Raw genomic sequence first — 144179 nt, forward strand, 5'->3', positions numbered from 1 at the left:
AAGTAGACATACCCAATTCCAGACTAGACATACCTGCAACTGTTCCTTCATATATTTTAGCCTCCAGTCCCCTAATCATCTTTGTTGCTCTTCTCTGCACTCGAGTCTCAACATCTTTTTCATAACTTGGTGACCCAAACTGGATGCAATATTCCAAGAGTGGTCTTAGCAAGGCATTATAACGTGGTCTCAATACTTCAGGTGATCTTGATTCTGTTCCTCTATTAATGCAGCCTAGAACTGCATTGGTAATGTGTGGGCAAGGGGAGCAGGAAGTTTTGGAAACGGCCTATAGCACACAATAACCCTCATAAAATGATTGGTTTAATCTCGGTGCCGTTGTATTTAAATTCCCAAAGAGTTTAGAGTGCAAGTAGTCCTTGACTTACAACAATTCATTTAGTGACCATTCAAAGTTACGGCACTGTAAAAAGTGACTCATGGCCGTTTTTCACACCTATGACCAACGCAGCATCCCCACAGTCCCACGATCAAAATTTAGATGCTTGGCAACTGGTTTGTATTTAGCGTCCTGGGGTCAGGGGACTCCCCTTTTTTGTGACCTTCCTGACCAGCCAAGTCAAAGTTACGGCACTGAAAAAAGTGACTTAGGACCGTTTTTCACACCTATGACCAATGCAGCATCCCCACGGTCCCACGATCAAAATTGAGATGCTTGGCAACTGGTTTGTATTTAGCATCCTGGGGTCAGGGGACTCTCCTTTTTTTGCAACCTTCCTGACCAGCCAAGTCAAAGTTACGGCACTGAAAAAAGTGACTTAGGACCGTTTTTCACACCTATGACCAACGCAGCATCCCCACGGTCCGACGATTGAAATTTAGATGCTTGGCAACCAGTCCTGGGGTCAGGGGAAATCCCCTTTTTTGCAACCTTCCTGACAGCCAAGTCAGCGGGGGTGGGGGGTGTAGCCAGATTCACTTCACAACCCTGTCCCTGCAGCGGTTCACGTAACAACAGCGGCGAGAGAGAAGTCGTACAAATGGGCAAAGCTGTCTTTAACAAACGCTTCACTTAGCCACCTAAACTTGGGGCTCAGTCGTGTTCGTTTAAGCGCAGAGACTTTCCTCACAACAACCCCGTGAGGGATTTTACTGAAGGGAAGCTTCGTGTTTAAGCGAGAGAGAAAGACAGAGAGAGAGGACCCTCAGAAGCCGGCGCGTGCGCGCGCGCCCTCGCCCCGCCTTCTCCTCAGCGCCCCTCGCTTCGGGTCCCGGGGCGAGCGCGCGAGGAAGGTTGGCCGGCGCGTGCCGCCGCCTGCGGGGTGGCGCGAGCGGGCGTGGCTCCCGCCGTGAAGCCGGAGGGCGAGAAGAGGCGCCGGCAGCAGAGGCTTGGCGCTCGTCGTCTTCTTGGCGGGCGCGCGGGCCGGAGCTCAGCCCGCGCTCGTCTTCTCACGTGGCCCGGTAAGAGGCGGCGGCGGCCGGTCGGTCGATCAGCCGGCCGGCGACTCGTCTCTTCTACTGACCTTGCCCGCGTTTGCCCGTGGTTTCTGGGCGGGGAGGAAGGGCGCGGGCTGTCCGGCTGGCTAGGCATTTCTTTCGGCTCTGGAGTCCTGGGTCGTTCAAGTCTCTCGGTCGCGGGAGGGCTGCAGCGTTTGTGGAGGCTGGAGAAAGTCTGCGGAGGGCGGACGGGCGGGCGGGGGGGGGCGCAGAGAGTGGCCGGCCGGCGCTTCCCTCCAGCCGAGATTTTTCCCCCCTTCTGCCGTCGGGGCTCTTTGCTTGCTGGAACCCGAAGCAGGTATCGCCCTCCTCGCCTTATTTCGGGGCGAAGGCGCGGCCCTTGCTTGCTTGAACTTTCCGAAGGGTGGGTGTGGGGGGGTGAAGAACTTCCTCCCGCCGAGTTCTCGCCCTGCCACAAAAAAAAAAAATAGGCTCCACAATTAAGGATCCTCGTTAAAAAAAAAAAGGAGGCAACACCGTTTTTTTGGGGGGGAGAGTAGGGTTGGGGGGGGGTCCTAACCCTTTTTGGGAGCTCCGGGGCGGCAGTCTTCTTATCTACTCGGGAGTAAGAAGCCAAGAGCGAAAGGGATTACTTCGCAGATCGGTGCCTGTGCCCCGTACCGAGCTTAATTACGTAATTTTTAATTACTTTTTCTTTCTCCCCCCCCCTTTTTTTTTTTCTTTTAGTAGTAGATCTGCAGGGTGGCTGTTGACTCTCTGGCTTTTAATCCCAAGAGGGTTGAGAGGTAACTTGGGTGTTCTTTATGGATTCCCAGAGCTGAATTAGAAAATTTGGTTTGGAATTAGGGGGTTTTGGGGGTTTGTTTGTTTGTTTTTTGAAGATTTCAATGATATCGTTTTGGGGAATAGTTTCTTAGAAGCAGCAGTACGTGGAGCCCTGTTTCTGCACTGCAGTGTAATCTGTGTTGCCAAAAGTACATAGAAATAAGAGTTGAAATAGAATAGACCTAAAAAAAAAGGAAGACATTTAACTCCTTAAATGCTTACAGGAATACAGTTTTCTGGGAAAGAGAAGAGTTAATTTAATTCTTAGGTTGCCTGTTTACCGACCTGTGGTGGATGGTTAGAGAAAGATACAAGGAAATGTGGAAGATGTTTACATTTTCTGCTTTATTTGAAAGCGTAACAAACATCATATTCCAATTGGGCGTGTTAATTTGAAGATCGATTCACTACTTAGATACTTCTAAAGTACCTTAGGTGCCAGTTTATTTAGACTTCGGTTAGACCCATCTAACCAAAAACTAAAATAGCTTAGCGTTTTTTAGGTGAATGTAAAAATGAAGCAGACCAACTTTCTATTTTGTTTCCCTGACAATATTTTAAGGTTCATTTTCATCTTCTTAATGTAATAATGAATTTATGCTGGTTTATTAATGCACATAAAATCAGCTTCAATAAATTTGACAAGCATGCCAAGAAAAGTAATAAGTAGAAAAAAGCTATTACGAAATTGTTGCTCTGGAATCATGAAAAAGATTCTGATTCTTTTATAGGAATTAAATAAATAGAACCAAAGGATGCAAGCTTCAAATTTACAATGAAAGATTAGCTTTTAAGATAATTCCAAATTTCCCAGCATGCATAATATTAAGAAATACTGGATAAATTTGTTTTTATTATAAACTTATTGCATGTTACAGCACGTTAAAATTTAAAGCATGTTTACAGGACAATGTTTTTAGATGCATCTGATGTCAGACATTTCTAAACTGATGAAAATATTTATCTTCTTAATCACAGCAAAGGCATGAGCTTCGTAAATCCTTGGTTCAGAGGAAATGTCACAGTACCATTTATCTGAAGAATAAAGGAAGTATGAAAGAAAAACCTATTGGACTCTGAATTCTTGGACCACAAACAAACTTACTTCAAAAATGGTTCAGTACAAAAATATTGCTGCTCATTTTCTTGAAGAATGGTGTCGGCAGGAGCCATTGCTGGGCTTTAAGAAACATCAACATATAAGGAAAAAACAGAGACTGATTCGGATAACAGGACTTTTTCTGGGTATTTTGGCCATGAGCGCACTCTCACTTTCAGTCAGTGCCTTTTTCCAGTTGGAACCTTATAGCACAGAGACAATCAGCAGTCCGGACAGTGAAAAGTCCAAGTCAGTGCATCAAAGAACTTTATTGGGCTATCAAGAACAGAATCAAAACGATACTCCAAATTCGCCTATTTCTTTGAAATTAACAGATGAATTTAATAACCACACAGAACATTCTCAGGGAGACTACCCAACAGATCTTTTTTCTCTTGCGGAAAGACGACGGGGTGCCGTGATCCTTCATATCATTGGGATGGTTTACATGTTTGTAGCCTTGGCTATTGTCTGTGATGAGTTCTTTGTTCCTTCACTGACAGTCATCACAGAAAAACTGGGAATTTCTGATGATGTTGCTGGGGCAACATTTATGGCCGCTGGTGGCTCTGCCCCAGAACTCTTCACTTCTTTAATAGGGATCTTCGTATCTCACAGCAATGTTGGCATTGGAACAATAGTTGGATCTGCAGTATTCAACATCCTGTTTGTGATTGGGATGTGTGCTTTATTTTCTAAACAGATTTTGCACCTTACTTGGTGGCCACTCTTTCGCGATGTATCTTTTTACATCCTAGACTTGATACTGCTAATCGTCTTCTTTTTGGATAATTTCATTAGGTGGTGGGAAAGTTTAATATTGCTGAGTGCATATATATGCTATGTGACTTTCATGAAATTCAATGTGCAAGTAGAAGAATGGGTGAAAAGTAAATTTAGCAACAACAAAGTGGACAAAGTATCACCAGAACCTGATGGAAAGGTTAGTTATTACAAAGAAAAATGATTGTAGTATTAATGAAATCTTTCTGCATCCACACTTACGTACCAAAAATATACCATCGGTGCATTGTCCTGATTTTTCTATGCCAGGAGCAGATTATTTTTAGTTTAAAGTTTTTGTCTAAATAACATTTCATCAGAGTTTTGTATCTACAAATGTGAATATGTGGCTAACAATCACAGTTTAATACTGCTATAAAAATGACCAAAACTGAAATTCAAAAATAAAGCATGTGTAACTATGAAATAATATATAAAGGCACAAGGAACATTCAGTTCAACTTGTATCAAAAACATATTGAAATAATAGGACAGTTTCTAAAGGCAAGCAGAGAATCAGACAAGCCCATATAACATTATCTGAATGCAAGCACTATTTGCTTCACCTTAGAAAATAATGAGGGTAGGATTTACGTTGAAGAAGAAAAGGCAGTATAATTAGCTATCCTTCCAAATCAAAGCATAATGTGTTGTGGATGTATTATGCTGTTTGGTTTATGGATTATGCCAATCTGATAAGCAGACTTTACAGTTTAGTTTTGTTTTTCATCTCTTCTGTGGCACAAAATGTACTACTGACAAATATTATATGGAGGAAAAAGTTTACTACTTATAAGATGTGGCCTAGTATTTCCCGTATATGTCAGAAATACTTGTTAGAAGATTGCTACAAATGTGAAGATTTCATGATAAGACTTCTGGGAGTTTCACATCAGGGTTACTTACATGTGTGACTCATGCTTCAGTTTCTTAACATTGGCCTTATTGAATTATTTGTTAGATAATTTAGGAAATGCAACAGATTATTGTAATAGAATGGATCTGCCCATTTCACAGTTTTGTATCTGAGCTTTTGTGTTCTGTAGAAAGTGCGTTCCTTTAGGCTTAAGATGACAACTTGTGTTCATTTCAAAAGGATTAGAAATGATTTCTATTGTTATGGCTTAGTTTGATAGCAGATGTGTATTTGTGACAAAAGATAGACTTCCCACTAGAGGTGATGTACTGGTAATTTGACATTACTTAATGTTTAAGTAATTTCAAGATAGATATTTTTAATCATGTTTTTTAAGAGCAGTTAAGTATCTCAAACCCTAATTTACGGTTTAATTATTGTGATCAAAGATAGCAAAGATAGGGAACATACATGCCACTAGGAAGAGGGCTTGCTTGGATAAATATTTCCTTAATCACTTCTTACCCTGCTACCCTGGTTAAGGAACTAAATTTGGAATTTTCTACAGTGTGGGAAATTGTGATATAGGGAACTTATAATGAATACAGAATGAAGAACTGAGTATTATTCTGGATGAAGAGGGTTTGCTATACTAGAACATTTAACTTAATTCCATTAAGTAAATCAGGGTTTCAGAAAATGGTTATTGCTAGATGAATACCCTTGCACTGAAAATCTTCGGAATAAACACCTAGTTGCAAGGATGTTAAAATAATGTGGAGAAAGATTTTGATTCATAAGGATTTATATAAGATAAAAAATATTTTATATTCATGATTTTTGTGTGGTTACTATATAGCAAGCACAAAAATAAACCTTATACAATGTCAATTTTTCAACATCATCAAGTACAGAATATTATGGTTTTGAGCATCAGGATAATGCAAAATACAGTTTTCACTGTATGAAGTTACATTTGCACCATGAGCCTAATCTAGGCCGATAACGTATTTTATTCTTTGTTAGATTTATATTCTGCTTTTCATTCTGGAGTTTATTAGTCAAACTGGCTACTGATGTGGAGATTTGGTGTATGTGTGAGAATGTCACTCCCTCCATTTTAGTCCTGCTGAATAGCCTAAGGCCTTTTTTTAGGCTTGAATGTGATTGAATTCACTATAATGTACATCATAATGCCTCACTAGCTTCCTATAATGGTTTACAAAGTCATTGTTTTATCATTTATTGTGACTAGTCAAGAAATATTTTGTCCTGAAAGAGCTTTGCAATGGAAACTTTAAATTCATTTCTAAATTTATACAAGTGGTGTTGTATTGATTGTTCACAGTACAACAATAAACATGATGAAGAAACAATATCAGTTCAAACAGCATTGATAAAGAATGAATGGTAGTAAAATATTCACAAAATACCACTTAAAAATATACATTATCTGTATCTGCTGTAGCATAACGTTATAAAAGTGCAAAATTAGTACATAGATGCTTATTTATAGAAGAAAGTCTTTAGGTTTTTAATCTACCCCCAGAGCCTGAAGCTACCAATGATTTTAATCTACCCCCAGAGCCTGAAGCTACTACCTGTTTCTAACCTAGGTCTCCTTTCTTGATGGCACTCATAATACACCAAATAAGATGCTTAGAAAGTCTACTCAGAGCTTAATGGAGAAAGATCCATGCCGTAGAGGGCTTTATATGATAAACACTTCACATTGGGCTCAAAAAGCAAGAGGAAGCCAATGTAATTAAGCTGGAACAGGTATCATGTTCCCCAAGGGAAACATCAAACAGAAGTTGATAACTCATACACCTAAAAAAAAGTATCCCTCATCCCTAGGTCCAGCCAATTATTCGTGACAATATGAAATCAAGTAGTACCCTAAAGTTACAAACTTCTTTCAGTAGAAATACAATCCTTGCCAGTGCAGGGAAAATGCTCCTTGTACTAGAGTTATCACCAACAACCAAATCCACTGATTTATCTAGATCCAGGTTTATGGTTCATCGATACCACAGTCTGGTCCAAGGAGGAGCTGATTACAGAGACGAATGCACCTTGTGAAAATAGAAGCAAATAGAAAGTTATCTAAATCCAGTTTTATACCTCCTGACAATCACACCCAGAGGTTTCGTATAAATATTGAAGAACATAGGGGAGAGAACGGAACCCTGCAGTTCCCTAGCAATTCTAATCCCGATACTGGATCTAGAACAGTGACCCCCCCAACCTTTTGCTCACCAGGGACCAGTTCCATGGAGAGAGGTTTTTCTGTGGACTGGAGGGGGTGTGGTTTTGTGTGTTGCCTGCATCCCACGGATGGGATTCTACTTGTTTGCACGGCCCGGTTTTTGGAAGGCCGTGACCGGAGGTTGGGACCCTGATCTAGAAGCTGCCATCCAAGTAGGAGCATCACCATGATAGTCTCTGATCTTCAACTTCCAAGTGTTCTGGAAGGGCTTAGTGATCAGTAGTATGAAAAGCTGCTGAGAGATCCAGGAGTTATTGGCAGAGAGACATTTTTCCCGTTACAATCTTCCAGAACGATCAAAGTTGTCTTCTTTTCTTCCCCTTGCCTGAAACAAGAATAAGACAGCTTCAGATAACTTAAGAGTGTTTGGAATTGGCCAGCCACCTAGCTTACAGTTGTTAAAAATGGAGGAACTAAGGTTGTTTGTTTCAATTGAGAGCGCTCCAGTGTATAGGTTTACTCAGAAATAAGTTCTATGAGATTTAGTGGAATTAATTTCCAGATATAAATGTTTAGCGCCTTAGGGTCTGGAAAATATTTTGGAAATATGGCCTTCATTTATAATACAGGTGCAAATTTGTAAAGCTTGTAACATGATATTTCTGTTTTCTTAACCCAACATTACATTAGTACATGGACACCGGCTTCTAAAGCAATTATTGAAGTGGTAGTCTTTGCTGGGCAGATAATGTGCCTTGCAATAACATCTTTGACAGACTGCAGATTTTATCCTGTATTGCAAGGACGTTATAGTAGTCAAGGACAACTGTAAAGCAATATTGTGATCAGGAATCTAGAGGAATCGATTTTGATTGCTAAGAGTTTCTGTACTTTTCTACAGAGTATTTAATTTCTAAAAAGCAGTGGCAACAGCCCATCATAAAAATGAAAACATATTTATCTGGCAGTACTTCTAGGTATTTAGAGTATGCAGAACTGACTAGTTAGTTCTTTATTTTGGGTCTACAGGTACCCGAAATGCCCTTTAGTGTTATAAATTTGGAAAGGTCTTAGCCAAAGAAAATTGCTGACCCTGGTATTTATCTTTTAAGACTATACAGTAACCTGAGAGAAGGTCAAGAGACTTCTAAGATAACCTAATTAAGGAACCAAAAGGCTAAAGGGTAATCCTAGCAACCAATCTGCACTCTTAACAAAATGTACACAGTCCCAATTAAAAAAGAAAGAAGCTGAAGATATTCTGTACAAAACTGTTGGCACAGTAGACAGTCTAAGGAAAGGTCTAAAAACAAAAGCCGAGGTCGAATTTAAACATTAAGAGTAGGCTGGATAGGTTTACGTTTAATTTTACCATTTGGGTGAAATCTAGGCCTGCATGAAATCATAACACTTCAAACCTATGTATTACCTAGAATTAAACCATTTAGAGTTTATTTTTAAAAATCCTAATAAATTTGCATGCGATAGAAGCTTAAATTGATCATGTATTTTTTTCAACACGTTGTGCTCTAAAAATGTTTTGCATTAATCAGTTTCTAAATCATAGAAAAAGCTAGTTTCTTACGGTAAATGTAAGAAAGTTAGAAAAAAATGTAATTCTTGTCTATCACAGCTGTGGGAAAATTGCCTTCATTTTGTTTACAAAGCTTTGGTAAATAGGGGATATTAGTATATTGTATAAACTGACCAGACATGTAGTAAGCTGGAGAGTTACAGGTTAAATTCCAAGTGGCGGGAAAGGAAGCAACTTTAATACACATTGTAAGGAAAGCCTGCAAGTAGTAGAATCAGGGATGTTTGTAGTATGGTTTTTATCAAAAGATGCTTAGCTTACTAACCTGTCTTCAGTACAAGACTTGATAAAGACGCATAATGGGAGGGTAGATAGTTACAAAAGGATAATGGTGGCACAGGTTATTTGCAAAACTGCTTCTCATTCAGTATAAGGAAACTATAAAAATACATGGAGAAAATTGGAAAAATTATGTTTCATTGGGGTCTTAAATAAAAATATCACAAGGGAAACAGATGGAAAAAAGTCTATCCATATCACTTTTTCTTTGTTCTTCATAGATACTTCTTTGCCAACAATCATCAAGAAATAACACAATGTTAGGATCTCCTCTGGATTTAATGTTAGCATTTCTTATACTGCTCTTTCTCTTTAAATTAAATTTAAATTCTCTTTACGTTTTTCTTATATTAAAGAACATTTAATGTAAGTCATTCCCAATAATGGTTTAAATATTTCTCTTCATAGAAATTTTCAAAATTGACCATTCCCACAAAAACAGAGAAAACTGTGATAGCTTCAACAGGTTTTGTGGTTTTGATTGTTCACAAAAACAAACATATTTGACAAAATTTGCTCAAGCTATCCACAAAAAGTGATTCTGAAAGATTTTCTCATTATTTCACTTTTTTTGTTTAGCATCTCCTGTCTACTTTGGAATAGATTGGTTTAAAAATCACTTAGTTTGCCACATTATTTTCAGAAACACACACACACACACACACACACACACACACACACACACACACATATATATATAAACACTTTGGGAAAGTTTTTAAAGTAAAAGAAATGTAAAACAGAAACAGTTTATTGTATTAGGATATGTGATCCTCTTTCGGCTAGCAACTCTTAATTTTTCAACAGAAACATCAAATTTTCTAGATATAATTAAACATTTAAATTTTAATATTGACTGTTTTTATAATAAGAGTTGACATCAACTTTCATGTGAGCAGACTTTTACTTGCATAACAAGACTTGCCCTTGCTGTCCTCCTCCCCTTCACATAATCCTCTCAAGTAGATTTGGTGTGGGGGAATCCATTCTGTTGGCAGATGCATTTCCATCAGCAGGTAGAGATTATTGAATAAAATTAGTAGTGTTTCATTTTGGTATCTGAGGAAATGAAGTATTCTTATTCGTTGTTCACTGGGGGGAAAATATCCAAAATGTATGTTGGTGAGTAGCTTTATTAGGATCAACCAAATTACATAAAAGCTTATACAAGCTGTCAAGTGTTCTAGAATTCTTCAATAGGCAAAATATTACCTTTCCCCTCCCATAGGAATATAATAATGTACACATTACCCTAAGAGAAAATTGGGACTTATTCTCAATTATTCACATAAAGGAGTGAACTGTAGATTAAACAAATCGGTTTACACCACTATGCATGCCTACTCCTAATGTATTATGTTCAGAGCAACTGACCTTTCAGGTAAATAATCATAACTCATCATTCTGGTGCTTTTATAAACTTGGACATATTAGATAAATGATAAGTGAGACTTGTCAATATCTATTGCAAGCTACTTTAAAACCCCAAGGAGAATTCCTGAAAATTATTGCCAGTTTTGATTCTAGAATGGGGCCAAGGTTTTGGGCCTTTTATAGAGATCTTCAAATGATGACAAATTTAGAAAATTCTCATTTTCCACAAATTATTTGTCAATATTTAAATACAATATTCTGAGTTCAGTTGATAAATTATACATAGCTGTGACCTTAAGCTATCTAAAGCAGGGGTGTCAAACTGCCAGCCCACGGGCCGGACACGTCATCCGGAGGCTATGCCCACCCTATTGCCAGCAATGGCAAAACTGTCCCAATACGTTGCACAAGGTCACGTGATGCAACGAGTTTGACATGTCTGGTCTAAAGGGACATTAATAGCTCTATAGATGGTCACCCCTTTAGAAAAGAATACTGGAAGAGAGAAAAATTCTCAAATAGATTTTTTTTACTAAACAAATATTTTTATAAATATTGAGAATTTTCTCTGGCAATATGCAGTTAAGAAAGAAAGCCAGATATATCCAAACAGTTTTTACATAGTTCAAAATGTACTGTAAATATATTTCTGGAAAAAGTTGAAACTACAGTAAGGGATGTAATAAAACTGATCACAAATTATACTCAGAAAATAATATTGCAATAATGTTTATTGCATTGAAATGAATAAAAATAAATGGTATTATGAATAAATATAGGTAAAGGTAAAGGTTCCCCCGCACATGCGTGCTAGTCGTTTCCGACTCTAGGGGCCGGTGCTCATCTCCGTTTCAAAGCCGAAGAGCCAGCGCTTGTCCGAGGACGTCTCCGTGGTCATGTGGCCGGCATGACTAGACGCCAAAGGCGCACGGAACGCTGTTACCTTCCCACCGTAGTGGTCCCTATTTTTCTACTTGCATTTTTACGTGTTTTCGAACTGCTAGGTTGGCAGAAGCTGGGATGAGTAACAGGCGCTCACTCTGCTACACGGCACTCAGGATTCGACCCGCCAAACTGCCGACCTTCTGATCGACAAGCTCAGCGTCCTAACCCACTGAGCCACCGCGTCCCTCTATGAATAAATATACATTTAAATAAATAAATTTTCACTTTTTTAAAGCTTATGGCTTATATTTTGGTATCTAAATTATGAATTTTTCTAAAATTTGTACATTTGATTTAGCTTTTCAGGTTTCTTTAATTAAGAGCTTGTAGAGGTTGTACTGAAAACCTAAGACTTCAGTGATTTTTGTAAAAACACTGATTTTAGTAAAGTTTGATATAGTTCAACAAAGCATTTCTTACACTAAAAATGCCCTTGGGATCATTTAGAATATAATAGTTATTGTTAGAAGATCCTGAATACATAATCTGGTGTATAAGCTTAAAACTAGGGATTTCCCTAAAAATAATATTGATAAGGAAGAATTAGAGACAATTTGTTCCTGCTATTTTATGGTTTGTCTGAGTCAAAGAATGACCTAGCAGATCAGTTTCATAGTTCTTGAGCTTACATCAAAAGAATTAAGAGCATGGAAATAGAAATGTATGGACTATTAAATGTATCTTATTTCTTCATATTATAAAGCCAATTATTTTCTCTCATTAAGCAAAATCACTCACAGCCTTATTTTTTAAATCTTAGCTATTTAAATTTATTTATACGTAGTTGTGTTAAATTTAATTTTAAATTTTATGCAACTGTTAGGAAATAACTTGAGGAAATAAGCTATTGATACTGTGCCAACCTATAAAAGGTGATAAACTTTGTGGAAACTTCGAGCTTTGCTCTTTTTATATGCACTTTAGCTTCCATGTTGATGCATACAATTCCAGAATATAATTGTGTATAGGCTATTTATATTAAGATAAAATTGCAATACATTTTTTTTTGCATTTCAAATTGTGGAAGAAAAAGGAACATGAAAAGAAAGCAAGCTTGCCTGACTTTTTAATTTTTGCTGATAAGCCATTTCTATCTAGCGTAAGAAATTGCCAGTTTTTGAGTATTTAATGTACATGTGAAATAAATATTTTACCTTCATTTAATCCAATTGTACAGTCAGAAAAGCATACTCTATAGAGCTCACTAAAAAATGGCTTAAAAGCTACGGTTTTAAAGATTAATGAAGGCAAGTGAATCAATAATATATAGATTCTCAGCATCTTAATACTGCTTTGTTTTTGTATTTGGATTAAATGGCATTTCCCGGTAAGGCATTAGTTGCAGAAGAGCAGAAGCACAGAGCAAGAAAATGCACTTTGTGCATTTTCTTCAGACCTCATTGCAAAAGTAGCTGCTTCATGTTGGATTGAAGAGGCTTCCCCCCCCCCCGCAGACATTCTTTCATTCACTCTATATTACTGCAAGATAAAATAAGGAACAGTTTCAACAATTTTTTTTTAAAAAAGATCTTAACATAAGTTTACAAAGACAGACTTTGTACAGTGACAAGTGAATTTCACCACTGGCGATAACACTTGTCAAATTGTAAGACACCGATTAAGTAACATTAAATGATATTATTTAATATTAAATAATTAAATAATATTGCAGGAAATAACAGCATCCGTAGATATCATGGATTATCTGTAACTATTTTTAAAATATATTAGAAAAAAATTGAATTATTTTTTATTTATTTTGAGGAATATAATGTTAATTGATTTATTTTGTCAGCCATAATATTCTGTATACCCGTTATTGAAAAGTGAATTTGTATTGAAAGAGTTACCTGTGAACTGAGGAGAGTGGATGCAGTATGTCCACTGGGAACAGGTGCTACTGAAGGAGAAAGAACAAATGGCAGACATCTCTATGGTGGAGAAAGATTTGTTTGGTTAAACTAACCGTTTATTGTAATACCGTATCTAAATTTGACTTTTTTATTTTCTTCATTGTTATTTCATCTTTTCCCAGCTGACCCATCAATATTTATGGATTTTTTTCCCTCCACCTCTTCCTCCATCAATTTTGTGTGAGTTTCTATGATTGTGGTTAGTATATGTTAGAATGATTGGTATATAGTCACTGAATGCTATAAGGGCAATAGTCAGAATAACAGAGTTGGATGGGATCTTGGAGGTCTTCTAGTCCAACCCACTGCTCAAGCAGGAAATCCTATACCATTTAAGACAAATGTTTGTTCAATCTCTTCTTTAAAATCTCCACCAACAACTTCCGAAGGCAGCTCATCCTAAAAAATGAAAAATTCAGTATACTACAGATGCTTTTTGTGTAGAACGTACGAACATCTGTGGGAGCAACTTACAAACATCTATGAGAGAAAGTATAAACTTCACATAACTCTGGTTATCACAGGGTTTTTTGGAAAAAAAACCCTCTGCATCTGGCCTTTAGTGGATGTAGATAATTCAGTCATTTGGTTAATATTTACTTATTTTTTCTAGGCCTTGCCTTGTTGGATTGTGGCCTCTGGCAGATACATACTATATATGAGAGTATCGGTTATAACATTTATTGTGGAGAAGAATATCTAGAGTTGGTTTCGGCTGGACTTGTCAACTGTGGGTTAACAAAGCAGAGAAAAGGGGCATTGAACAGCTTTTTTGTCTTAAGTTTAGGGATTGGATTGGGAGGGGTCTGCATTTTGTGGGGATTGTCCTAAATTCATAGTTGACTTCCTTTCAGGTGACTATTGCATAAGGATTAATATCAGATGTTAAAAGCAATACAGACAAACCAAAGAAATGTGTTGGATATAATCAATATTACTTGATGGAATGAAATGGCAGAAAACCAATACAACATTTTGGTATCAGTTTGGTATCAGTTTTTTTGTGTTCTTTTGTTTTTTGTGGGTTTCATAGTTCTCTACAAGAGGATATCAGTTACCAATTTTTTGAGGATGTAGGAAACCCAGAATTGGTGCAACAAAATGGTACAGAAACGGATAGCCAATCTTGGCAAACATTTTGAACAAACACCTGTGTTGGAATTTCTACATAGATCATGGTTCCTACTTCATTTTTTAAAATTTCTCTGGAAAGAAATTAAACTATCAGAGGCTTAAATAGCACTTCAGCTTATGGTCTTTTCATAAATGTCTCACTTTTTCTTTTGTCTATAATCCCTGTAAGGTATTAAATTCATTTTATATGAAATGTTAATAAAGGTTGAACCTTTTTTTATTTTTTTTGCTTAATATATGCCAAAACTTTCATAGTTTTATCTTTCTTGTTTAATACATTTGGCTTTTCTACTCTTAAATTTTATTTTAGAATCAGACTTATTAATTATAGGTAGGACTTGTATTTTACCAGATTTATCATCTGACTAAAGAATGAAGAGCTTCTTATTAGGTTGATTACTAAAGAAATCTTAAAGGGAGTGAATAATATTGTTTATAGAAAAAATATGAATTATTTAAATTTTTTTTCTGTTTCTTATTTTTATAATAATTAAAGTTCAATTTTAACTAAGTAATTTTATTCAATAATGGTATATTGATGTTTTAAGCATCTGATATCTTAAATTGTCTCTATAGCTCATCATTAAGTGAAAAGCAACAGACTTGGCAACAAACACAAGCAAAGTTTATAAAGATTGCCTGTTTATGCAATATAAGTAAATATGACTAGTTTTTGAAAGCTGTGTAGAAAACTAATATTTTAATATTTGTGCCTTGATTACACTAAATGTGTTTTCAAGCACCACCAGAAAGTAGTACATTATAAGCTAAAGCTAAATACCAGTTTGAATGCATTTACTTGAGAAAACCTGCTTTTAAACATAGCTGAATTTTCATACTTCATTCTCTATTCATGCTGGTTTAAGTGGATTTTCTACTTCTCTGTTATGTTTCTAGCAGCAAATATATTTAAAGTCATTGTTCATGAAAGTGGTAGTTAAAATATCAACAATTTTGTAAGATTTTCAAATAAAAATAATTAATAGAAGATGGAGAGAGAGAGAGAGAGAATCACATGAGATACAACTGTTGATCCAATATTGCTTAAGTGTTTTACCACTGAAGAATTTCCAGGCAATGAAATAGATTGGGAGGCAGCTGAAGTATATGTAGCAGAAATTTCAGCAAGAAACTGAATGAAAATTAGTCAGAAAACAGTATTATGTCTTTCACATAGCAATAAATCCTCTGTGTCTGAGAATAACTGTCCTATGAAAATATTTCATATGATTCAGGGGCTTTGAGCTATGCTCCATAAATTAAATATTGGTGCTTATGGTTCTTTTGTAAGGCACTTTGTAGATAAAAATTGTTTGCCTCAGTGCTGACCTGCATGCCATAGTTGAGGCAAGTTCAAATTAGAGATCCATTGCCCCATCTGGTCTGGATTTGTGGAATCATTTTCAGCTTGTGATAATACTTAAAGAAGCTACACATTCAGCCACGTGCACTTATGACCCAATCTGTCATGACTGATTTGATCCAGCCAGGGGGATTAACCAGACGGATCCAGAGTGTAATAAATACATCTTTGTGGAAGAGATGGGTGTCAGATACCTTAAAAGTATCTGCATTGTGCCTGTTTTTCAAGGAATCCACACTGGATCTCTTTCATTTCCAAAGCTATCGTCCAATTGCTAATACTTCCTAATGTATCCCTTTGGGTGAACATCTTCATGAAAGTAGTGGCTACACTGTTGTAGGCTAAACCACTAAAAAACGTGCTTTGTAGATCAATCTCATTGATGAACTAGAGGAAATAATCTGAATTTTCACAAAATATTTAAGCGAAACATAAAGTTAGCAAACATGTTAAGGCACACAAACACACGAAAAAAAAAACCTAACCAAAGTTGAAACAAAGTTGTGCAAATGCAGCCATGTCATCTTTAACTGACCTGATTAAACATATTGTATGAACCCAACCACACTAAGTTAAGTAAAGTTTTGAAGCTTTTAACATTTGGCTAAACGGTGGTGTCATGGATGAAAAGAACTGGAAGTAAAACTCTTGGTAAGAGAACATTTGCATTTCCTCTTGACACAGTCACACTATTTCAAAGTTCAAACTAAATGTTGACTAAGCATTAGAAAAAAACATTTAAAAACAAATCTCTAATTGAAAGTTAAACCAATTACTTCAGGACCATGGAGAGCCACCACCAAAATTAATTCAGTGTGGTGCAAAGAACTCTTGGGCCTTAAAATATTGTATTACGCCTTTATATACAAAAATAATGTTGGATTTATATTGGTTTTCTCATTTGTAATAAAATTATGACAGGCATATTTTAATCTCTTTTACAAGGAGGTTTATAGTTATGTTAATTAAACTAATGGGAAGAAATCAGTTAAATACTCTTTTTATAAAAATAAAACTAGAGGTCAGGTCAGACAGAAACTGCTCACTGTTGGTCACCTCTGAATTTGCTAGGGAAAGATATGTTCCAGATGTGCTGCAGATTAAGATAGAGATGTGTGAGATTAGTTTGATCTCACGCCAAATGCCTACTTATCTTTTTCATTTTCAGTGGGAGAAACAGTTGATTTAACTGGTTTTGAAGCTCTTAAGCAAGAGTTATTTAAACAGCCTAATTTAGATTTTACATACCTATGAAATTTACTGATAGCTCCATGCAAAATTTCTCTTTTAAAAACTTGGTAATTTACACAGAGGGATGTGATGGAATATATTAAAAGATGCATGTGTTTTGTAAGAATGTGCAAATTGTTCAGTTTCTCACAGTATCCGGGAATTTGCTGGCTATCTTTCTCCCAGTTTCAGGCATATCTATATTTATATTTAATATCCAATAACAATGGCTGTTTCTGAACCTCAGATCCTTAGACCAGCATATGGAAGCTTATTCTGATGGATTATAAGTGCTAATTATAAATAGACAGGTAGATAAGAAATATCTAGATGTTCTGTAGCTATTATTTCCACATTTTGGTAAAATTATGCTCTCCAGTGTTTCAGACAGAAATTTTTAGATGTGGAATATTGAATTGTTCTTCAGTACTTTGCTCCGTTGTTAAAGGAGTCAATGCCTAGCATGACATTTGTATATTAGAGATGTATTCTGTTTGTGTAATATCCTGACCAAATCCAGTGAAAATAAAGAGGGAAAAATAAGTCTCTTAAATTTGGCATAATCAAGCTAAATATAATTAATGTGAAAGTGGATGAAACTGCCTTCACACATGCAGTAGAGCAGGGTAGCAAATAAAATAACAGTAACATTTTCATTCTTAATATTTGACTCCTAATGTTAGAGGTGGTCTTGAACAAATTGAGAATAGTTTTTTTTAAAAAGAAATATATATATTCCTTTCCCAGATGGAAATGAAATAGTTAAAGTAGCTACACCTTTTTTCATGTGCATGCACAAGCCAGTTTATTTTGTTGTGGAAAAAATAGCTGTCTATGTAGTTACATACAGAACAGTTTATGAAGTAGTGTTGTAAGCCTGAAAGAAGATGCACACTGCTTTAATTAGTCAAAGAGTTGTTTGCACATATTCTTACACACTACAAAGTAGCTCTTTCGAAAGATCTACTCATCCCTAATAAATACAGAATATGCTTTATTTTACTTCTGCAAAAGTTTTAACAGTAGTATACCAATGCATCTAATTTTGTGTAAAAGACTCAGAAATCAGCATGGTCTAATACACTTGGAATGTTTTATTACTAAAGAAAAAGGTAAAGAGACTATTTTTGCGTTCTGTTTGGAAGCACAGTCTAATAGATGAAAGTGCTAGAAATAACTAGATGAGACACTACTGCATGCCCCAGTAGGAGTGAAACATTTTTTCAATAATGAAGAACTTGCTGTTCAGACTTTGTGTTGCTTGGTTCTGATTAACTGGCAAACAAATTGCATTCCCATGGTAATGGCAGTGTAAGGGAAAGTTGTCTGTTTGAATGACTGTCACAAGGAGACATTAATCATTATTAAAGATTGCATTCAGCAAGTTCATTTGTAGCTTTTTCAGTATAATTTGTCTTGTTTCTTGATTTGCTTTCAAACCTTTAATTATTGCACCTTCATTATTAATTTATATTATTGTGTTTATTATTATGATGATTTACTTTTAATGAGATTACTTCCAAGTGAGAATACTTAGAATCTCAGCGTTGCATTCAGTTATAACCCTTAAGTTGGCTAGTCTTTCAAATTGGTGTTGAATTCATTGTCTGAACATGAACCCACTTATTTCAAATTCATATTGAAAACTAAGTAGTTGAATCTTATCCCCTGCTCATACTGCTAGCAGATGATTGTCTATCTCTACTTGATCTTCCTATGAGACCCTTACAGTTTGGGTAATTAGTTTCCACATCAACTTACCCTTACTATTAGGAAGCATTTGTTTGGATCTATCTTCCTCTAACTTAAACTCTTTATTCCTCATTCTGCACTTTGGAACGATAGCAAAAGGTGTTGGATTTCCTCTTCTATAAGTTTCCTTCACATATTTTAAAGATCTTTATTTGATCTCCTCTCCTCTCCTCCTCTCTGCCTTTTGACTCTTCTACTCTTGATCTTTTCTTTTACCCCTTTTATCCTTCTGCTGTTAACCTCTCCTACTCTAGTCTATTTTATCTGTGCTTTGACTCTTCTGCTCTTGATCTTCTCTTCTCTACCCTTATCTTAATCTTCTCTTTTCCTACCTTTGACTCATTTTTTCTCTTTTCAAGAATAATCATTTCTAGTATCTTTAATCTTTCTTCATAGAACTTAAGAATAAAGAAGTCAAATGGAGCAGGGAGACTGACAGATGGATATGTCCATATATGTCATCTAGTCAGTTTGATCTGATTCATGGAGATTGATTGTTAATTTTAAGTATATCTTATCTTTTTATCAATTTTTTCCCAGAAAAAAATGAGAAGCAAATAGTTCGCACACCCACACTAATGGAATGGGCAAGGAGAAAGAGCAAATCCTTAGTTGGATATAGTGCCTGAGATAAATTCAGTTTGCTAAAAACATGATGCTTTGCACCATTGAAAACTGAAAGAAAAGCCTATACCAGAAATCACGTGTATCTAAGATGCCAATATGATGGTAATTTGAAACCCTACTCCACTTTTTGAAACTATGCATTGAAAGACAGAACAGAAGAAGGAATTCAAGGGAATTCAAGGGAAGGGGACGACAGAGAATGAGGTGGCTGGATGGAGTCACTGAAGCAGTAGGCATGAGCTTAAATGGACTCCAGAAGATGGTAGAGGACAGGAAGGCCTGGAGGAACGTTGTCCATAGGGTCGCGATGGGTCGGACACGACTTCGCAGCTAACAACAACAACAACAATTCCCATTATGTTGGTGGGAGCTGTTTTACCTAACAAGTACACATTTTGCAGTTATATTGTTTCTTGCTGATGTGATCACTAAAGCTCATCTTGAATAATTCCACTGAGCATGAGAGCTTCTAAGTAAGCATACTTCGGATGGAGGACTCTGCATTTGTCTGAGAGACCCATTTCCCTCAAAAGTCAGTTCTTGAGAGAGGAGTAGAACTGATGGAAGTAAGCGTGGACCTGGCTCTGGAGTTGTATATTATGACAAATTATCATTGGAACCATTTATTGCCTAATTTAGGTAGCACCTATTAAGGTCTTAATGCCAGAGTGTAGGATAAGAGTGATTTGGAAATTATTGGAAATTCAGAACGTCTGAACATTTTTCTATAAAATGAATAGCTAAATTTCCTGTTCATCAAAGTGTTATTATCAACATAATGAAGAAAAAGTTGCCCTAGCAAAGTGAGAGATAAATTGAATCCTAAAAGTGAAATGTTCAATTGTGAGAAATTCTATAACCCTTTCCTTTTTAATAAATCTGGCTGGAGAAGCCTATGTGAACATCTTATTTTTTTTTATTTTTAAATCCAATGCTTTCAGGTGCTTCAAGATTACTATTATTTAAGCCACCTTGTAAAACACTGCCAATGCCCCAGGCATGGTTTTGGAAAAGAACTTGGAAGCCAAAAATAATCATCCATCATTTGCTAACCTTTAGAATGTCCAAGATTGAACAATGGGGCTTGAATTTTGGGTTTTAGAATCTGATTGTAGAAACATATTTTTCCAGAAAACTATGGGAGCTTTAATAATTTACTTATTTTACTTTCCTACAATTTTAAAATACATTGACATCCATAGTGCACCTTATAAAGATGTTTTATCACGTTAAGGTTGGACTCCCCCCTTTTCTTCTGTTTGTTGTTTGCTTTGTTTGTTACTACTTCATTCTCTTGAGAATTTTTATGATATCTGTTATTAAGGTGTATGTAATGTTTTTGGTTTTGAGAATATTTTTCAATGTTTTGCTTCACTAAACCATATAGGTAAGATTGTTAATTATTTATATGAAGACAAATGGATAAATCCCTTGCTGTATCACATCACTGAAAAAGCTGTAATTCTCAGAATGGAAGTAGAACACATTTTGTGCAGATGTGCACTCAGCTCCTTAAATGAGGCTAGAAATAGTTTTCTACAAATAATACTACCTGCATTACGTGTTTTCTTTCCCCAAATGTGTGCACATGCACACACACACATGCACACACAAATTAGCATGTGTGTGTATATCTATAAACTGATGAGACTGTAAAGCTGGATTCTCTGGATTGTGGCAAACATTATAAAATGTTTTTTTATAATATTTTGTTAATTTTCCAATTTTGCATTTAAGTATTTAAAAAGCAACATGGTGGCTGGGTTAATCAATAGTTCGATAACAAAACTAGTACAAATCTCAGGTTACAACATCAAATATTTCCTCTCTTTTTCCCTTAACATTTACTGTCTCATATTTAAGCTGATACAGTTCTTATTATATCAACTCAGTAAAAACATCATTATTATATTTATCAATAATTTTTTAGCTTATACGTATCTTAATTATTTTTTACATTCAATCTTCATAAACAATCCATATCCTGTTATTAATTTTTTCCCAATTTTTAGTTTCCCATCAATATTCCAATTTAATCTTTGATATTTATAATTTTCAGGTTCTAGGTAACCAAGATTTCCCTTATCTCAATTTATAACTGAATCTGATATCCAAAATACATTTTATCTATTTGAATATAATCTTGTTCTATTTCCTAAAAGTTATCTATTTCCCACCATATTAAATCATTTACTTAATATTACCATATCCCCTTTAATAAATCAAAATCATTGTATATATTACCTGGGTTAATGAATAAATCAAACATATTCATAATAATTAATTTTTTTTCTTTTAGATCTAATTTTTAAATATTAAAAATTATTATTTTCAACTAATTTCCAATGACCAGAATTCCCCTCATCTCAACTTCTCCCTTTAACCCTCTAATTAATAATATGAAATCCCCTCTAATAAAATCAAAACCCCAATTTTCTTCAGCCTTATTCTGGCTTTCTTCCTTTGCCAACTAGGCTTCCATATCAGTGCTTTTAGCTCGTCAGATAGATCTCCCTCTATTATTATATATGTTATTTGAAATAAAAGAGACCATTTAATTCCCATTTTTTTGGAAGGACTAGCCCATTTGTATTTATAAAGTTGTCTTCCTATTATTCCAATTCCCCATAATTGCCCTAATATGTTTATCTTCCATTCAATCTGTTCTTCTTTCTCAAATTTCTTCTGATTTATATATAAAGTTTTTCCATTTTCAATGTTGTCACTCCCTTTTCTGGATTTTCCATTAACTGTATTTGTTGGTCAATTGAATCCTCTGTCTTAATATTTGATTGTTCCACTTATTCTGTTATCTTCTGCGTTGTTGGTTCTTTGGTTGTAGTCAAAGTTTGTGTTTGTGTATTTAAGCTGGCATCTTGATCTTTTATGTTAGGTCTTATTTTATCACAAGCTGAAAGAATGGTTTCATGTATTGCTTTCAACATGAAAAGGATCTTTTCCTGGTCTTTATCCATCTCTTTCACATGTTTATAAGTAGTCTTTATAGTAGAAGTTGTTTGTCAAGCAAGATTTTAGTCCAAGGTATTTCATCATCTAGTAACCAATATTTCTCAAATAAAGAGATAGGCAATTCCTCACATATAACCCTGAAAGTCACTAAGGGTTTACATTCACAGTTCAAGTTAGGCCAGTTATGTCACCCAGCTGTTCTCTTACAGCTGAGTTTGTCACAATGGTACCAAGTTCAGAACAGACTTATTTATGGTCTGGGCTTTGAGCCAAGTCTCTGTTAGGAAATAAGTTGTAATACCAAACTTTGCTACAAGATGTCATCGATGCCATTTAAGGTTTTTTAAGTCCAAAATTTTTCCAATTTTATTTCTTTTTTGTAGATAAAAGCAAAAGTTTCCAATAAAAATAGGAAAAATTTTGGTCCCCAAGTTTCAGGAACATATAAATCCATTTTAATTAAAGTTGTTCTTTTAATGCTTTAATTCCTCTGGGTAGTCAGTCACTGCTATTCATAGAGGGCGGGATAGAAATTCCCTTCCCTCTCTCCTCACAGGGTGAAAGATACTTCACGCAGCTTTTACAGGAAAAGAAAGTACTAGGGTAAAGAGAAGATCGGATCTCACCCAGTTTCATCAGCGTTGCTTTCAAAGTACTTGTTGGTAAGGTTTACTTCGGTTGTCTGCAGCCTAGTGACGGGCCATATTACTATGGCCGGTCTTTCCTCCGCTGGTTTAGAGGGCTACCCCAGATCGAGCGGAAGGGCTAATGCCCTCCTGTGATCAAGCGGGGATCCCCTCCTTGCTCGTCGCTGCTGCAGGGCGACTTTCAACCCTTTCCAGGGTTCCCCAGTGGAGTGAAACCAAACGGGAAGACAGAGCTCGCCTTCCAGCGTCCGCGGGGCCACGATGGCAAACCAGAAGTCAAACTTTATAAAATGTTTAACAATGTTTATTTTTTGCAATAAAATGAGAAGGTTAGATCTTTTTAAAACAATTTTTGCTACGTTTGGGCTCTTCAGCCCTATCTTAGAATTAAAAAAGGGAGGTTTCATAGACAAGAGTATCAATTCTTAAGCAAATTTGTAGCTCCAATAAATCTGGAATTCAGTTAACTTGGAGCTTCAATTCAACTGGTAAACAGGCATATAATCTTTCTGACATACTGTGATTCTTTGCAGTAGACTTGTTACAGGATAATATGTTAAGCTCCTGCTTTGTTAATATGAAACAAAATTTGGCATGATTTGTTGGGACCTTAATGCTCTTAAATGTTTGTCCTGTCCTTAGTCCTGATTATCACAGTTATTAATTAGATAATGGCTTTCAGATGTTTAATTTATGTTAAAACAAGCAGAGGTATTTAATTCATCCAAAGTACAGTCTTTTACGTTGAACTGCTATTATACTAAAGTGCTATTTGGTGATATACAGTATGTAAAAAATGGAACAATTATTTATGCATCTGTGTTAAAATACTGAAAGAAGTGTACAAGTGTTGCTTTCAAGTGAGATGTGTTTATAGATTATTTTATGACCATTATGTTTGTTATTTAGTTGCTCCTTTAGTAGGAAAAATAGGTATAAATGATTTACTTTATTGGAATTAATCTCAATAAAAGTTTTATTTGCTTGGGGTTTCTTGTTATTACTAAGATTAGAATGGAGAACATAGACTACAAAGTTGAATTGTCTTCATCTAAAACCTGGAAGGCTAGATAATACAATGGGGCAAGCTTTTGCAGAAGATAAATCTTTACCCAAAGGTTCCCTCTCCTGCTATCTTCTGTTGAAGTACTCTTTTTTTCTAATTGCTTTCCAGCTCTAAACTGAGAAATCCCCTTTTCTTGTATTTTGTCTTTTTTTCCCCTCTTTACAGAGAAACCAGTTGTATCCTATAGAATATATACTATGTAGCTCAGGGTTGAACTGTGGACTTCTTGGTGATCTGGTGAGCTTAATTATTTGCTTGCAGACTTTTCATTATTTGACTAGGTAACATCATCAGCACAAGTGAATGTGGGGTTTGTTCCCTGTTTATATACAGTAGCTTGCCTCACTAATGTTGGAGTGTAGTTTTTCCCCCTTGGTAGTTCTCAACTTTTGATTGTACGTGTGGAATTGCTATAGATGTTGCATTACAATCTTACCATGAGAGTGGTGAGCGTGCTGATCCCAAGAGAAAAAAAGGAGTCATCTATAACATAGAGTGTAAGGAGTGTGGCCATTGCTTAGGACAGACAGATAGTAGACTAGCATTAGGCATCTATTTACACCAACCAGCAGTCAGAAGATGCATTGAAAATTCCTTAATGTCACAACTCATGGACAGACTCAACTATAATGACTCAACTCATGGACAGACTCAACTATAACTGAGAAACTGAGCATCCTGGACAAAGCTAAATTTAAAAAAATAAAGCTAGGGAATTTCTGGAAATTTGCATTCAGACAAATCAGCCATCAGTGCACAGGTAGAGTAAACTATATTTACACACCATTCAAAAGAGACAATAAAAGCTAAGAAGGAATCTTAGAATCATCTCCAACATCCAGATAAGCAAAGATTAACACCAGACAAACAATCAAGCAAAAATTAATATCCTAATCAACTACCAAGGAGGAAACTAATCCCTCTGGCTAAAACATATGAAGAACAGTTGCAGGAATTGGGTATGTGTAGTCTAGTGAAAAGAAGGACTAGGGATGACATAATAGCAGTGTTCCAGTATTTGAGGGGCTGCCACAAAGAAGAGGGGGTCAACCTATTTTCCAAAGTACCTGAAGGCAGGACAAGAAGCAATGGGTGGAAACTAAGCAGCCGCTTGAAAAATCCTGTGTTGAAAGTAGAACTTTTTACATATAATTGTCAATAACCAGCTCAGCTTCTGAAGAAATGCTCTTATTTGGGAACACTGAAATGGAAGGGCATTTGTCCTCTGAAGTATTGCAGATCAGTTGCTGATTAGAAATAAATTTTGCTGTTTCAAGCAGAAAACTACAAAGAAGACAGTTTGTCTCCTCTCCTTTAGAGGTCAGTTGTGTGAACTTCTTGACCTTTTTATAAAGTAGTATAATATTGATGAAACACTTTTCGCTTATTCACATTACCTGTTATTACAGTATTCCCTTTTATTAAGATTAATGTCACTTTTCTTTTTTACAACTTGTATGCCAAAAACTCCACTTTATCTGCAAATTCAAAATTCTTTTGTTTTGCATAGTTCTTTGTTTCCAGCTCTCTCAAATAGATAATTGCCACTTCAAAAACTTAATTTGATGAATTATCATCCCTGAAGATGAACATTACAACAAATGATGAATATTATTTTGCAGAATGAAAAGATAGCCGATAGTTGTAAGAGACTAATATAACTACCGGTAATACCCGGAGAGGGACAAGATTTGACTTAAATAAGAAACTACTGTACTAATATCTTTATTGAATAATGATTACAAACTACTATGACTTTGGCCAAAACTATGACTTTGGCCAAAACGTTGAAAACATTTTTACAGGATTTTATTCAAGAAGTTCAATGCAAGTTTTTTTTATCTAAAAAACAACTGTGAGATAATATTAGAAATGTTTTGAATATACTGAAATACTTGGAGCAACATAATGAAAAACAAGCTGCATTTATATTTTTGAATGCAGGAAAAGTCATTGACAATTTGTATTGGATACTTTTTGTTTAGAGTTCTGGAACACATGAATCTTGGAGATAATTTTATTAAATGGGTAAGGTTGGTTTATGCTTCTCAGAAAGGACAAATAATTGTTAATGAAGAACTAGCAAAACCTTGTGAGATTCAAAAAGGGACAAGACAAGGATAACCATTGTCTCTACTTTTGTTCGTTTTGCTCCTTGAGATCTTGAATATAGATGTAAGACAAGATTAGAGAATTATGGGTGTTAGTGTTAAAAAACAAACTGGTAACGGCATTTGTGGATGATATGATTAGTCAAAGCATTAATGGGAAAACTAAAGGATTTGATATATTAACACATTTCAAGATTAATAATCAGATAAGCTATAACAAAAATATAAAATTATAAGGTCAAATTAAGTAAAATTCTTGGCTGTTATGACAGATGAATTGTATATTATTTCAAAATAAATATGAAACAACATGGACTGAAATCAATGTTAAGAAGGGAGAAATTAACATTGCAACTATTGAGGAGAATTTCTGTGATAAAAACAAATGTCTATCCAAAAATTTTGTTTCAAGTAATACCTGCTGTGCCAACAGATGTACTATTTAAACAATGACAAAAAGATATACCTAAATTTATATGGTAAGAGGAAAAAAACACAAATGGTAAAACATGTGAAGGAAAGAGGAGGATTGGGTTTACCATATTTGAAATTTTATTTCACGGTTTGTTTGGTCTGGAGGAAAGAATGGATGTTGCTGGTATATCTATTGACGAAACAGGTATTATTTGAAACAAAAATATCATTTTTGTTAAACATTTGTTTTTATCACAGAAATTCTCCCCAACAGTTGCAATTTTAATTTCTCCCTTCTTAACATTGATTTCAATCCATGTTGTAGCATATTTATATTGAAATAACATACAGTTAAAAAGTCATAACCTAAGGTTTGGGTGGGATGAATATTTATGCTATGATAAAGTTAAAATTGATGTAGACTTTAAACCTTTTTTTATTAGACATGTCATATTGAGAATATGGAATATAGAATAGATATAAACCCAGGTTGTGCCCAAAATTACTTTTATGGATCTCAGCTCAAGACATATTTTATAGAAGAGAAATGGCAGATCAGATACTAGTACTAGGACTTATTAGAAAACTATCAAGTGAATTTAAAAACAAAACAAGAGAACAAATAATAGCAGTAGAATATACCTGGCAGTGGTTTTCATATTTACAGTTACCTGACAAAATGGATAAAAAGGCCAACAAAAGAGAATATTTGTAGCTCTGGGTTGACATGAAGGGTCCTTGATGTTCTCTGAGCTTGCTTGTTTTCTAGTAGACATTTCATTAACCAACTATATAACATCATCAGTGCTAGTGTAGGATAAAAGGGTTATGGTATAGAGCAATTAAGTCAGAATTTGAAATGATGATGAATCTGTAATTCTAATATGTACAAACCTTTGTTGAAAATTGAAAGAATTTATGGTAAATACAATTGGGTGAAATGAACTATTTGGTTGTCTCAGGGAAATAACTATTGTTTTGAGAGTTTTCTTTTGATTTTTTTATTTTGATGATAAGACAGGATAGATAATAGAAAGAAAGAAGTTACTTGTAACCATAGAGCAAGAAGTAAATTTATACCTGTATTTATAGCTGCTGTAAAGAAGATTGAAAGCTTCTTTTTTGTATCTTTTTCTTTGCTTTTGCAATTTTAGCAATTTTCTGATTTCTTTTTCTCTTTTCATTTTCCTTACTGTATATTAGTTTCTGTTGGTTTTTTAATTTTTCTTAAAATTTATAATAAAATTGTGTGTGTATGTGAATTGTTTCTTCATACTAGGAAGTAGTTCTAGCAGATCTGAAGAAAGCAGTTTTATCCAGTTTCTCTTAATCTATTCTGGACCACACACATATCAATAATTCTCAAGTTCTTGCCTATTTTGAGGCAATACATTGAATAAAAATATTGGTTCTTCAATAAAATTGATTCTTCATACCAGTTTAATATAATTTCTAGCTCTCTTTTGGCATGGAGATCATCTGATTCATTTATCTTTGTACAAAAAGATTCCCTCCCCTCTGAAAGTCAAACAAACAATTTCTGCTTTTTGCTCCCATTTTGTGGTCATTTGGAGGTTTGCAGACCAAATCTGGTAGCCTTATATTCTTGAAAAATATTAGAGTACACATACCCTAACTATCTTTTAGATTTCTGTTCTCCCCTGTGTTTTCCTATTATATCTTTTTCTTCCTTTTGCCCTTTCTATAATTTTCTGTCTCCTTTTTGTCTTTTTCCCATTTTCCTGTTTTAAAAAAATATTTGAATTAATTACAAATATATAATAAGTGCTACAGAAGTGGGAATTGGACATAGATACGATAGAAAATCTGAATTCAAAATATGTTGAGGAAAAAAGAAATGATAAGAAATAAATAATTAACATTTTCATTTTCACAGAAGATAAACTTCCATTATTCATCAATCTTCCGTTGTGAGGCAAAACAAGCAAACCTCCCACCAACTTTTGTTGGCTAAAAAAAACTACTCTTTGGCTGTTATTCTGCTGATTTGTAATTCTTTTTAAAGTGAATTGTGGCTTAATAGTTATACTGTTTAACCCTGGCTCCTTAAAGTCTGGAACCCAGGGAACCATAATTGCTCCAGATTCTTTTATATAAGGCGCAGACAATGTTTTGAAAGCAAAACAACGGAGGGAGACAACTTTGAGATCCGGGTAACCTTGGCCCACAGAAAATGAGATGAGAGTATGTATTTTAAACTGGCAAGATTAGATTAAAAAAATTAAAGACCTTATGCAGATGCGTTCATTTTCTGTGACACCAGGCTAGAAATTGGGTGACTGTGAATTCTAGTCCTGCCTTAGCTGCAAAGCCAGATGGAGAAGTCAGATGAAGATGATTTTGGCATCTTTACACCCAAACTCAGTAATGAATAGACGAGAGCAGAGCAAAGGAGTACTATTAGGGTCCTCACCAGGCAAATGGCTGCCACCTTACTTAAAAAGCAGTTCTGACCATGCTGTCTTTGTTGGAAACAATGGCTGACCTCTGGCCTTCGATGTTTATGAGAGAAAGTTTGAACTTCTAGACTGGTGGACATCCCTGATCTGGTTTTTGGGACTCTGGATTTGCTTTGGATGTTTCTTCTGCTGGTTCCTATTTCAAAGCGAACTCTGTAGGCACGCCCCTGCTTTATTTACATTCCTTTGATATTGTTAACCCTTCAGCCTTGAAATGAAACTGAAAATCTTCAGATTTGGAGTCTGTGTGGGATGAAAGCTGGGGGCAGGTGAGAAGGAGGCCGCGGCGGACCACTTCTGAAAAACTATAGGAAAGAAAACTGTAGGGACTTGCCCAAGCAGTCTCTGAAAAATGGTTTGAATGAGTGAATGGAAAAATAAAAATAGAATCACAAAATGGATTTTTATTCCTAGAGACATAATTGTTGTTGTTGTTGTTGTTAGCTGCGAAGTTGTGTCCCACCCATCGCGACCCCATGGACAACATTCCTCCAGGCCTTCCTGTCCTCTACCATCTGCTGAAGTCCATTTAAGCTCACACCTTCTGCTTCAGTGACTCCATCCAGCCACCTCATTCTCTGTCGTCCCCTTCTTCTCTTGCCCTCAATCTTTCCCAGCATTAGGCTCTTCTCCAGTGAATCCCTCCTTCTCATTAGGTGGCCAAAGTATTTGAGCTTTAGCTTCAGGATCTGGCCTTCTAAAGAGCAGTCAGGGTTGATCTCCTCTAGGTTGATCTCCTTGCAGTACAAGGGACTCACAGGAGTCTTCTCCAGCACCATAGTTCAAAGGAGACATAATTATAGAAATATAATTATGATATAGACAGCTATTGCATATTATACTATCTCAGGTGCTATTATACCAGTGACGAGGTACATCACAGCCTTTAGCTATCATTCCTCACAACATTCATTACACAAGATGAAGTCATTTTAGTGTAATGATGTTTTTGTTCATTACCTCTTTGAATATTTAACTGACTTCATGAAAAGGCAATCCCATTCTAATTAAGGTTGCAAATGAGCTATAGATACACATTCTACTGCAGAGTAAGTTGAAAACTAATGTCTGTCTCTTTCTGTTGTTTAATATATACCTATTTTGTAGCAATTTTTCCCCTATTTTATGCTCAGAAATCTTTTCTGTCTCCTTCCTTTAGCCTAAACCATGCCTCCAAAGGGGTGGAAGTTCTGCATCTCTGCACAATAGTCTAATGAGGAACAGCATTTTCCAACTTATGATCCACACACTTGATCCACTGGCTGAAGGTATCACTTTATCATTATTATTATTATTACTATTATTATTATTGATTTTTATGTTGTTCACTCACTCCGAAGTTAATGTTTACTAAAACTATCTTCCTGAGCACATTTCTCTACTATTGTCTGTGGGCACGGCTCTTAAATATGTCTGATTATCTCAGTAAAGGTTGTGTACATGTAAAATTCTATTATGATTGAATATTTCTAAATGCTTGCTTTAAGATAGAAACCTTACTGAGATTATTTCCCTACCCACTCTATCTTACCTTAAATTAAATTAATAAATAAGATGGCCATAGTTTGGTGCTTATATTTGCATATAAGTGTTTGTTCTATTATGTTTTTTATTTTCAGCATTTAAATGTTTTCTGAAAGTATGCTTGTATTTGCAAGGCCTGAATATTCCAGTTTTAAGACTCTCGAATGGAGATCCTTCAGTTTCATTCACCTTAATTCAAAATGAAAAGGTGCTAATTTTCCATTCTTCTACAGTTATCAGTTTGCAGATATTTTTAAGAATGGTTGGAGTGTACTTTATAATTATTATATTTCATTGTTCTAAAATGAAGTAGGATGTACATTGGCTTTCACCATGCTAATATTAGTCTCTCTTGAATCTGAACTTCAGCTTTTAAAAAATTTAAAGTGGAAACAGGAATGGTTGGATTGTATTTATCATCTTTAAAAAATCAACAAGGTTTATCATTCTCACTGGTATATTCTTTTTTTTTTCCTTTTTGAATCATACTAGTGCAGTGGTGGCGAACCTATGGCACACATGCCAGAGGCGGCACTCAGAGCCCTTTCTGTGGGCACATGCGCCATGCCCCGGAGATGGCAACTGTCCCTTTTCAACCAGCTGTCTGCTAACTCGCCGAAGTCCCACGTGGCCGGATGCATCCCAGCACAGCTGATTTCCCTCCCCCCTATCCCGTCCCTCCTGGCCTCACATGCTCTCCTTTTCCCAGGCACAACCCACTGCATCGCCTCCTCAGCTGTCGACCGACCATCCAGCTCAGAAGTGGCTTCTTTAAACTGCTGGTGGTGGGCTGCGGAGCTCCAGAATGCGCCAGTCAGTGGGCCAGCAGGCTGTGGCTGTTGACAGACACTGCTGGCCCCCATGCGGTCGCTGGTCTCTGTGTGCGGGGGCCGATGGTGTCAGGCAGCAGCCGCCCCGGCCCTTGCCTTGCCCCATGGCAAAGGCACTCCTGCCTTGCCTCACCTCACTCCTCAGGAGGAGCCTCCTGCCTACCGCCCCACCTGCCAGAGACCCCCTGGATCTCCCCCAACCCTCCCCACCCCCCCCCACAGGCATCCCTGTGGGGTGACATTGAGGTGACCACACCTACCTTGGCCACACCCACCCAATCTGCCATGACCACCACAGCCACGCTTAGTGGGCCATGCCCACCCGGCACCTGGCAATAAATAAGTGGGTTTTGGGTTGCACTTTGGACACTCGGTCTCTAAAAGGTTTGCCATCACTGTACTAGTGCATCTGCTCTGCTGTATCTATGGTAAACCACACACAAAGATCAGAATGTGTGCTATTTTAATGGGCAATCTTGAAGAAAACATTATTTATTTATTTAGCATATGGCATGTCATACATGTCATAGCAATATAAATTAACATTTCAACTAGATTAGTAGAACCCAATAAAATATAAATGTTAAAAAGATCTATGTTCAAATATCAATGTCTAGGCCAGGGGTAGGCAACCTTGGCTCTTTTATGACTCATGGAAGTCAACTCCCAGAATTCCTGAGCCAGCATGGAGTTAACATCCACGAGTCATAAAAGAGCCAAGGTTACCTACCCCTGCTAGGCCATCTAATCACTGAAGCACATCATTGTTTATATTAAAAAAATAACAAACTGGACCAGTATATGCCCTCATGTTGGCCATACTGAGCATAATCCTTGTGTATACTCTAAGCATAGTCTCTGGGTAAATTCCATGCACCAAGAGAGCTTAGTAGGGCTGTGCTATCAGTTTGAAGAAGTAAGTGATATAATTCCCATGAAATAAAAATGCCATATCCTGAGAGGAGCTTTCCAAATTATGGCTAGGACAATCTTCCAATCTTACTTCTGCCTATGTAGAAGTTACATTAAATAAAATACCACCCAGGTCCATCTAGCAGTTTGTTACATATGGTCCTTATAGTATCAAGGATGCTCATTATACTTATTATTATTATTATACTTCCAAAAAAACCCACCTCTTATAGGGTGCATAAATACACAGTAGTTAATTGATCTAATAATAACAGTGATAAACACTCCTCGAGAATGGGAGACAAAAATATTGTGCATCAATTTCTAATTGATAGCTTGCATCCGTTAAAAAAAATTAGTATTCCACTGCTACTTCATTCACTGTTTATTTTGCCATTAACAAAAGATTAAAAAATTGATAAAACCATTAGGAGGGAGAGCAAGAGTGGGAAAAATAACTTTCCTCTGCAAAAAGAAGTGCTTTCTCTAACCGTAAGCCCCAGATATTGCCTTTAAAGTTCCAGCTGAACCTTATGAAAAATCAGTTACAGAGTCACTAATTTAAATCTACTTCCCAAAAGTAAAGTGATTCTTTAAAATACCTTTTGAAAAGTTACTGCCCTATCTTTCATTCATTTATTTTCATCTTTTAGAGCAGGCGTCTCCAAACTGCAGCTTATGGGCTGCATGTGGACCTGGACAACTAATAATGCAGCCCCACAAGACTGTAAACTTTTAATCCTATTTATACATATACTTTATATATTAACTATATTATATATTTTATGTAGGGCCTAATACAATCCCTTTTGACTCAACAATCCACAAAGTTGATCTTGCCTGATTTTGAGCATTTTATCCTGGGTTTTCCTCAAGCATTGTTTCCAGATAAAAACCAAAAAGATAAGTGCAGTATACCAATTAAAACAGGAGTATGCAAGAAATAAGTTGGGATTTAAGGTTGGTTTTCCAGCGTTTCAGAGTAATCCATAAAGATTTCAAATTCCCATTTATTTAAAGTGGAAATAATAAAGTCATCTCCCATTATGATAGAAAAAATAAGGATCTTGTTTGAATGAGGATAAAAGCAGAACAGACTCTCATTTTGTCTGACAGCCTTGTTTTGCCAAGTCATGTCAGCAGCAGAGTTCTAATTCTTTGATTAAATAGAGAAAAAAAGAGGAAGTAAATCAGTGCTCATTTATCCTCATGGGAGATTATTCTGTGGCCACTGCGTTAATTGTGGTTTGGATTAAATTCATTGTTTTTACACAATATTAGCGCACATTTTCATTTGCATAGCAGTGTATTGTCATTTTTTTATTATTTTATCCTATAACATATTAATAAATTATATGTTGATCAATACCTCATTCTTTGTGCATTCTATTATATTCTAAACTAAGTAATTCTATGAAAGTAAATCTTGTTTTAGATTTCATAATAATCCATATGAATCATTTTTATTTTTCTGATTAGACTGTTTCCTCTCCTCTTTCATTTCATCTACCTTTGGAAATTGTAAATGTTAATTAGTTTTCAGTGTAGGAAGAACTAATACTGGGTGCCGTGGATGTGGAATGATATTTAGTGAAACACCCGTACTTTAAGGAAAGATATATTCAACATCTTGAGACTTAAAAAACAAACAAACTATGAAGTTGCTCTTTTAATGGTTCATAAACTGCAATGGAGCATATCAGAAAGAAGTATAAATTACAATTTGTTAATTACCAAGTACAGTATATTATAAAATAATTTCAGTGAAACTTTATTGTTGGGCACAGGTAAGCAGAAAATAGGAGTTGAATTCAAAGCACTAAGAGTTTATTCCTTGCTACTTATACACAAGAATTTGATCTACTAACAATCAAGGTAAATTGGCGCTAGATAAGAGTCAAAGGAATTCACAGGAGGCTGGACTTAGGTCTCTTGTGGCTGTATAAGGATTCCAAACTGATGATGCATTTGACCCCACCTTTGAGGTCTGCTTGGTCATCTCCTACATTTATGTCTGAAATCTGTATATGTAGCAATATTCTACTGAGCAAAAAAAGTTGAATGAGTTTTATTTGTGCATTACAAATATTTATCAAGATACGTAAAACAAAACCTGCTTGCCCCATTGTGTTTACATTGAATTTAACTACATTGGGAGGAACCAAGGACAGTGTTTGATGGAGTTCTCATGATGTTTGATAGAGTGATATGACTTTTTTTTTACCAATTTCTTCCTTCACACAGTAGCCATGAAAGATGCATCCTAACCACATTTCTAATGAACTGCCTCTAGAATTCTCACATTTTCTGTTCACAGGGCAGCTAGCAGATTTGAATCCAACGCAGTAACTGTTCTTGCATAGTCTGAGAGGTGGATATATACCTGTGGTGTCAGAATTTTAAATGAAATATATAGATTATTTCAAGATAGCATAATGATTTTAGTCTTAAATTAATAGAATGGGTTTTACATCCTTAGACTCATTAGCAGTACTGATGGGTTATGTTCATATTGCTTTAATACTTAATTCTCCATTCTTTTTTGTTTGTTAATCTGAATTCTGTTTTGAAATTCTACTTGTGTCCCTACTATTAATAGAATAAAATGTTTACCAAATAATGCTAGTTATCTAACAACCTTTCCCTTAAATATTAGATACGACTCTACGTTTTGGAGCATATAATCTTTTTTGTTTCTTTTTAGAATCACCTTGGATTTCAGTTATTGTATTTTATATACTTTGATTCATTATATCTATTTTGGTCTTTCCAAGTAGCTTTTACCTTCCCATAAATGCTCACTTTATAGTAGTTCTTTTAACAATGGCAACATTTTGTTTCACAGACATTTGTTTTTAGCCAACCTAGATTTGATATTTTCCTCATTTACCACCTTTCTAAAAATATCTTGGATAAGCATTTAAACCAAGCTGTCATTCTAGAATTAGTTGTACCTTTATCTCAGATTGCTGTCATTTCAGCTAAGCAAGAAATGAGAAGAGATATTGTGACGTATTTTGCAGGGTCCCATCTCTGTTTTGAATTCTTTGTTGATGTGACAAACAAATGTGTTGTTGCATTATAATAAGTAATATTATATCCCAACATAATACTTTCGAGTCATGTCATAGATTCTAATAAAAATTTGAATCAATTCAAACCTATTTATTAATTTGCACTCATGCACTAATTTAAGGGCACCTCTTTTGGCTAGCTTCTAGTTCACAAGAAGATTAGTTGTTAGGAAGTTAGGATAGGATTTTACTTGGTACGTTAAATGATTCAGTCATTTTAGTGAGAGAAGAAAATGTGCCACTTCAAGTGATATAGAAAATGAAGAAGAAAGGTCGTTCTGCTCAAATGTGGGGCATCTTTTAGCTTAGGATAGGAAGGGACAGTTTTCCAGTGGAGCCAATCTACCCCTTTAGTAAGTTCATCTATATTCCCTTGTCATCAGGCAAGCAGAAGCACGAATGAAACTGTTCATTTTTCAGTTAGTTATTAAGCGGTCAAAAGCAGATCAGAACAAATTGCCTGACACCTCTTATTCCTCCTGCCCATCTAAAGCAGGGGTGTCACTCAATTTCATTGAGGGCCGCATCAGCATTGCGGTTGCCCTCAAGGGGCCGGGTGGGTATGGCCAGGGTGGGCGTGGCCTACTGGGTGGGCATGGCTAGAGTGTGTACGGCCTACTGGGTGGGCATGGCCAGCTCTACATCGTTCGCATCAAGGGTGCCTATGGGGGCCTGGGCAGGAGTGGGACAGATCTGAGGGTCTCTGGCAGAAGGAGGGTCTCTGGGCCAGGGCCAAGGCAGTGGGGGCCGTTCCCTCACTGTTTCCAGGATGACTTCGCGGGCCACATGAAACCACTTCGCGGGCCGCATCCAGCCCCCGGGCCTTGTGTTTGACATGTCTTATCTAAAGGCTCTAGTGCAGGGGGTGAAAAAGACCCAAGGAATAAAATACAGTATGTAGAAAGAGATAAGAGGAAAGGATTTCCTACAGGAATTCTCAATACCGAACACCTAAAGAAGAAGTCCTTCATAGCCACCGTGAGCCAGGAGACAGTGTAGCAAGAGAGCAGAAAGATTTTCAGAAGGACAGATTTAGGACAGTTGTCTGATGAGTAAAATTACACATCTCACAAGTACAGATGGTCCAGAAAGTGCTCAGCTTGGATTTATACAATACAGTAATTTTGGAATTGACAAGAGGTTTAAATTTAGATACCAGTTGGCAATTACTAATATTACTTGAAGGATTGGGGATTGGCAGCATTCTTCTTGCTGTGACAAAGCCAGATATGATATTGCTTCTTCACGGATTTTTTGGATGATGATGATGATAATGATTTTGCTAATATAATCAAAAGGTTTGATAAGTTTTAACTTCTGTTTCCGGAACACACAAAAGAGGCAGCTATAGCCAGGATCAACAATCCTGTTTCATCCCTTGTCTCCAGTCAAAGGCGTATGGACTTTTGGTCCAAATGGAGTGCAAAATGAATAGTACAATCACATAAATACATAAGACAGCGACACTGGCTATCAGGGAAAATGCCATAATTATCAGTGGTTGCCAGTTTTAGCCTGAGAATTGCCCAAGACAATTGCAATCAAACCAAAATGCTTTACAGAAAGTATCAAAATTTCAGATCACTGGAACTAATAGTAAAGAAAGTTCTAAATGCTCTACATCCAGAACTGTGCTCGCCAAGATAGCAGTGCATGCACTGAAATCTAAATTACCATCCTAGAAATGGATTTTATCAATAGAGAGAGAGAGCACTTCAGTCAAAATCTTTGAGGATCCCATGGCTACTTCAGCAAAGATAATTGTGCATGTGGGCATAAAAATATGTTGGTTCACTGTGTCCCTAACTCACAGACTGAGTTCAACAGGTTGTCATGAGTGATGGTACCAAAAATTACTGACAGGTTCAGCAAGATAACCAGAAATATATTTCCCTTATATCTCCCCTGTCACAAACATCATTAAGTTTCCATGACCATTTCATTACTAAATTTGAATCAGAAGCTAGTTAGGAAAAAAAGGAATGTATATTTCCTTCAGCTGCGCAGCCATCAGAAATATATTCAGAAATGAGTATATTTACAACTGAGAAATAGTTACAAGCACTGAATATACAGTAGTTTAATAATTCATGGATCAAATGGAATAACTGCTGAATTATAAGACTAGCATTCAGTTGTATGCACTTTATGAATATATAACCTAGGCAAGCAATGCCCCAGAAATCAAGCTTTCTTTAAAATCTCCCTTCCAACTTTATTATTATTATTATTATTATTATTATATGCTGCCTATAGTTACTATAGTCTTTTTAAATTAAACAAAGGATACAGAAGTAAATAGAATTATCGAGAGTGAGAATGAATAAGTAAATTTGATACCAAATTATTATTGCAGAAAATCACAAATGATTAGAAAAGAACATTTCTCCATATAATTTTTTAATATTGGGGATCAGATACAGTCTTTTATTGAAGCACAAGTTATTTATTAGGGTACTGAAGACATCAGAGGCCAATCTAAAGAGCAGCAGGGCTACAAACCTGTTATATAGACTTCTGAAAATTACAATATACCCTGATCAATTCAGTGGAACAATTTACTCAATATTTAATCTTAATTGAATTGTACATGCATGATGATGCACGATAAGGATAATGTGGGTGGTAGTATATAGATAGACAATAGCCCATTGAGTTGGGGAAAGGCTGTGTTCTTGAATTAAGTTACTATTGATGTGTTATTATTTTCTAGGTCTTATCTTCCAGAGGCCTTGCTTTATTTGTACGCATTTAACTTTTTATAAATATGTTTTATACAGCCACAAATCACACACTAGTAACTCTGTATGTCTTACAAGGATGATAAGCACAGAAACCCACAACATATAGTCCCCCAAGATCCAAGGATAAGCAATAACATTGTTCACAGAGGGGAAAAAAACATTTCTACAACAGGAGAGCTCATCTTTCCACTTGATTCCAGTGCTTGAGGAAAACAGGCCTGTCTTAAAAAGCCTAACAGATTTACGGCCATCCCAATCTCGTGAGGGAACGCTGTTCCATAGGGCAGGCACTGGCATTGAGAAGGCACCACTATGGGGTCCAACAAGCTGACATTGTTTAATAGAAGAGAGCCAGAGCGTGCCTTCTCTATGAGGTCTGGTGAGGGGAACAAACAATAGGAGTCTGTTCCTGTTTCTTAGTGCCCTAATCAACATTTCTTTCTTTTGTAACTGAGCTGACAGTTCATTTTGGGGAAGTGAATTTTGGGAAGAGGTCATTTACTTGATTCTTCTGATGCCACTGTTCTCTTAGATCTTACAAGTATTAGCAAAACAGGAAGTAGGTGAGGCTGAGGGAAGTTAAATAGTATGATCCTACCTTTGCTTAGGAACAGAATCCTTTTCTTTATGAACATCTGAATTATGATATAGCAACATATTTGATTATTGTACAGCTATTTAGCCAGTTTTTATAAGAATTCTGTTGTGTAATGAAATGTAGTATGTGATGTAATCATATTATATTAATTAAATGTACTTTATGTACAGTATATCCTTTCCTATCTTATTTGTCTTATTCTGTTTATTCCTTTTTTCTTGTCATTTAATGTCTTAATTGATCTTCAATCATTCTGTCATAAATCATTATAGTTTTAAAGTCATTAAAGCTAATTGTTCACCCTTATCAAAAAAAATTCATACAGTTTGGTTAAAAAAGGTTCTTCTGATTACAAAAAGTAGAGAATTGTTTACATTTTCATTTCTTAAGTGATATTCTAGTGAATACAAGTTTCATAAGTGCACAGTTGAAGATCTTGTGTACCTCAACTACAGTAGTGTCAATTATAGAAATATACAATCCTAGAATATGTTTAACAATCCTAGAATATGTTTATATATTAATTCAGTAACATGAATGCTATTTCTGTGGCTTCTCATGTCTCTGAAAAGACAGATTTTTGGTCCAGAAACTTTTAAGTAATACACCATTTCACTCATCTACATTTACATCTAAATTATACTGAAGAGATGGGACCACCTTAGAGAGACAAAATCTAACACTTTTTTCATTATACTTAATGCTATATTAAGAAAATACAAATTGCAGACTATAGGACTGAAGAAGAAAGTTTATTCTGCTTGTATGTTTAAAGCACTTTACACATGTTTATTATAAAATAATATTTAATTATTTAAAAAAAAATTCTTGAAAAACAATAAATTTGGGATTTCAACTACTTGAAATCTACTCTATAGAAAAGTTACTGCTATGGAATTGATTAAGAATGTATGACAGCATGTCAATTACTTTGAATGTCTGAGAGTTCCTTATCTCTGTTGTCTTTTACTATAATGTTATAGAGCTTGGATCATATGGAAAGCTAAAATATTATGACACAATGACTGAAGAAGGTAAGAAATATTTTAGATTTTTTGTGTCAGCCTTTTTATTCTTTTTTTTAATAAAAAAACTTATCATGGTTATTTTTTTCTTTCAGTTCCTCTCTGCATGACATCAGTGTCATAATGTGATGTGTTACCATTTTAACATTTTTAACCCTTAATACTATTTACTAACTTGCATTTTTAATTTTATTTTAATGCAGCGTATACGATCAACATAATATTATTAAGAGCACTTATATAATATTGATAAATGTTCAATAGAATAAGCAATGTACATATTTTAAAACCTGCATTCTTCAAATAAATGTATTTACATTTATTAACATTTAGGAAAATTGTTCATCATGCTTATTGTTTTTTATATTAAAAAGTTAGAAATTGATCTTTTTAATTCCACAAATATATTATTTGTAAATATTAGTGTTTTTGCAAACTTTCCTATAAATTAATTAGATACCTTCTACATATTAGAAAATGTTGTTAAATTTCATCTATTTAGGAGAGCATATGAATGCGTGAACAGGCTGATTTGCATTTTCTGTAGTAGATGCATAAGATTTGGACCTAAGAAGAATTGGCGTATAAAGGTCCTCACAAAGATTTTGGAAAATGAAAAACACTGAATATCACTAATGCTAAGCCTTGCAATCATGTCACTAAAATAGAAATACGTTCAAGTCTTGAATTCTGGAAGCCAATCTTACTGTAGAACTGTGTTACTGTATTTAAACAAGTGAACATCCACTTAACAGTGCATGTGACTAAGTGATAAAAGGTATACCTGAAATACTCTCAATTCTTTCTGCACCGAAAATCAAGCTCAACTTGAAGTTCAAGAAAGTATTTTTCCTTTATTTCATCTTTATATTTTTTTAAACTGCACAATTATTAAATGCTGAACTGTCTTTTGTTATTCAGAAAGTCTTCATTGAATGAAAAGACAACATCTGAGTCCTGTATGTTATTGCCTTAACGCATCTGTATTTTAGGACAGTAGTTTTGTGATATCATGTGAAATAGAGAGTAACTGAGGAACATCAGGTACATATTTGGATTAGTACTTAGTCTGTTTTCCTAAGTACAGCCTTCAACTCCATAGGCAGCAGGAGGGGAAAAGCAGCTTTTAAAATTAGGTGACTCCATTTTTAATTCTGCTATATTACTTTGTTGAAGGGCCATTGAGCTTCGATGGTGTTTATGTAGCATCCCTGCTTATCCAGGAGTCTGTGACCTTTTCAGTGTACTTGAAAAACAATATTATATTTCTCTGATATGTAAAAGGTACGGAAGAGAGATGAGTGTTGCTGATCTCCTGTCTACTCCAATTAAGATCAGCGTTTCACCTGGATATGTTTTTCTTATAATTTCAAGGAACTACAACGAAGACACAGATATATATATAGAAGAATCCAAGCAGGAGAGTGAAAGAGAAAGAAAATTACTTAATCTTTTCCCTACCTTCCAATTTCCCTTTACTGTCCCTATCATTCTTGACCTTGTTTGATTTCTTTTCAAATCATGTAAATCTTCCCTCTATTAACCAGATAAGTGTGTGTTTTAAGAAATGTTTGATGATGAATGCAATGTAGACTACAATTTTTTAAATGAACCTATGGTCATTTACCTGAAAAAGTATTCCTTGTCTCATATAATGAAATGTACTTTGGTGCTGTGTAGTTTTAAATCAGGAAATGGGAATGGCAAAGCTACAGAACAGTTGCTTCTTTGAGACAGTAAGGACCACATCATTTCTGAAATACTTGTATTTAATTGTTGCTTTTCTGGAGGGGCAACAGGGTGCAAATGGCAAAACACACATTCCAATTTCATCACACAAGCTTGCATATACTGTGTGGCATCAGTCGTATTTGCATGATGATGATGATGACACCATTTGTATGTTGCCATTTTTGTCATCATTTACAGTTTGCTTCAAATGTCCCAGCTTTTTTTTTTTAGAATTTATTTCTCCTTGGCAATATATAATCTATCAAAATGATCACAATTATTTTATGTGAAGTATTTTAAAGAAAAAAATCAAGTGCTGTACTTAAACTGAGTCTACGAATAACTGAAAAAAATTGTAGGCTGATCTTTTATTTATTTATTTATACAATATATTGGCTGCCCATAAGGTAACTCTTCTTTTTTTCCCCTCCATTTTTAAAGAGAACACTTATATTTGACAAATCTAAGAGTGTATTTCTATCAACATTTCACTTACCTAACAAAATATTGCTTGTTATTTCTGGTATTCTAATGTTAGCTGGGCTGATAGCTATTTGATCAAACAATGGCTGAACCAGATGAAGGAGGCAAAGATATGTGAGTTTCTGACATATTCTTCAAGGGACAAACATATTAATCTCAGATAAACTCCATATGATTTTTGTATTTTCCCAGATTTCCTAGACCTCTACTTTGTCTGAAAGGTTAACACGGAATTACATGTCATGTCATATCATATCATCTTTGGAAAGTATAAACGTGATGACAGTCTGCCACTATCACTCAGTAACTATCCTCTAATCATGGCAGGGTCAGGAGCTGCAGTATTGCACCATTATACAACTAACCACATAATGAGATTGTTTAAGTTTCAGGAGACAAAATTTACACTTTTGCTTTCTGCATTCTTCGCTACTGATTTTCTATTCAAATGCAAATGTTTGTTATTTGAGAATGTGATGCTATTATTTTAGGTTCGACTTTTCCATTTATATGTAAATGAAAGGTGTGACCAGACTACCTGTTTCTCTTTTCAGAATTTTTCTTTAAAACAACAATTTAAATAGCTTGATTTTCTTTTCTTGAAGGGTAATATTTGTGCACCCTGTGAAATATTGTGTATCTTGTTACATAACATTTTTAAAATGCTATTTTCAAATTGTGTAGGTAAACTGAATATATTGTTCTGTGAAAAACAGTGTAATAATAACTCTGAAACTTTAATTCTATCATAATAGCAATTCTTCTGAAAGGATTATATGTGCCAGTGTCCTAGCTGGGGTAAAACAATTGTATTGGTGACTATTCCATTTCTTAAATATTGTTATTTTATAATGAGGCTGTATCTAAGCTTTCAGGTAGATGCTTATCATCTCCTATTCAGTGCTTTATTGCTTCTCATGTAATAAACTATTAATTTTTCTAAATTAATATGAAAATCAGGGACTTTGATTTATCAGGAAGGAAATAAAATAAGTAATCTGTAACCCAGACATGTAAACAAAAAAGAGAACCAAAACAATATCTTTCTCTTGTCTTCTCTTGCTAAGATTGGTAGCTATTCTTCAGTGCTTATTCCCTACAATTATGTTTGAACTACCCATCTCATTTGAAATAATAGGAAAGTCCAAGTCTATTTCATATTTTGTAATGAAATAACCTTTTTCTTTCTGTTGGGAAAAGCTTGGATTAGGGAGCAGACCAAGTTAACAGAAGCCAAAGTTGACATGCTACGAATAAAAAGTGAGGCATTAGCTGAGAAATAACTTATGCTTTAACAAAGATGTGTATATTTTGTAGGAAAGTTCAAAGAAAGGGCATCTATTCTTCATAAGATGGCCAAAAAGTCCCCGGAAATAGATGGTGAACAACGGAACGGAAGATCCAAAAATGCAGGTGAGTATAAGAGATCAAGAAGGATTGTTTCCTTCAAAACAGATATTTCGTTTATTACCCTTGATTAACACGACTGTCCTCCTACAATGCTTGTCTGATATGCTAATTTATTGGAAAGTTCCTATGGCACCTTTATAATCTATTGCAAAGTTGTGTATATATGTATCTTTGTGATATACATCTGAATGCAACCAAACTGATGTGAGATCAATAATGAGACTGTTATATATTACAACACACTCTGCGCTGCTCTTGAAAAGTATTAAGGAGCTTTAACTATGGCAAAATGCATCTGCATAGGTTTCAGATACTCAACTCGTGTGACACCACTACTAGCTGAGCTACAGTTGCCAGTGTGTTTCCGGGTGCAAATCATGGTGCTATTTGTCATCTTTAAAGCTCTTTATGGCTTGGACCAGGTTACCCAAGGGAGGTCTTCTCCCAGTTGTTTCTACCCATCCAATTTGGTTCCATAGTTTGGGCATGTTACGGGTCTTGTCATTTGTAAGGCTGTGAAGACCTGGTTGTGTGCCCAGGCCTTGGATCCCAAATGTGCATAGGTCCCCATTTCCTGGCTATATTAATACCTATGTTGATAGTTTTCTTGCTGCTGCGTATATTACTTTTTGTATTATACTGTAATTAAATTTTTGTATGATGGTTCACCATCCAAAGCACGTAAAAATGCAAGTAGAAAAATAGGGACCACTCCGGTGGGAAGGTAACAGCGTTCCGTGCGCCTTTGGCGTCTAGTCATGCCGGCCACATGACCACGGAGACGTCCTCGGACAAGCGCTGGCTCTTCGGCTTTGAAATGGAGATGAGCACCGGCCCCTAAAGTCAGAAACGACTAGCACGCATGTGCGGGGGAACCTTTACCTTTACCTCACCATCCAAAGTCACTTGTCTGAAATGGGTGACAAGCATTTTCTCAAATGAAAACAGATCCGAAGAACTTCATCATTTTTCAGAATCTTTTTCATTTTTCATTTAAATTTAAACTACTTCATTTTGTCACATATAGGATGGCCAAATAGATTGTCTCACTTGCAGTTCACCAACTTGTTTATCCAATTTAATTTCTACTGAATTAAAACAAGATTATTATTATAACTAACTCTTGAAGAAAAAGGCTTGAGTGATCTTTTTCCCCCCAGTAATAACTGGAATGCTGAATAGATAAAACAAATTATACCTTAAACCTACCTTTCCCAATAAGATTACTTAAACCAGTTTTTCAGAGTAATGACACCTAGTATAGGATAGCTATTTCAATTCATGTCAACATTTCAATTTGTTGAATTGAGTGATTTATAAATTGAATAAAATACTGATTGGTTTTCAGATTTACATTTCTTCTGCTTATACTTCAGAAAAAATTGAAGTTGAAGTGACACCACCCAGTGATGGACCAGTGCAAAATGGAAGTGCTGTTGGTGTAGAAGAGGTATCATTTTTTTCATTCTTGCTTTTCTCCATTTGTTAAATATGCTTTGGGCTTAATTCTGTGTTATCATAGAATTATCACAGTCTGGAAAAGAATAGATGTTTGTATCTGGGAACCACAGAGAGATACATTCTTCTCTTTCTTTTATTTTTGGAATTTGAGATCACTCTTTGGCATTACCTGCAATTAGTGCAGGTTCGCATCCCACCAGGCTCAAGGTTGACTCAGCCTTCCATCCTTCCGAGGTAGGTAAAATGAGGACCCAGATTGTTGGGGGCAATTAAGCGGACTTTGTAATAATGCCGCTTGGGGTGTGTGTGAAAGCCCTAATAAGCAGGCATATACATAGAATGAAGGCTACTGCTAAGCTCCTAAGCCGCCCTGAGTCTTCGGAGAAGGGCGGGATATAAATGGAATTAAAATAAATAAATAAAATAAATAAATTACAATTCCAAACAATACAAAATTACTTTATGGAATCCAGTGCCCTTGGTTCTCACATATTATTCTCTTCGGCTACATCATTCACAAACTGCAAAGCAATGATCAGAGATAGAGGGGATAATAATCCAGCAATATTTGCAACTTGGGGATTGAAAATCAGTGCTTTAAATGCAAATTTAATGGAAATATACCCCTGAGAGCTACATGGAGACAATGTATCTTTACAAACCAGGTTTACTGAAACTAAGTAAAACTAGGATTTAATAATATATGGCTCTTTGCGAGCTGCTATCATATTAAATTAATTAAAGTTATTGGGAAGGTGTGCTTATTACCAAAAGAAGAAAAATATGCTCATATGTCTAATGTGGCTTGGAGATGAATCATAGCTTACTGAAGCTTATATAACAGAACAGTTTACATGCAGTATATAAACTTTTAAAAAAATCTGTTGAACTATTGCTTTGCTCATGGCAAGACCAATCAGTAATGTTTTCTTCCAAGGTATATTTCTGATATTCTGCCTAAGAAATTGTGTAAGAGCAACCGGCACCATTAATAAAAATATTTGGTTGCACTGTGTAAAATGTTTTATCTTGATATTCCTAAATGGAACATATTATTTGAGAGACTACTTTCTTTTAACATCCAGAAAGACATGCAATACATACACACATACTTAAGAATTTTGTGTCTTTTCTGGATTAGTAACTTTAGGCAATATTGAGTGATAAAGAATAAGCAAAATAAATTAAATATAGGAAATGATAGAAAAGTAAAATCTAGTTAAATTCAGTTTCCATCTACACCAGGGGTGTCAAACTGCTGGCCCACGGGCCAGACGGGTCATCCAGAAGCCGCACCCACCTCATTGCTGGCAATGGCGAAAAGGTTCTGATATGTTACACAGCGTCACGTGACGTTGCGAGTTTGACATGTCTGATCTACACTATAAAATATAACCTCCATATCTTTTTATTGTTGCCAACCAACTTTACTTACACATCCTAATCAGTATATTGCCTTCTTACACCTTTCTCTTTGAGGTGCCTATCAACTACAATAATCTCCTCAACTCTCTTTTGAGGATTTCATCAACTCCGTTAAATCTTTTTCAGTCTTCATTTTGTTATTGAACTATTCTTTTTGTTATTTTTCCTAGTGTTTTCCTGTGAATGCAGGATCTACCTTCCTTTTTAGTTCAGTTAAGTGTTGCTCCATTGGTTGTGACAGGAATTTACCAACTAGCTTGTCACCTGAGTCTGATGCTGTGGCCTAAGAGAGAGATGGGCCCAAAATGACCCAGCAGGCTTTCATGTTGAAGGCGGGACTAGAACTCACACTCTCTTGGTTTCCAGCCTGATGCCTTAACCACTAGACCACACTGGCTCTTTTCTCTTGGCCCATTCACTCTTTATATAATTATTTTGCAACTTAATCTTTATTTATGCTATCTGTATGACCAAGGCTATTCTTTTGGACTAGTTATTTTTGTATTCAATCTACATTCATTAATAAGGCATTCATCCTTGACCTTATCTTATCACCATGCATACTTATTTATTCATTAATTTATTTATTAAGAAAATTTATATGGTGACCCAACTCACTCTCGATGACCTCTGCAAACAACGGAACAAGTTCCTTGTTCTAAATTGCGCTAGACATGTTAATCCATAATCTATCAAAGTGAGGTATGGATGCAACAGTCTTGATGTTAAGGTCCCAGAGCTGCATTAGTCTATTCCCTGGACTTTTCTCATAATCGCTGTCAATTTTCAATACCATTTGCTCTGAGAGAAAGATAATATATCAGTTATGCCATGATCTAAGGATGAAATGTAATAAGCTAGGATCAAGATGTTCTCCTTGAGACAATCCACTACAAATGTCCTTACATTCTAGACCAGGGGTCAGCAACCTGAAACAGTGAAAGAGCCACTCGGAACCGGTTCCCTCACAAAAGGAAAAACTGGGAGCCACAAAAAATGTGTGCGCATGCGCGTACATGCGCGCATGTGCAGAACAGGTTTTGACTGAAGAGTGGAGCCAAGGCGAGATATGCACCTGCCCTGCATATTTGAATTGATTGGTTGAACTTTTTTAGTCCCATTTTTTTTTTTTTGGACTGCACATGGCAGAGGACTGGGAGCTGCAGGAGATCACTGAAAGAGCCGCATGCGGCTCTGGAGCCGCGGGTTGCAAACCTGTGCTCTAGACAAACAGAAAGTTTGTTATTGATGACTTGCCCTGCTGCTGGGTTACTATTTCCTCAGCACTACAAAGCAAAGTCTGCTGTCTATAATTGCACACAACTAAATTTAGATTTAAATTTAATCTGAGAATGTGTGATCCTTGACATTATTGCTGAGTATACATTACTGTGATCAAGAGTTCAAGAGCACCACAATATCAATCTTCAGGCATGGCTATTGATATTTATTCTCTAGAAAGTCCATTCCTGGGGTCCCTGCTGCTTTCTGAGCTTGGTTGTTTTCTTGCAGACATATCAGTACCTTGAGCACTGATTATATTACCTAGTTCGGGTAATGAAACAATTGCAAGAAAATAGCCAAGCTCAGAGATATCACCAAGGACCCTTCATTTCAACCCTGACCTACAAATATTCTCCTTTGTAAGTTGATCTGTATTTAGCAACAGCAGAAAGTTCAGAGGTTCAAAATAGTCAGATACATTATTCTAATGTAAACAAGAAATGTCACACACATACAAACATACATATAGGTACACACACACACACACACACACACACACACAAATACAAAAGAAGATTTTCCTAGAGCACAACATGTAGGAATCAATACACCAATCCCTGCCTTTTCTTCCTTATCTTCCTTTTCCTCCTCCAGAGAATCGTGGCCTATTTCCCTCAGCCTTGAGTGCTAGAGAAACGTCTTTGATATTTACATGATTTGTCTGGCCTGAAAATAATTGATTCCCACATCACCAGCTTTGACTTTCAAATACAGTTAGTCCTTATATGATCACTCTTGGGACTAGAATTTCTGTCATTTTATAATCACATTTACTGTGGTCATAGGTCAAGTCACTATGGTCATCAGTAGAGTCATGTAGTTGTAAGGTAAGTGTAAGTGTAAATCCAACTTAACCACTTGTTGACTCGACCAAGATATTTTTGCCTTCACTTCACATAAAATTCGGACTGATGAAAAATTTTGTGAAAGTGATGAACTAGAATGGTGAAGGTTTTTGTTATTTGAGACAGATGTTTCCTACAATAACTGAGGCCAAGATTAAGGAAGACATTTTTATTGGATCTACAGATCAGATATCTCATCAATGACAAACAGTTTAAAGATCTGTTAGTGGAGCCAGAGAAAATCACCTGGAAAGCAAGAATGTTATTGAGAATTTTCTTGGCCACTACAGAGCACCAAGCTACATTCAGCTGATTGACAAACTTCTTGTAGTATACAAGACCATGAAGTGCAACATGTCACTGAAGATTCATTGTTTTCATTCATACTTGGACTTCTTTTCTGAGAATCTAGGTTCAGTCAGTGATGAACACAGTCAAAGGTTTCATCAGGATATTGCCGCAGTGGAAAAACAGGACAACTGAAATCCATCAGTGTTGGCTGACTATTGTTGGAACAATGCAGCAGACACTGAGTACAAATGAAAATCAGCAGCAAAATACTTCAGCCCTGCTGAACTCATGCAGTATGTCAGAAACATTATGCAATTAAAATCAAAGTCACCAAAAGCTAATTTCATATTCTCAAGATTCCTGTATGATATAAACATTCTGAAATTATATTTGTGTTCAGGACAAAAGTTTGTCCTGAAGCAGTTTTGTTGTCCAGTGAAACCAGCAAAAAAGTCCCAAATTGTGACCACATAACTGTGGGTCACAGCAACTGGATATATATGCAAGCCAGTTGCCAAACATCCACATTGCAACCACATGATTACATGGGCAAGGTGATAGTTATATGTTTAAATTTAGGGTGTAACTGACTTTTTTGGAGGCCGTTGTTAGTTCGAACTATCATTAAGCAAACAGTGGTAAGTCAAGGAATTACCTGTAGCATTCTCTAGACTGATGTCTCTTGACTTGGCCTGGGCTTCTGGATACATTTCCTTTCCATAGGAAAAATCTTTCCACTTAAATTATTATAAAATTCTAGCTGCAAAAGCATGTCCATATCCCTCTGGCCAACAATCTTATTATTATTATTGAATGAATGAATGAATGAACCTTTATTGTCAAAATACAACCATGTATACATTACATAATGGGAACATTATGGCTGACATCTGTGGCTGGATGCAGGATCTGAACTCATGAAGTCTCCCCAGAAAAGTAGAGATCATGAGATGATCGACATATTCTGCAGGCAACTGGTCCTTATGAGTAGGCAGCAGGAACCAACATTTTTATGATCTACTTGTGAGTTGAATGGCCAGGAGTCAGGGGACTCCATATAAACTCATAGTTGTAATGTGACCCACATGGACTCAAGATTCAGGCAATCCTCATTTTTTTAATCATTTGGAAATAATTATTTATTTTTGAAATATTAAGACCCTATGGAACAACGTGGATGAGTTTCCCTCAATCCTTTATGAAAGAGGTTTTAAGTGCGAGCTTAAGTATTTCTATTTTTTTACAGAATTAAACAGCAAAAGGGGAATTAGAGAGTTGATTTTAGAATGTTCTAAACAGACTAAGGCTCCAGATGGACTTTAAAACCTAAAAAAATTCAATGTAAGAATCTTCCCTGTGAAAATTATTCATGTTTTTGCATTTCGAAGAAAAACAACATGATAACATGGGGCTTTGAAGGTTGGACATTAAAGTACATCAAAAGGAAATAAAAAATATATGTATTGAGAAATATTTGTGAATAATGGACTGAGACATTACTTTTTAGGATTACTGTCATTTTTGATACATTAAATAATGTTATGGAAGAGGAACAGGTTGTGTTGGACAAGAATGAAATTGACTCAAGCGTGGACTTAAAAATGACAGGTTACATGGGAAATAAGGGAAAAGATTTTTTTTTACTGAATACATAAATGAAACTTGATGTTTTAATAGCTAAAAATATGTATAAAGAAGGAGTGATTTAGACAATCTTTTTATATTGAATCTAGATAACATTTTTATTTGGATCAACAAAAGGAACTTGTTAATTTACTATTTTTGTAAGCCGCCAAGAATCATTGTGAGTGAGTGGGCAACCATATAAATTTTCTAAATAAAAAAATAAATGTGTGTGACTTTTGCTATCCTGAGTAATCTTTAATGGGCTTTTTTGAAAAAACTAGAAGTAGATTATAATGTTTTAAGGGCTTGTTTATAGGTAAGTTATAAATGCAGTATAGCAGGTTGACTCTGCCCACTGCCAGGAGTTCGATCCTCACTGGCTTAAGGTTGACTCAACATTCCATCCTTCCAAGTTCAGTAAAATGAGGATCCAGATTGTTTGGGGGCAATATGCTGACTCTGTAAACCACTTATAGAGGACTGTAAAGCACTGTGAAGCGGTATGCAAGTCTAAGTGTTATTGCTAGTGCTATAGGGAAAACAGGTTGTTTATTGCATTTTAAATTTATCAGAGTGGTTAAAACAGTTACATTGTTACCTTTGGTAATTTTTATTAGATTTTTACTGATTAGATTTAAATAGCAAGGTTTGGGGAATTTGTTTAAAAATAAAAAAATGAGACAGACATAAAAGAGAAGAATTCAAGTGTTAGTGTTTTCTTTAAGATCAAATTTATAATAGATATGTAGTTATTTCTGGTAACTCTTAATGGACTTTTGCTGATTAAGATGGATGATAAGGCTTTAAAGATTTGTTTATAGAGAATGAGGGATGAAGAGATTGCTGTATTTTAAGAATGTTGATAAGAGATGTTAAACAACACTTAAGAGATGTTAAAACTATTTATACTTGCTGAGATAAAGAGGGAAGTTACCACTTTTTAATTGTTTTTCTTTTTTGCATTTTTTAAACTACTATATCTTTCATACAGTAGTTGGTATTAGTTTTAAGTCTACAATAGAATCTTTAAAAAAGAAATAAACTAAAAACTTTGATTTTGTAAAGTTAAACAAGGATAAGGTCAAGAAATAAGATTTTGGAATTAATTATAAGAACACTTCCCAGGGGAAAATGCTGTTAATTCTTTTTTTAAAAAGATGATTGGATAGGACTTCGAAGGTTGGACACTGAACCTTTGAAGTTTCTTGAGGGAACTAGAAGGTACTAAATGTTACAATTAAAGGAGAAGAACACCTAGCTTTGACTTACTTTTACAGAATAGAGCAAAATATTTTAACATTGATTGGACATATTAAAAATATTTTTCAACAATGGACCCTGAAGTTAATTTTAGAAGTATTTGTCTCTATAGATACTGTGTTTAAATGATGTTATAAAAGAGGAACAGGTTTTACCGGACAAGACTGAGGCTGATCTGAAAGCAGATTTGAAAATGACAGGCTACCTATAAAAAAAGATACTGCACATGTCCTACAAAAGAGATCTTAATTAAAAAGGACATACAAACAACAAACCAAGAGGATGACCTGGATAACTTTCCAGATTGGACTTATTAAGGTTTCAAAGAATTTTGTGAGAAGGGACAAAGAAAAAAAATGAAAAAAAAAATTTAAGTTCTAGGATTTTATTTAAAAGGATTAAACAATAAGAGGTAAAAGGAAGAAATATAAAGTTGGTTTATGTCATCACGTTTAAAATAAATTTGTTATCTCTGGTAATCTTTACTGAACTTTTGTTGATCAGGACTGAAATGTTGAGGTTTTGGGGATTTATTTATAGATGAGAGGTGAAATATTGAAAGAAGAGATAATTTGTTGTATTTTAAGAGGTGATAAATTATTAAAATTGCTTATATTTGTATTGAAGGGGGAAATAATTGGCTTATATGTTTCTTTTCTTTGTCTTGATTACATTCTTATGTTTTCTTTTAATCTTTTTTTAACTTGTGTTAATTTTTCAGGAATTTTATTAAAATTATCAATAAAATTAATTATGGAATATTTGTACAGTATCATACAAGAACGTGATGTAATGTCATATAATGCAATAAAATGTAATGAATAATATTTTATATACTATCCTGTAGAAATTCAAAGTCAGCTGAATTATTTTCGTTTCTGACTTTCCTAAAAATAATCTTCAACTTCATCTCTTCTCATCTCCTTATTCTCAGGCCTGTTCCTTTTTTTATCAGTTTCTATGGAAACCAGCAAGGAAAGAAAAATATGTGTGCCTAACACTACAAAGATAATGTTTAAGTAAAAGAAACAAGCAGCCTAGTTCTAACAAGGAAGCAAGCCTTTCATGATTTGCTGTATGATCATTAAGTTGCTACTGAACAACTGTAATTCAATGGGTCCCTGATACACCAGGGTGTTGATTAGTTTACATCAGTAAAAGTTCTTGTAGGAAGTGTTTCTACATACATCTATGACCTCTTTTATCAAAGCAGCCTGAATTTTATCAAATTCTGTCTAGGCCAGGGGTCGGCAACCTCGGCTCTTTTATGACTCGTGGACTTCAACTCCCAGAATTCCTGAGCCAGCTGGCTCAGGAATTCTGGGAGTTGAAGTCCACGAGTCATAAAAGAGCCGAGGTTGCCGACCCCTGGTCTAGGCAGTTGTGTTTATGTGATTCTGTGTATACAATATAGTGAGGGGCTCCATTTAAAAAACAGCTTTTGAGGGGATGCTGGGGTAGAAAATATATATTTAAACGAGTGAAGCTGGAAGATCATTAATCTCAGCTGCAGTGTTATGGCTCTTTTTATAAGGCCTGTCACATTGGTGTTAAATTTCTTTTAGTGGCACAATAGCCATTTTTTGGTTGAAAAGGACAAACAGAAAAGCAAACTGTGCTTATGTAATTTATTTCAATCTGTCCTTAACACCACACTATAATTAGTTACAGTGAAGAGGAAAGCAGTTTCCCCATCTTAGTTTTTAATGGAGTTAATAGGTTGGATTCTGTTCTTTAACTCTTTTTCCATTGTGTGCACAGTGAGTCTGTCACTCAAAACTGGAATGACTGCAATTAAAGAGTTATGTGTATTATCTCAGCTAATTGATATCTCACAGGTGTTCCAAGAGATAAATCAGTTTTCTCCTTCAGGAGAGGAAAGAAGAATATCTTGCAATATAGCCATGTGCATATCTACATTGAAGAAAGCAGTAACAACGGTTTTATTTTGTGGAAAAGACCAGTGAATTGAAGTTTGATTTCTCCCTGCTCTTAAACTCTGACCATCAGCTTTGTTGTATTTAGGAAGAAATATTATTATTCCTTACAACCCTCTTTTGGTTGCAAAAAACCCTCCAACATTAATATATGTGAAATTTGCCAAGAATATTGATAGCATTTTCATAGTCATTTTCTTTGAAAAGCAAAAAGTTTGAGGCACTTTAAAATAATTAAATGAATCATACTTCAAAATCCCAAACTAACTTCTGTGCAACTTTGTATGCTCCACCCTCTCCAAAATTATAACCACCTAGTAAATTTGATTTCATTATGTAATAAGAAAAAAATAGATATTTCCAACATAGGCTTTAAAGAAACATAGCTCAAAAATTGGTATACCGCATCTCCTTATCTATCTACTAATGATCCACCTTTCCTGAAAATTTATCATGGAATGATAAAAAGAAAGGAAGAGTTGCAAATATTTAAATTTTTCCCAAGTCATATATTGGGTGGGAAGAGTCTGTTTTTCTGAATCTACTTCTGGTCTATGAACAAACTGGATCAAAATATACCTCAGAAGATCCCAGAGCAAATAAGGTTATTTCTGGAGATACAAATCTGGACATCAAACCATCTCTATAATGTTTATAGATCTCTAACATATTATCCATGTAAATAGTACATTGTCAGTTGTAGTGTGTGGTTCAGGAAAGTTAAGTTTATTGGTTCTAATAAGTCTGTATGAAAGTTGTGACTGCATAGCTTCTCTTGTTGAATCATTTGAAGCCCAAGTAAAAAATATAATCTGCAAAGTCTATATAACCTTTTTTGCTTTTATCTGATTTTTGTCAAAGCAAACTGCTTTCAAATATTATTTTCTATGGTGAATTTAGCATACTAAATAAATGTATATATATGTGACTTGGAAGAAAGAATATAGTGGGCAGAAAGGAAAAGAAATACAACATTTTTCTCTCCATTAAAAATGTTGCACATATATTTAAGTTTTCAAATTTAGTAGTACAGTGATATAATTTTGGAGAATTGATTCATATATTCCATTACTGTTCCTATAACATGAGAAAATCTGAGTAGGAAAATAATTGTTAAATCTAATGTACAGTATAAAGTACAATTTGAGTAGTTTTCCAAGCGTACAGACAAATGGATTCTGCGTTTGGAACAAGCACATGATCAGTGCTAGAAACTCATCTTTCTGCAAAATAAATATTTTAGAGAATATTGAACATAATGATGTAAGATGTACCATAACCTAGATGAAGCTAAATACCTTTTTATTCCATCATTTCTATAATAGCAAAAAGTGCTTTGGAAAGCTGCAAACTTCATGAAACTTCTATTTCTTTTTAAAGCCATTCAAGCTGGTGATCAAACAGTATGATGAAGCTGGTCATCTGTGTGAAAAGAAAGAAATAATATATTAACTTAAGGTGTTCAGTACTATAGAGATTCTCCCTCCTCCCAACGTCCTCCCTGGAAAAGAGATGTGGAGATGGCCTTGAAGAAGGAATTCAACAACCATTATGTAAAAAAAATAATAATCAGCAGTAGACTGGAGGGGGTGAGGAAAAAAATGATTACCATGTCTTGATTCTCCTTAAGATAAGCGGGAATAAAGAGAATTTCTGTCAGGCTTCCAAGATTATGTTATAACACCCTATGAGGAACACAGAATTATGCACAAGAACCTCAGTAAGCAAAATTCTTCAAAATCTGGTACACATTTTATAGCATTGCTGGATTTTTTTTCTTCAGTTTATTTTTTTTCAAATAGCAACTGAAGACAGCTTGTTGCAGACTTCCTTTAAACCAATTAAGTACAAAATGTTTTCCATTTTTTCTTTTAAATTAATATTGTCCTTTTTTTCCACAACAGGAAGATGGTGATGATAGTCAGCCCCTCAGCCTGGGCTGGCCTGATACGCCCCGGAAGCAGCTTACATATCTGATTATTTTGCCTATCGTTTTTCCATTATGGGTGACTCTACCTGATGTTAGAAATCCAGTGAGAATTACTGTTTTTACTTTTATATATGAATTGAAATGTAAAATATGTTTGTAAAGGACAGATTTAGCCTTGATACTATTATTGAGTATACATAAATAAGTTCATTTTCAGTTTCCATTAGATTGTTTGGGGGAGAAAATACTTGATAAAAATATCATGATAAATGACATTTGGTTTGAGCTTTTGGAGACCTTGCCTGGCAGACAATAACAGTGAATACATTGCCATTTACCTGTATAAATATTTAATGGCAACCTATAAAATATTGTATTAATAGTTCTTTTATGTTTGTCTGCATGCCTGCTTCTTTAGATGTCTATTAGACTTTATATGCAGAAGAAATTTTCCCCTCAGACTATGCAGACACCCAACATTTTTTTCAATCTACAGCAACTCTAAAGCTTCTGCAATAATTTAACATTACTTTAAATCCCAGCAACACCCATCCATTGTTAAGCTCTTTTAAGATTCATTGATTTTCAAAAAGGCAAGTTTAGAATAAATGGTCTTCCAGAGTGGCAAGAGACCTCTTGGGTCTCTTGAACTTAAATTCCCTTCTTCAGCTTCCCTCTCAGATTGCCCTGAACAAGTGTGGGTTTGTTTTATTCATCAAATTTGCATAGCTGTCCATCTCAAAAAAAGCAACTCTGGGCAGCATACAGCAAGCCCAAATATAAAACAAATCTTAACGATATAAACATCCACAGTAAAAGATAAATATTATAAAAATAAATATACAAACCCAAAGCAAAGAGAGGAGAAAAATGATCACCTTACTAATGGAGCTATTGAAGTATGTCTTTGCTTCCCTCGGAGCCCCAAGCTTGATAATTTAACCAGGTCATGAGGGACTTCTGGAATATCAAAAGGGATGGAGCTAATCTAATTTTGGGGAGGGGGAGGTAAAATCAAAGACAAGGAAAGCTACAGTAGAGTACATGAATTGCAGCAGTTAAGAACTTTTCCTGGTTCTGGCACTTACTGTAATTAACAGTTTTCTCAGTGTTAAGATGCTTTGGTCCAATCTGCAAATTAATTTATTTGTATACATACATATATTATATTTGGAGACCGCCATCTCATTGAGATCTGCTGGAGGATTGCTTAGAATTGTCCGCAAATCTTCCGTCCACAGAAACGTCTCCATTTTTAGGCTCCATGAGGGATAATTCGTCTCATTAGGATGAGCTGAAGGAAATCCTCCTCCCGTTTCTGTAACAGATAGCACTGAGTTATCTACACAGGCCAATCATCCTCAATCTTTCTTGGGCTCCCAACAAATCTTTCACCTCAGAGAAATTTACTACGTGTGCTTCAGGGCGCTTCTGGGCCCATACCTCTCAGGGAATTGCACAGCAAGTGTCCAAATGAAGTCAGAGACACTTGCACAAACTTGTAGTTTTATATAAATAAATATATTTAATATTTATATTTACAGCAGACAAGATAATCAGGTACACAGGAACATCATGAGGTAAAACTTTACAGCATACAGAAGACACAGAAGAAAAAGGCGGGAAAAAGTGGGGAAAACCCCTTTACACCCACAGCAACCAATCATAATGTAGATTGCCTCATGCAGGAGCCAGTAGTCTCCAACCAATTAACTACAAACTGTGTGTTCTAGCCCATTGTACCCTTTACTGTTCCAGCTGTTAAATTTAATATCCTAACGTATATTTATATATTAAATTTGGAGACCACCATCTCACTCACAGAGCGACTTCACAGAATCTTGAGAAAACTATTTCCAAAATATTTTTATCATGGAATCACTGGACAATTCAGCTGTGAGTTTCTCTTTTCCTGTGACTTTCTCTCCTCCTGTGTCCACATTTCAGGTCAAATAGTTTAATTCACAGCCCAGACCTGAAAATGACCTAGGAGGAAAATTGTCTCCCAGAATTATTAAAGGAGAATGGCTGGACATTAGTCCTGGTTGCCCATTTTAACACTCCAGCGTATTTTCTTATTGATTAGAACTACTCCATTGTTACCCGGTTCTTTAAAAAGAAAAGAGATTAGCCTCTGCCAATGTAACTTTTACATTCCAACATGACTTTTAACCGTGCATCATTCATGCTGGGGGAACAACCTCTCTGCAGCTATCAATATTAAATAGGGATGAGGCAGGAAGTGTATTCTAGGCCCTCTGCTATTTATCCCAAGTATTAACTCAATCATACATGTACGTAAGCTGTCTATTAGGGACATTGCTTTTCAAATCACTCTAAATTTGGTCCCAGTCTCAGCAGTATGTGGCATCTTTTCAGATGTGTTTATGCCAGTCTCCTATCTTTCTTCTACTAGTGCTGAAATTGTGCTAGGACTTCATTCTGGTCAGGCTAGATGCATTGCTTTTCATTGGGGCATTTCAAAAGTCCTTGAGCTACATGCTCTTTTATTGTACTTTCTACAGGCTTTTAACCCATTCTGTCTAGAAATAATTATCTAGCAGAGAGTATTACTTATATTTGTCATTCTCCTGTGCAAGCATTGTTTACAGATAGCTTGCTGGGTTGGCCGATTTTGTGCCTCTGTAGGCACCATTCACCTTTCCCCACGTATGAAAAAATTATATTAGTTGTTCTTATTTTAACCTTCCATTTTTCCTTTCAATTTGTGTCTAATTGTCGACTTTGTGATTACACGGTAATAAAGATGTGAGTGGAACATGAATTTTGATTTCACTAGGTAAAAAGAAAGAAACTTGGCACAAGTAGTCACAAAACTTGGCAAATCACTCTGACTATTTATAAGTGATTTGATAATAGAGGAAACAAGGGGTATACAGTCACATCAAATTATTCTCAATAACAGGTGGGGGAAAATGTGAATTCCATATTGTGAATTATTACGAAAGGGATCAAAACTAAAATTGCCGGAATTTTATCAACAGTGGAAGAGATCCAGTTGCCAGTTCTGTGTTTTGATGAGAAACCAAACAAAAAAGCTAATAAGAAATAGAACTGACAAATATAAATACTAGTTTATGCCCTTCCTTGAAGTTATTATATGGATTTCTCATTTGCTGACAAAATATTTCAGAACTGAATGAAAAGGATCTTGTTTATAGTTACTGAATGTAATCATAGCATACCAATTATAAATAGCTACTAAGTAAAAAAAAAACTTACCTTTCCTAGGTATCTACCATAGTGACATAAGAAACTGAATTTTACCTAATGCATGCACTCCCAGGTAATATAGTACTTTTTATGGGTGGGATCCATGTTAATTCGATGAAATTTTGTTTGAAACTAATAAACCCAGCCACACTGTACTGTATATGCGATGTTCGTGGAAAGGCTTATGATATTACAGAATGAGTACACTGAACATTTTTATTATTATTCTCTTTCAGTCATCCAAAAAGTTTTTCCCTTTCACATTTTTTGGATCCATCTCCTGGATCGCTGTGTTTTCTTATCTAATGGTCTGGTGGGCACATCAGGTGAGCTATTTGATGGATTTGCTCTTATTTGTTGGCTTATATTTAATTAATTGCATTGATTGATTCAATAATTAATTGAAAATTATTTTAAATGTGAGTTGCCCAGAGTCACTTGGAGTTTTATTCATAAATGAATTAAAAATTGTTTAAATATTTCACTAGATCACATGCTAATGCATTTTCTCCATTGACATTTTAAAAGACAGGCTTTTTAGTAACTTTAGTTTTCCACCTTGATAATTGGGTGTGCTATACATACAGAGGGAATGGGGATGTCAGGACGGAGAGCTGAAGCTGTTTCAAGACTACATTTTGCAATCCGAAATAAATTTCTTATAGTGTGGGAGGAACCAAACAGCAACATTCAGCTGTCTAAATAGAATAGAATAAGAAAGTTGGAAGGGACCCTGTAGGTCTTCTAGTCCAACCCCATGCTCAAGCAGGAAACCCTATACCATTTCAGACAAATGGTTGTCCAATCTCTTCTTAAAAACTTCCAATGTTGGAGCATTCACTGATTAATTGTTCTAACTGTCACGAAATTTCTAGTTAATTCTAGGTTGCTTTTCTCCTTGACTAGTTTCCATTCATTGCTTCTTGTCCTGCCTTCGGGCGCTTTGGACAACAGCCTGACTCCCTCTTCTTTGTGGCAACCCCTGAGATATTGGAACAATGCTATCATGTTACCCCCTGGTCCTTCTTTTCATTAAATTAGACATATCCAATTCCAGCAATTGTTCTTTGTATGTTTTAGCCTCCAGTCTCCTGGTCAATTTTGTTGCTCTTCTCTGGACTCTCTGTCGAGTCTCAACATTGTGGTGACCAAAACGTAAATTAAACATTAAAACATTCAGAAATCTCATTACTACAATAAAAAATTTTAAAAATGGTAATTTTGGGACAATTGGAAGAAGTGCTAAGAAGAGATGAAATCAAATGAAATATTTGTTATAGTCATAGGCCAGGATAAGAAGAAGATAACAGGTTAAGACCAAATGTGCTGAGTACTTCAGAGACCGAATCCAAGAATCAGAGTTATTTTCTCCTTATTTACCCTCTTTATCTCTAAAGTTGGGACAGTCAGAAAAGGGCTCCCAAGGTGAACTTCAAACAACCCTTTTGGAAAGAAAGCAGCCCTTCAGACAACCAAGTCTTGACATATTCAGGACCACCCGCTTTTCAAACTAAATAAAATTAATGCAGAAAGGTACTTCAGAAGGGAATGATACAAGTAATAGAAACAAGTTTCTTTTGAAGCCTTTCGTATTATCGAAATTGCCCAGGGTTATAGTGCTATTGACATGCCTATTAGATGAACAAGGCATTCAGCTGAGGCATTCAGGTTCTGGACCAAGACTTTAACGCTCTTCATAATGCTTTGTCCCGTGGTAACGTAATGCAATTTCAGTTAATATGTCACTATTACCTTTGTTTTCAAAATGTGTTCCAGTTACATTCTATTTTTATATTGACATTCATCGTGATTTTCTGGAGTAAAGCACTTAAAAGTAGCCTAGATTAAACTAGATTTATTTTAACAAACTACGGTAACATTAAAGCAACACTGTTTTAAAAATCCTACAGTTTTGAAAACACAAAAGGAAAATCAGCAACAAAGAATAGGCAGGCTCTAATAAAACAACCCAACTAATTGTTAGCCACTGTTGGAGACTGAAACAAGATGACTAAGGAAGAATTTCACTGGATATGAAAAATGAGTAAATTATGAAACAGCAAATATAACATTTTTATATACTTTTATGCATGGATCCCTAGTCTTTCTATACAGATATTTCTCAATTTACAATAGTTTGTTTGGTGACCATTCAAAGTTACAATAGCACTGAAAAAAGTGACTTATGACCATTTTTCACCCAACCGTTGCATCCCCGTGGTCACATGATCAAAATTCAGATGCCTGGCAACTGATTCATATTTATGACAGTTGCAGTGTCCCGGGGTCATGTGATCACCTCTTACAACCTTCTGACAAGCAAAGTCCATTGGGGAAGCCAGATTCACTTAACAACTGGGTTACTCAGCAGCTATTCACTTAACAAGGGTTGTGGCAAGAAAGGCTGTAAAATGGGGCAAAATTCACTTAACAAATGTCTCACTTAGCAACAGAAATTTGGGGCTCAATTGAGGTCGTAAGTCGAGGACTACCTGTATTTGGCAAATGATTTTGTACTTTTTCTATTTAGGTTGGAGAGACCATTGGGATCAGTGAAGAAATTATGGGCTTGACCATTTTAGCTGCTGGAACCTCTATCCCTGACCTAATCACCAGTGTCATTGTGGCACGAAAAGGACTTGGGGACATGGCAGTCTCTAGTTCTGTAGGAAGCAACATCTTTGATATCACTGTGGGGTAAGTACTACTGTATTGCTTTTAGCTCCTTATATATTTCATTCATTTACTTTTACTTTCAGGTGCCCAAGATCCAGTCAGCAAGGCTAAGGCTTCAAGGCACATTGCTTTGGTTTACAGGGAGGCCGTGAAATAAGGAAATGCTCAAGGGAACTCACAGCACACTGAGAATCTCTGTTAACCTACATGAACTTTAGTAATTACAGTTGCTTGAGCTTTACACGATGAGAAATATAAACTCACTCTCTTATGCACTTGCACAGCTACAAAAGTGTTAATGCGCAGAGTTGGGGAAGACACGAATGTACTCAGCAGATGGTGGTAGAAGCCTGCCCAACTGGATATCTTCTGACCGAATCCTGTAGAGCTTTGCCTTTTATTTACTGCTAGTTGTATTCCATCATGTATTACTTCATCTGTTCTTTCGTTGAAGATTAGGTTGCTGAGTCAATTGTGGCTTGTTGTACAGTAACTTTCTTACCTCTGGTTGCTATCATCCAATCCTTACCTAATTTCAAAGCTGACCTCCTTATCTTTTCAGACTGCTTGTTCTTCTCTGTGGTTGAATTTTGGTCATTACGTTCTATCCCCTTCTCCCAGCAAATGGTCGCATCCTGGGAAGAAAACAGCACAATTTACACACAAAGCAACCTAATGTCAGTGGTGGTAAGATGCAGCCTCCCTTTTCGGTAGTTCTGGAAAGAGATGGGTCTTCAAGACTCTTTTGAAGATAGTCAGGATCAGATGCTTGCAGACCCTGGGAGAGTGTCATTCAAGTACAGCATCAGAGAAAGGCCATCTTGTGGACTGAGCAAGTTAACACGACTTAATAGACGGGATCTGAAGCATGCCAGCCTTCTTGGTTCTTCCCAAATGGCAGAGATGATTGGAGACAGGCAATTCCACCAGTATCCAAGCACTTACAGATGATCTGTAGCATGGTAGATGGATTATGTGAGTGTACTGAGGCACACCCAAGACTGCATTCAGATCATCTGTAGCTCCCAAATGGCCTTTAAAGATGGGGGCATACTGCCTAGGGCAGGGGTAGGCAACGTCGGCTCTTTTATGACTCATGGACTTCAACTCCCAGAATTCCTGGCTCAGGAATTCTGGGAGTTGAAGTCCATGAGTCATAAAAGAGCCAAGGTTGCCTACCCCTGCCCTAGGGTTATTTCATCTGACTCAGTAATTTATTTAAATGTTAATCAAGTTATGGTAAACCATTATAGCCTCATCTCGTGTTTCAGAGGTGAATAGTGTTCTCAAATTGTGAAAGAGCTATGCCATATTTTAGTCTGTCTTCTTGCTTTTGAGAGAGGGAGAAGGAGAGAGGGGGAGGGGGAAAGGCCACATTCTACATCACCGTGAGCCTGAACCCATCTCAGCCAGATAATCATAAGGACAGGATATGGATACAAGGAGCCAGTTTGGTCCAGTGGGGGGGAACCAGTTTGGGTCTAATGCTTAAAGGCTAGAAAGCAAGAAACTATGAGCTAGTCCTGCCTTAGCCAGGAAAGCCAGCTGGGAGACCTTGGGCCAGTCACTTTCTCTCATCCCAACCCACATCACAGGGTTGTTGTGGAGAAAATAGAAGGAGGAAAGAGTATTAGAGCCTTTTTGGCCATCGCACCTGTCATCTGGAATATCACGTTCCCCCCAGATGAGATCTACACCCACTCTTTTGGCCTTCCAAAAGGCCCTGAAGACCTGGCACCCCAATGGAGGAGTAGCATCGTGGAGGTGGTTAATGGATTAGACAGAACCCACCTTTTCCCCATGCACACTTTTCTCTCTTCCTCTCCATCTTCATCAATTGAACATTAGCTGAACTTTAAATTTATGCTCTTTATTTATTGCCTTAACGTTATATATGGTATTTTATATGTTTTATATGATATTTTTATTTAATAGCCAACTATAAGCCAACGGTAGTCATCTTGACAAGATGGGCAGCAAAGAAGATAAATAGATAAATAAATATTAGGCATGTTTGTTGCCATGTGTGTGTGTGTGTGTGTGTGTGTGTGTGTGTGTGTGTACGTGTACATGTGTGTGTGTATATGTATATGCATATATGCATATATGTATGTATGTGTGTATATTATATGTATAAATAAGGTAAACCTAGTTGCATGGTGCTGCTGGAATTGTATTTTGCATTATCTGAAAGGCTGCATCTTTCCTACCCTTGCTTGCATACAACAAGGATGACTTTATTGTGTTGCCTAACCACCACAATAGAAATTGCATTGAAATATACTTCTACCTCCCAGAACTCAGCTACTGTTTATCCCTGAGAATAACCAGGGGTGTCAAACTCAATTTCATTGAGGGCTGCATCAGCATTGCGATTGCCCTCAGGGGACCGGGTGGGTATGGTCTCGGTGGGCGTGGCCTACTGGGTGGGCATGGCCAGCTCTACATCGTTCGCATCAAGGGCACCTATGGGGGCCTGGGCAGGAGTGGGACAGATCTGAGGGTCTCTGGCAGAAGGAGGGTCTCTGGGCCAGGGCCAAGGCAGTGGGGGCCGTTCCCTCACTGTTTCCAGGATGGCTTCGCGGGCCACATGAAACCACTTCGCGGGCCGGATCTGGCCCCCGGGCCTTGTGTTTGACATGTCTGCTTAAGAATAAGAACGTTGACCATTTCAATGCTGCTTGGTAGAAATATCATTTTAACCCGTCTGCTGCAGACATGTTGTAACGATTCTTTTAGTTGTCAATTATATATAAACCACCTTTCAATTAGCAGCAAAACTAGCTTTTACTGGCATTTTTTTCCCTTCAACAGCCTTCCTCTGCCGTGGTTCATCTATGCTGTAATTAACAACTTCTCCGCAGTGGAAGTGAGCAGCAATGGGTTATTCTGCGCTATTGTTCTTCTCTTCATCATGCTTCTCTTTGTCATCCTCTCTATTGCATTCTGCAAATGGAAGATGAACAAGTTCCTAGGTTTCACCATGTTTGGGCTCTATTTTATATTCCTGATTGTCAGCGTCCTTCTGGAAGACAGGATTATTGTGTGCCCCGTGTCAGTCTAATAGGACGGAAATACTCCTTTGGGAACAGCAATCAAACAGGCGACAACTGAAGGGGAAAAAACGAAAAACAAATTGTATCTTTAGAACTGTCCAACTTAAAACAATAGAAAAAAAGAGGAACTGAAATCACACATGGACAAATGCAACCGATGCAGTAGCTGCCACCGAACAAAAATGACACGCAGAGTGAAAACTCACAACTTTAAATAAGCTCCAAGAAGCTTTCACTGCTTATTTCTTGGAGATATGATACATCGTTTATAAGTATATTTAGCTTCTTGCATGGGATATACAGTGTGTGTGTGTGTGTGTGTGTGTGTGTGTGTATACACATACATATATATATACATATATATATGCATCTATAATAGAATATTATCTATCTTTGGAAACGGCAGTTCCTATTTAGGATTGTACATATTGATTTTAAGCCGATAGAAGAGTTATCCAGCACCGATAGCAGAAGCAATATGACAAATAAGAGAAGGTGGTGGAATGCTGCAGTTTGTACGTCACACATTTGAGACTCCTGAAGAATTTTATAACTGAGTTAATGCAAGCTGTGTTGGCTTTCCAGCATCTGAGAATTGGTAACCAACAAGGTTATCATGGTGGCTCCGGTAACATTACTCACAAATTATGAGGATGAGATTTATTTATTATCTATCATCTATATCTTATCTTATCCTATCTATCTATCTATCTATCTATCTATCTATCTATCTATCTATCTATCTATCTATCATCACCACCTATCCTCAATAGTTCACAAAGATAAAACACAAATTTACAATTAAAACATCCCCAGTGGATTAAAGTTCAAATATTTTCACACATTTTGTATTTTCAGATGACATTGCATTGCTGCAACATATGACTTATGTATAGAAGAAAAGGAACTTTCCCAGATCAGGTGGGAGAGGTTTTGTATTGTCACATGTACAATCCTTTTCAGCAGTTTGTAAAATAAGTTGCACATCATGAGGGATCAGAAAATCGAGCCGTGTTCCTGCCTGCCTTCATCTGTAAGCTTTCGCCTTACAGATATTTGCTGACTGGTTAGTTAGGGCTTGCTGGAAAGACCTCTGTTGTTCTGCAGTTTTTTTCTCTCTCTCTCTCTATAGCCTGATTGTATCAGAAGGACATGGAAGATGCTTACTGAGAAAACCTTCATGTAAGGATCTGATGTCTCTTCTACAGCTACTAAGTGCAGCAATACTGTAATAATACTAAACCACTTCAAATGCTGTTTTCACAAATGTGTTTGCTTTGTCATCCCTAAGAGGCTATGAAGCTTTGGAAATAGAATTTTAAAACTGCTGTGTGATGGGTGCCGAGGCAAAACTGAATGTATTCTGTGGGTTTATTTTCTTTTGTTACTTGCAAAGCTTTGCGGTTCCATTTTTATTGTTTCTAAAGCTTTCGAAATGTGTGGGAAAGTGGAATTGCTGAACTGAAGTTAGAATTTTCCAGGGCTGCTGCAAAGTGTTGAATGCAGCTCTGATTGTTAGATCAACAAATAAAATTCTGTCCTGCTCCTCCAGAAACGTCAGGAAGAGCAGCATTTCCAGTATCATAGAAGACCGAACGAGGTTTGGTGTTTCTATGACCTTACATTAACTAGAATGGCTGAAACAGCAACTGCCTGCAAACAACATGCAGCGGTTGTCTTTGCTATATTCTTGATCTTGTTAAAATGTAGTACAATTCCTATGAATCACGCATCACCAGTGTTCATCATGTATTAGGTCACCCATGCATAATAGAAATTTTGTACCTCACATCTTTGGGAAATTGCTTCAATGTTTTTGCTGTTTTGTTTGTCTTGTACTTGCACTTTTGTTCTCTAAAGCACTTTTTAAAAATCTTCCATTGTATTCCATGTATAAATATGTGGATAGCAACCTAGTACTTCTTAGAAAAATCAAGTGTACGTGAAACAAATATGACTATTTTTAAAAAAAATTGTGGATGTTGAAATAATTAAGAAAGTTACCACAATAACTATTGCTATAATCTGCTGTCTCTTCCTTGAATGGGTATAATGTTTGAGTGGTTGATTGACTGATGGAATAAGATAACCCCATCCCAACCTTATTACATGAAACAATTAAAAATACAATATTACAGAGATCCTACAGAACAAATGTCCAGAAAAAGAACTTCAACCTCATCTGAATGAACGTCCCACAAGGGCTCCACAACCACTCCAATCCAAGGCCTGGGTTTAAATACTTCTTCCAGTAGCGTCAGAGTGGGGACATACACATTTCTAGGGGAACCTTGTTCCACAGGATAGACACTATGTGTCTTTTCAGGTGATGTTATCTACTTGATGGCATGCTGGCTGATTGTGTATGACAGGTGGACACTACAGAAGAAGGATGGCCTCTCAAATAATCAACCTTTGTGCCATAAATAGATAGGTGATAATCGGCACCTATAGTTGGCTGGAGATTTGAGATGTACAGCTGAGAATCACCAGCACTCTGAAGATGCCTGATGACAAACAATGGATACGTTCCCTAGCAGCCTCATTCAACAGACCTATCAGGAAATTTTAGATCTTAGATATTCTTGTAATGTCTGGTAGAGCTGAGTTATGATGAGTTTTTTCTGGTTTTGGCTTACCATGAAATCAGCCATGGTTTATAGCTTATTGTGTTTGTGCAAATCCAGCCTAATCCATGCTTAAGCAAATGCTGACTTGCTTAAAGTGAAGCCTAAGGCAGCCATGGTTAATAAAGAAAAGGATTCTCTATTTGTTCGTCATAAGACCCAGAACTGTAACCTGAAATTGTATGCCGCCTTCTTCTTACTGGCAGTGTGTTTTAAATGCAGCCTCGTCATATGATACTACAGCCACAAATGTCAGATGAAAACTCTTTTGGACACCTTTAAACAATTTGAATCCTGGCATGTCTTGGTCAACCCCATTTATACTCTCGAAGACCTTCAAATAACTTTTTCTCCTGTAGAATTCTTATTTAAGGCAACGAATCAGTAAGAAAACCCTAGAATTTTGCTCACAGATTTTTCTTTGTGAGGTAATGCTGGCAGTTTTTAGCTAGACCAGGACTAATGGAGCAAGATAGCTTTTCAAGAGCCCCCTTTGCTGATGAAAGAACCACATTTACTAACGAATGTATTACTATAGCTATAGGTATATAGATATACCCCCACACACCTATACACGTACATTGTTTTTATTCAATAGCTCTCTTGAGTATTGCTGCACATTTATGCCTACAATAAAAATGTGCAAAATATAAGTAGTTTCCGTTGCCAGAAGCCAAAGGCTTTAATTTCTTATGGATGAAAATTCACACACGACCAGGAGAAACTTCCAGAAGTAAGAGGATGGTGATGACTAAGAATGTGGGCTGCATGTCATAGAAAGGAAGGCTGGAGAAACATGGCACATTGGCAAATCAGTGAGCTTTGCAAAAACACCATTTGTGGAGACAACTGTGCAGGAAGCTACGGGGTGGGTGGTTCTTCCGAAAGGAACACTGTCAATTTGGAAGAGGCAGAGAACCTTTACAGGAACAAACAGCTCCAACATATTGCCAGTGTCTCCATGTAGGAGAACTGTCCCTTCCTTAAGTGCTGTTCCTTCCATGGCTTGTTTTCTATGGCTTTCATATCTTTAGTTGTTTCAGGCATGTTTTCCTGAAGAACTAAAAATCAAACAGTTGGGTGGGGTACATCTATTGCCCAGCTACACCACTGTCGTAAGAGATAATAGAGGCATGCAAACTCTTATTAATTTAATTGACCTCCTGCTGCATATTTATCTGATTAAATATTTGCCACCGCCTCCTTGGTTTTAATCCAGAATTAAGTGACCAGCCTTGGCTGCCTTTGGCTGATCTGAGAAGCCAAGCAGACATGGCTTAGCCAGTGCTTCGATGAGAGATCAGCTTCGGTGAAGCAAACACTTGGCTAGCTTCTAACCTGGTGCTCCCCCAATGTTGAGAGAGGGGCACGTTGTTATCCAGTAACGGCAACATCACGAATTTATTGTGTTTTCCCTAGGGCTTTTTTTTTTAATCGAAAGGAAAATACGTATTCATTTAGTGAAATTCTGGGAAGAGAGTTCTCAGTGTCCAACGGTAATGAAAGAAGCATGACGAATGCAACCTGCCTTTAGGAATTCCAAGCAGTTGTTGGTTTTCCCCCTGGAAATTAGCTTGAGGTATTCAGTTAAATTTTTCAGGGCATGTAAGTTCTCCCGCTCCTTTTGCCTAGGATCTTTACTCTTCCTCAAGCCATTAAGAAACATTAATGAAAGAAGAACTGGAGTTCATATTATCCCCCACCCACAATTTACGTAAGAGATACTGAGTCCCACCTAGTATTCCTAAGGAAGGATGTTTGTGATCTGTTGTGCGGCTGACCTAGGGGGACGAGGAAAAGAGATGCTGCCTAGGAAACGCATCAGAGAAGAGAGGCAGGAGCCCCGAGTGGTTTAACGGTCAGAGAAAGAAACTTAGGAAGGACTCGCCCTAACGGATCGAGCTGTTAAACATGGCAGCAGGATGCTTGTATTCTCAGGCTTGCAAGATTCTGTTACCGTAGCCTTACAATAAAATAGGATTAGTTCACGTAGCTGTGTTTCCTGTCTAGTTTACCTGGGAGGGCAAACACGATCTGACATCCTTTAAATAGCGTGACAGAAACCGAACCAAGAGATTATTCTGCCCCTGGAAAGTGTGTGTGTAGCGCTTGTTAATGAGGCCCTTTGAAATGCTATAATGAGGTTGAACCAGTTCCCACTGCTCTAACGTTCCAAAATACAGGGATTGTTATTGTTGATTAACTCAGTGCTACCGTAGGTCATAATCCTGTGCTTCATTACGTTAGAGTAATAAGCAAAGGAGAATTGACTTTGCATCAGTTGCAATATCTGACATCCAAAGTCTAGGATTAATGTTAACTAATTTAAGAAATCAGTCTAAGACGGCTACATTTTTAATGCCAAGACAATCTATAGACAGTTGTTTTTTTTTAATTGCCTTGCTGAATCAAATAAAAAATCTTTAAAAACTAGAGATTTTCTGAAAAGCTTCCGTGGGCAATCCCGAAATATTGCTGATGTTTTAGTTTGAATAAAACTGCTTGCATCCCAGTTGAAATCATACATACATACACATATACATACGTAGATAATAATATTAACCCAGAATTTGGGGTGGAATAAGGAATTACATGTCTGTTCTTAAAACCAGTAGACTTTCCCCAAGCAAATACCCTATGGCAGGGGTAGGCAACCTCGGCTCTTTTATGACTCATGGACTTCAACTCCCAGAATTCCTGAGTCAGCATAGCTCAGGAATTCTGGGAGTTGAAGTCCATGAATCATAAAAGAGCCGAGGTTGCCTACCCCTGCCCTATGGATTTCATTGGAAGGACCACTTCCCTGGGTTAATAAAGAGGTGTGTGATGAAACACTCCAAATGACAATCTTAAAGCCCAAGGGAATTTAACATAAGGGAAAACGTTTATTTGAAGCTATGGATTGATTTGAAGCTATGGATCTTAAAATATATGGTATCCCCAGATACTGATTTTATTATTTGTGTTTACTGTTAGATATTATATGAAAATAGTACAACAGAATTATTATTTTTTCCCCACAAAGCAGGGTTGTATAGTGTAAAAATGCTTGATATATAAATATATCACCATCTTCTGAATGTATGGCTATAAATGCTGGATTTTAATCACTGTGGTTTGCGTACAGTTTTTCCACACTCCTGCTTCTGTATTCCTGGCCACCGTGTCTCATCAGGCACTCTGTGTAACTTAAAATCTCTTAAGTACAATAAATAAATGAATTCATTTTTTAAAAGGGAATGATTTAAACAACGCTTTGTTTTTCTTTTCCTTGTCTCAGTTCAAACAGAATAGCAATGGGAAGGAGAGAGGGGGCTGACTCTTGCAGGAGGCACCCGCCTTTTTTGTGGCGTGCAATTCTGCCCTCCGCTCTTAGGTCATGGAGAACGTAGAGAAGATTGAAATCTGCAGAGGACCAATTACCAATAGCCAAGTTGGCCCTTGATATTTTTAGATAAAAGCCGCTTAGCAGCGAGAGCGGAACTGTGCTCTCTAAATCAGACAGTCCTGAAACATCCCCCGAGTTGATGCTCAGTAACCACTTTGTGACATAAATAGCTTAATGCAGAGATTTTTTTTTTAAAGGCTCATGGGGAATATTATGCCATTTTCAAAGATCTACAGTTCCAGGTAAACAACAGGCTGGGTTGGACTATGCCTCCTAGCCAGGCATTGTCCTTGCCACCCAACAAAAATAGCTCATTAGCATAAGGCAGCAAACAAAAATAGCTCATTAGCATAAGATGGCCTTAACATCGGCTGTCATTAGGCTTATGTCATGACAGGCACCCTACGCCAAGCCTTCAGAGAGGGTGGAGGTCAGCCACAGAATCTCCTCAATTCAAGCCTGTTACCGAATGGAACCAGGTAGGCAGGAACTGTGGTCTTCTACAGGTGGTTGTAGAGGGAAGTGGTTCTTGAAGGACCAAGTGGGTACAGGACCTAGAGCACGGCTTTTCAACCTTTTCACCCATTGTACCACTTTTAGGATATGGCAACATCCGAGTACCACCAGTCGCCTAGCAAGGTGTCAAAACCTTGATGACCAAAAAAAAGAAGAAAAAAGTGATGAAGTACAGGTAGTCCTCGACTTACAACAGTTCACTTAGTGACTTTGAAGTTACAATAGCACTGAAAAAAGTGCCCCCCAAGCCACAGCCGAGCAAGACACCTGCCTGTGAGCATTTCTGTTGAGGATTGGCAGCGGGGGTGAGGTGGGGTGGTGTTTGGTTTTTATTCCCCCCATCTGTTGAGTGGTTGCAGCAGGTTTTAGTCACTTCACATGACCCTGGGACACTGTGACCATCATAAATATGAATCAGTTGCCAAGCATCTGAATGTAAATCACAAGACCCTGGAGATGCTGCAACATTCCAGCTGACTGGCGCTTCTTCTGGGCTCCGAAGTGCCAGGATCAGTGCCAAGCTCCAACTGGAGACTGGCGCTAATCCTGGCGCTTCTGCTGAGCCCTGACAGCCCTGCAGCTCCAGCCGTCTCTCGCTCAGGCTTATGCGGTGCTGCCACCGGTTCAGCTCATTCCCCCACTACTTTTCTAGGATGGTCGCGTACCACCTGTAAGGGTCCAATGTACCACAGGTGGTACCCGTACCACTGGTTGAAAAGCCCTGACCTAGAGCAGCATTGGCTGCAGCTTGTTTATGTACACTTCAGCAAAGTCCTGGTTTTCAGTTTTGGACCTCCTTAAACCTCTCCCAAAGCCTGCAACATGCTTGACTAGATGAGGTCATACAAGGTAGCCCTTGACTTGCAACCAGAATTGAGCCCAAGAGAGACAGTTGTTAAATGAGTGTTGCTCTGTTTTATGACCTTTCTTACCACCCTGGTTAAGTGAATCACTTCAGTTGTTACGTTAGTAACTCGTTTGTAAAGTGAACCTGGCATTCCTATTGACTTTGCTGGTCAGAAGGTTGCAAAGGGTGACCCTGGGTACCGTTGCAACTTGAAATGGTCACTGAATAAAGAGTTGCAAATTGAGGACTACCTATAACCCAAAGACTGCAACGTATTTGGAGCATACATTTTAGTAAATTAGAGAAGCTATGTTTGCAGCTGTGAAATTTAATCCGGAAGTGTGATCTATCTTGTAAACTCTGACGTCTTTTAGCTGTCTTAGCAGTTATTTTTATGTTTGCTTTCCTGGGAAAAAAATGCTGTGACATGCAGTACATGCTACAGTAACCCAGGGGCAAAATTTTAAGTATTCCCATTGCTCAAGCAGCATATGCTTAGGTTAGTACCATCAGTTTAAGTCACTAGTGGAAAATCTGATTAACTTTCTTATTGCAAACCCCAAATAGACAATAGCCACATTTCTTGCATGAAAACAGCAACCCCCAATCTTTTGGGCACCAGGGGTGAGTTCTGTGAAGAGAGGTTTTTCTGCGGACTGGAGGGCGGCGTGGTTTTGTGTGCTGCCTGCATCCCACGGATGGGGCTTCGCTTGTTTGGGCAGACCGGTTTCTAACATGCCATGGACCCCTGCACTAAAAGACTTGATTAAGTAGCCATGTATTTAAAGGTAGCCCTTATAACCCAGATTTCTGGCTTCCAAACCTGAATCCTACCACTTCCAATATCTGGAAACAAGGATATATAACGTACCCTCAAGCCTATGTTGCCAAGTCCAATGTCTGCCCATTGCAGATTCAGAAGAAATGTAAACACCAAGGTCAGTTCATGTGGCACAGAGAACTGGGTTAAAACATCATGACTCACTGAATCATCACTTATTTATTTATTTATTTCCTAGCCATCACTTTGACAAATACACATTCTGGACAAATAGCACCCGACTTGACTTACCTCTCACCAGATGTGTTGAAACAGCTGTTCTGGATGTAATCATGTTGTGACTAAATCTAACATAATTTTTAGAACTTTATTTTATTTAGAAAACCTTGGGAGTAGTACCTTAAAACATTGGAATTTGTTGTTCTTTTCACCAAAATATACCTAATAGTCCATTTTCTGTTGCTTTTTAATAAGACTGGATTGATTGGTGTGGCAGAACATGGCAGGCCTAGTAATTTTGATGCAGGAATGTTAAACAAGTTTCTCTGCGTAGCCTTAAATGTCTTAGAAGAGCCTTAGACTTTGGAAAGGACATCTCCACCTACTAGTTTCAAAGGAGAATGCAATCTTGGGACACTGAGCCTGACAATTAACTCTACTACTACCATGTTTCCCCAAAAGTAAGGCCTACACCCAACAGGGGTGGGCGTAATATAAGCCCTATCCCAAAAATAAGCTCTAGTTTTGGGGCGAGGCAAACACCTAAAAAACAAGTGAGAGTGGAGGTGTGGATCTGCCCCATGCGCCCCGCACCCGCTTCCCTTGCAGCCAGGCCTTTCCTTGCCGGCCCACTACTTCTGAGGCCTCTTCTGCAGCCAGGCCTGCATTTCTGTCACAGGACTTTCTGGAAGGCCTGTGCAGCCAAGAACTGAGCTATGGATTGCAAGCCCGAATGCAGCTGCAGAACCTTGGCCCCAGAAGAAGTGGACTGGCTAGGTGGGCTGTTGGTGCTGAAGGTGAGGTAAGGCCTACCCCGAAAATAAGATCTGGTGCCTCTCTTGGAGGCAAAAAATAATAGCACCCAGTCTTATTTTCGGGGAAACATGGTACTCTGAAAAGAGTGGTACCAAAACCACTCATGTGAAAGCTTCAAATGTTTTCAGAGTTCCTCATTTAGGCAAGAGCCTTTGTCCTTACTGCAACACTTTCATCCATACGTATGGTTACAAACAAGGTTTCTGCTAAAGAATGCTCAAATTACATAGTTCTCACTTAGCGACAATTAGGACCAGCAACTTTGCTACTAAGTGAATCAGTCACCAAGTGAAACATCAAATGCCCATGATGGGCTTACAATCTCACTTCTGCCGTTGTTGTGAAGCAAATCAATACAAGTCATTAAATGAGGCACCACATGACTGTGCCATGTGATTTTACTGCCTGCTTCTCCTCTGCTTGTCAGAAGCCAGAATGTGAAATGTGCAAAGAAACAGTTACGTGACCATGGGACACCGCAATAAGGGTAGATGCCTGCCAGTTGCAAAGTGCCCTAATGTCAGTCACATGAGCATAGCTAGGCTGTGACAGTCATAAATGTGAGAACTGATTGTAAAATTACTTTTTCAGTGCCTTCGTAATTTTGAATGGTCATTAAACAGGACAGCTGTTAAGCGAAGTCTATCTGTATTCACATAGGGGAGCTCTTTCTCCAGGCCTGCTTCACTCATAAGACTGTACAGAATATTGACTTCAATTTTCCACCATGTCCTAAAACGAGAGGCAGAGAAAGTTGTCCAGCTGGAAATGTTTATTTTTAGTACCATTTGTTTTAAATGGGAGGGGGAAGATAATGTAAAATCTCACAGGCCGATGAATTACCTGGTTGGGTAATGAAACATCAGCAAGAAAACAACCAAGTTCAGACAGCACTGCAAACTCCTTCATCTTTCTAATATTCGTCCTGGATCCTTCCAGTCTATTCAGGTGAGTTCTTAGCCAAGAACTCATTTCTCCAGGTTTTTTTTAATCCCATTTATATCCTGCCCTTCTCCGAAGACTCAGGGTGGCTTACAATTTAAAGCACAAATCAATGTGCTTAGCAATAGCCTTCATTCTATGTATATGCCTGCTTATCAGTTCAGCACAAAAGGAGCAAATTGGAAGACAAGATACTTTGCAATTCCCTGCCACAAATTTAGAAATGCAGAACTCAAGAAACTATCTGCCAACCCTGAAACAAAAGGCAGCTGTGTAGGGTGAGTCACAGAATGGTAGAGTTGGAAGGGATCTTGGAGGTCTTCTAGTCCAACCCCCTACTCAGCCAGGAAGCCAAGTTTCCTTTCCAAGTTTCAGGGAGGAAACCAAGTAGTCTTGAACATGGAGAAATTTTTCATAAGAAACCCTCTTAAGGCAAGAATGAAATCAAATAATTTAACTATCAAGTAGATCTTGTTTTTAATATGAAAAAAGAACACGGGAAGGCAACCACAGAAAATGTTCTATATTTCATAAGTCTTAACTAAACTAGCTGCTTAATATCCACTTGCTGTGTCTGAGCACACATTCAAAGTATATTGCAGAGATGGTACTTGGAGAGAGGCCATGTGGGCCACCTGGTTGGATGTTGATAGGCAGACCCACTTGCCTCACTTGATCTTTTGTTTTCTCCTTTTTTTTTTTAGAAAACAAAGGACAACAGAAAACCATCTTGTTTGAAGGAAGAGATAGTTGCTTTGTCCAGTGCTCTGTTTCTGCCATTTCAGGATTACCCAGCAAATCAGAACTGATCTAGCGGGCAAGACCATCTTCCTAATGACTCCTGGCAGAATGAAAGGCCGTCTAGTTTGCAGCAATTGTGCGATTGCATAAATGGGATTACACGGGAGAGGATTTGTTGGGAAACAAAAGCTACATTCCATTTATTCGGGCCTTTCAGCATGGGGTCATTTAGATATGCTTTAGGGGGTATGTCAGCCCATCCCAAACTATGAATTTGTCACACGGCTACATTATCTATGAGTGACAGGTGCCGACTTTGGAACGAACTGCTTTATCTCGCTAATATTTAGTTACCACTTTGGGTTAAGTAGCGCTGGGACATATGTGCATTATCCTATAGTGCAGAATGCTTTTCTCCTCTGGCGTTATTTCATTCACATGTAAATGATATGCTAATACAGATCAGAGCAATGCCGTTAGTGAATGCAATATACATCCTACTAAATCAGAGCTGTTATCTCCCAGGCACATAGATACGGGATTGCAGCTTTTTTTAAAAAAAAAATGTATTAAAATGCTCACATTTTATAGTCATTGTCATAACTTCACTAAAAGAATGGACCAGTCAGATCTACGTTCTTTCAAAAAGGGTTGACTTGCACTTTTCAGCTCTTCCTGCAAAGTGCATTTCATTTACTGACCCAGCAGATCTTATAAAAGTCTATTCTAAATTAGAATTAAAAAGCCTGGAATTGCTTTACCATTTCTTTGGCTGCCATCCCACCATCAAACTGATGCAAGGTACATTACTTTCAGCCATTTACGGAAGGGCAATGACCTCATTTTGCAAATCAGTACAGAAAAATCAGTTTCTTCTGTACAAAAACCACTTCACTCATTTTGCCATTCACAGTAAAGTAAATGATGTTGGACAGCTACCATTCAGCCCTTAGCTTCAGGATTTGGTAGTGTTCAAATATGGAGAGGTTCTGACACTCCATAAAGTATCAGAAAAAAGATATATTTAAGCAAGAATATACACGCAGAGTCACAAGTTCTGAGTAGGGTTAATGTGCGAATTGTTTCCTAATACGTGTATATGTATATATAGACGGTTTTTGTGCTGATTGTACTCGGCCAAGATAATCCTTAAATTGCATTCATTAACACTGAAAAATTTAAATTTAGCTCAACACTGCCCTCTCGTGGAACTGCTTCCTTCCCACACAAAGGCCAGAAGCAGCAAACACAGATTTTTTTGGACATCTGAATGCTAACATTGAGTGCGATACTCATTCATGTGCCACTAATAGACCACCCGTCCCACCAAAAGCTTAATTTTGTAAAGAGGACGAGTCAGGCAATATGATCAAGAACGCACATCACACATGATTGTGGGCAAAGGCAGGAGGCTGAAAGGACACAAAGTACAGGTAGTCCTCGACTTACAACAGTTCCATTTAGTGACCTTTCGACGTTACGACAACACTGGAAAAAAAATGACAATTTTTCACACTTATGACCACTGCAGCATCCCTATGAACATGTGATTTACATTTGGATGCTTGACAACAGGTTCACGTGACGGCGGCAGTGTCCCGGGGCCATACGATCCCCTTTTGGAACTTTCCGACAAGCAAAGTCAATGGGGAAACCAGATTGACTTAACAACTGCGTTACTAACTTAACAACTGCAGTGATCCACTTAACAAACATGGTGAGAAAAGTCATAAAATGAGGCAAAACTCACATATGTAATTTTTCACTTAGCAACATAAATTCGGGGCTCAATTGTGGTTGTACATTGAGGACTACCTATATTGCAAAGATGACCTCTAGAGTCTAGAGCGGGGGTGTCAAACTCGCAACGTCACATTACACGTCATGACATATCGCGACTTGTCATTGCCGGCAATGGGGTGGGTACGGTTTCGCCATGACGCACCCGCCCTGCGGGCCGGCAGTTTGGCACCCCTGGCCTAGAGTGTCATAGCGCCCTGGGGCTTCAGGTGGAGGATATACATTTGTGAAGAGAGAAACGCAGGGAGAGGGACGCCCGATTTAAAACAGCCTCAACGGACTTTATCAAATGGTGATCAAACAGCACCTGTTGCACTTAAGGAGCAAACAAGGTTGCCAAAAAGGAGCGCAGCATGTCACCTTTTCAAACAGAAGAGTTTGTTCACAGCTGCCAAAGATAACAGCCCTTTCACCGTTTCGGTCCTTTCCTGCATAGCAATGCAGTGTCAATGCCCCAAAGGAAGAACACAGCCTGACCCTCTCCAGTCCTGCAAATAGAATGACTGTGGCAAAAGAGAGACAGTACCAACGCTAATGTACACCTTAGGTGCAGTCCCAAAACACCTGAAACACCACTTGAACATCATTAGCATCGACAAAGTCACCACTGGTCAATTACAAAAGGCAGCTTTACTTGGAAGAGTTTAGCCCCCGTGACGTAACTTTTAACATTAGCAAAACAAAAAACAAAAAACATCTGCTTATCTCAGATCCTTGGGAACGACTCAATAGGTGAATAATTTCTTGAAATTTATACGCCGCCTGATTCCCAGGACTCTAGAATGGTTTACAAATTGAGAAAAACATTTAAAAACGAGAGAAACAGATAGCAGGGATAAGAAATGTAAGATTTGGCAAACTTTGGGGGTGTAAGACATAAAAAAAGACTCTTTAAACAGGGCTATATCCCATATGCTGAAAATTCTGTGCCCAGAAAAACATATTATATGATGATAACGATATCCATCGGATACCATCACGAACAGATCCTCAATATCGATAGGAATAGCATACATTAAGTACAGGCGGTCCTTGACTTACAACTCCAATTCAGCCCAAAATTCCTGTTGTTAAGTGAGACCTTTGTGAAGTGAGTTTTGCCCTATTTTATGATTTTTCTTGCTGCAGTTTTTCAGTGAATCACTGCAGTTGATAAGCGAGTAAGCAGGTTAAGTGAATCTGACTTCCCTGTTGACTTTGCTTGTCAGAAGATTGGAAAAGGTGATCACATCACATCTCTCTTTCTCTCTCTCACACACACACACGCATATCCCAGGACACTGCAACAGCCAGAAGTATGAACCAGTTGCCAAGCATCTGAATTTTGATCACAGAATCACGGGGATGCTTTCAAAGGTTGTAACTGTAAAAAACTCACTTTTCTCAGTGCTGTTGTAACTTTCAACGGTTACTAAATCACACTTAATTTTGAGCCTGCAGTTGGATTTCATCCCCATTTTTATACTACGAACGGTATAAAAATGGGGATGCAATCCAACTGCAGGCTTGAAATTAAGTGTGATTATAACAGAGATCTATCTGCCTGCCTTTCCCCCTGCAGATTTCAAACGTTCTCAAAGCCAGGCTGTGTTGAGCAAGAGGAACAAAATTCTATTACCAGAATTGAAGATGTTTCTTGGATGAGAAATGAAACATCTTCAAGAAAAAACAAAAGTCCAGTTGCCTTTTGGAAAAGTACCTTTGGGACAATCATGACCTGGATGACTGAGACTCTCCACAGAGGAACAAAATTCTGCTACCTGAACAAATCCCTAATTGGGGATTTTATCCCAATTGCTTTTAAAAAGGAAATCTTCAAATCAAACCAAAACTGAAGAGATTTCTAGCCTTCCAAGTTGCATAAAGATACTTTAAAGAGCCTTTAAATGGCACTATTTCCTTCCATTTGTTCTACATGTGTTAACCCATCTCCCTTGTATTTTAAGAAATCCTTCATAGTTCCACATCCCATAAAAAAATAAATCACAATAATAAAAGTTATGACTTGCTCTAAATATATTTATAATTTATTACCATTACTGTTCGAAGACATATCCAATTTTAGGGCAAAAAGTTTCCTTATCCATTTAGTAGCCCTGCCCGTTTTCTCTACATACGGGTGTGAACTCTGCCAAAATACCCTATTTCCATGATGAGAGCAGCAACTACCATTTGCCTTATACAAGGCAAACCGCCATGGAAGATGAGAAGAGGAATTGCACATATCTCCAGTTCTCTACATCTGTGGTTTTCATAGTGGTATGCCTACATCCCAGAGGTGTGCAAAATCATGTACTGAGGTTCGGGAAGAAAATATTAAAATATCCATTTGCATTTATTTTTATCCAAAAATAGAAAATTAATCTATTCTAAGAGTATACAAAATGTACCAGGGCCTATGTTTTATATGGTACGTATTGTTCCGAAGTGCATGGATATCACTGAGAAATCAATAAGCATATATTGGGAGGGCATGATCGAAAATCTTTTATTGATAAGGGTACAGATTTTAAAAAGTTTGGAGACCGCTCCTCTAGATCATTGCTTCCTATTTCAACACTCACTTTTAAGAAAGGAAGTACTTTTAATTACAGTACAGCAGTGAAGAATGAATGAAGCCACTTGTTCATCAGAACAGAAAGCAGAGTGGATCTTTGCATAAAAGGTTATCAAAAAAAATATCATCAAGATACCAATCTTGAGGTCCTAATCAAGTGGTTACATCCCAGAGAAAGTTTGTCACCATTATGTATAAAGAAACACAGCGCAGATGCTTTCAGACGTATTAATATACCTGAGAATGATTGAATCTAACCTTTAAAAAAACACAAGAAACCACATGAAAAGGTTTCTCAGCATCGTAATATATGTCTCCACATATATTGCTATACACAAAAGATTTAAAATAAATAACTGCACAGTTGCAACTAAAGCCCAGAAAATTCACATTCCCCCCCCCCCCCCGCCCCGAGAATGAGAAGAAAAATATTTTGTTTGGCATAACTGAACAAGCGGAGACTAGAGTTCTTTTAAACAGTCCCCTACTAGTTGTTTACTAAAAAGCTCTTTTCTATACTGCCCCCCCAAAAAATGAGACACATACAATGAAGAACTTTTACATTTCATAAATGTTCATCTCCATATTTTCTCCTTATCTGTACAGCCTTGTGCAGTTCTTCAAACACATGCCAACTTCATGTCAAATGTAGGTAGTGGAATTGAAGCTATAATTTATTTATTTTTTTAATGTTGCTGATATAAGACAGAAAGTACTTAAATAATTCTGAGACCGTCTATTTCCCAGACTCAAAAGCTTCTGTCCTAAATTGCTAAAGTAATTTCAAAATAAGCATTACTGTTTCTATTTTTATTTTCTTGTAACACTGTAAACCAGTATTTCAGGTTTCAAAAGCTTGACAGTAATAACTGAGAACTGCAAATTAAGGGAAAAATAGGTAACTTTTTAAATAAAAGAAAATAAAAATAAAGCTACCTACGGCCTTTCAGCAGGCATCTTACAACATAGAGAACACTACATATGTTACTGCTGGTTTGTTTTGTTTAAAAAAAGGGAAAAAATCATCTTTTAACCTTCTGCTCTTCCACCTATCTTCATCCCATTCTTGGCTCTGTTGCTGCATTTTTCAAAGACTTCCCAATGAACCCACAACACCTAGCATCAAAAGGGGCATGAACCCTTGGCAATCATTTAGGAATACCAAGATACAACTAACACGCCTGCCTATCCATTTGTACAAGCTGGAGACCCCAAACAGCTGTCTCAAATCACTCAGAACTCCCAACTCAGACAAGCTCAAAATTTTATGGGATTAAGATCTGTGCTGGTAATCAGCTGGCTAGAGATGGGGGGGAACTGGCAAAGTACAACTATATCATTGCTGTGTTGGTGACTTCATCTACACTCATTTTGCCATCGGTTGGCCAAAGAAATCTGCCTCAAGCCATCGGGGAAACGTCTACTGATAATCACTAAGGTAGACTGTCCCAGCTTTGAAAAATACAGATGTGTCTTCTATTCTTCAACTGCAGGACCAAACACTGTAGCTCAAAGGGGGAGCATTGAATTATCCTGTCCTAAAGTCGGGGACCAGGCCGTAATGATAAAGCCTTGCGGCACTCACTTGAGGCATGGAACTAGGCCGATCCAAAGCTTCCCCGCAATGGTAAAGCTGTCTCAATCAACTTGGTCATCCCACTTTGGAAAAGTTTCACACGGCCAGTGGCTCCCAACTGGCCCCATTTATTTAACACTCCATGCAACATTTCTGGCAATGCATCAAGGAACTGAGCAGTCACCACCAAATGCAATAGAAAGGAATAAAACATCTAATTCAATTCCACAATCAAGCACAAATATTTACCCAGTTTGGTCCATCAGCCACTGAGTAACTTTAGTTGCAAGACGTGGTTTTTTTTTTGTTTTTGTTTTTACAGCTATAACTTTACAACTTTTTTTTTACATTTTTATATCCAGGGATAGAAATGCATATGCTAGAAAACAAACCAACTTATTTGTAGTCTGTATTTTCCTTTCCCCCCAAACCACTAAGCTGTGGCGTATTATTTATCGAGCATCGCATCTTGTATTAGCCCATGTCTTACATTTAAATCATTTAAATGTACAACAGAAAGGGTTATTTAAAAAGCGACATTAAAAGCTCCAAAATTAATAGGACTCACTGCAGTCATCTACAGGATCAGTCGGGGGGGGAAAAAAATCAAAATAACGAGTATCCATCGGAAGCCCGTTTTTTCTCCTGCATCACAAAAAAAGGGCTGAACTTTTAACCACATGGTCATGAGCCCCATTTTGATTTTACTGACTCCCTGACACGTGTTTTAACAAAGGTTAAAATATTTCAGAATCTGGGAAACATTCCAATTTATGCAGAATTTAAGAAGCTTCCACACCTGCAGAAACCAAAGTACTGATTTCTTCACTGTCCTTGAAATTTAGTTACATTTGCTTAAAAATGGAAATGAATAATGAGGCTTGATTGGTCTCTACATAACTATCTCCTAAAAGTGTGTCATAGCAACAAGAGGCAAAAAAACCCCAGACTGATAATTAAACTAAATCCTTTCCAAATTCGTTTGTTTGCTTGCAAAGAATGTGGAATTAAAACGGAGATTGAGAGATAAACTGCTTTTTTTTCTTCTTTCAGAAATCTGGTAGATGATTGCCAAATTGCTTCTCCTTCCAAGAACTCGGCTGAAATATGACTTAACTGCCTGGTAAAAGCCTCACAACCCGTCATTTCAAGTACAATTTTTATTCCTTCACTGACTTTTCTCCTACATCTTAATTTCCTGAACTATCAGTAAACAAGTCTCCAAGAGTGAACTATTGTAAGTGGATAAAAAAACCCACAACATTGTCATATGTTTATGATATTTTGATGGATTAAGAGAGCCAGCTTCTGAAAGATTCTTCTCCTCTTAAACTTGACCCAGAGTTTAAAGGGATTTCATTGGTTCAATTAACGTGTAAATATACGCAGGCAGCAGAGGAGGAGTATGTGCAAAGCAATTCTATTTAAATCCTTAATAGAAAAAATCTGGCGATCATTTCCCAAAGAGAACACAGCCATCCACACACTCGCAGAGACGAGACGCCTGCTTTTCCACTCCTCCTTGCTTAATACGGCAGGGTTAAGATGTCACCCAGTTCCTTGCCCACCAAGAGTGACAGGCAGTCAAAGTAGAAGAGAAATAACTTTACTTTTGGGGGAGGGGAGGAGGGGGAGAGGTGCACTTGTGGAAACGCAGGCTTCCTGCTTTCCGTGTTTCCTCGTTGTTGCAGATTCAGGCACACTGAGGCCACCTGGGAACAAACGTTTTGAGATTCTGCTCGGACAACCTCGTCGGGTGTCCTCTGCTGCCGAGTGAGGAGAGCAAGGACTTCATTGGGCAAACTTCCCACGAGAGATTCAGGCCCTTTGGAGAAAGAGCCGGTCAAGTGGAGGGGACGCTTCCACTGCCTTTCAAGTAATCTTGAGGGGAGACTTCTTGTGAGCACAGAGGAGTGTGACATAGGGGACCCCGATGAATGCCCACTTCTCACTGGGCCAGAACTTGATGACGGGACCTTGTTCGGGGATCTCGGAGACAGCATCAAAATAGGCAAAGCAGACGCAGCCCAGGTAAGCTGCAATGCAGATGAGGATGTGCCTGGAAAAGACAGAAAGAAGCAAAAGGACTAAGGGTTGTTTTTGATTTCAGGTCTTAGAACGTAGAATAATGGAGCTGGAAGGCATCTGGAGATCTTCTAGTCAAACTCCCTGCTAGAGAAAGGAAACACTCTACCGTTTTCCAGTCTCTTTTTGAAAGCCTCGAGTGACGGAGCACCCACAACTTTTGAAGGCAAGCTATTCCACTGGTTGATTGCTCTCACCATTAGGAAATTCCACCTTAGTTCTAAGGTTGCTTCTTTCCTTGATTAGTTTCCATCCATTCTTTTTTGTCCTGCCTTCTGGTGCTTTGGAAAATAGTTTGACCCCCTCTCGACTTTGTAGGAGCCCCTCAAATATTGGAACAGTGCTATCATGTCCCCTCTAGTTCTTCTTTTCATTAGACTGGACATAGGTAAAGGTAAAGGTTCCCCCGCACGTGCATGCTAGTCGTTTCCAACTCCAGGGGCCGGTGCTCATCTCCGTTTCAAAGCCGAAGAGCCAGCATTTGTCCAAGGACATCTCTGTGGTCATGTGGCCGGCATGACTAGACGCCAAAGGCGCACAGAATGCTGTTACCTTCCCACCGTGGTGGTCCCTATTTTTCTACTTGCATTTTTAGGTGTTTTCGAACTGCTAGGTGGGCAGAAGCTGGGATGAGTAACAGGCGCTCACTCTGTTACGCGGCACTTGGGATTCGAGCTGCCAAACTGCCGACCTTCTGATCGACTAGCTCAGCGTCCTAACCCACTGAGCCACTGCGTCCCTAGACTGGATATACCTAATTCCTATAACCGTTCTTGGTATGTTTTAGCCTCCAGCCCCCCCCCCCCAACTGTTGCTCTTCTCTGCCCTCTTTGACAAGGAGGAGCATCGCTTGGGGTCTGTGGAAGCAGCAAAGTATGCAATTTGCAGGGAAGAGCAACTACGAAGCTTCCCCGAGAAATGGAGAGCTTTTGTACAAGTTTTATTTTTGTACTACTCACACGACAACACAGAAAACATTCAGTAGCTGCTCTGCCTTCTGTTGTACCCTGGAAACAGGGTGTAAAACAGATTGTGTGTGTTGTGAAGGCAAGCTGGGATCCCAGGGCTCAACTTGAGGACACTGAGAGGGCCCAGGGGGAGTTGTTAACACTTTTATATGTGCATCGGCAACTTTTTCCTCTCTGCAAAGAAGGCAAATTAGCTTCCTTTCTCAGAGATGCTGATTTGAGATCTCACAATATGAACCAACTGCTTCTAGGAGTACTGGCTCTCTGATTGAAGGGAAATAAGGTTCCAATCAGAATTTGAAGCAGAAATGGAGGTAATTCTTGGTTTGTGGGCCACCTGGAGCCCCTGGACTATTTTTTAACAATTCCAAAGACCCTCAAGACTCTGAAATTCGATAATCTGTCAAAAATAGGAGACATCGATTATAGCTAGGAAATAACGGTTTACACCAGGGGATCCAATCTTCACAACTTGCTGAGATTTGTGGACTTCAGCTCCCACAGTTCCTCAGTCAGCATAGCTGTTGGGGAATTCTGGGAGTTGAAGTCCACAGATCTTAAAAGTTGTCAAGGTTGGACCACTCCTCCCCCGCCCGGTTTAAACTTCAGAACAGACTTCCAGCATTGTTCCCTCAATATTCCACCCCTAGCTATAGCATCCCTGCAAAATCTCAGAAAAATCTTTGCCCCTAGTGTAATCCCTCTGCTATCATGTGTCATTGTTCCACCCACTGTAACTCGTAGCACCTCCACCCAAAAATATCAGCCTCCAGTTATGAAAGGAGACTCAGCAATTTCTTTATTCCCGGGAATCTTAACACACTCTGTTATGCTATTGCCAGAGCACAAATGAGGGAACAGAAATATATTTTTCTACCAGAATTTATTTCTTTAGTGCTGCCTAACTTGACTGATTTAAGGAACAAACTAATCACCTTAAGAAAGATCTGATTTTAATATGAAACACACCAAGAAATCGTGCTGCTGTTAGAATGAAAACAGGTATATACCAGCAAAGGGAAATACTTTAAAAAGGAGAATAAAACTAGGACTCACCATACGCAGTGTAAATAAGGAAAATTAAAAGATGACCAAATCTCACAAAATACTTTGTCGCTAATCCAACAAAATAGTGCCAGCATCCACCACAGTCCAGAAAATAGTCCCAGCTTATACACTCGGACATTGTCACACCTAGAAGCAAAAGTGATAACTGGGAGTTATATCAGCAGTAGTGTAAAGGAATAAAATGCGTGGAAGCTTAAATCAACCTGGATTATTGACCAAAATACAGTTTTTAGTAGGTCTGTTGAATTATGATGGACACAAGGGAAATGTCAGAGATAGGAATGTCTACAGGTTATGGTCCAAAAAATCAAGATGGATTGATCGAAGCTCGGCCCAGAAACCACACAGCAATGTAGCCACTACTTTTTGGGACTATAGCTGACCAGAAGCATGCAAGCAGCCAAATTTCAAGTATAGGAGATGTCACAGAATTTGATCTTACTGGACTTAATTCTTCTACCTAAAAAGGCGAATTTGAAGAATTCTGCTTCCTTCTGCAACAGTATACCATCACCTAGTTCCAGGGTAGGCAACCTTGGCTCTTTTATGACTCATGGACTTTTATGACTTGTGACTGGCCCAGGAATTCTGGGAGTTGAAGTCATAAAAGAGCCAAGGTTGCCTACCCCTGACCTAGTGCAATAACACTTGGGGAAGGGGGATGATTTTTGCTCACTGAGAAGAAAATCTAACATCTATCAGACTTCTTCCATGACTTCAATTTTGGTTTAAATTTGGTATATATACATGGTTTATATCAATTACACACACACATGTATGGATGTGTATGTATATGTATGTATATATGTATTCTTTATATGGCACCACTACACTGGTCCATAACTTATGATTATGAGATTCTTTCGAGCATTGACCATGGATGGTTTGAATTTTCATTGATGGCTACCCTGTACTACGGCAGCTAATCCAGGTTCTGTATTTAGGGGAGTATTCTCTGTATTTAACATAAGAGCTTCTAACGCCTCAAAATGGGGGGTTCAGACCACATGCTACACTTGGAGATACTAACTTCATTTTAAGTTATGTATCAAGCAAGTTTATAAAGTGGGGGGGAGTAAGAATACTTCTAGGACCACACTACCACTGAAAAAGCCAAATGACAACTTTCAACTAGAAATGAGATGAGGTTGTGCTGGAACAAACTGCACCAGCACCGGACAGCCCATCTGGACTTAGATCAGGGGTAGGCAACCTTGGCTCTTTTATGACTCATGGACTTCAACTCCCAGAATTCCTGAGCCAGCAATGCTGAGGGGAAAGGGAGAGGTTTCCATACGGAGCCATGCTGGCTCAGGAATTCTGGGAGTTGAAGTCCACGAGTCATAATAGAGCCAAGGTCGCCTACTCCTGGTCTAGTCAGTGGTTAAGGTACCAGGCTAGACTGTGAGTTCTAGTCCCCCCCCCCTTAGCCATGAAAGCCAGCTGGGTGATCTTGGGCCAGATCCTCCTGCTCTGACCAACTCACCTCACAAGATTGTGGTTGTGTGGAACATAGGAGAAGGAAGGTATGTTGGATATTTCCGCTGCCTGGAGTTATTTGTAAAAACAATAAAGGCAGGTTCTAAATAAATGAATTTGTCACACATCTAAGTGTAATTTATCTGCTTTGTTTTACCAGTCTGGTACGTACCTTTTAAGTTCTGCAATAAGTAGGGCACTGCAGGGAAGACCTAATGTCATCAAGGAGATGTTATTAATGGCAGGCTTAACAAAGGCGAGACAGGTAGTGACTCCAGAAAGAATGCCCACTGCTGCTTTGAACCGGCCTCTGCAAAATTATATATATATATATTTGTAAATAATATCACTTGAGGATGAAACGAAGACATAAAAACAGGTGTCAAAAACTATTTGCACAGTATAATTAATGCTTCAGGTGTCTTGAGAGAAGAAAAACAGCCACAGGTTTTGCAAATTCAAATGCTTTTGTTTTAAAGGACTATGCGGAATGGAGGACCACATACTTTACTTACTTAGAAAATGTATATTCTGCCCATTTCCAATTGTTTGCAAAAATGTACAAGTACTGTAGTCCTCGACTTATGGCCAGGAAATTTGGTCGCAAGTTGTTGCCACGTGATCAGACTTGATTTTACAACTGCTTTTTTTTTTTTTTACAACAGCCATTAAGTGGGTCGTGTGAATCAAATCCAGCTTATCCAATCGATATTTTTTGTCAGAAAATGGCAAAAAAAGTCACAAAAGATGATCACGTAACACTGGATATTGCAACCAGTCATAAATGTGTCAGTTGTCATGTGCCCAAAATGCAATTACATGACCAGGAAGTGCAGGACTTGTAACTTTTTGAGAAGAGGCTGTAAGTCCATTGTAACTTTGAATGGCCGTTAAGCAATCAGTCACAAGTCAAGGATTGCCTGTAATAAAATGAAACAATCACCGCTTCTGTAAAAGGCATTTCACTCTAGATCCTAGGTGAACACGAATAATTTAAAACCTCTCTCCGGTAACAAGGAGAGGATCCGGTTTAATTACAGCAACTCTTGGTTCCACTTGCATTATGGGGAAAAAACCCAACAAAGAAATTACGGACAATAAAATGTATCTGTACCAAGATCTGGAAACAGTGCCTCATTGTGCAAAGCAAACAATAAAGGAATAAATGTCAGTCAAGAAGAATAAAGGTCATAATTAAGTTCCAGTTCAAAAGATTTATTGCTCCATCCTAGGCACAAGAATCTTGTCAAGTACAGGGTGTACAAAGCCTTACACAACTTAGACCAAAGTTAGGCATCAGACAACTTGATGTAGGAAAAGAGCAGGCTGAACAAGTTGAGCCCAACCCTTCCTGAATTCCACTGACCCTTATCTGGTGAGGATTTATTCACAACAGAAGTCAGGAAAGGTTGGACTTAGACCGTTTGTGAGAACATAACGACTCTAGGCTGACGAGTCGCTTAACTTGCTCTGCCTGCTCTTTTCCCACATCATGTTGTCTTACGCCTAACTGCAGTCTACGTTGTGCAAGATTCTGTACACTCTTTGTTGTTGTTGTTAGCTGAGAAGTCGTGTCTGACCCATCGCGACCCCATGGACATTGTTCCTCCAGGCCTTCCTGTCCTCTACCATCTTCTGGAGTCCATTTAAGCTCACACCTACTGCTTCAGTGACTCCATCCAGCCACCTCACTCTCTGTCGTCCCCTTCTTCACTTGCCCTCAATCTTTCCCAGCATTAGGCTCTTCTCCAGTGAGTCCTTCTTTCTCATTAGGTGGCCAAAGTATTTGAGTTTCAGCTTCAGGATCTGGCCTTCTAAGGAGCAGTCAGGGCTGATCTCCTCTAGGACTGACTGGTTTGATCGCCTTGCAGTCCAAGGGACTCGCAGGAGTCTTCTCCAGCACCGTAGTTCAAAGGCCTCCATTCTTTGGCGCCTCTTTGTACACTGATTAATATTTCTATGTTACTTATACGTAAGGGTGTAAGTCTATACATATGTTGTATATAGTATGCTTAAATGTGTGTTGTGCATGTGTGCACTTGAGAGCAAGCAGCTAAATTTATTTTTTTAATGTGTTCCATTGTGCCCACAGTAAAAAAAAAATGACAATAAAGGTTATCTGTCCGTCTGTCTGTCTATCTATCTAGCTCTAGTAATCACTTTGAATTGTGTTCAAAAATGCAAAAGGCAAAGTGAGCTATTTGGTCATTTCCAAGGTGGTTCTATTCGTCATCACACTCATCACTGCCCAACTGCTTTCTGTGCCAGGTACAATCTTGGCGCTGACTTTATGGGTGACCACATAAAGAAAATTCTGAGGATATGACTGCATGAACCACTGATAACAGGCTGCTAGTTGAAGATTACCTGTGTGGGTCGAGCTACAGGATGAAACCAAACAATGAGCTTGATTTAGGAATTCATCAGAATATATCAACAGCTCTCCCTTTAAATGAGCCCCTGTACTATGCTGTTCATACTCCCAAGTGCTAAATGTTGTAAGTGGCAAACGGTAAACTTATAATTGATCCTCTGAGAATTACAGCAGAACTGGTAAAAGAGTTTATGAACTGGCATCCGAGTCTTACTACACAAAAGGCGGTAAGCAGAGCTGGCGCCCTATCGCCTATTTCAACAGCCCATTTGTGAGATGGTAGCAAATGTTAATTTTTTTAAAAAAAGAAGTATATGAAATTACGCTCACAGAAACAGTAAAAACAGTTGTGTGGTGAATGAGGGAAAAAGTCATTATAAAGGCATGTTTTGCTGGAAAAAATGGAAGGTGCAAGGAGAATATTGTATAATGTGTACCATTTTATAAAACCCTAGTGAGAGCACACCTGGAATTCTGCAACCAGTTTTGGTTAGCATACTACAAAAAAGTTGAGACTTTGGAAAAAGTACAGAGAAGAGCAACTAAGATGATCAAAGTCCCAGAGACTAAAACATATGAAGAATGACTGCCGGACTTGGATTTGGCTCGCTAGGGGTGACATGATAGCAGTTTTCCAGTATTTGAGGGGCTGCTCCAAAGAAGAGGGGGTCAGATTATTCTCCAAAGCACCAGAGGGCAGGACAAGAAACAATGGATGGAAACTGATCAAAGAGAGAAGCAACCTGGAATTAAGGAGAAACTTCCTAACAGTGAGGACAATTAACCAGTGGAAAAGCTTGCCTTCAGAAAGCTTGCTCCATCACTGGAGGTTTTTAAGAAGAGGCTGGACAGTCACTTGTCTGAGATGGTATAGGTCAGGGGTAGGCAACCTCAGCTCTTTTATGACTCATGGACTTCAACTCCCAGAATTCCTGAGTCAGCACACCTGACTCAGGAAATCTGGGAGTTGAAGTCCATGAGTCATAAAAGAGCCGAGGTTGCTTACCCCTGGTACAGGTCCTCCTGCTCAAGCAGGGGGCTGGACTAGAAGACCTCCAAGGTCCCTTCCAGCTCTATTCTATTCTATTCTATTCTATTCTATTCTATTCTATTCTATTCTATTCTATTCTATTCTATTCTATTCTATTCTATTCTATTCTATTATTCTATTCTATTCTGTATACAAAGAAAAAAATCATTTGCAGAAACTGTAGTCACAGAACAAGGACTATAGATAATATTCAAAGAGAAAATGCAGAACAATTTTGGAAATTAAAAAAAATTGTTTTGGATGTAGAAGAAGAGGGAGAAACGCAAAGACTGCATAAGAGTGGCTAGAATTAAAAAATAAAAGTAACATCGTCCTTCTGGATGAAACTGAAGTGAGGGAGGGTAGGGGCGGTGGAGTGGCAGTTGTTGTGAGGGAGACCCTATGTCCGCGGGAGGCCACCACAGTCCAGATAGCCGGGTGTGAGTCCCTCCTCCTGAGATGTGGTCCCAGAGCTCAGTTGGGCTTGCTGCTGGTGTACGTTTCACCTAGACACGTGGCAGCAGCCCTGCCTGAGCTTCTCGATATCCTCTCAGGGTTGGTGGTTGAGTTCCCCAAACTTATTGTTTTGGGTGACTTCAACCTACCATCCCTGGGGGGATCATCTGAGTTAGCTCGGGAGTTCATGGCTTCCATGACGGCCATGGACTTGAAGCAGGTTATTCTGGGCCCAACTCATGGGGGGGGGTCACATGCTCGATCTGGTTTTTCTATCCGGACGGTGGTTAGATGATCTTGGGGGGGGGTTTTCCCCAATTAATTCACCCCTGTCATGGACCGATCATCATCTCCTGCGGATGGTCTTCCGTTTTGCCACTCCCTGTCGTGGGGTTGCTGAGCCAACAAGATGGTTCCGCCCTAGGCGCCTTATGGACCCTGAGCGGTTCCAAACTGCACTTGGGCCCCCACCTGCCTCCTTTGCTCACAGCTCGGTCGATGCCTTAGTGGAAGCCTGGGAAAGGGCAGCCACAGAGGCACTCGACCAAGTTGTACCCATGCGGCCCTTGACCCGACGCAGATCCCAACGGGCCCCATGGTTCTCCATGGAGCTCCGTGAGATGAAGCGTCGGAGAGGGGGCCTAGAGAGCTGTTGGAGGTCCAGCTGATCCGAATCCGACCGGTTACGACTAAGGTCGTTTACGAGAACTTATCTCGCAGCGTTGAGGGTGGCTAGGTCTAACCACTTTGCCACCCTCATCGCGTCCGCAGATAATCGCCCGGCCGCCCTGTTTAGGGTAACTCACTCTCTTCTTAATCAGGAGGTGAGGGAGGAACCCTTGCAGGGTCGAGCCGAGGAATTTAGTCGATTTCTGTCGGACAAAATCGCTCGGATCCGGACCGGTTTGGATTCCGACTGGGCAGAGTCTGACGAAGAGGATACGGGCGGCCTTGTCGATTTAATCTGGGAAGAGTTCGATCCTGTGACTCCTGAAGAAGTGGACAAGATCATGGGGAAGCTGAGCTCCACCACGTGTTTGTTGGACCCGTGCCCATCCTGGCTGACTTATGCAGCTCGGGATGGGACACGAGGCTGGCTCCAGGCAGTGATTACTGCCTCTTTGAGTCAGGGTAGTTTTCCCTCCGCCTTGAAGGAGGCGGTGGTGAGACCCCTCCTCAAGGAGCCTGCCTTGGACCCAGCAATTTTAAACAACTATCATCCTGTCTCCAACCTTCGCTTTTTGGCGAAGGTTGTTGAGAGTGTGGTGGCGCAGCAGCTCCCTTTGTTCTTGGATGAAGCTGACTACCTAGACCCGTACCAATCGGGTTTCAGGCCTGGGTACAGCACGGAGACGGCATTGGTCGCGCTGGCGAATGATCTCTGGCGGGCTCGGGACAGAGGTTGCTCCTCTGTCCTAGTCCTTTTAGACCTCTCAGCGGCTTTTGATACCATCGACCATGGTATCCTGCTGCGGCGTCTCAGGGGGTTAGGAGTGGGAGGCACAGTTCTCCAGTGGTTCTCCTCTTACCTCCTGGGACGTTCGCAGTGGGTGTTGGCAGGGGGGCAGAGATCGACCTTGAGACCTCTCATTTGTGGAGTTCCTCAGGGATCGGTTCTCTCGCCTCTCCTGTTCAACATCTATATGAAGCCGCTGGGTGAGATCATTCGTGGTTTTGGAGTTGGGTATCACCAATATGCTGATGATACCCAACTTTTTATTTCCACCCCAAACCACCCCAGCGATGCCCTCGACGTGATGTCCCGTTGCCTGGAGGCGGTCCGGGTCTGGATGGGGAGGAACAGGCTTCGACTCAACCCTGACAAGACTGAGTGGCTGTTCGTGCCGGCATCCCGGGAAATTCCGATTATTCCATCATTGGCCATGGGGGGTGAGCTATTACCCCCCTTAGATAGGGCCCGCAACTTGGGGGTCCTTCTAGATTCACAGCTCTCTTTGGAAGAGCATATTGGAGCTGTGACTAGGGGGGCCTTTGCCCAGGTTCACCTGGTGCGCCAGTTGCGGCCCTATCTAGACCGGGATGCCTTGCGCACAGTCACTCATGCGCTCGTGACCTCTCGTCTAGACTACTGTAATGCTCTCTACATGGGGCTGCCCTTGAGGTCCACCCGGAGACTCCAGCTGGTGCAGAATGCAGCCGCGCGAGTTGTCTTGGGAGTTTCCCGATACTCCCATGTTACACCTTTGCTCTGCGAGCTGCATTGGCTACCGGTTGCTCTCCGGGTGAGGTGCAAGGTGTTAGTGATGACTTACAAAGCCCTTCATGGCATGGGTCCGGATTACCTACGGCAACACCTGCGGCCGGCGTCAACTTCCCTCCGTCCAGTGCGCTCCCACAGAGAGGGCCTCCTCAGGGTGCCACCGATCAAAGAATGCCGATTGGTGACCCCCAGGGGGAGAGCGTTCTCTGTGGGTGCGCCAGACCTTTGAAACAGCTTACCGGTTGAGCTCCGGATGGCCCCCGACCTTCGCTCCTTCCGGCGCGATCTCAAAACTTTCTTTTTCGAACAAGCTGGCCTGGTTTGATGGGATGGGGTTGGGTTTTTATAAATAGTTTTAATTGTAATATGTATTAATTTTAAGGGCATAATGTTTAATGACTTTTTAATTTTTGTATATTTTTATTGTGTATTGCCCTGTTCACCGCCCTGAGTCCTTCGGGAGAAGGGCGGTATAGAAATCAAATTATTAAATTAAATTATTATTAAATTAAATTAAAGCTGGGGTGTCAAACTCAATTTCATTGAGGGCCGCATCAGCATTGCGGTTGCCCTCAGGGGGCCGGGTGGGTATGGCCAGGGTGGGCGTGGCCTACTGGGTGGGCGTGGCTAGAGTGCATATGGCCTAGTGGGTGGGCGTGGCCAGCTCTACATCGTTGGCATCAAGGGTGCCTATGGGGGCCTGGACAGGAGTGGGACAGATCTGGGGGTCTCTGGCGGAAGGAGGGTCTCTGGGCCAGGGCCAAGGCAGAGGGGGCCGTTCCCTCACTGTTTCCAGGATGGATTCGCGGACCACATGGAACCACTTCACGGGCCGGATCTGGCCCCCGGGCCTTGTGTTTGACATGTCTGGTTTAAAGGGATATTTTACAGATTTTTCTGGGAATTACAGAGAGCTAGTCTGGTGTAGTGGTTAAGGCATCAGGCTAGAAAACGGGAGTTTTTGAGTTTTAGTCCTGCCATGGACAGCAAGCTAGCTGAGTGACCTTGGGCCAGTCACTCTCTCTGCCCTGGGAAGAAGGCAAAGAGAGTCAACCCCGACTCAAAGGCGCATATAAGCAGAGAATTAAAACAAACACTGCCCTATTGCCCCCACCATGATGAAAAAGAAGTAATAAAAACTCTGAGAATATCGACATTTGGGAAGTAAGACACACTGACTTGTCGCCATCCTGGGGAGGGGAAAAAAAAGCCAGTATTACAAAAACAAAAACAAGCCTCAGAAAATACAGGCAGTCCTCAACTTATGACAATTGACCCCAAAGTTTCTGTTGCTAAATGAGACATTTGTTAAGTTGGTTGTTAAGTGCATCTGGCTTGCACACTGACTTTGCTTGTCAGAAGGTCTCAAAAGAAGGTGACCCCAGGACACTGCAACCGTCATCAATATGAACCCAGTTTGCCAAGCGTTTGAATTCTGATCCCGTGTGGAGATGCCGCAACAGTCGTTAAGTGTGAAAGACGGTCATAAGTCACTTTTTTTCAGTGCCACTGTTAACTTCGAATGGTCACTAAATGAACTGTTGTAAGTTGAGGACTACCTGTAACGCAAAAACCCTGAGGTTGGTCTGACTGCCATTAGCTACTGAAAGAGGGAATGGTTTTAAATAGATCTGAATTATGAAAGCACTTTCAACCCAAATTCAGGCAGCAAGGTCAAGTCTAGCAGTGTGTGTGTGTGTGTGTGTGTGTGTGTGTGTGTGTAGAAGTGCAAAAAATGCAATGCACCCATATCATAACCAGAGGTTTTTAGCAAGGCTTAACACAATAGTAAAAGTCTCTGTAAAAACCTTGCACTCTTGGCCACTCTGGGACTTCTGCGGCTGCGCTTGGCTCAGCCAGACCTTCTGCCTACCTTGCAGGCCACGGTGTGTGTCTGTGCGCGCTCAGTGGCAGGTATCTCAAACTGCTCCTATCATTGCAATAATCCTCAATCAATGTCAGCCACAACGCTCACATCTGTTAAGGCTCAATCACAATGCTACTACCTCAGAGTGACAGCAATGCTGAAGCACAGAAATGTTGTGGACCCTCAAAAGGCTGGAGACTTTCTCAGGTGCGTGCACGTGTGTGTGTATTGTATAAAATCACTGGCTTTTGTTCAGTAAGTTGTCAACCTAGAAACCGTCTCCGAAGGGCTGGATATAAATCCCTAAAGTAAAGGGTAATTTCTCAAATCCAGATTGCCCGATGACGGTGGGAGCTGTAGTTTAATAGATGTAAAAGGTGCTACGCTGGGGGACGACTAAGCTATTTTTCGTAATTTGTCACGTGGCAAATAAAGCCTTGGTGAGTAATCGACCATGTACTTATCAGAGATAGAGCGAAAGGAAGGGATTAACTGCAAATATGATATCTTTGCTCCTCTCGCCTTTGTTCTGGGGCTCAGGGCTATATGTTAATCTTATAATCTTTTTTCGGAAGAGCTGCTGAGGGATTAGACCAACCATCTCTAACCCAATTCTCTCTCATTACTCCAGCAACCGCCAACAAACATGCCACTTGAAAAATCCTAAACCTTTTCATAATTTTTTTCCTTGTGTCAGTATTTCAGCCTGCTCAGCCTTATCTATAATATTATGAAGAGCATCCAAAGTTCAGGGGAACTGAATGCTATATTGGTGGCAGCTATGATGTATAGCACTTAAGAATCCAGGCAGAAAAACTAGATTCTAAGACCAAATTCACCCAGAATAAACAGGTTTAGCCACAATCACCCAATGGGAATATATCTACATGCCCCTAAAGCTCTCATTTCCATGACTTTTAACTGGGCAAAAAGGTGCATCCTAGGTCCCCAACTTTAAACCAAGGTACCTTAAATGAGCTAACTTACAATATGTGTTCCAAATTCCAGATCCATGATTTTTGAGGAATGAAATTTGGGGAAGTTGTGGCTGCTTCAGAGCTAATGGCTGCTGCTGCACTGCTGCTAGGGTCAGGTGAACTTCATTTTCAACCTTTCATGACAGTTTCCCAGCCAGTCCAGCAATCCCTACCCAGCAACAGCCACTTAACTTGCTGAAAGAGAAGGGAATTGGAAGGAATAGGGAAGGAAAAAGGGAAGAGGAAGGCCCACGCAGCCTTCCTAACCCACACTGACCTTGACCTACACTGGCCCCAATGCAACATCTCTGACTTGCAGGGCACATCTCACATACTCTCAAGCATCCCCAGGGACCTTTCTCTACCAGCAACCTCCCCATGTGCTCTCCCTGATCTACAAGGCACCTCTCACACAGCCCTCTGACCCACACACACCCTTCCTGACGTACGCCACGCTTTTGCGCACCCTACCTGACCAATGTGGCATCTCTTACACGTTCCCCATGATCCCCACACAAGGGGCTGCATTCTACCTGACCTATGTGGCATTTCATAGACACACCCACACCCTCTTCCTGAACTGAGCAGCACCTCTTGCACATCCTCATGCACAATTCCTGACTCACAGCCCAGCATACCACTTGCGGGAGGGCAGAAGAAGGGAAGAGAACTGGTGCTGCCAGTTTCCCACAAGAAAACTCTATAGGAAGTTGGAAGTAGCTCCCACACTCACGAATTTGCCCACCTGTGGTCATTCTATTTCTCTGTTTAAGGAAGGAAATATGTCTGAACCAATGACCCATTGGGGCATCAATTTACTTAATTTATATCCCACATTTATTGTTTTTCTAGACAACTCAAAGCAGTGATCATACCTAATACTCCTTACTCCTCCTGTTTTCCCTCCTCTACAACAGTTCCGTGGCTGTGAGTTGGGCTGAGTGTATGTGACTGGTCCAAGGTCCCCCAGCCAGTTTTCACGCCTAAGGCAGGAAATCCATCATCTCCTGGTTTCTAGAGTGGTGCCTTAATAACCCACTAGACAAAACTAGTTTGTGTAGTTCTTCCTAACAGGGTAAATTCCATTAAGGCAGCGCCCTTTAATTTTCCAGCCAACATGCAAAAACAATCTTGAACTTTAACATTTATCTTCTGCCTTTTTTTGCATCAGTTATCAGTTATGCTATGTGGTAGCTACTTAAACACACTTTCCCATAACCTTAAATTTTGTGGCTAAACTGGGAGAAGCAGCTGTTTTGTCTTCTGCTTGGTCATTTGTCTTACCACAGGCAGCAATAGGAAGGCCATAACATAGGGAGGGTAACCGCAGGGCAAGTGGGAGAAGCTGTAACTGAACCGAATCCCAACCTGCCTGCCTATACAAAGGCAGACCTAAAGCTAAGGCTAGCTTACAACACATCGGTTCTAATATCCTGCACTTGTTTTTGTCAAGAATCATCTTTCTGCGTTCTTTCTTTCAAGAAAACAGGCACGATATCAAGGCACAGAAGCTGAAGGCAATGCTTTCCAGAGATATTTACCTGTCATTCCTAAACATTTTGGGTAGATACCTTCTGGGGAACCACATAGCCAGAGCACACATCAGGACCCAAAGTATAGCAAGTTCATCGAGCATCTGACCCAGGAAGCTAAGCGTAGCATGGAAGTAGACAGATCCAATGCCTGCAGAGATACCATAAACAATTATTATTCTGCCACCAAGGCATGGACATATCGCTGTTTTCCAACGGCTGTCTGAAAATTAAGACTTTGTACGTTAGATGAAACATACAATTAAAAAGTTACGAAGACAAAAAGGCCTCACTCGGCCTCCAAAAGCAATTGTTAATTTTAATGTACCTGTGTGCCAAATCTTCAATTTGCAAAGATTTTGCTTAGCCAGCCAGTCTTACGGAAATATTTAATTCAAAGATTCTGAAAAAGCATGGAAGCAGGAAAAATCCCGTGCAGTCCCTTTTGTCTAGAGCAGGGGTTCCCAATTGGGGGTGCGAGACAATACTCCAGGGAGTGTGAAAACTTGGGTTTCCAAATCAAAGTGCATACGCATAATTCGTCGACGTTGTTTTGAACTTTTGTTAAGGGGTGCGAGAATATACCAGAAGCGTTCTAGGGGCACGGGGTACAGAAAAGGTTGGGAGCCGCTGGTCTAGAGCAGGGGTCCTCAACCTTGGCCACTTTAAGACTTGTGGACTTCAACTCCCAGAATTCCTCAGCAAGCAAAGTCCACAAGTCTTAAAGTGGCCAAGGTTGAGGACCCCTGCTCTAGAGGAATAATTAATGATTTTCCAAATATAGTTATTTTTTATTCTTAGATTTTTATCCTGTTTTTACATACAGTATTTGGTCAACTCAAGGTGGTGAACATACTTAATACAGTACTCCAATAGAAGAGAGTATCTGTAGCCTAGGACTGAACTGTGGGGGGGGGGTCTTGGTGCTCTCCCAGCTTGGTTGTTTTCTTGCAGGTGTTTTATTACCAAACTAGGTAACATTATCAGTGGGGTATGTAGATGTTGTTTATCTCTATGTATCTGTTGATGGCTGATTTGTCGGTGTGCTAGGCTTCCAGGAATTCTCTTAACATTTTTTTTTTTTGGCTTGTTCTAGGATGCTCACATTAAAGGGCTCGTGATGTTCCTAATACTGTTCTTCGTTCTGTACATATTCTGCTTCCTAATTATACATAGTCCTCAATTAACAACCCATTCATTCAGTGACTGTTCAAAGTTACAACAGCACTGAAAAAAAATGACATTACCTTCTGTCACACTTACGACCGCTGCAGCATCCCCAAGGTCATGTGATCAAAAGTCAGATGCTTGGCAACTGCACACGGTTGCAGTGTCTGAAGTCATGCAATCATCTTTTGTAACCTTTTGACAAAGCAAAGTCAATGGGGAAGCCAGATTCACTTAACAATCGTGTTACCAACTTAATTGCAGTGATTCACTTAACAACTGTGGCAAAAAAGGTCACAAAATGGGGCAAAACTCACTTAACTGTCTCGCTGAACAATGAAAACTTTGGATTCTATTGTGGTCATAAGTCATAGTTACACACCCGTTCAATTGAGGTATCTTTTGATTTCATGGTAGTACATAATTTAAAAATGATAATAAACTCCTAATTTTCATGTCACATTTCATAAAAAGGCAGAATAACTTACCTACAACCACTAGCAAGGTCCATATTAAATATATTCCACTGTTGAAGCAGGTTGCATATTGTCGGAATAAGCACATGCATATAGGGGGCAAGACAAAAAATAAGACGTTGCTTATCTAGAGAGAAAAGTAGATAATATTTAAATAAGCAGAAAGAAATTACTCAATTTTTTTTCTACTAATCCTTCTCTCTGGAAGGCAATTTTGCACCATTAATCAAGTACGAGCCTTAGCAATCTCTCTCTCTCTCACTCTCTCTCTCTCACACACACACACAGTTAAAATTGTTCACATCTGCTCTGAGCAAGATTTTGTGAAACAATCTGGGATTCTTCTGAATTTGTAGAGATCAAGTGAGTGAAGAGGTATAAGCTCTGCCATCTGTTGCCGAAAGCTCTATTCAGCTCCTTCAGGGTAGTTGCTGGATTGTCTTAATCCAGCTATATTGGAAAACAATTCCCATTTCCCCTTTGATGGATGATTTCAGAGAAGGCAGTGAACTTCAGTTATAGAGGATCCTAAAAGAAAAAAGGTTATTTAGATCTCTTCAAGTCCAGATCTAGCCCAGAGAAATGTATAGAGAAGTAAGGTAAAGGTAAAGGTTCCCCCGCACATGCGTGCTAGTCGTTTCCGACTCTAGGGGCCGGTGCTCATCTCCGTTTCAAAGCCGAAGAGCCAGCGCTTGTCCGAGGACGTCTCCGTGGTCATGTGGCCGGCATGACTAGACGCCAAAGGCGCACGGAACGCTGTTACCTTCCCACCGTAGTGGTCCCTATTTTTCTACTTGCATTTTTACGTGCTTTCGAACTGCTAGGTTGGCAGAAGTAGTCAGAGAAGTAGTCCTTGCTTAATGGCTGCCCCATTTAGTCATCATTCAAAGTTATGATGGAGATGAAAAATTAACTACAGGTAGTCCTTGTGTTACTATAATTAGAACTGGTATTTTTGTCACTAAACAATGTGGTTCTAAAGTGTGACAATATATGAATGCTTTTCTTAGTGACAGCAATCCTAGCTGCTGTTGTTAACAAAATCCTACTATTGTCAGTATTTGGCCCAGACACCTCTTTCTGCTGTAATATCATAAAGCAGTTTCATGAAAGCTTAGAATACTTAATTCCTACTATAGGACCTACAGCTAATTTAGCAAATATTGCGGGAATAAGTCAACAAAATCACCTCCACTTAATCAAGCACACTGACTTTTGACTTGGTGTGGTTTATCTTCTTATATGTCCAAATAAAAACAACTAAGCTTGGGTAATGTAAAACTATGGAGGTTTGTCAACCACTACAGCCTCTTAAATGTAACTGAATTTGTCCAGAATCCTCTTTTCCTAAAGCAAAATTTAAAATTGACTGCAACAATTTGAGACCATTGCTTTGCTCTACTAATCAAGTGCAATCCATTTAAGCTTTAGCCTCCAATATGAAAAGCAAATTGCTTTCAAAGACAGCACTTAACTAAAAACGGAAACAATCCATCCAGAAAAGCTGCAAACACTTACGGTAATATTTTTTAGAATAAGAATACATATTCATTAACTTTGGAGGTTTTCTGCCATCCTTGATCATAAATGAACTAGGTTAACTTAACTAGGTTAACAATTAAATGTTCACAACATGCTAAGCTTGGTTAGTGTTTTGGGTAGCATAGTGTAGTATGTTAACATCAGTTTAGTAAGCGTCATGCTTCAATATATCCTGCAGATCCCAAAAAAGGGGGGGGATTAATTCAATAACCAGATTAATTGTGCTGTGCGAATGTGGTTGCCTCCTAAGGCCCAAATAACTACTACTCTAATAAAGTGTAAAACCCAACAAATGTACTCTACTGCCTTTTCACAAGGCACTAAAGAACTGGTTTTGCCATAAAACCTAGGCCCTGGTATCACGATGAGCCCACTTTAGCTGCTATTTCTGTTTTTAATTTTGGTTGGTTTTGTTTTCGCTGTTAGCCATCCAGGTTCGTGTATAGGAGGTGGGCAATCTACAAAGCAAATAAATTCCTCTTTCGGTTGTCTCTTCCAGTATTCCTCAACCTTAGCCAACTTTAGGAAGCGCGGATCTCAAACTCCCCGAATTCCGCAGCCTGGGAGTCGAGATCCGCGCGCTTTTTTTAAAAAAAAGAAAAGAAAAGAAAAAGAAAAAAGTTTTACTGCTAAGCTTGTAAGCCGCCCTGAGTCTTCGGAGAAGGGCGGGATATAAATGGAATTAAAATAAATATAAATAAATAAATAAATACTAAAGTTGCAAAAACTGCCGGTCTGCTCAAAATGTACGCGTAAGCGAAACCTCCCCCCGAGTCCTATCGCCGAGGCGCGTTTCGAGAAAGGCAACGGAACACCTTTAGGCGAAGGTGTTCTCGCAATGTTAATTAAACCTCGCTGGCTCTCTAGCCGAGTCAAGCCAAGAAGCCCTGGTTTTACAAACCGCACCGGGACATTTTAAAGCCAGAGCCTTGCCCGCCACGTTACGGGACAGTCAGGGCACCTGATGCACCCCACCCACCCCCCGTTCCTTCTTTTTTTTCCGTACCGTTTAAGTAAGGGAGAGAGCACGGGGGGGGAGGCTCAGCTAATCTCAATGTACACATGTTGTACTTTGACAATAAAGGTTTATTATATTATATTATATTATATTATATTATATTATATTATTATATTGTTATGTTATGTTATGATGTTATGTTATGTTATGTTATGTTATGTTATGTTATGTTATGTTATGTTGTTATGTTATGTTATGTTATATTATATTATGCTAAGTTTGTAAAGCCGCCCTGAGTCTTCGGAGAAGGGCGGGATATAAATGGAATTAAAATAAAATAAATAAAATAAAAAATATTATAAGCTCAAACTGGGCTATTCCAGCAGCGGCTTCCCAGGCACGCACCTCTTTCCAAACCCGCCGAGAGCAGCGGCGGGCAAGCAAGCAAGCAAGCAAGCAAGCAAGCAAGCAAGCAAGCAAGCAAGCAAGCAAGCAAGCAAGCAAGCAAGCAAGCGCGGGGCGATTGCAAACGTGCGCCCTTCTCCCTCGGCGAAAGCCCCGGGGCTCTTCGCTTTAAAGCTCGCCCGCGGACCGACGCCCTCCCCCCCGAGAGGCGGACGGACGACCGGCCGGCCGCTCCGGCTTACCCACCGTGTTGTAGAACTCGGCGATGGTGGGCACGATGGTGTAGTTATCCTCGCACCAGTCCAGCTCCGAGCTGCCCGCCCTCAGATGATCCCACCAGAGCAGGGCGTTCATGGCCAAACTCGCCCGCTGAGACGAGGCTGCCCCCGCAAGTACCAACTCTGGGCAACCGGCGCGGCGCAAGGCTGCAGCGACGTTCAAAAAAAGGCCGCTCCGCGATCCACTCGCCGCCTGAGCCTTGTTTGTTGTTGTTGTTTTTTCCTGCCTTGCCCGATTGGGAAGCGTCCCGACGTTTCACCCTCTGAGCCTCTCTCGCTCCCGGCTCGGGCAACGACCGCGGGGGCGGCTCTTCCAACAGCTCCAGCGCACGCCCTCCTCCTCCTCCTCCAAGCTGATCCGGCTCCTTGACCAGGCGGTCCTATCGCGCCTGCGCAATGGGCCGACTGTCGCTGTCCCCTCCTCCTTCGCCCGTTTGCCTTCCCGGCTAGGAGGCTGCGGCGCTCGGGCTGTGTGGAGCGCGGCGGGGCGCGAGTCCTAGCAGCGGCCCCTCGAAGCGCGGCGCGGAAAGAGGGCGGGCTCGCTCGACGGAACGAGAGCACGGGCCGTTTTCTTTCTTGGGGTCGCAGGAGCCCCCGGACCGTTTTGTTTTTGGTTTTGTTTTTTTAGCCGCCCTGGCTGCAGTTTGAATGCGTTGCTTTGAAAAACAGAAAGCAAATTAACTTTTTTTTTTTTCTTCAGTGAGGCTTTCAAGCGCGTCCGGGCTCTTATTGCTTCCAGCCAGGGGTCGGCAACCTCGGCTCTTTTATGACTCGTGGACTTCAACTCCCAGAATTCCTGAGCCAGCTATGCTGGCTCAGGAATTCTGGGAGTTGAAGTCCACGAGTCATAAAAGAGCCGAGGTTGCCGACCCCTGCTTCCAGCGACCCGAAAGGGTTGTGTTGCGATCAAAACTGTTATTTCTTTTCTACTTGGGGAGGGGGGAGGGTTTTATTAATCTGTTTTCACCTAACTTTTTAATGCGTTTTAACTTATGGGCATTTTGTTTAATCGTTTTTAATTTTTGTATCTTGTTTTTTTAATATGTATTGCCCTGTTCACCGCCCTGAGTCCTTCGGGAGAAGGGCAGTATACAAATAAAATTATTATTATTATTATTATTATTATTATTATTATTATTATTATTATTATTATTATTAATAATAATAAATAATAATAATAATAATAACTACTCCCCAAAATTACCTGCTTAGAACGGTTACGGCTTTTATGCAGTGCGAATGACACTTCAGAGAGCGCGTTTCTTATTGCGCAGATGGCGATGATATAACTTGGGAAACGTTCAGTTGCAGGTTCAGTGTATTTCACTGCAAGTTCGTATTTCTTTTCTCCCCCCCCCCCCCTGCTCCCTGGAGATGGAGAACTCGGCCAAACCTCTGGAAGCTGCCCGAAGCAGAACTGCTACCTGCCATGACATCACTTTGTATCTATAGGGCAGGGGTAGGCAACCTTGACTCTTTTATGACTCGTGGACTTCAACTCCCAGAATTCCTGAGTCAGCTATGCAGGCTCAGGAATTCTGAGAGTTGAAGTCCACGAGTGTTGTGATTCAGCGTCAGCCTGTGATACCGGCAGCTGAGTCTGATGATTCTGAAGAGCTGGCTCGGGAATTCTGGGAGTTGAAGTCCACGAGTCATAAAAGAGCCAAGGTTGCCTACCCCTGCTATAGGGGAATCTCTGGAAATAAACATGCAACAAAAATATTTTCTGTCTTTTCATCCTGCCCCCCCCAAACTGATTTATATGAGGTGGCTAATTGCAGTTATTTCCCTGTCATAAGAGAACATTCTTTGCTGCTGCCTTTTCTCTACAAGGTCCTGGTTTACTACACAGAGCAAGTGACTCCTTGAACTCTTCCAATGAACAAGAAAAAATATTTGTATTATATATTACCTTATTTCCACATTCCAAATTAATAGATCTGATTCATCCAGAACAAATGGAACAGGTACAACAGGTGTCAAAGTGGGTTACAGGTAGACCTTGACTACCCTGCCTGTTATGGTCATAAATTCTGGTGGTCATTAAGCAAGGCAACAACATAATTCACACTAGTAGTTAGCAGAGTGGCTGGGACAATAGGTCTTCCAAGACCAGAAATTTGCATATAGAATCCAAGAACATACCGGTAGCTTCTTTGTTGCTTCTATACCAGGGGCAAAATGTCATCTGTTGGCTCTGGAATGTGGCTGTGGTGACAACATTTTTGCTTCTTACATTATTGGCGTTCCAGAGGGTAGATAATATTCCTTTTCTCCCATTGTGTGTCCCAACACTGCGGTGAGCTAAACAGAGGTTTCAGCAAGTAGCAACCCCTGACTTTCTGGACTCATCAGTTAAATAAAGCTGGTAGTTGGAGGGGAAGATACTAGAGAATTTGGTGTAAATTAGATTGGGAAATTTTAAAAAAATCCTGAAAAAAGGGCAGTGGAAAGCTACTTCCATACTCTCACCGAGAAAACTACACAATTCTCAATTACCAGGAGATCAGTTCAATTTAAGAGTGTCTTCATTTTAACAGAGGGGTAAATGTTCCCAGCATAATATAACAGCGAAAATTACTCCTTTACCAATTGCTCTGACAAATTTCCTTTCTTACAGGAAAAAGTTCAGCACAAAAACATGACGTCTAAGAGATGACCAGGCTCGGCCCATGGGAGGGGTCAAAAGCATCATCAGTCTTGAGTTCCTTCACACCACAAGAGATCTGAGTCTAGGCCATCTTGAATTCCTTATCTACCGTACTGCCAAATTGCTCTGACTGTTAATAGTTCAGTTTCTTGTAGAGAACTTAACCTTACAATAAATCTTTATACTCATTTGAACTACTGGATCTCATGATTTCTCTGGTGCTTGACAAGATGTTTATTAATATTTTCTGGTTTGGAAGAAACTTGACAGGTCCACCATAAGCTGCATAGTAATCTATATAAATAAAAATAAAAAAATAAATACAAATAATCTGGGAGTGTTACCTTCATAGGTGTCCCTTGGACATTCCTGTTGTTTTAAGTTCTTTTGAAAGCCACAGGACCTGGCGGCAATGCCATGCTGTCATGGAAGCTGCTAGTAGCAATTATTTCCATCTAAATTATTCAGTTCTGTTGATATGACATCTTAAGTGTCATTATGACACTAAGGTTTAAAGAAGGCAGGTTTTCTCAGGCCTTTACCATTTCACTGTTTAATGTTGAGTCAGAATGATTTTTTTATTCTATTCCTGGCATATTTAAAAAAGGTAAAAAGAAAATGTCAGTTTAATCCTCTTCAGTATTTAATGCAGACATCACTGACGTAGTTTTCCTTGTTTGCAAATGGTAGAAAGCTGTACATAGAAATAATGAAAGAAAAATGCCTATGCCTTCCAGAGGATTTCTCAGGTCACAGGATAGGGTGAACAAATAAAATTGAACAAAGAGCACTTCTTATGTCCTGCTGTCCTTATGTACAATTAGCTATAAAATTAATCTGTATGAATTATGTCTGGGAACAAGCTAGCCATGAAATGGTGCCATCAATGCAGAGTGAAGTGTGTGAGATTATTGTGAAGGGAAACCACAATGTCAAATGTCTGGGTTGGGTTCATAGATCAATCTAAAAATAAAATGAATGACTTCTCAAATTTTGTCAGAGAGTGATTCTCCCAAATTGACCAGAGAGAGAGAGAGATGCTAAAGAGAGCTCACACAACAGTAGGCAGATAATTATTACAACTTCCAAATCACCAGAAGTTGCTTTGTATCAGATCAAAATATTGATCTGTCTAATCCAGTATTTTGTACCTTGAGTAGCAGTGGAGCTTCATAAATAGACCTATTTTACTGAAGCTTTTCAGACCTTTCATATGCAAAATATACTATCTTCTCTTTAATTGTGGGCTTTCCCTCAGACGAAGAAAATGTCTGATGAATATTTTCTTCTTGTCTTGTCTTCACAGCATACTTTTCACCACCGGCTCAAGAACACCTGATATGTCTTAATATAAAGCAACAGAAAGTCACAAACTGGTCGGTATTTTATTACTCTCAAATATCAGCCACATATTAATAGGTGGCATAGAAATTTAATAAATAATGACCAACTAGATAATTAATTAAATAATAACTTAATAAGTGGTTTCTCTGCTCATCAGTATGATAGTCAGCCTCTTTTGAAAGAGATCATCTCTCTCTTATACGGGGAGTAGGTTACACAGAACCTGTGGCCCTTCTTCAGAATCTTTAGAGATTGTATTGCTAAAACTTGGTGGTCAATTTTCAGGTGGTAGATATATAATCAAATGAAGATTTAAATTGCCTAGAAAATAAATACTGTCCCTCAAAAGGGCCCAGCTTCTCACTGTCTGGCCATTGTGAGCCTTAGCCGCTTTTTATTCTCCCTTCAACCTGTCAAACCCCAAGAACAACAAAAAGTAACAAGGACTTATTTCTGAGTCATTTCCTTTATTGTTCTTCACCTATAGGTAGAATCTTGCAAGGCCAAAGCAATTATTTGCATAAAAATAGATATAGTCTGGGAACTACCGTGTTTCCCCGAAAATAATACTGGGTCTCTTTTTTTGCCTCCAAAAGAGGCACCAAGTCTTATTTTGGGGTGGGTGGGCCTTTTTTACTCACCTCCTGCACTGACAGCCCTGCCCAGCCGGTCTACTCCTTCTGTAGCCGAAGGAGCAGCTTCATTCTGCAGCTGCATTCTGGCCTGCATTTTGCAGTCAGGCCTTTCGGGAAGGCCTCTACAGCCAAGTACTGAGCTAATCCATAGCTCGGTTCTCTGCTGCAGTGGCATTTCCAGAAATGCAGGCCTAGCTGCAGAAGACGCCTCAAAAGAAGTGGGCCGGCGAGGAGAGGCCTGGCTGCAAAGTAAGTGGGTGCGGGGCACATAGGGCAGATCAACACCCCCGCCCTAGCTTGATTTTTTAAGTGTGTGCCCCACCCCAAAACTAGGGCTTATTTTGGGGGGTAGGGCTTATATCAGCCCCCCCCCAAAAGCAAGCTAGGTTTTATTTTCAAGGTAGGCCCTACTTTCAGGGAAACGGTAGTAGGAAGAGCCATTTTAACCCTCTTCGTGCTGACCAAAGTTTCCAAGCCTCTTTGTCCTCTGGAATGCAACTTATGCCTCCTTTGAATCCAGGCTATGTTCCACCATCCTGTCTTAAAATGTGGGAGTGCTCCTAGACTGATTTATTTGTTAAACATACACAGGTGATTTGTATACAATGCAGGTAGTCCTCAACTTACGAGACAATTGAGCCAAAGATTTCTGTTGCTAAGCGAGATAGTCGGGTTTTGCCCCATTTTCCGACCTCTCTTACCAGAGTTGTTAAAGGAATCGTTACACCTGTTAAGTTAGTAACATGGTTATTAAGTGAATCTGGCGTCCCCCTTGACTTTGCTTATCAGAAGGTCGCAAAAATGGATTACATGACCTCAGGACACCGCAACCATCACAAATATGAACCAGTTGCCAAACATCCGAATTTTGATCGTGTGAGCATGGGGATGCTGCCACAGCTATAAGTGTGAAAAACAGTAAATCACTTTTTTTTCACTGCTATTGTAACTTTGAAAGGCTACTGAATGGTTGTAAGTTGAGAACTACCTGTAATTCACAACAAAACTAATGAAACAATCATGTCGTCCATATAAGGGGCATCATCACACCTCTATCGAGGTGCTATAACATTAATCAGTTCTATATTCTGGCTCCTCCCCATCCTACCCCAGCACAAGGGAAAAGCCCAATCTTCACAACTTTTTGTGAAGTAGGAGGATGGGACCTTTCTGTGTCTCAGGTGAGAACTGTTCCAAACGACTGGGACAATCACAAAGAAAGTGCACCTCTTACAGTATCATCAGATGACCATGTTTAAGGGAAGGAATCTGGAGCACACTCACCTATACAACCTGGTGAGGTAGGCCCATGCCATGAGAGACAGTCAGCCAGTCAGTCCTGGCAACAACGGGGCCCTGTGCCATTCAGGGTTTTGTTGCCAGTGTTGTGGCCCAAACCTGCTTCACCCAAAGCGATCAAATCACTTTGAAGATACGTTGATTTTATTAGGCATGCAGGCACACTGGATTCCGGACAAAGCATTGGCATCCTGTTGGGCAGCCCTGATCAAAGGCTGAACTGTAGCATACGTATTTATACCTTACAACATTGTAAACGCAAGACAAGGAAAAGACCGACAGAATGTAAAATTACAGCATAATGTTGGAATGTTTTTGATAAATTCGTTTGGGTGAGACACTTATTATTTATCCCTTCCTACTTAGGTCAGAATGCCACCTCCATTATATCTGACATATGGCCACTGAATATAAGCAATTTGGTTTACTGGGTCATGGGTTCCAGACTGATTCTTCCCCGAATCGCCACTCAGGATTAATTCAGCTGCAACGGTCATTGAAAAACAGTCATAAGTCGCTTTTTTTAGTGCTGTTGTAACTTTGGTCATTAAATAAACTTTTGTAAGTTGAGGACTTCCTATACAATTGGGACAGCAGTGGAGACAAAAAATGAACCTCATGAAAGGCACTTGCGGCCACCTGGGTATTTAATGACTATAGGAAGGTCACCTCCCCACTGCAAAGAGCTCTACATGGAGCTATCCTCGAAGACCACTTAGAAGCTACAAATGGTCCAAAACGTGGTGGTTCATGCAGTTTTGAGCAACCTATGTTTTACCCATGTTACATTGCTATTGTGCAAGCTTCACTAACCCCACAGGTGTATTCATTTCTAAACCTATGGGATTCTTCTCCCCCCCCCCCCCGACACAAACATGTGAAGTGCTTCAAATGCCCTTGTAATAAAACATCTACAGCAGCTGAATTAATCCTGAGTGGCGATTCGGGGAAGAATCAGTCTGGAACCCATGACCGTTGCAGCATCCCCATAGTCATGTGATCAATATTCAGATTATTGGCAACTGATTTATACTTATGACCGTTGCTGTGTCCCAAGGTCACCTTTTACGACCTTCTGACAAGCAAAGTCAATGGGAAAGCCAGATTCACTTAACAAGCATGCTACTAACTTAACAACCGTTCTACTAACTTAACAACTGCAGTGATTCACTTAACAACTGGGGCAAGAAAGGGGTAAAACTCACTTAACAAATGTCTCACTTAGCAACAAAAATTTTGGGCTCAATTGTGGTCGTCAGTCGAGGATTGCTTGCATTTACAACAGTATAGGCTATAAATATCCACTACCTTGTCACCTCTTGCTGGAAATTCTGTTCTGTGCTATAGAAAGAGCTGTTTTTAAAAACACTCCAAAACAGAGCAGTGGTATTGTTATCCCAGGCTAGTTGTCAGTTCAAAGATTTTACAAGCCTTTTTGCATGAGTCATTAAATGGGAATCCTAAAACAAATCCATTGTTTGCTATAGGGCCTTCTTGCCAGAAACTGAAAAATGTATCATAAATCATGGTTACCTGACTGCAGGACACTGCAAATGGCTGTAAACATTGGTCAGTTGTCAAGTGCCCAAAAGGCAGCCATATGACAGGGGTGGACATCAGAACTTTGGAACTGGGTCATAAGTAGGGGAATCGTAACTGGTCATAAGTCAAGGATTACTGTATGTGGCATGGGTGTAGCTAAAGAAACATTAAACCTCAGTTGACCAGAGTTGTGATGGGCAGAAAATCATATCTATCGGCCTATCTAGCAAAGATCAAGGCATATGGAAATGTAAAAGAAATAAATGGAAAGAGTATGAATTAACAAATTAAATGAAAGGAGGGAACATTGACATGAAGCATATCTGGGCAATTAAGAAAAAGACTCGATATTGTGGACTACAGTTGATAAAATACATACACGGAAGGGCTAAACCGAGGTTTGTCAACCTTGGCAGTTTTAAGATGGGTGGGCTTCCAGGCTGGCTGGAGAATTCTGGGAATTGAAGTCCACCCATCTTAAAGCCGCTAAGGTTGAGAACCCCTGGACTAAACTATATAGTATAATAATAGAATCACAAGGTAGAAGAGATCTTGGAGGTACAGTTGCAAGAAAAAGTATGTGAACCCTTCGGGATTACGTGGAGTTTTGCATGAATTGGCTATAAAATGCGCTCTAAACGTCATGTAAGTCACAACAATAGAAAAACACAGTCTGCTTAAAATAATACTACACAAACATTAGCTGTTGTCATGCTTTAATTGAACATAAGATGGAAACATTCACAGTGCAGGGTGGAAAAAGTATGTGAACCTTTGGACTTAATAACTGTTTGACCCTCCTTTGGCAGCAATAACCTCAACCAAACGTTTCCTGTAGTTGCAGATCAGACCTGCACAATGATCTGGAGTAATTTTGGACCACTCCTCTTCACAAAACTGTTTCAGTGTAGCAATATTCTTGGGATGTCTGGTGTGAATCGCTCTCTTAAGGTCATGCCACAGCATTTCAATCGGGTTGATGTCAGGACTCTGACTGGGCTACTCCAGAAGGCGTATTCTGTTCTGTTGAAGCCATTGTTTTGTTGCATTACTTGTATGCTTTGGGTGATTGTCCTGTTGCATCACCCATCCTCTGCGGAGCTTTAGTTGGCGGACAGATGGTCATACGTTTTCCTGCAAAATGTCCTGATAAACTCTGGAATTCATTTTCCCATCAATGACAACAATCCGTCCAGGCCCTGAGGCAGCAAAGCAGCCCCAAACCATGATGCTCCCTCCGCCATGTTTTACAGTGGGGATGAGGTTTTGATGTTGGTGTGCTGTGCCTTTTTTTCTCCACACATAATGTTGTGTGTTTTTCCCAAACAACTCAATTTTGGTTTCATCTGTCCACAGTATATTTTGCCAGTAGTGCTGTGGAACATCCAGGTGTTCTTTTGCAAACTTCAAACATTGGACAGCAATGGCTTCCTCCGTGGTGTCCTCCCATGTACTCCATTCTTGTTTAATGTTTTCCTTATTGTAGATGTGTCAACAAAAATGTTAGCATGTGCCAGAGATTTCTGTAGGTCTTTAGCTGACACTCTAGGATTCTTCTTTACCTCATTAAGCATTATGCGCTGTGCTCTTGCAGTCATTTTTACAGGACGACCATGCCTAGGGAGAGTAGCAATAGTGCTAAACTTTCTCCATTTGTAGACAGTCTGTCTTACCGTGGACACATGAACATCAAGGCTTTTGGAGACACTTTTGTAACCCTTTCCAGCTTCATGCAAGTCAACAATTCTTGATCGTAGGTCTTCTGAGAGCTCTTTTCTGCGAGGCATGATTCACATCAGACAGTGCTTCTTGAGACCAGTAAACCCAAAACAGGTGTGTGTTTTTAAAGGGCAGGACGGCTGTCAGCAACACATCCAATATCATCACACTGGTTGGAGTCAAGGTTGGCTCACTCCTGGCTCCAATTAGCTCTTGGAGAAGTCATTAGGCTAGGGGTTCACATACTTTTTCCACCCTGCACTGTGAATGTTTCCATCTTATGTTCAATTAAAACATGACAACAGCTAATGTTTGTGTAGTATATTTTTAAGCAGACTGTTTTTCTATTGTTGTGACTTACATGATGTTTAGAGCGCATTTTATGGCCAATTCATGCAAAACTCCACGTAATCCCAAAGGGTTCACATACTTTTTCTTGCAACTGTATTACTGCTGCACTGTTGGCTGAAAATCTGAATGATCTGCAGCAAAAGTTGCATGACACGAGGAACACAAATCAGAAAAGAACAATGTAAGTACACTTCTCAGAAGAAAATGAAGTGAATGATTGTGAATTATACATACATGGTAATTTGTGTACTTTTAGAAAAAAATTGAAAACAGCTGTATCTACCTAGGAAATGCATATGTCGGGAAAACAAAGTTGAATGCCCTTGAAATGGGGTTCTTAAGAAGGGTGTTTGATAAAGCAAGGAGAGATAGGGGCAAAAATGAACGAGGGCTGACAGAATGTAGATTGAAAATTAAAGTGTACTGTGAAGAAAGTACATTGAAATAGTTATTTAAAGGGGACGCAAAACAAATGTATGAAGTAAGAGCAAATGGGTGAAGAGGAATGGATTCACTGAGAGAGTCAGGGTTGAATGGAGTTAATGAATTCCCCAAGCAGAAACAGATGAGTTTAAAGAATAAAAAACACAATGTATGTGGTAATGTATACATGTGATAAACACAGACCATTTGTGAATTTAAGAATGCATAAAGCGGTATAGAGAACTTAGTTTGTTTAAATCAGTGTTTCCCAATCTTACTAATTTTCTAATATATGGACTTCAACTCCCAGAATTCTCAGCAATCTCCATGTTGGCTTGGGATTTTCTAGATAATTAATGTCATATGTGGGAATGTTGTCAATATTCAAAAATTTGGTAAGCTGTATCTTTTTTACTTATGCCATGATTTTATTGGCCTTCTATGTCTTACTTTTCTTCTGTACTTTATATAACCTTCCTCAAAGTGATGCCATGATCTAACAGTCACCTACATTTTTGCAGTCCAGACGTATTCTTACCTTGGTCATTTCTGTTCCTCATTTCATTCTGTTGCCACACTATACAGTATTTTTTAAACCTGAGAATGTATTTTATTTTATTTTACTTTATTATTTTTACAGGAGGCTTACAGATATTTAAATATATCTATAATTTAATATATGATTTAGGTGCAATCTCTGACACTAAATTCCAGCAAACAAACAACTTTTATTTTGATCAAAATAGAGTTGGGTGGCCACATCTCTCTTCATGGCTAGTAGAGAGATGAAGGCAACAATCAGGAAAGATGTCTTCCACCTTTTTATACCTTTCCAGAACAAAGAGATCTGGTCTTGGTACTAGTAACGAAAAGGTACAGAAAAATAATTCCTAGATGATACACAACAACCCAGGCTCCACCATAACTCCTTTCCCCCCTCCCCTTATCATGCTCTTTTCATGTAAGCAATCCCCTGTACCTAAAGCATTAAACATTTGCTTTTATATAACTATTTTCCCAATACAAAGCACCTACAAAGCTGCTTGCATATAAACAAAGATATATTTTATACTGTATATACATGAGTGCTAGTCGTTTCTCAGTCTAGGGGCTGGTGCTCATCTCCGTTTCAAAGCCGAAGAGCATTTGTCCGAGGATGTCTCCGTGGTCATGTGGCCGGCATGACTAGACGCCAAAGGCGCACGGAACGCTGTTACCTTCCCACCGTAGTGGTCCCTATGTTTCTACTTGCATTTTTACGTGCTTTTGAACTGCTAGGTTGGCAGAAGCTGGGACAAGTAACAGGCGCTCACTCTGTATATTTACAAAGTATCATTACTAATATCAATACAATATTACTAACATCAACCTATGGTCTTCCCAGTTGCAATGTATGGCAGTGAAAGTTGGACCATAAAAAAGGCTGAGCGCCAAAGAATTGAGGCCTTTGAACTATGGTGCTGGAGAAGACTCCTACGAGTCCCTTGGACTGCAAGGCGATCAAACCGGTCAGTCCTAGAGGAGATCAACCCTAACTGCTCTTTAGAAGGCCAGATCCTGAAGCTAAAACTCAAATACTTTGGCCACCTAATGAGAGGGAAGGACTCACTGGAGAAGAGCCTAATGCTGGGAAAGATTGAGGGCAAGAGAAGAAGGGGACGACAGAGAATGAGGTGGCTGGATGGAGTCACTGAAGCAGTAGGCGTGAGCTTAAATGGACTCCAGAAGATGGTAGAGGACAGGAAAGCCTGGAGGAACATTGTCCATAGGGTCGCGATGGGTCGGACACGACTTCGCAACTAACAACAACAACATCAACCTTAAACATATTAAAATCCCTTCATTATCTTTCATTTGTTCCAGCTGTTGCCATTACTGTATCATTCTGATGATTTACATAAATCCGATTTAGGAGAAGTCACTGAGTTGCTATTACTTGTTTTGTGAAACTATTTCCTTATAGGGTACTTTGCATTTGGTCAAGTCTGGTACTATTTTAAGAAGAAATAGGTATCCCACTTGTCGTTTGTAATATTACAAATAATAATATAAAGTTATAACAGGGCCTGTTGGCTGCAGTGGCTAAGCACTGGGATAGAAATTGGGAGACCATGAGCTCTAGTCCTTTCTTACTTAGGCAAAAATGCAGCTGGGTGTCTCATTCCCTCAGCCCTGGGAAGGAGGGGAAATGGCAAACTACTTCTGAAACACCTTGCCAAGAAAACTACAGGGACTTCTCCAAGGAGTCAAGAATGACTCAAAGGTGCAGACATGCAACGCAAAATAATAAAAGTCTATCTGTGTGGAACAGGAGCAGCACAGTCTTGCAATAGAGCCAAAGATGGAAAACATGAAACTGGGGGTGTTTAAAATCCTCCAAATTGGATTTCAATATTTGAAATAAATTTATATTTTAATCTGATTACGATTCCTTTACTTGAACGTTACTCTCTCAAGTTTATATTTTTGGAGGCGATAAAAGAACCGGTTTTCAATATAGCTCTAAGCGATAATTTTTCATAAATCCGTTAAGTTTCCAAGAGCACAATCAACCCACCTGCTAAGATATGCGAACGAAAAACCTCTCCCGAATATGCATTTAGAGCAGGGGGTCTTCAAACTTGGCGCTTTTATGACTTGTGGACTTAAACTCCCAGAATTCCTCAGCCAGACACGCTGGCTGAGGAATTCTGGGAGTTGAAGTCCACAAGTCATGAAAAGGCCAAGTTTGAAGACCCCCTGATTTAGAGTAAAATAAATAAATAAATAAATCTTAGACGTCTAATTTAATTCGCCAGTCTCGCGACAGAAGAAAAAAAAATGCGATAAAGTCTATAATCGGGAAGCTCCGTTAGCCAAAAAAAAAATAAATATATATTTTTTTTAAAAAAAAAATCTACTTTTTCTATCTCTGTCGTCAGGCGAGCCGCTCGATGGAGTCTCGCGAGATCCGTCGCAGCCTATGTGACTTCCGACCGAACGGAAGCCGGGCCTCTTTTTTCCGCGGCTGACCTGGAGCGAGCGGCCGCGCCGGCGCCATGAAGGTAAGAGCGGAGGCCTCGCTTGATTTCTCCTTTGGCTTCTCTCGGGGCTGGTCGATAATCGGGTCGACGGATACAAGCCGGCTGACGGGGCAAGACGGAACCCCACCCGGTCTTGGGAACGTCGCCGCGGAGGGGGATTGACACGGATTGGGGCAGGCGGGGGTGGGCGAAGGCGAGAAGCCATGGTGGCTTTTTTTTTTTTTTAGCTTTCCTTTGGCCAGGCGCTCTGCGTAAAGGAGTCCGCCCCGGCTCCGCTCTTCTCCTTTTGCGCCGGCCTTTCCGCTGGGATCTAATAAGCTTTTCCCTTTCCTTCCCCCCGTTTCGTGCAATTATTTTCAGCTCAATATCTCCTTCCCGGCCACCGGCTGCCAGAAACTCATCGAGGTGGACGATGAGCGTAAGCTGCGCACCTTCTACGAGAAGCGGATGACTGCCGAGGTCCCGGCTGATGCTCTTGGGGAAGAGTGGAAGGTGAGGCGTTTAAGATCGCCTCTTCTCTTTTTTTCCCCTTGTTTTATTTGGGACTTTTTTTTTTAAAATTCCATTTATATCCCGCCCTTCTCCGAAGACTCAGGGCGGCATACAAGCTTAGCAGTGGCCTTCATTCTATGTATATGCCTGCTTATTAGGGCTTTCACACACACACCCCAAGCGGCATTATTACAAAGTCAGCTTAATTGCCCCCAACAATCTGGGTCCTCATTTTACCTACCTCGGAAGGATGGAAGGCTGAGTCAACCTTGAGCCTGGTGGGATGCGAACCTGCACTAATTGCAGGCAGCTGGTGTTACTTAAGGAGGCATTATTTAATTCTCTTTTTAATTTTTGTACTTTGTATTTTATATGTGCCCTGTTCACCGCCCTGAGTCCTTCGGGAGAAGGGCGGTATACAAATATAATAAACTTAAACTTTAATAATAATAATAATAATAATAATAATATAATAATAATAATAATAATAATAATAATAATAATAATAATAATAATAATAATAATAATATAATCCTTTATTGTCAAAATACAACATGTATACATTGAGATTAGCTGAGCCTCCCCCCCACCCCGGTGCTCTGTCCCCCCAACACACACACAGCCCTCCATCCTACTAACTACACCATGTGAACCAACTACACCATGTGAACCAACTACACCACACACCGGCCTCCCAAGTCAATTCTGCATAAGTTGACAGAGATTATGTCCCATTTAAAAGCCTAACAGCCCCACGGATAAAAGCTATTTTTCAGCCTGTTGGTACGGCTGGCTATACTCCTATATCTCCTACCGGATGGTAGGAGAGTTAAAGAGATACCGTCCAGGGTGTGAGTCGTCCCTGAGAATCTTCCTCACTCTTCCAAGGCAGGGAGCCCTGGCGATGTCATCCAGTGGTGTCAGGGGACAGCCCACAACGTCTTGTGCTGTTACCACCCTCTGTAATACTTTCCTGTCCGCGGCTGTCAGGCCAGCATACCAAACCACAATACCGTACGAGAGGACGCTCTCTATAGTAGACCGGTAAAAGAGGGTCATTAGCTGTTCTACCCTGTTCTTCCGCAAGACCCTAAGACAGACTCTGTTGTGCGTATTATTCAAGGGGTCGCAAGCCTTGACGGAATTGCACACAGAGAGCTCTCTGCGTGCTTGTGATTCTGACTTGACAAGTTTAGGACTTCGCTTGGGGAGAAGATGGGTAAATAAAAAGAGTTCCAAAAAAATTGGGTCTGAGAGATGGGGCAAGGACTTCTGACTTCATGAACGGAAAAGGGAAGAAGTGTGGCTTTGGTGGGGCGGTTGAAATGGCTTTGGGCAATTAGATACCTTGACCTGTTATCAACTAACTATTGTCAGTCCAGCACCAGTGGGTCTGAGCTACGTAGCCTTTTGTGAAATAAAAGGGATATTCAAAGCTAAGGTTCCAAACTTGCTGAGTAGACATTTTAGACTGGCAAAAGCTTTTGAGAGGACAATAGTTATAGAAATTTTTCCCAAAAGGTTCTTTGTCATTGCTATGGGAAGGTGTTGGATAGAACACATTTAATAGTCTTGAAAAGGGCCTTCAAGCTTTGAGATCCCAGAATCCTCCTCAGTTATAAGATAAATCCCACTTAGAGGGGAAAAAATCCTGCCAATAACTTAGGTTTGGGAGACCTTTGTGCTGCTTGTCTGATTTAGAATCTTCAAGCTGAAAAGGAACAAGATTCTCACAGTAGATAAAAGTGGGGCTATATCGTCGTACATCTGCATTTGAAGTGAATGATGAAATGCAGTTAGGATTTATAAAAGCGCTTCTGAAAAGTTTAAATTGCTCCTTTTTGTAGGGATACGTTGTCCGTATTAGTGGTGGCAATGACAAACAAGGTTTCCCTATGAAGCAAGGTGTCCTTACTCATGGCCGTGTCCGTCTGCTACTCAGCAAGGGCCACTCCTGCTACCGTCCTCGGAGAACTGGAGAACGAAAACGCAAATCTGTTCGAGGATGCATTGTTGATGCCAACTTAAGCGTCTTGAACTTGGTCATTATCAAGAAAGGTGAATTGCTTTGTCTATTTTTCTTTTGAAGGGACAACACACATTAGCAAGAATTTGTCTTGGAGGAGTAGAAAATATTCCTGAGCTTTCACTTTGGACAAGTGGACGTGGACTTTCCTAGGCCATCCCCTTGGGCAGGGGTAGGTAACCTGGGCTCTTTTATGACTCATGGACTTCAACTCCCAGAATTCCTGAGTAAGCATAGCTGACTCAGGAATTCTGGGAGTTGAAGTCCATGAGTCATAAAAGAGCCGAGGTTGCCTATCGCTGCCCTTGGCATATAGTAGGGCATTATCTAAAGGAATGTGACTGTTGATAAGTTAATAAAAGATTCTTAGGTTTCCTCTTATCTTTTTTAAAATAATGCTTGTTTTGTTAAGGATAGCGTATTCAAAAACCAGAGACAGTTTGTGGTGAGGGATGATTTTTAGCATAAGTTTGCTAATAATATAATGGCACCTGTTGTTTGACAACTTTTCAAGGTGAGAAAGATATTCCTGGATTGACTGATCATACTGTGCCCCGTCGCCTCGGTCCCAAGAGAGCTAGCAAAATCCGAAAGCTGTTTAATCTCTCCAAAGAAGATGACGTGCGTCACTACGTGGTGAGGAGACCATTGAACAAAGAAGGTAAAGAAAATGGAAATAATACTTTCGCTGTTTTGTTAAAGAGGGAATTATATATTTCAAGTAGTGCTTTTCTGTTGGTCCGTTCAAATTTCTACAGAAATCGAAGGGTTTGAGGGAAGAAATATGATAGCTAAATGAAAGTGTCAATTACCTAGTTTTCTTTTACCTTAGACTACGTAACAGAGTGAGCACCTGTTACTCGTCCCAGCTTCTGCCAACCTAGCAGTTTGAAAGCACGTAAAAATGCAAGTAGAAAAATAGGGACCACTACGGTGGGAAGGCAACAGCGCTCCGTGCGCCTTTGGCGTCTAGTCATGCCGGCCACATGACCACGGAGACGTCCTCGGACAAGCGCTGGCTCTTCGGCTTTGAAATGGAGATGAGCACCGGCCCCTAGAGTTGGAAATGACTAGCACACACGTGCGGGGGAACCTTTACCTTTACTTAAACTTTGATACAGCTTGATATCAAATATCCTGGTTGATGTGCACATGTAGGTATGTTTAGGTATATATCTAAATTTATTGTCGGTTGCAGTGCATTTTTCAAAGGTGGCGTGTAGCTTTTTAAAGTGGCAAAACATCGAATTTGTAGAAGTTACTATAGATATGCAAGATTTCTTACCTACTGTACTGCAGAAAGTTGTAACAGGAGAAAATTGTAACATCATCTGATTAAATCAGGACAGTAACTTAACAGATTTTTTTTTCTGGGTAAGGATTGCACTAACACTAAAACTAATATGTTTGAATAAAGCCTAACGTCCACTGTGATTATTCTTTTATGATTTACAAATCATTCTGCATGGTTTAGCATGGTACATTAAATCCATGAACAAACAGCATTATAGGTTAGTGATTTCTGCATTTGATCCCGTGGTCTTTACCTGCACACGAATGCTTGAGATCAATTTCAGTTATAAATGAAATGCTCCTGCTTCTCTCTCAAACTAGATTTAGTAGAGATAGTCCTCAACTCATGACCACAATTGAGCACAAAATTTCTGTTGCTAAGTGGGACATTTGTTAAGTGAATTTTGCCCCATTTTACGACCTTTGTTGCCGCACTTGTTAAGTGAATCACAGCTGTTTTTAAGTTAGAAACATAGTTGCTGCTAAGTTGCTAAGTGAATCTGGCTTCCCCATTGATTTTGCTTGTCAGAAGGCCGCAAAAGGAGATTACATAACCCTGGGACACTGCAACCGTCATAAATATGGGTCAGTTGCTGAGTGTCTGAATTTTGATCACGTGACCATGGGGGTGCTGCAATGGTCATAAGTGTGAAAAATGGCCACAAGTCACTTTGTTCAGTGCCGTTGTAACTTTGAATGGTCATAAAACGACCTGTTGTAAGTCGACTACCTATATAAGGTGATTCTCCATAATAGTTTTCAGTTGCGATACCCATGAGGAGCCAGCGCTCAAAAGGTCCTGCCCAAGAACGTGTAATTAAAGCATGATTTAGAGGCTTTAAGCTTTCGCCATCTTATATTTTTTGAAGGATTGAATTTTGTGCCCACCAGTGTTTGCCAGGACAGGTCATGCACTGCCTCGTACACCATGAATATCCCTTTCGCCTATTTCACACATTCTGTGGATCTCCTTGTTAGATGGGAAGACATATCCTTAATGATCACCCAGTTTATCCTGTGTAATTATTTTACTTGGGCATTATTGCTTTTAAGTATAGACCATCAGCCTCGAGATTGCAAATAGCTCTTCGGTGGTTGACATGCCTGTCTTGCCAATCTTAGGTAAGAGGCCAAGGAACAAGGCACCCAAGATCCAACGTTTGGTGACCCCCCGAGTGCTGCAGCATAAGCGCAGACGTATTGCTCTAAAGAAACAACGAACTCAGAAGAATAAGGAAGAAGCTGCCGAGTATGCCAAGCTTCTGGCTAAAAGAATGAAGGTCTGCTTCCTCTATGCTTGGGGAGGGTAATTCTTAAGTGTGTGTGTGTTGGGGGGGGTTTCATGTTCCTCTTCATGTGATTCTTGAAACATGAAGCCATGTGTCGGAGATACCTCACTGCAAGACGTTGATGAGCTGGAAGCTGAAACTGGAGGCAATTGTTGGCTCACAAGCCCAAACACCCACATACGTTTAATAGGTGTAATAGCGTGTATATGATTCTTATTACATGAAGTGATTACCATGGGGCGGGGCGGCTTCAGTGAAATACTGACACATTGAAATATGTCCCAACACATGGAGCAAATAAGTCAAGTCTTTGTTCCAGGGGTAGGCTGGCTCAGGAATTCTGGGAGTTGAAGTCCACGAGTCATAAAAGAGCCAAGGTTGCCTACCCCTGTTCTGACCCTGTTCAGTTTCTTCATTAACCGTATTTACAGTGTTGGCTTCACTTGTGTGATATGAAGACTTGAGTGTATGAGGGTGAACAATGTATGATGCTAGGAATATAAACAGTACAGTTTTACTAGACAGAATCGAGTCTGTTGCTTTCACCTAAAAATGGCTTACATTGCTTTAGGAAAATATTTGACCTTGGGTATCGGGAGTACGAGGAGATTGTTCAAAGTATTTCATGTATACTAGTAGAATTTATGGACAGGAAAGTGAGCCTGTCTAAATGTTATTACAATATGCTTACATCTTTGGAAATTGACAGCTACAGAGACTACAGATAGGAGTTTCTGCTATGGTAATAGAGCAGAAAGTACTTACATGACTTCACACGATGAATTTACAGCATTTAAAAAGCTGAGATGCAGTTTTAGGCTAATAGGTAATATTCTTGATCTCTCTTTCAGGAGGCAAAAGAGAAGCGGCAAGAACAAATAGCTAAGAGGCGTAGACTTTCTTCTCTGAGAGCCTCTACATCTAAATCTGAATCAAGCCAGAAGTAAGCAATGAACTGTGCTCCTGAAAAGGTTAAAATAAAATTTTTATGATCTGAACAAACCGATTCTATGTTATCCTTTTTGCTAATTTCCTGTCAGTTGAAATTGCCACTTTAATGAATGAATGTCTACAGTGGATTTCTGCTTGATGCAGAGGTTTCGTTTTTTGTATCATTCAGGGCTGTGATGGTTTTGGCTTTTCCTTGCTCAGCAAATGGCCTCTTATATATGTCGTTCTTATAGCAATGAGTTTAGACTTATATACCATGTCATAGTGCTTCAGAACGCTCTCTCAAGCAGTGTCAGCATATTGCCCCCAACAATTTGGGTCCTCATTTTACTGATCTCGGAAGGCTGAGTCAACCTTGAGCTGGTTTAAGATCAAACTCCTGGCTGTGGGCAGAGTCAGCCTACAATACTGCATTCTAACTAACCACTGTGCCACCATGGTGTATGTACGAAACATACTAGTTAATTTTATACATTTAATTTTAGCTTTTAAGCCTCTGCTAAACAGTTCCTTCTCCACACACAAAATGCAGACACGAGAAGGTATGGTATCTGTATACTTTTATTTTTTTTAACAATAATATTAACAAGTGGTTTCTAAATCACTGAGGGTATCTATACAAAAAGTAATTTTAAAAAATTACCACCCTTTTATCTACAGGAAATTAGGTATTTGTTAGATCAAAAGCAAGCATACAGCTGACATTGTATTTGTACAACAGAATTATAATTATTGCATTGGTAGAAAACTCCCCCATGTCAGTCTTGTCTTTCCATATTGCAAATGCATAATTAAACGACCATAAAGAAACTGCAAACTGTGCATTTCTTTGTTTTTAAATAATCTCCTTTTCATACTTCAATTATCTACAATGCAGGATAATTTCCAGTTTCTCTTAACAGTGCATGGAAGAATAAAAACAAATGTATCGGTAAATGTTGACTTTAAAGGTGACTTACAAGTTTTCCTTAAAATATGAAAAGCTTGGGTTGTTCACTGTTTCATTTCTAAATTACTAGAAGCTGTAAAAATGTTTTCTAACACTCCTACGAAAAAATGATCAATGGTCAAGAATAACAAATGCACATTTATTTTAATATGTCTCTTTTCTAAGGCTATGGTTATCTAATGCATATTTTAAAAACAGCTTTTTTAAAATTATAAACTTTTGATTTGAAGCCAGATATAGTACAGTGTTTTAGATTAAGTAATTAGTTATGAGCATAAACCTGCCCTAAATGTTTTTACAGCAAACCTACTTTATAAAATACAATTGAAAATGGGAAATAGCTTCATTGCTAATTGCTCCGTTTTGTTTTTTTACAAAACTACTTGATAGAGGTTTTAATTTATCTGACACAATGGATTTTTCAGTCCGATACTCGGTAATGACATCAATAGAAGATGAATGCAAGTTTATATTTCTGTATTTTTTTCCTCTTACAATTACATAGCTCTGAATTACATGAATTTTTACATGGCATTTGACAACAGATACCCTCCACACAATCTCATTTAATCCAAGACTTATTTTAGAGCATAAATACATAAGGTTGTCCTGAGGGATATTTTTCTACCCCTCCCCCAAAACATCGATTTATTTCCAAATATGTATAAAAATTGGCTGTACAAATATAATTGCCATTATTTTATAACTTTGAATACTCGCTTTTTATTGTTTTATAAAGGTTTTCAAAAGTATTCACCAGCCATTGAAATGTTAATCTTTGAATCAGTAAATAACAAATTAGTCTCACGGATTTCATTAAAACATTAAATATTACCTATATCAAAGTATATTATGAGATCCCACTAACTTCCTATGGCTTCTAATATATATGTGTATTAAAAGCAAAACGGGCTATTCCTCTGCAGATAGTAAGAGGGGTGTGTGTGTGTGTGTGTGTCTGCACTTGATTTCAAGAGCAAATTTGGAAATGGCTTGTGACTTGGATCTTTACCTGTTGAAAAACACTGAATATTGTTTTGATCTATACATATTTATATTAAAATAAGATCAGAGGCGATATATTCAAAAGGCACACAAGAGCTTTGGTATGAAACCTATGTAGTAGTAAATCCACTGTCATGGATCTAATTAACAATCATTCTTCAGTTATAGTTTGCTAACTCGAGTTTATTGGGCAGTGCATGATCGTTGGAACGCTTGACAGAAATTGAACAAGATTCTTGGTCAGCAAGCCCATTCTTTAGGGATGATGGAAAATTTCATTCAAGAAAGGGACCCCCTCACGGAATTACATGTTCACTATCCTGAGAGGGGAGACCCCCACTAACCTGTTGGGATGGTCAGCATGAGACCTGTCATGAAATGACTTGGGGAAGATCTACAGTCAAACGCCACAAGGCAAAAGGACAGCCCTGCTTCTCCCCTGCATTATCTTTACTTTTTTTCTCTCTCTGTGTGTGTGTGTGGGGGGATACTTTAAAAAAAATCTAGGCTGCCTATATTTGCTTTCTAAAGATATTCTGGAATTTTTGCAGATTGAAAGCATTTTTTTTTGCTAATAAGACAGCATTTTTTTTGCTTGAAGGTGGATGGTATATTTCTTTACGCTAGTATCACATTTATTTTTAAAAAATTAAAAGTAACGCATTTGTGGATACAGGTGCCCCCCCCCCAAACGCCAGAGCAACATTTGTACCGGATCAACAGTCAAATGTCTTATGTGTACAAAACTAATAGTAGTGCATAAGACCAGTTTTGAATTTTGACCTGTTACCATTATAGAGGGATCAAAAGAAGGGATCATTAGTTAAACATGCAATGTTTCAGGGTAGCCCACATTGCTCCTGATGACACGTAAACTATAAACTAATAGTTTATAAATGAAACAAGAAAAGGGTTGTGGAGAAATAGCTTTCATTTTTTTTAAAAAAATCGAGATTTTTGTCCTTAAGATATAATTGCTATAATGTAAATATACTATATAGAATTGTGTTTCATAAGAGGTTTATTAACATAAAATCATGCGTAGATGAAAAACCCATTGTATTTGCAGATGGACATAAGTGATTCAAAAATTAAAACTGCTAATTGTACAGAAAGTGTTAACGCCCTAATCCCCCAACACTTCCTTCAAAGGGTGAGACCAAACAGCAATACAATGGAAACGGTTTTATACAGTAACTTTTAAAACATGGAAATTGCTTTAAAAACAAACTTCCAAGAATTTTGAAATGTGGCTTACAAGTGAATAATTTTTTAAATATGCTATCACACCAGATTGCTCAAACAAGTGCAAAATCTTATGTTCTGCGTAATGTGATAATTTCACTCTAAGATTTGCAATAGCTTATCTCCAGCAGTATTACTAAATGAATAATTATATTGGCAAGACAGCCTTGAAAAGTCATGATCAAGAATGCATTTTGTATCTTAATCAATTTTTAAAATTCATAATTGTTTCTTTTAAAAAAATTATTGGACATGCCCAAATCTTTATTACAACACTGCTTTAAATGAATATGTGGTGTTGGAGATAAACCCGAGGATTGTCAAGAAAATTGAGGTGTGAATATAATATTTTAACATTTAAAAATTAGTATTTTCATTTTCAGTAAATTCATCTTCAAGTGTATGAGTATAAATAAACTTAACATAAAAGTATTTAACTCAACCAGTGCAAAAAAGATACATATCCCACGGGTTAGAAAAAAAAAGCAGGGATGGAACATTAGTACACTGAAATTTTAAGCTCTGTCCCATATATATGTACATATGTTTGTGGGTCTGTGTATATAGATGTACACAGACACCCACATGCAATTTTCTATGAATGCTAAAAATGAATATTTCATGCTCCTTTATGTACCCTTGTTCATGTACTCTGTTTTCCTTTATAAAAAGTCTTAGAGCCACTCCGGGTAGATACCCATCATTGCTTCAGAAAAACATATGTACAGTTTTAAAAAGTTACTATGAAAAGAAGAAACAATAAACTTTGCTCTACACAGCCAAGATCTGTTATAATTTTTCTGTGAATTGGGACAGTGATGGCTTTTAACAGGCCCACTCGCTAAAGCTACAGCCTATTCTTTTGAACCAAGGAAAATAACTGTACTTCATAATGAAAATGTACACGAAATATGTACATACAAATGTAGTAGAATTTCCTCCATACATAAATAGGCTTTTGAGCTAGAAGGCTAAATTGAGTTAGAAGGAACACTGCAACTCTTCATAAGAAAGAAAGCAAATTAATGTCCTTTTGTTGTCATTTTTCACTTCTAGATAGAAGAAGGGAAGATGGTTGAAAGTTAACTGTCAATTTGATTATTTTGTATTATCGTATTTAATTCATGAGCTGGTATAAATATCAAGTGTCACAAAACCATGTTACTGACTTAAGTGGATTGCACACAGCAATTGTTTTAACTAGAATTCCAGAGCTCAAAGCCAAATTTATGCATTCCCAGTTATTTCTCCTTTTTCTTGGTAAATCTTCCACGGTGGAATCTATATGAGAGGTGCCCCAAAACATTTTCTGCACCACTCTACATTGTCACTGGGTGGAGAATCAATCTTCTGCATTTTTCCCCGTACTTCTACTGGAAGGCTTTTATATGCAGCTCTGTATTCGTTGTCAAAGGCCTCTGCAAAGAGGAATACAATTTAAGTGTCAGGAAGCACAGAAATTATTGATTTGTCATCCTTTTATTCCCCCCCGCAATTCAAAATCTAAACATAATTTATGAGATAAGATACATCTCTTCACTCTTGGTTTTCTTGTCCAGGGCCCCTGTGGTGGTGAAGGAGATAGTATGGGAGATTAAGGTTTAAGTCTATTCTCTTTGGAAACTCACTGAGTGATCTCGGGGCAGGCAATCATACAGACCAACCTACTTTGTTGGGAAAAATGAACTCTGAACTCTTTGGGGCAGGGGTCTCCAACCTTTTTGGGTTGGTGGGAGAGGGAGGAGTTGGCACCTTACGCGTGCATGCGCAAACTTGAATGTGGCCATATGTGTGCACGTGCATACAAACAGGCTGCCAGCATGCGCGCCATGCAAACGGGGCTGCAAGCAGGTGTGTGAGGTTCTCAGCAACGGTGGCGCCTGTGTGAGGCTTGTACCTGTGCCATCAGGCTCGTGGCAATGCTACCACCAATGGGAGGATTGTGCTGCGGTCTGCAGTGATGCCGCTCTGGCGTGAGGTTCACACCACCGCCCCGTGAGAGGATCGTGCCACGGCCTGGAGCGGTTACCCCAGCGCGAGGATTGTGCTGCCCCCCCCGCACAAGGATTGCACCACAGCCCACCTGCTGCCCCCCGCACACATTTTATGGCAATGCAGCCACCTGCGTGTGGCTCGCCATTCCCCACCTGCCGTTCACAGTGATACTACCGGTGCTGCCACCGCCTGCACAACACTCGTGCCAATGGTGGAATGAGGGTGAACATGCGCACACCTGTGTGCGCTGCCTAGCTACTCACGTGGCCCGGCAGCCAAAAGGCCGGGGCCCATAGGTTGGGGACCTCTGCTTTGGGGAACATGGCTATAAATCAAATAACATGAAAGTTACAATGTTTCCCAAAAAAGCCCACCCAACCCCAACCAGTTTTGTTTGTAACACTACATTTTTAGTATTGGTTTGATTTTTTAAAAGGAAAAGTATAAACTGACAGCTAAGGTAAAGGTAAAGGTTCCCCCGCACATGCATGCTAGTCGTTTCCGACTCTAGGGGCCGGTGCTCATCTCCGTTTCAAAGCCGAAGAGCCAGCGCTTGTCCGAGGACGTCTCCATGGTCATGTGGCCGGCATGACTAGACGCCAAAGGCACACGGAACGCTGTTACCTTCCCACTGTAGTGGTCCCTATTTTTCTACTTGCATTTTTATGTGCTTTCGAACTGCTAGGTTGGCAGAAGCTGGGACAAGTAACAGGCGCTCACTCTGTTACGCAGCACTCGGGATTTGACCCGCCAAACTGCCGACCTTCTGATCAACAAGCTCAGCGTCCTAACCCACTGAGCCACCGCATCCCTAACTGACAGCTAGTATTCCCCTATCTTCCAGGACAGGGCTTTTCAGCTGGTAGTACACGTACCACTGGTGGTATGCGAGCACCTGGCTGGTGGTACGCGGCGTCGCCTTCCTGCCCAGCTCACTTGCCTGTGAAAAAGAGGCTGCTTGCTACGTGAGCCCAGGATCAGCTGAGTTGCGCTCAGAAGCCAAGCTCAGAATGCTGTTCCCGGGCTGCTGCCCAGCTCATTTAGCAAGCAACTTATTTTCCACAAGCAAGTGAGCCAGGCAGGAGCCCCGATCAGCGTTTCTGAGTGCGATTCCTGAGCGCAACTCAGCTGATTCCGGGCTCACTTAGCAAGCAGCCTCTTTTTCACAGGCAGGTGAGCTGGGCAGGAGCCTGGGATCAGCTGAGTCGCGCTTAGAAATCTCACTCAGAAACGCTGACCCAGGGCTGCTGCCCAGCTCATTTAGCAAGCAGCCTCTTTTCCGCAAGCAAGTGAGCCGGGCAGGAGCCCAGGTGACACCAGCGCTTGCGGCTTTTCCGCAGCACAGACCCAAGGGCTGCTTAGTTCCCACTCGTCCTCTCACAGGACCCGGGCTGCCTGCACTGATGGGAAACGCAGCGCTTCTTTTTCTGCAGTGGTGGAGCGCAGGCGTCACTTGGGAAAGACTCTGGGAGACGCGCCTTTGCAGCGTGTTTCCCCTTGTGTTATATATCGGAGGTTTGAAAGGCAAGCTGCTCCCGGGGCCTAAAAGTAGAATCCAAATGGTGAGAGTGACGCAGCTCTCCGACTCTCTGCTTCAGGCTAAAACAGTATCAAAGTTGGGCCCAGAGATTACTTGGCCTGAAGGAAGTGTGACTTGGTGGCGATGCGGGTTTGTTTCCTTTGGAGGAGGGAGAAAAGCATCACTCTTCCTTCGGGTGGGTGCAAATGTAGCTTAAGAACGGGAGCAATGAGGCCAGAAATGGGTATCTCTTGACAGTGCTGGGGAGAGCTATGGGAAGAACGATGTACACGGAGAGGATTGGGGAACTGGCTCAAACGCTGGGCTCCGGTAGGGGAAAAATGACTGGGAGAAGTAGCCGGTCCATAATGTACTGCCTGAAAACAGGAAGTGAACCGGCGACATCCCCACCCTGCCTGTGTGCGTGCGCAGAGGCTGAGGCGCACGCGCTCTCCTCTGCCTTTGTGCGTGCACAGGCAGGGCTGTGCTGTCAGTGGTTTTACTTTGCCCGGCTGCTCTGTGTGGGTGAGAATGCTCCGCTACCTGCCAAAACCAGGCTGGGATCTGGGCGGCGTAGCACAGGAAAATGGGAGGGAGGGAAGGAAGGAAAGAAAGAAGGAAGGAAGGGACAATGGGAGAGAGGGAAGGCACCCATCCCAGTCCCACTCCCCTCCGCCAGAGACCCACGGATCCCCCCCACAGGCACGCCACAATCTGAGTGATGACCTGGCCATTGATCGCATGACCCTGGAACACTGAATGTTATAAGTATGAATCAGTTGCCAAGCATCCAAATGTAAATCACATGACCCTGGGGATGCTGCAACAGTCATAAGTGTGAAAAATGGTCATAATTCACTTTTCAGTGCCATTGTAACTTCGAACAGTCACTAAGCGAATTGTTGTAAGTCGAGGACTACTTGTACTTTATCATTTTTTTCCTTTTTGGGGGGGGGTCAAGTTTTTGACACCTTGCTGGGTGACTGGTGGTACTCGGATATTGCCTTATCCTAAAAGTGGTACAATGGGTGAAAAGGTTGAAAAGCCCTGTTCCAGGAGGATTTTGGAAAACTGAAGATTTAGCCCATGCATCATTGAAACATACTAAAGATTTCCTGTCATACAGGGATAAGTCATGCTATAATAGATGAACTTTCTTACCAATATCAATATTCTCTCTTCCGAGGGACACCAGGGACAGGAAAAGGATTTCTCTGTAAAAACTCCTATAAAAGATGCATAGACATGTAGACAAGTTCCACCACCCCTTCTTACAAGTCTAACGTATAGGAAGGAATTTATGTTAACTTTCATGTGAATTTCATTAATCAAATAGTCTCTAGCTTTTTTCAGTAAGAATATTCACATCAATGTGAACCTAATTTTAGAGTCAGCATGCAAAAATCCTCTGAGCTCTGTGAAAGTATCCAAATATTAGTGCTAAATATCAGTTTGAACTGTTCTTCCTTATTTACTGGCAGAATTCTTTAATGTCTATAATTGATTCCTTTGTTTCCAGTTGTAGATTTAGAGCATAAAACTTTACAGTCACTACACACTAATACTTACATATTCCAAGAGGATAGGACCAAGCAAAAAAAAGTATTTAAAATTAATTCCCCACAAAAGCAGCCTCTTTTCTCTATTACTCTTTTCAAGTAATAAAATTGACCTTTTTCTTTCTCATGACTGCTTCGTGCACAAAACACATATATTATTTTTCTCCGTCCTTCCAATGGATACAAATGAGGGGGGGGGAAAACTGGACCGAAATGGAACACACAGAGAACAGTGAGCAAAACCAGACGTACAGATGACGCAAGAGAAAAGGTATTGTACGGGTGTTCCAAAAAGGGTTAAAACAAGAGGCCAGCAGGCCATTCCCAGCTAAGTAACTGTTCAAGGCATCTTGATTATGGATGGTACAGTTACATGCATGTCCACTAACTGTACTTCTTTGCAATAGCTTTTCCAAAAGCTGTTCTTGCCTTTTCAGATGTTGTGCACCACCTTCACCTAGTAGAGGTTATTTGGGGGGAAAGGCCTACTTCAAATAAGTGCTATTTGCACAGGCTAGTTTGCTATCTCTGGTCACCTTTACCCCATACCAAGGAAAGCATTTACACCTGAATGCTAAACGTACTCCTAGCATACTCCTGCACGGAACCTTTCAAAGAGTTGGCATTCATTTTTCTAAGTTGTCATCCCCTTTACCTTTGCCGTTTCTCATCATCCCGCTTAACACTCTGCACAAGGAGATTAATAGGTTTAACGACATCGTTGTTCTGAATGCTCAGTTTGATATTTTCGACTAAAGTGCTAACTGCTTGTTGCTCTTCAGAAATGACGGAGGGCTTCTTTTCTGCAGAATCTAGAAGAAGGGGGAAAATAAAGCGTGTTTTTTTTTTAAAAAAAAAGCTGTGCAACCTAAGAAAATGTTACACAACAAAGACGTGAAAAAGATAAAAGGTAGAAGTGGCAGAAATGACAGGTCTGAGATGAAGGACAGTAGGAAAAATGAGCAAGGAGGAAAAGAGGAAAGGGAAAAACTAAGAAGCAGCTTTGGTAACTGGACGAGTAAAGATGATTTGACATGTAGTACTCGATACCTAGAACTAGATAGATTATGTATGATAATAATCAAAGGCCTATGCAGCATTTTAAAGCTTTGCACAATACTTGATGAATGTTGTATATTCTGTTAGAAGTCAAATCCATGAGGGTGATTCCCATTGCATTTTTACAGCAGAGCAAAATAAGGATTTGCTTTCTAGATGCTGCAGCAGCAACAGCAGTACACATTTTATCAAAACACGCACATGGTAAAAAAAATTCAATTCAAACAACTATACAATAAAATCAAAGACGCCTATAGTTTAGTCCACGGGTCGGCAACCCGCGGCTCCGGAGCAGCATGTGGCTCTTTGAGCTGTCTCCTGCGGCTCCCAGCCGCCCGGTGCGCGCGCACTTCTCCGAATGGGCAGAGGTGCGCGCGCACCTCTCCAAACCTTTGGAGAGGTGTGCATGCACCTCCGCCCGAACAGGCAGTGGCGCCGCTCGTTGGGAAAGCTGACGCGGCCCGTTTGCACAGCTGCCGCCTACAGAGGAAGGCGGCAGGCTGCAAACGTGCCGCGGCAGCTTTCCCAACAAGCGCCGCCGCTGCCCGTTCCGAGAGGTGCGTGCGCACCTCTCCAAACAAGCGGAGGTGCGCGCGCACCTCTCCAAACCTTTGGAGGTGCGCGCATGCACCTCCACGTGAACGGGCAGCGGCGCCGCTCTTTGGGAAAGCTGCTGCGGCACGTTTGCAGGCTGCCGAAGGTGGCAGCTCTGTAAACAGGCTGCGGCAGCTTTCCCAACAAGCAGCGCCGCTGCCTGTTCCGAGAGGTGCGCGCGCACCTCTCCAAACGAGCGGAGGTGTGCGCGCACCTCCGTGCGAACGTGCAGAGGCGCCGCTCTTTGGGAAAGCTGCCGCGGCACGTTTGCAGGCTGCCGAAGGCGGCAGCTCTGCAAACGAGCCGCAGCAGCTTTTCCAACAAGCGGCGCCGCTGCCCGTTCCGAGAGGTGCGCGCGCACCTCTCGGAACGGGCAGTGGCGCCGCTTGTTGGGAAAGCTGCCGCAGCCCGTTTGCAAAGCTGCCGCCTTCCTCCGAAGGCAGTAGCTCTGCAAACGGGCCATCGCCGTCGCGCAACCGGTTCCATCATACATTAAAAAATGGCAACCACGCGCGTCCGTGCATGCGCAAGAAAAAAACATTTTGTGCATGCACAAAATGTTTTTTGCGCATGCACGTGCATGGACGCATGCACGCGGCTCCCACTTTTTTTTGTGTGTGATGGAACCGGTTCCCAGTGGCTCTTTTCCTTTTTCAGGTTGCCGACCCCTGGTTTATTCTTAGTTTTAGAAAATAAAGGTAACAGTAAGAAAATCTTACTTATACAGAAAAACTTTCTGTGGAGAGCTACGTTCTTATGGCATCGAATCCTGTTGCATTTATTGAAATGGAAGCTGTTATGACTATAGTGGCCAAATTTTGATCAGGATATTTATGATTCTTTCCCTGATATTTCATCTCAATTCTGAAAAAATGTACATTTTTTCTTTCTTTGAAAAATTAAATGTTGAGCTATACAGTGTGGACATCATATCTGGAAAAGTCTAACATTGCAGAACTGAAAATGTTCTCTGCTCATAAAAAAAGCTTTGTCCATCTACTAATTTATGAGTGTTTTCTTAGGACATAAAATTAAACCTAGAGATTTTGAATAAAATATCTCTGAGGGAGATGGACAATTAAGAAAATGAATGAATGAATGGTTTTGGTCATTTGGAAAAATAGGCTGTAGATATGCGTGAGTAAATGATTATTTCAAAATTTCTAACAAGAGCAAAGATTTTTGTTTGGATAAAATTCCCACAAACATTTTACTCACTGAGATTTCTCCAAGATACATATAGTGGGTCCCCAGGTTCTTGGTAAAGATTGATGTTGTCCCATAGTAGCTGTATGTACACTAGCTTGCTGTCTTGAGACAAGTTGGTCAGAGGAAGCTAGAATGGAGGAAGCATATTTTCTTATCACATTACTACAGATTGGGAATCCTGCCAACGCCTAGCAGCGCCAAAAACACAACGCTAATTTCATTATTCTCCTACAAAAAGGGAACAGATGCCTCAAACAGCTTGTATCGTCCAATTTAAATCAAGCCAAATTCAGGGACAGGAAAAAATTTGTATCAATCTACTGCAAATGAAAGAGTCTTTATAAAGAAGGTGGGGGGGAGAAGAGCGTTTCCTTAGACATACTTTCATAGAGAAGAATGTCACAGAGTAAGAAGCCACATCCCACCTAATTTTACTTTTAACCTTAGATGTTAAATAACTTAGTTAAAGCTGCTTCAATGCATTTTGCTTTTGCTTTGTTCTTATTTTATCTTAACTTATTTTTTATAAGTAACTGAGGCGGCAAAAATTTATTTATTAGGCTTTTATGTCGGTTTTGTTACTTCATAAGCAACTTTATAAGCAAACGTATCTAATGCTCCTTCTTATTTCTATTTTCCCCACAACTGTCATGTGAGGCAAGTTAAGCTGAGAGGATGTGACTGGCCTAAAGTTACACAGCTGGCTTTCATGCCGTGAGGTGAAAGGAGAACTCAGATTCTCCTGATTACCTCAATCACTAAAACGAATTGGCACTCCAGTGAGAGCATGGTTAATCCATAGCTTCTAAGCTTACCCTTAAGCAAATCTTAAAAGGACTATCTCAATATGTTATCTCAATATGATTGTTCTCTCTCACTTTAAGTCTTAATTTGAGCATTTACAAGTTTAAGAACCCCAGTCCAGAGTGAACTAATTTTCAGTACACAAGAAGAAAATGTAAAGGTTCCTTTCCCTTTATTTTTTTCCCCTATTGAAACCAATGGGGGAAAACCTTAACTTTGACCTTTCCATCAATATTTTGAACGGAAAAAGAACAGAATGAATCATTTGTTCAGGACAATCCACTTCTGCAAACATATAAACCTCTCCCACAACCCTTGGACTGGATCGCCCTCATTGCAGCGTTTCACAATTTCAGCAAGTTAAAAATGTATGGCATGCTGGCTGGCGAATTCTGGGAGTTGTCTGCACATCTTAAATTTGCTGAAGTTGAGAAACACTGCTCTAGGCTTATTGAGTAGAGTCATTCTTTTTTTCAAGGTCATTTCATTTCAGTCTGTGGCATCTCTTAAAATTCATCCCATTAACATATTTGACTTTGAAGTGCAAATGCTCCTCCAGAAATATTCATTCAATACTGTCAGCATAGGTGGTCATTCCCAGAATGAACAAAGAGGAAAGTAATCAGTTTTTAGTTGTTTCTCTTACAAAGAACACGGCTTTTCCTCCAAATGTTAACAGTCCGCGTTGGCTTGTGGTGCCCTACCTGCATTCCACCATTGCAGTGTTCAGACGTTAGAATGAGACCGGGCAAGTTACTCGGGAGATCCAGGCGTCGGAAATACCAAACCAAATTCCAGAAAATAATGGGATGCTGATTGATGAACGTTGATGTGTGAATTACTTGCTCTCCTTCGTTCTCCAACAAAGATTCAAGCTCTTTCCGGAGAACCAATGGGCTCAAATAGGGAACAGATACAGGCCCGGGATTTGTCCTTTTTGCTAAGGGATCCTAAAAAAGCATCAAGGATCATTAGTGAGCAAACAATGCTTCATCAGTTCTCCCAGCTTTTCTCCCCTAACAAAGAATTTCCATAAACCTCTGAGCCACATTGACAGGGATGGCATACGCACAATAATGCCCTGCGCACAGTCACTCATGCGCTCGTGACCTCCCGTTTAGACTACTGCAACGCTCTCTACATGGGGCTGCCCTTGAGGACCACCTGGAGGCTTCAGCTGGTGCAGAATGCAGCCGCGCGGGTTGTGATGGGGGTTTCCCGATACTCCCACGTAACACCTCTGCTCTGCGAGCTGCATTGGCTTCCGGTTGCCCTCCGGGTGAGATTCAAGGTGCTGGTGATGACTTATAAAGCCCTAAATGGCTTGGGTCCGGGATATCTGAGGGAACATCAAGCTCCCTTCGTCCTGTGTGCTCCCAGAGGGAGGGTCTTCTCAGGGTACTGCCGGTAAAAGATTGCCGGCGGACAATACCCAGGGGGAGGGCCTTCTCTGTGGGTGCCCCGGCCCTTTGGAACCAGCTGCCTGTAGAGCTTAGGACTGCCCCTGACCTTCGCTCATTCCGCCGGGACCTGAAGACCTGGCTCTTTGAGCTCTCTGGCCTGGACTGAGAGTATTAACTGGGGTTTCAATTGTATTTTAATTGAGGTTTTTATTTCAAGGTTAATGTAATCATTTTAATTGTTTTTAATTTTTTGTAATTTGCTGTATTGTTTTTAAAAAAACCTTGTGAACCGCCCTGAGTCCTATGGGAAAAGGGCGGTATATAAGTCTAATAAATAAATAAATAAATATTGTAAACATACGTACGTATAAATATCACTCTCTTACCCAGTGAGTTATAATACAGAAACAATTTGAGAGAAGAGAGAGCTCTGTTTTCCAAAATGAATCATATGCAAAATCTACGGAAGCTGCACTACAACTCAGGCAGAACAACAGGAAAAAAGGAAGTTCCTGAACATATTACCAGGAAAACCTTGGTTACTTACCACTGTCTCTTGTAAACTATTAGGGAGGCTAACTGTTGAAATGCCATGAGATGGTCTTTGCAGAAGATCAATATTTTGCAACGGGCCACCAACACTGTGACTCCGTGTTAGAGAAGTCCCGCGTTTTGATGAATTGTTTGTAACGGGAGGCTTTATGCGTTTGAGATTTTTGTCTTCTTCCTCTGCTGTGCTGAGGCTGAAACACAATACGAACGCTCATGAATATTCAAGCTAGCAGAACTACCACAAAACATTTCAGTGGGCTCCTGGTTCGGTAATCCGGCCGGTCAACCCTACCTTCTTCCAAGCATTTCTTACTCTGAAATATGCTCAGGTATGGGGTGCCACATTCTGTAAGGGCTCTCCTCCCCTTCCAAAAATGTTGTATTTTTACAAATCTAATTGTACTAACTCCTTGCAGGTTTCTTCGTACTATTTTGACTGCAATACTATCAAGCACTCACTAGCGCAGGGGTAGGCAACCTCGGCTCTTTTATGACTCATGGACTTCAACTCCCAGAATTCCTGAGTCAGCTATGCTGACTCAGGAATTCTGGGAGTTGAAGTCCATGAGTCATAAAAGAGCCGAGGGTGCCTACCCCTGCACTAGCGGCATCCACTGTTCACAAGAACGCCTTCCCTACTGTATTTAATGCACAAAGTGCTTAAAAAATGTGTGGCTACGATAACTAAAGAGCATTATTACATATTTTATATTGTGTGAGGAGTGAATCAGATGAACGCTCCATCCTTCCCCTGCCAACACTTTACTGGGTCTTGGCACTTCATTCCCAAATAAGGCCCTTTCTACAAAATGGGGAACGTGATGCCAGTCCAGAGTCTATTTTTAAAAAGACATCTGATTTTCAAGTGAAGCAATAAATTCCTCCCCAGCAGAGTGAGGCAAGGAAATCTCGTGTTCTTCCTGTCTGTACCTCTGTGTTGCCGGGCTGCTATTTTCCTCACTGATGGTCTGGTTGGCACTTGAAGGTTCTGAAAAACTGATCAGATCTGTAGTAGGGATGGAGGCAGACTTCGGCTCCAGAGAATCTGTGGTTAGTGGAATGTTAGTGCTGTGTAAACTATCACCAGAGGTACTTGGTTTCAAAAGCAAACTGGTAAGGAAAGAAACAGGCAGGAAACAAGCAGTCACAAACAAGAAAGGAATGTCATCAGCATAATTCTGCCCTTTGTAACACAGGTAGTTCTTGACTTATGACCCACAACTGAGCCCCACACTTATGTTGTGAAGCGCGACATTTGTGAAGTGAGTTTTGCCACACATCCTACGAACCTTTCTTGTCACAGTTATGAAGTGAATCACTGGAGTTGTTAAATTAGTAACAAAATTGTTAAGTGAATCTGGCTCCCCCATTGACTTTGCTTGTCAGAAGGTATAATAATAATAATAATATATAAAGTTGGAAGGGACCTTGGAGGTCATCTAGTCCAACCCCCTGCTCAGGCAGGAAACCCTATACCATTTCAAAAGGTTGCAAAAGGGGATCACAGGACCACAGGAGACTGCGACGGTCATCAATGGGCAGTTGCCAAGGATCTGAATTTTGATCACACTTCCGGGGGGAGGGGGCGTGCTAGAAGGGTCGTAAGTGTGAAAAATGGTCGTAAGTCACTTTTTTTAGCGCCATTTTAACTTTGAACGGTCACTAAATGAACTGTTGTAAGTGGAGGGCTACCTGTACTTCCAGCTATTCCAAATTTATCATGAATATTGATTATTTTTAATTCCTACTTCTAGGTTTTAAGAATAGAGGACTCAATTTGCATTCCACTCTGGATAAAAATGAGATTTATAGACCAATTTGTCAATAGACATCGTAACACATAAACATATTAAATGGAAGAGAAAACTAAAACTGCTCCATCCTGTAAATAGAAACTTATCCATATGCAACAGGCGACTCAGGACAATTTAACCGGCATATCAACTGTTTGTTCAGATGACTACCAAGTTTGCTATCATCTGTAAAGGATGAATTACGAAGGGATGACCATTTAGTGGCAAAATCTACCAACCTTGCAAGGCCACGTAAGTCTTTAAATTCCACATTAAGGAGAGGTAAAAAGGCACTTTTGCAAAATGGACATGTAGAATTCAAATTAGAATCATCTGCAGTCCATCCTGCCATAATTTCTTCATCATAAACCAAGGCACCACAGGATCGACACTGAGAGCAGCTCGACATTAAGACCTATTTTAAAAAACAACAACATTTTCTTTAAAGATGTGAAAATAAACAGGTATTCAAAACTCCAAGTTGTTTTGTTCATCAAAAACCTGCAAAAAGAGTCATATTTAACTGGCCTGTCTAGTTTAGCACACTATTTCCACAATGGCTATCCAGTTTCTTCTGGAAGGATCTCACATGTCTTATGAATACTATTAGCACCTTCCTCGAGGAGTGGGTCTTTTAAATCTTTTTCTGCTTCACATACTGCAACAGGCAATTAATGTTTTTCCCATTTGCATACTGTGCATACTTAGTGGCCAAAATTGTGGAAACCTCTTGGGAAAAGTGTACAGTAGAAATGCCACCTTTGGTTACGTTTCCACCAATTTTTCTTCTAATTTCTTTGTAACTGTAGCCTTGTTCACTTAATAATACTATTTTACATTGCCTTCTGGGCAACCAGTCAACTCTTTGCACCATTACTTTAATTTTATTACGTTTTAATTTAATTTAATTTAATTTAATAATTTGATTTGTATACCGCCCTTCTCCCGAAGGACTCAGGGCGGTGAACAGGGCAATACACAATAAAAATAGAATACAAAAATTAAAAAGCCATTAAACATTATGCCCATAAAATTAATACATATTAAAATTAAAACTAGTTATAAAAACCCAACCCCATCCCGTCAGACCAGGCCAGCTTGTTCGAAAAAGAATGTTTTGAGATCGCGCCAGAAGGAGCGAAGGTCGGGGGCCATCCGGAGCTCAACCGGTAAGCGGTTCCAAAGGTCTGGCGCGCCCATAGAGAACGCCCTCCCCCTGGGGGTCACCAATCGGCATTCTTTGATCGGCGGCACCCTGAGGAGGCCCTCTCTCACTAAGCTCACTAAATGAAAGAAAACAAAAAAAACCCCCAACCAACTTGATAGCGATCACGTAGCACACTGACAAATGTCCTCCTCTCAGCTTCAATACACAACATCAATAACTGAATCCTACTGAGATCTGATTGGCTCATTGCCAAAACAAGACGACACCTGATTGGCTCTCTAAACACTGATTGGCTACAATCAGATGAAGGAAAGCTACCTGATGTCAACTTAAGCAAGTTGTGCTTCCTTTTTCTGGTTATTTGGCTATACCTTTTCATAGAATACAGTACAGGTAATTAAACAAACTTTGTTGTATTACATTCTTGGTTAAATTATCTTTCCATTGATACATAATTTTATGCTACTACTCCTCCCCAAAAAGTGGTGTTATTAGCCATCAAACCTCACTTTTCCCAAAAGGTTTCCACAATTTTAGCCACTACTGTACATATTTGACTCAATCTTTCTCACCTTTGGGCACCAGAGATGTGTAAGACTGCAGCTCCCTATTAAAACTTAATCATGACGTGTTAAAGCGGTGTATGTATAAACAGCAAATACACAGTGTGTGTGGATCAGTGGATTGAATGCAAATAATATATGAAAAGGCACAGGCACTTTTAAAAATTAATTAAATAATAATTCATTTCAAAAGCAGTGCTCTCCAAAGGAAACAGGAATGTTTTAAGGTGTATTATTTTTTAAATGTTCTGAAATAAAATTAATGTTGCAGAGAATAAAGCAAAATTTTTACTCAAGATTATAAATTTTACCTCCATTGCACAATTTTGGAAGATACTGGATAGACTCGTATTGTACGAAGAGCTGTGTTCAGATTTATCAGAATCCAAAGTTTTCACGCCTCGTGAAAATTGATTTTCCCCTGTGTAAAGTAATGTGGAACAATTTAAAAATTGTTAAATTACATATAAAAAGAGTGAAAAAAGACATAATTGCAACTTATAACCACAACTCTTATTACTCTCGCCCCTTCTGTTCAACATCTACATGAAACCGCTGGGTGAGATCATTCGTGGTTTTGGAGTTGGGTATCATCAGTATGCTGATGATACCCAACTTTTCATTTCGACCCCAAACCACCCCAGTGATGCCCTCGACGTGATGTCCCGGTGCCTGGAGGCGGTCCGGGTCTGGATGGGGAGGAACAGGCTTCGTCTCAACCCCGACAAGACGGAGTGGCTGTGCGTACCGGCATCCCGGGATATTCAGGATATCCCACCCCTCATTATGGGGGGTGAGTCATTACCTCCTGTAGATAGGGCTCGCAACTTGGGAGTCCTCCTAGATTCACAGCTCTCTTTAGAAGACCATATTGTAGCTGTAACTAGGGGGGCGTTCGCCCAGGTTCGCCTGGTGCGCCAGTTGCGGCCCTATCTAGACCGGGATGCCTTGCGCACGGTCACTCATGCGCTCGTGACCTCTCGTCTTGATTACTGCAACGCTCTCTACATGGGGCTACTCTTGAAGACCACTCGGAGGCTCCAGCTGGCACAGAATGCAGCCGCGAGAGTTGTGTCGGGGGTCTCCCGATACTCCCGTGTTACACCTTTGCTCCGCGAGCTGCATTGGTTGCCAGTTGTCTTCCGGGTGAGGTTCAAGGTGTTGGTAATGACCTACAAAGCCCTCCATGGCATGGGTCCAGAATACCTTGGGGAGCACCTGCAGCCGGCGTCAACTTCCCTCCGCCCAGTACGCTCCCACAGAGAGGGCCTCCTCAGGGTGCCGCCGGTCAAAGAATGCCGACTGGTGGCCCCCAGGGGGAGAGCGTTCTCTGTGGGTGCACCGGACTTATGGAACCATCTTCCGGTAGAGCTCCGGATGGCGCCCGACCTCCGCTCCTTCCGGCGCGACCTTAAAACCCATCTCTTTAAGGAAGCGGGCCTGGCCTGATGGGATGGGGTGGGTTTGTTATTATGACTTTAATTTTAAATTTGTACTATGGGCATTGTTTAATCATGTTTTAATAATTTTAACTTTTGTATCTGTCTTTTACGTATTGCCCTGTTAACCGCCCTGAGTCTCTTGAGAGAAGGGCGGTATATAAATTAAATAAATAAATAAATAAATAAATACTCCTATTAAGCAATAAATTCCCATTCGGTTCTGAGAAGTTGCTTTTTAAAAACCAAACCTAAAGAATTATTGGGGGGGGGAATGCTATACTCTCCCAGTCATATGGATTCACAATTATTTCCCATCACCCGAAACTGAATTTTTTAAAATACCGATGCCACTTCAAATTGGACAAATTTTTGCCCGTTTCATTCCATACCCCTGTGCTATACTTTTCACTAATCGACAAGCCAGAATTCGTATGGAAAATTGCTGTAAGGCATATTTTGGAGAGTTTTAGAAATGGTGAATACTCCTATATGAACGACTACCAAGTAACACAATGCTGCTTTTTCAAGTTGAGAATCCAGTGAATAAAAAAGCAACCCTGATGTAACATATCCACCAGCAATCAGTCCCCTTTAGTGGAACTTTTAATTTTCAGAATGGACAGGACGGAAGAACCATTTTTATGCAATTAGTTGTTTGGGAAGAAAGGCAAGGAAAAGTTCTATTTACTAAGTAGGAAATAAGTTGCTTTCAATATATTTTTTTCTCCCAGACCAGGGGTCGGCAACCTAAAAAAGGAAAAGAGCCACTGGGAACCGGTCCCATCACAAATTTAAAAAAGTGGGAGCCGCGTGCGTGTGTCCATGCATGCGCATGCGCAAAAACCATTTTGCGCATGCGCAAAACGTTTTTTTGCGCATGCACGGACGCACGCGGTTGCCATTTTTTAAAAAAGTGAAATGGAACCGGTTCCCGGTTGCCCGACGGCGACGGCCCGTCTGCAAAGCTGCCGCTTTCGGCAGCTTTGCAGACAGGCCGCGGCAGCTTCCTCAAAGAGCGGCGCCCCTGCCCGTTCGCGCGGAGGTACGCACGCACCTCTCCAAAGGTTTTGGAGAGGTGCGCGCGCACCTCCGGTCGTTCGGAGAGGTGCGCGCGCACCTCTCAGAATGGGCAGGGGCGCTGCTCTTTGAGGAAGCTGCCGCGGCCCGTCTACGAAGCTGCCGAAAGCGGCAGCTTCACAGACGGGCCGCGGCAGCTTCCTCAAAGAGCGGCGCCCCTGCCCGTTCGCGCGGAGGTACGTGCGCACCTCTCCAAAGGTTTGGGGAGGTCCGTGCGCACCTCCAGTTGTTCAGAGAGGTGTGCGTGCACCTCTCGGAATGGGCAGAGGCGCCGCTCTTTGAGGAAGCTGCCGGGGCCCGTCTGCAGCTTCGCAGACGGGCCGCGGCAGCTTCCTCAAAGAGCGGCGCCCCTGCCCCTTCGCGCGGAGGTACACGCGCACCTCTCCAAAGGTTTGGGGAGGTGCGCGTGCACCTCCGCCCATTCGGGGAGGTGCGCGTGCACCTCTCCAAATGGGCGGTGCCACTCTCCATTTGGAGAGGTGCGCGCGCACCACTGCCCGTTCGAAGAGGTGCGCACGCACCGGGCGGCTGGGAGCCGCAGGAGACGGCTCAAAGAGCCGCATGCTGCTCCGGAGCCACGGGTTGCCGACCCGTGTCCCAGACCATGTTTCCCAAAGGCAGAATGTCCCAGTTAATATAAGAAATCCAGGGTATTTCCAGGCAACAGTTTTTAAAATGTTGAACAAACCACTCTACTCATAAGGAGAAAAACACAGCCAACCATCTGCTGGGGATATACTAATTTCTTCATGGAGAAGGAGAGACTTGAGGAACAATTCAAAGCTTATGGTACCTGTAGGATAGTGAGGCTTTCCTACGTCTCCACTGCTGCTGCTGCTTCCAAGACTGGTGGTGCTCTGTGCAAGTTCACTGGTAACCAATCCTGGGATTCCTATTTTGGGCGACTGACAGACACCTAATATATGATCTTCAAAGCCAGCAGGAAAGGTAAAATCGGGATGGCTGGTTTCCTCCTTCGATTAAAAGGTAAAAGACAAATTCAGAATCTTGCACTCATGTAAAATGTTCACTGTTTACTTATTATTATTATTATTATTATTATTATTATTATTATTATTATTATTATTATTATTATTATTATTATTACTGAAAATGCAACTGCACCAGCCCTGACATTTCAGAAGCGTGTGGGATTTGCCTTCTTGCTTTAATGTGTTTGCAATGAACCCATCAAGGTTGAAGAAACTTCTGAAATAGGTTAAGAGGGGAAATTAAAAAGCCTGAGAGAAGAAACTCACAAAACGTATCTTTGGTAGAAAAGGAACAGAATAATATTTAATGCTTTTTTAATCCACTGGGATTACTGGATGATTTCACAGTGTATTGGAGGTAAAAAAAATCTTCCCCAAGTAGCAATCATGAGGTAAATATTTTGTAGAAAAACTAGTGCTACAAATATGATAACAGAGACAGTTAAGTACTTCACATAGATAAGTTTTTCTAACTAGTCTTCCTTTTTTTTGCAGAGAATACCATCTTAAATTCAAAGTGGCTTTCCTTTTTAACATAAGCCTGATAATAAAAAAAAATGCACGGAACCTCACATGAGAAAACAAAGATTATATGAATTTTAGTCATTTTATTTTTCAAAAGTAAAGATTAGTAGACGCTACCTAGATATGTTGCAAATACTGCTATCATTTACCCCCGGAATGGAAGTTATAGCCAGGACTCATAGAAAAACTTCATGGATTCGAAGGGCAACCCTGCTGTTTAAATTCCTCACAGTTTCAAAATAAAATTAACCTAGGAAGTTGCAGGCAAATGAAGAGAACATTCCAAGGAAATATGAAAGCTTCAACTGGGCTGATGCAGCCTGCAAACTGCCTATTATCTGCCTTAAGAAAACACAGATTACAACCGGAAATCAAAATGCATGTTTCAGTTAAGAAGAGTATAGCCAAATTGTGTTCTGTGTTACAGTGTTACGGACGATGTGGGTGAAATTTAACTACATCGATTTGATTTAACACTGTTTTGCTGGAATGAATTGCCCCCTCCTTTTTTGAAATCCAAATCAATGTGATCCAAAAGTTTGACCCAAACATTTGTGGCACCTTCAAAAACGTGGTCAGAGCAAAGGGAAATAATTTATGTAAGTTAAGACCTCGGTTATTTCTGCCATATTAAGTAAGATAAAGTCTACTGTGTGAAGATTACTTGAGACAGCTGAGCTATCTAACCATTTACATAGGTGGATTAAAAACAAACGAGAGGGGGGAAAAAGCGCAACATTTACCTCATCATCTGAATAATTATACGCTGATGACACTGCTCCCCACATCTTGCTGGCTACATTGGCCGCTTGTTTCATGCCAGATTTCAAGACCTCTATTTTAGGTCCAGATAATATGTGGTCCAGCTTCAGCCCCGACAGAGAGGTGACGACTGCACCCAGTGAAGCCTGAGGAGAAGAACGACCCAACCCTGTTAAAGATATTGACCGTTCTTTTTGAGCGTGTGAAAGAGCCAGCTGCTTTGGTCTTCCAGTAAAGGTTTTGGACCTGGAAACAGATGGACTTTTATGATTAATATTTTGAATCTGTGGTGGTGATGATAGTGGTAGTGGTGGTGGCATGGAATCCAAGCTTGATCTCCTCTCTAAACTGGGCCCGGATGAAGTAGGGGAATCCACATCCCGACTGCTCTCTTTCCGGTGTAATTCCATGCTGGAAGATTTGCTGCCCAAGGGACTTTTTAGATTCATGTAGCTTTCGATTTCCTCAGCCAGATTGCGTGCTACAACCGGCGACACGATCTTCTCTTCTGGCTCAGCGGGTGTGATGGCTTTTGTTTCCGTGGCCAGCAAAGATAAAGGATCCAAACCCATTTGAACGTCTTCCCTTTCAACTGGTTTGGCTACACCATAAAAACTACTCCTTTTGTTTGTTGTCTCTTTGGGTTCTACTTGCTCAGTTTTAGACTGAGCAGCATCAGGGGACCCAGGGCTACTATACTCTGATTTGACTATACCGTCACTCAGTCCATTTTTCATCTGATCTTCAGGTTCTTCCGCAACCGGTGAAGACCTAGCCCCTATTTCCCA

At 39.6% G+C, this 144179-nt stretch overlaps 4 protein-coding genes across 4 annotated transcripts in view; 2 read left to right on the forward strand and 2 right to left on the reverse strand.

The window, feature by feature from the left end:
- Nucleotides 1-3356: 3356 nt before the first annotated feature.
- On the forward strand, nt 3357-64454 carry SLC24A2 (solute carrier family 24 member 2; the record flags this gene model as incomplete). Its single annotated transcript, XM_083352028.1, has 9 exons — nt 3357-4286; nt 30250-30358; nt 39756-39806; nt 43329-43424; nt 44798-44871; nt 55455-55583; nt 58951-59040; nt 61245-61411; nt 64205-64454. The coding sequence occupies 9 exons, from the start codon at nt 3357-3359 to the stop codon at nt 64452-64454; spliced, it is 1896 nt and encodes a 631-aa protein (XP_083208154.1).
- A 15825-nt stretch (nt 64455-80279) lies between these two features.
- ACER2 (alkaline ceramidase 2) lies at nt 80280-102401 on the reverse strand. Its single transcript, XM_083352150.1, has 6 exons — nt 102108-102401; nt 98969-99083; nt 97323-97464; nt 87029-87166; nt 85366-85503; nt 80280-83315 (listed from the first exon to the last, which is right to left on the reverse strand). The coding sequence occupies exons 1-6, from the start codon at nt 102213-102215 to the stop codon at nt 83129-83131; spliced, it is 828 nt and encodes a 275-aa protein (XP_083208276.1). The 5' UTR covers nt 102216-102401; the 3' UTR covers nt 80280-83128.
- A 12658-nt stretch (nt 102402-115059) lies between these two features.
- Nucleotides 115060-121231, forward strand: RPS6 (ribosomal protein S6). The gene is made up of 6 exons (XM_083352872.1): nt 115060-115146; nt 115486-115617; nt 117465-117675; nt 118158-118304; nt 120059-120216; nt 121077-121231. Exons 1-6 carry the CDS (start codon nt 115141-115143, stop codon nt 121170-121172), a joined length of 750 nt encoding a protein of 249 aa, XP_083208998.1. The 5' UTR covers nt 115060-115140; the 3' UTR covers nt 121173-121231.
- A 488-nt stretch (nt 121232-121719) lies between these two features.
- The window catches only part of DENND4C (DENN domain containing 4C), an 84309-nt gene continuing 61849 nt past the window's right edge, over nt 121720-144179 (reverse strand). The window contains exons 23-33 of the mRNA XM_083353492.1: nt 143373-144179; nt 141906-142086; nt 138905-139014; nt 137102-137277; nt 136000-136179; nt 135065-135260; nt 133819-134064; nt 132320-132437; nt 130104-130260; nt 129051-129115; nt 121720-125793 (exon numbers count right to left, since the gene is read on the reverse strand). The exon at nt 143373-144179 is cut by the window's right edge and continues 365 nt beyond it. Coding sequence (XP_083209618.1) covers nt 125657-125793; nt 129051-129115; nt 130104-130260; nt 132320-132437; nt 133819-134064; nt 135065-135260; nt 136000-136179; nt 137102-137277; nt 138905-139014; nt 141906-142086; nt 143373-144179 — 2373 coding nt within the window. The 3' untranslated portion in view covers nt 121720-125656. The remainder of the gene's footprint in view (nt 125794-129050; nt 129116-130103; nt 130261-132319; nt 132438-133818; nt 134065-135064; nt 135261-135999; nt 136180-137101; nt 137278-138904; nt 139015-141905; nt 142087-143372) is intronic.

Source organism: Vipera ursinii (genome assembly GCF_947247035.1).
Source record: "Vipera ursinii genome assembly, chromosome: 2".
Taxonomy (NCBI): Eukaryota; Metazoa; Chordata; class Lepidosauria; order Squamata; family Viperidae; genus Vipera; species Vipera ursinii.

Bases quoted from the DNA above. Each gene is read 5' to 3' on its own strand.
- ACER2 (XM_083352150.1), bottom strand. From the start codon at position 102,215: ATGAACGCCCTGCTCTGGTGGGATCATCTGAGGGCGGGCAGCTCGGAG. The intron at 99,084-102,107 runs GTGGGTAAGCCG...TTTTCTCTCTAG, and splicing joins TCGCCGAGTTCTACAACACG to ATAAGCAACGTCTTATTTTT. The intron at 83,316-85,365 runs GTGAGTCCTAGT...TGTCTTTTCCAG, and splicing joins CCTTATTTACACTGCGTATG to GCACATCCTCATCTGCATTG.
- RPS6 (XM_083352872.1), top strand. The intron at 115,618-117,464 runs GTGAGGCGTTTA...TCCTTTTTGTAG, and splicing joins CTCTTGGGGAAGAGTGGAAG to GGATACGTTGTCCGTATTAG. The intron at 117,676-118,157 runs GTGAATTGCTTT...CAACTTTTCAAG, and splicing joins CTTGGTCATTATCAAGAAAG to GTGAGAAAGATATTCCTGGA.